A 124,092-nucleotide genomic window follows, 5' to 3' on the forward strand; every position below is an offset into this window, starting at 1 on the left:
AGATCACAAGCAGGCAGAGAGGCAGACAGAGAGGAAGGGAAGCAGGCTCCCTGCTGAGCAGAGAGCCCGACATGGGGCTCGATCCCAGGACCCTGGAATCATGACCCGAGGCGAAGGCAGAGGCTTTAACCCACTGAGCCACCCAGGCGCCCCGAATTTTTACTTTTTAAAAATGAAACCTATCCTTATTCAAAAATTCTGCATATTAGTTTCCTAAAGGAGAAAAATAAGGACACTGAAACTAATACTAAGTGACTTTTCACTGCAGCCTTTTTCCTTACATTTATTTCAGTGTCTTTAAGGATCAAGCTCAGTGCTATCCACTGATTCCTACCTACCCCCCCCCATGCACTTTTTTTGGATACTGACAACACCCTAATTTACTATCCTGAAGTGGTTGTTCTGGCATAATAAGCTGGTATTTTTAGAGCTCCAGAGCCACTTTTTGGTGTCTCAAAGCTCTAAGCCATTTTGATGAGCAGTAGGGGAAAAGTGGGAAGAGAAAGTGGAGATATGAAGAAGGAAAGTCTAGACAAAAATGGGCATTGGGGAATTTGAGAATGAGATTGGTAAACCAAAGAAGATGCATACTGCATTTGGGATCCATGCCAGCACTTAACAAGGCATGTTGGTAGCTCAGGAACCGAAACCTTTAGATCCCAGGATGGACTCCCATTAAAGTGAATTCATTTCTAGCATAGTGTCACAATGAGGTTCCTGTTACACTTTCTCATCCTCGGGTCTCTGTTTCACGCTCCTGGATATCTGATACCTCTGCACTAGGAAAATTTTGAGTACGGTAATAGAAACTTACCTGATGTGCTGAAAGGGATAAGAACTTGGACATTTTGCAGTGGGAACGCTTCAGCTTTCTTGCAGTTTCAGAGTGGCAACAACAAGGGGTAACTAACTCCGTTTTACCCCAAAATCCCATTTTTTCTCCCCAGAAAGTCAGGCTCAGCAAGTTTCTAGCACCAGACATTACATCTTCTAATTGGAGAGGATTCTTAAATTACAGTGCACTCTTATTTTATCACAAATAGGGTATTTGGCTCTCTGCAGGTGTTTGTTATGCAAATAAGGGCAGAGAAGGCCTCAAACTTTTGTTTTCTCCCCCTTCTGAAATGTAGGGGGTCACTGGGGGAAGTGTTTGTCTTTTTCCCTGGCACCTAGAAGAGGTCAGTGGAGGAAGGGAAGGCCTTGGATTTGCTTTAATAATAGTGTTTCTACCACTTAAAAACTCCAATAGGATCTGCCTAAAGAAAATCAAACCCCTAAGGGCATATGGGTAGCTCAGTTGGTTAAGCATCTGTCCGCATTCAGCTCAGGTCATGATCCCAGGATCCTGAGATTGAGTCCCACTGGGGCTTTCTGCTCAGCAGGGGATGGGGGTGGGGGTGTGTGTCTGCCTCCCCCTCTCCCTCTGCCTGTTGTTCTGCCTACTTGTGCCCTCTCTCCCTCTGTCTCTCAAATAAATAAAATCTTTTTTTAAAAAAATCAGGGACGCCTGGCTCAGTGGGTTAAGCCTCTGCCTTCTGCTCAGGTCATGATCTTAGGGTCCTGGGATGGGGCCCGAATCTGGCTCCCTGCTCAGCAGGGAGCCTGCTTCCCCCCCACCTCTCTGCCTGTTTCTGCCTACTTGTGATCGAGCTCGCTCGCTCTCTCTCAAATAAAATCTTTAAAATAAAAAAAAAACAAAACCCTAAAATAGAGTAAGTTCATTTATGGATCATATATTAAGGCTGGAGGAGTAAAGTATATTTTTTTAATCTAAAGGATTGTGGTTTGGGGAGTCAAGTGCCTAAATTAATAAAATAAAAAAATTAATAAAATAAAAAGATCTGGAAAGGTACACTTTCCCCCCCCAAACATGAACCCTACTTTAATTTACTGCATACAATTTATAATAACCCTCCTGCTTATCATTGTTTTCTAAACTTGATAATTTCTCTTTCCATTCTCATTTGTCTGTCTAAAACCATATTTGTCTTCAGTAGCAACCTTGTGTTCCCCATTCAGTGTGTGTGTGTGTGTGTGTGTGTGTGTGTGTGTGTGTGTGTGTATATATTCCATATATATATACACATTATATATATTCCAAGAAGATGTATATATGTGTATATATATTCCAAGAAAATGTATGTGTATATATATGTATATGTGTATATATGTATTCCAAGAAAAGCATACTAGAATGGTCCTGTTTTCCTATTTTGACCTGAAAGGAATGGAAGGGAGGAGCTGTGAGAAGAACCCAGAGATTGTGAACATACGTTCATTTTCAAGGACAAACTAAATCTGTGATGGACATTAACACCATTCCTTTTAACAAACAGGTTCAAATTAAAAATGGTACAGTTAGGGGCACCTGGGTGTCTCAGTGGGTTAAGCCTCTGCCTTCGGCTCGGGTCATGATCTCAGGGTCCTGGGATCGAGCCCCGCATCGGGCTCTCTGCTCAGCGGGGAGCCTGCTTCCCTCTCTCTCTATGCCTGCCTCTCTGCCTGCTTGTGAACTCTCTCTTTCTCTCTGTCAAATAAATTAAATATTTAACAAACAAAAAAAAGGTACAGTTATCATGAAATAGTGTTGGCCATTTGCTTTGTTCTTGCTCAGTACTGCCCCAGATGTTGGACCCGGCTCTATTTTAGACAGATACCTCTGACTGGTGACATTTACATCTTAAGATGGGCACTGGTAAGAACACTCAGTTGACCTGAAAATAAAGGACTGAAGAAAACACATGGAATTGTGACCCCTTGTTCAGCCAGCCCGAAAGACTATGCCACATTTAAGAGCCATACCGCTGGTCACATAAACCTGCAAATATATTTGAAGCCATTGAATTGTACACATCAAATGGGTAAATTGTATCTCAGTAAAGCTGTCTTTAAGAAAAAGGGGGGAAAAAAAGCCGAGGCATAAGAAAGCTCTTAGTTAAAAAAAAAATAAGAGGAAAATCATACCTCTTATTTTTCTTCTTCGGAAGTTCTTCAATTTGATCATGCCATCATTTTCGGCCTTTGAAATGTTCTACTCTTGCCACCATGTCTTCCCTTCCACACGCTTGTATGATGTCACGTCTATAAAACAGGATATTATCCATCTCACAGAGTTAACAGAATTATAATGAAAGTATTTGGCACACAGTGACCTGAATTGAGTAAACACTTGAGTCTTGGAAAGCCCTCGGCTCCACAAAGCTTAGCTGGGGGTGACAAATTCTTTCAGGCAGATTTCCGACTCAGTTATTAGGGAGATGAAGATGTGTCTACTGTCTAGTATCTTAGGCCAAGAGAACCCAGATGCTATGTATGATGTTGCCAGCAAGAGGACCCAAGTTTGCTTTCCATTCACAGCCTCACTCTTGGCTACAGACTGGAATTCAGTACTATTCTGGGGTGGTCTTTTGGGGCCCCCATTAGATTGATCTGACCCTCCTGGGGCTCCAGTGATTTCCTGCAGACTGGAAATTAAAGTATCAGTTAAGAGAAAGAAATCAGAATGAAATGCATCTTCCAAAGATTCCATCAGAAAATTTTAAAATAACCCATTATTCACTATTCATGGGTTGATTTTTACTGTTTTCTCCTTGCCCTCCAGAAAACAAATCCCAAAATCAAAATGCAGAGCAATATCTAAGGTAGCCCAAAGAAGACCCCGAAATAAATAGCTAAAACAACCTGGTGAATTTCAAGAATTCTTTCTCCTAAAATGTCAAATTAACTATTATTACCAACTTTTTCCTGTGCAGCAACAAATACTCTAGTTAGAAGACTGTAAGCCATAAAAGTCCTTAGACTTTGACAGAAAATTTGAAAGCCCTCATATTTCATGCTTATTGAAAGGACCCTTGTACTAAAGTGACTGACTAAATTTAGGAGGAAAAAAAATCACCGTTGATTGCCGCAGTACCCCCATCTGTAGCATAGAAGATGCTCGAGATGCTACAACAAGCCCCCTGACATCTGACAGAATGGCTGCCCATCCCCTGCCATTCAGTTCCCCTCCCTTCTTTAACTTAACCTCCCCCACTTCTTACCTACTTCTTTCTGCCCGCGGTTACTATCTATAATTTGCATTTTCCCCGTAAAAATACATTTCTGAGTTCAGACTTCCTACCGTGAGCTTCCTGCCCACCCCATCAATCCCCTTACCTCTCACACTATTGTAATTGTCTTCCTATCTTCTGTCTTCCTATGACAAGCCCTCCACGGAGGCAGGAACTGTCTCTTGCTCTCTGTTTGAGCCTCTGTTCCTAGCCCACACCCAACCTGTTCTGATTAACCATTTGCCAAAGATAGGAATAAAATCCCAACCAGTTACCTGTTCAAGCCCCACATGCAGCCATGTGCTCCCAGAGCCTGAAGACCATTTCCATCTAACTTCACAGGTTCACGCTTTGCAATGTCCTTACCCACCGTTGGCTAAAAATTCAACTCACTTCACAAAACAAATACATTTAGCCCTAGACAGATGCCGTTCATGTATGTATATAACATCTCATAAAATCCCAAATAATATCTCTAATACAGCAGTGCATGTGCATCACAAAGTGTTCCTACATCCCAGCAACAAAGGAAGCCCTGCTCTGATTATTTACAGACAGCACATCAGGAATTCATAGCCCTTTTCTTCCCACATATAGAATCCATTGTTCATGAAGAGTTAACATCTAGAAACATGAGGTGGATGCCCAAAACCTGTGAAGAAATCCACTTGCGACGCCTGGGTGGCTCAGTGGTTAAGCGTCTGCCTTCCGCTCAGGTCACTATCCCTGGCTTCAAGCCCCGCATGGGGCTCCCAGGAGCCTGCTTCTCTTTCTCTCTCCCTCTGCCTACCACTCCCCCTGCTTGTGCTCTCACTCTCTCTCTCTGTCAAATAAATAAATAAAATCTTAAAAAAAAAAAAAATAGGGAGAAATCCACTCATCCAACAAAAAAACCCACAGGAGAAAGGACAAGTTGTCTAATTTTTAACTAGGGGGCTAAAAGGTCTACGACTTATCATCTCCTGATGGCAGTTCTGAAGCATCTTCACGGTATTTTTTAAAACTCTAGTAAATAGTAAGGTTTGGGGATCACATTACCTGTTCCCTCTGTCTCAGTCCCGGCTCTTTCTTTACTTGTTCCTGTTTCTCATTTCCATGGGTACTGAGGTTGGTTGCTGCATTAAGTGTGAAGGGAGACATGAACTGGAATCCTGGGGTGCCCAGTGTGGCCTGTGAGTGGGCTGGGAGTGCAGGGGGCAGGAAGGGCCCGGGAAACACAGCAGTCCCCCAACAGGCCAGGACTTTACCCTTCTCCCCCTGCCTGACTACGGCCACCCTTCCCCCACCAGAATATGAGTCCACTTGAGCTTAACTGTTGGGCTGCCCACTAAGCTTTACCGCCTAGAATAAGTCCAAGGACAAGCAGATGCTTGGCAGATATGTGGGGAATGAATGAGAGCTAGGACTGGCTCCAGTTCCACACTCAGCGGCACCTTTTCCTTCCTGTCTTCCCTGGCTTGAGTCAAGCTGACCTTGGAGTACAGAAAATCATACATACCCTCGGGGCTCATGGCTAAGTGTTTCTTAATGGATTATACCCACAACTCAGCAACTCTGGAGCAGATCTGTCAAACATTGTCGCGGCAAATCTTTTTTTTTTTTTTTTCTTTTTTTAAGATTTATTTATTTGAGAGAGCGCACAAGAGGGAGGTGTCAGAAGGAGAAGCAGACTCCCCATTGAGCGGGGAGCCCCGAGGCAAGGCTCCATCCTGGGATTCCAGGATCACGACCTGAGCCAAAGGCAGACAACTGACTGAGCCACCCAGGCGCCCCAACGGCAAATCTTTTAATAGGAAATTTTACATTAGGATACAACAGTATATGTACCCCCCTGCACATGTGTCCAGAACTACAGCTTCACAAAATAATACTTCTACATGTTTTCTGATCTGTTTTTTTGTCTTTTATTATGATAATTATTATTATTATTTTGCTGGTCCCACACCACCACTTATTTCATGTACAACCCACTAACAGATGGGACCTGCAGTTTGAACAGCACTGGCCTGGGTCCTCTCAGTCCTGCCCCACTAGTTCCTAACTGGCAGTCAGTGGAGACCTGCTCCCTGAGAAGCAAGCAGAAGAAAGGCCACCGTTTCTCTAAGCTGAGAGACATGAGTGCAAACTCTCATTCCACTATACGGTGGAAGTAGGGCAAGTAACTGTTCTCAGCTTCAGTTCCTGGAAAAGAGAGCCAAGAAAAGAAAAGTGTCCTTGTGTGGAAAAGGAGGAGGACAATATCCTTTTGGGCCTTGGCAAGCACTAGAGACAGTGTTTCTCAACCCTCGCGTGAGTGACATTTGAGCCCCCAGTTCTTTACGGTACGGCCCGTTCCACACATGGTACCAGTAGCACCCCTCCAGTTTTGACAACCCAAACTATCTCCAAATGTTGCCAGTTTTCCCCTGGGGGGCAAATCACTCCTGGCTGAGCATCCCAGGTGTATTCCTCTCCCAACCCTTCTTGCTTTAAGGAGACTATGGTTAGTCCATGGGAGAGGACCTACAGGAAACGGCACCAAGCTGCGTGTCCATCATCGTAAGTAAGTGGTGGCTGGAAGACAGGCATACACCAGGTCATCCATGCCACCATGAGAGCCCAGACAGTTTGGAGTTGGGAGGAACATTCCATGGTGAGAATGCTGCCTTGCATGGGGTTGCATTACAATGGAGGCTGTGGGCAGAGGAAATGATGATCTGAGTCGGACTCAGGTGGGCTGATGACTGGAGGTAGAGGACAAAGAGACTAAAGCAGAAGGTCAGCAGGTACCCCCCACCTGGAAGACTTGGTGGGACCGAGGATAGCTCAAGTTGTTAATGGGGAAAATAGGAATGGGCTCGTAGAAGAAAGGTCAAAGGTCGATGGTGAGTGTGGCTGTTTCAGATTTCAGGGGAGACACTATCTTACTAGACAGTCTTGAGCAGACAACACACTGTTGGCTATATGACAGAACTCTAGAATGAAAAAAAAAATTCTAGAATGGACAGCTGATTGTCTGTGAGGGGAAAACAAAAACAACACAGTAGTCATTTCTCCATTTGCATAAAGGCCCAGAAAGGAATTCCTTGAGTCCTGCAACAGTGGGTATATTTCCTTGGATGGCATATAGTAATACTCGAATTATTCAAAATTATAGAAAACAAAAAGAAAACTACACCATTAAGCAAACAGAATGTCAGTTTCTATTTACAGTTCCTTTTTAACCCAAGGTTGCATTATTACCATCACAGTGAATAGCCTTTATTTAAGGGCATTTGTATCTTTACAAGAAACAGAATCCTAGGACCACAGGATACAAGCTGAAAACAAAAGTGTTAATACTTTTTCCATAATCTTTCATTCTCGTTTATAGAATATTAATTGTAAATACTTTTCAACCATAGATTTTTAAGTTACATTGTACGTTACCTAATAGAAACATTTATTTAGGCACAGAGGCAAATTTAAGAGTAAATTCTACAGCAGCATTTTTATAGTCATGCAAATGCCCACAGTGGTATGTGTATTTCTTTTCCAGTACATGCTGGAGCATGTGAATTTGAGCCCACAGCAAAACAAAGACTCTATGAAAAGATGTCATAATTGTTATTAGTGTTAGCTCCTATTAACATGTTTCCAATATTACCTTCAGGGAAAAGAAAAATGATATAATGTATAAAACACACACACACACACACACACACACACACACCAGTAATCTTATAAGTAGATAGAGGAACTTCTATTACATTAGTTACCATAGTAGAGAAATAGAAACCTTATAATGAAGTAACTAATACCAGCAGTGCATTGTAGACAACATCCCAATGTTAGATAAGCACAACAAAAAATGTGTCAATATGCCAATTAAATATCACCAAACAGCAAGGAAACATCCACTCCCCGCAGTATATGCCTCCATAAACCACACAGGGCTTGGCAAACCATGGGTAAGTTCATAATTCCCAAAGTGACTGAGTAGAAAGTACTTTAGCTTAAGTACTTAAGTAGAAAGCTTATTGTTTAACAATAAAATTTTGTTCCCCCGTTTCTATTGATCTTCTGGAGGCATAGGCAGGCCGCGTTGGTTCACTGCTGTCCTAGCCAGCCTCCAAGATGGCCCCTGCCGACTCTGTCTCCTGGTTCATACCCGTAGGTAGTTCTCCTCCACTTGGTACTAGCCTTGGTCTGTGAGATTGAAAGCAAGCGGGCGGCAGAGGGATGGTGTGCCCCTGCCAAGATTAGGTTGTAAAAGACAGCAACTTCTGTTTTTGCTGCTACATTTTGGAGTTATTCATTCTGCAGTGATAGACACCTAATCCAAGTGTCTTCCTTGTTTTTCCGTGAGACAACTCTTGGAAAACAAGAAGAATCTAGTTTTGCTAGACCACCAACATGGGGGGAAAAATACATAAACCCAAGAGAGAAAATCAAACAAATGAATATTCCTTAAAGGAGGAATGGCATCTCATTCAAGAGTTCCTATAGTGTTTATCCCTTTATTAAAGGAGTATTAACATCCATATAATCTCATTAAACCCATGACACTACACGAGGTTGAGGATATCTGTTGAGAAAGAAGAGAGAGAAAACATTTGAGCATCTCCTCTCATTTGTCCTCAGGAGGTTGGGGACCCACTCAACAATTACCTGTTGAACTCCTTATAAAACTATTAAATGGTGGATATTTGCTTTGCTATGTCTTCTGTATGGCACATAATCACTTTTATAATGAAACAAAATAATAATCAAGACATGTTTCTCTGCCCAGTAAACCATCCCAATGGCAGAACACAAACAACTGTCAGAATGATGTCTGTGACAAACCAGACCTCTAACACCACAGTCCCCCTTATCTGTGGTTTGCTTTCTGAGGTTTCAGTGACCAGGGTCAACGGTCATCAGGAGGCAGATAATCCTCCTCCTGACATGTACAGTAGCCTGACTCCACATCACAGTGCCCCTGTCACTCCCCTCACTTTGTCTCATCATGGAGGCGTTTTACCATCTCATGTCATCACAAGAAGGGTACAGTCTGACAGTCTGTTGGAAAGACCACATACACGTAACTTTTACTATAACATATTATTATACTCATTCTATTTTATTAGTATTGTTATTAAGCTCTTGCTGTACCTAATTTATAAATTAAACTTTATCATAGATGTGTGTACATAGGAAAGAACACAATATATTTACGGTTCTGTACTATCCATGGTTTTGGGCATCTACTGGGAGTCTTAGAGTGTATCCTCCACAGATTGGAGCAGGAGGGCCTGCTGTATACATTAAGAATCAGCAAAAATATAACACCTACTACACTCCTACTCATGACTCCATTTTTAAAACTTTCAAATTATTTTTATTTCTTTGCGAAGTAGGGGCCATAGGGACAACACATGAGTTTGTGACTGTTTTTGAGTTTGGGATTGGATCTGTGATAAGAATAGGGGTAAGACACCATAGTATGACCCCACCGAGGGTGGTGCAGAGAAGAATCCTTACAACCAAGCATGTCAGTGAGAAGACTTGCCAGGGAGAGATGGGGTTAGTGCTGTTGGTATTTTGGAAAGTGGGATAATTTCTTTGGATTAATCTAGTAAAATGTATTATGATCTAAAAATAATATTCTTGAACCCAGTAATATCACTTTGGAGTAACTGTACATAAGGAAATCATTCTCAAAAAGAAAAAGCTAGGGGGTCTGGGTGGCTCAGGCAGTTAAGTATCTGCCTTTGGCTCAGGTCATGATCCGGGGGCGGTGGGGGGGGGTTCCTTGCTCAGCAGGGAGTCTGCATCTCTGTCTCTCTCTGCCTGCTACTCCCCCTGCTTGTGCTCTCTCTCTCTCTGTCAAATTAATAAACAAAATCTCTAAAAAAAAAAAAAAAAGAAAAGAAAAAGAAAAAAGGCTAAATGCCTCAGGTATTTATTATACCATAACACTGAAGAACTGAAAACAATCTGAATGCCCAAGAAGGGATTGTTAAAATTGTCTGAAGTTGATAAACTAGTATACAGCCATGAAAAATGAAAATTATAAAAAGTAGGTGCTAATAAGTTATAATAAAGTTATAATAGGAGCACCTGGCTAGATGAGTCAGTAGAACATGAGACTCTTGATCTCAGGGTGATGAGTTTGAGCCCCATGTTGGGTATAGAGATTACTTTTTTTAAAAAGTTATAATAAAAAAGACAAAACAGTAAGTATGCTGTAACCACATAAATCACTTATGTTTGGAGACAAGATTTGAAAAGAAAAAAATGAGAAAATTTTGTTAGAATTAAAATGATATTATTTCATGAATTGTCTTTACTATTAATATAATATGTTTAGTGTAATTTTAAAATGTTCAGAAAAAATTTAAACTAGAACTTTGATTCAGGCAATTCTGTTTCTAGAAATGCATTCTGAGAAAATAATCAAACATGAGAAAAATGCACATTTAAGATTACTCAAAAGAGGGGGCCTGGGTGGTTCAATGGGTTAAGTCTCTGCCTTCAGCTCGTGTCATGGTCTCAGGGTTCTGGGATCGAGCCCCGCATCAGGCTATCTGCTTAAAGGAAAGCCTGCTTTCCCTATCTCTCTGCCTGCCTCTCTGCCTGCCTGTGACCGCTCTCTGTTAAATAAATAAAATCTTAAAAAAAAAAAAGATTACTCAAAAGAAGCCTTATTTGTAATAAAGAAAAATTAGAAATAATCTATGCTGTTCAAAATAGAGGGCCAGTTACACCCTGAGAAATATGTAGTTATATCATGAGAACTCTGTGAAAGGTGATGAAGATTTATGTATATAAATATGGACCAATGTTGCTGATAGGCTGCTAAGCTAAAGAAACTGCAGAGTTATGCATATACAATAACACAGTGGAAAGTCTACAAGGATGTATGCCAAAATATTAACAGTAGCTATGTGTGAGCAGTTCTGTTTTGATGATTATTATTTGAATTTTTGGCTTATCTGTATTCCGGACTCTTCTACAATTAAAATGTATAGTTCATGTAATTTTAAAAAGGTGATGGGAATCTTAGACATGGAACTGTGCTGCATATTCTTTTCTTCTCTTCTTTCCTTAAATTTAGAACCAGAGACCAGTTTGATGCCCCAGGTGGCATGTGGACAGTTGAACTGAGCCCCAGTACTGACCCCTGTCAGAGGCACGGATGGGAGGTGCTATGGGAACTTGTGGCCCAGAGGAATGAGCACGAAAACCAAAGCTCACTTTACTTCTGTCCCTATTGCTTCATGGCTTTGAACAAACCCCTTAATGGCCACCTCAAATATTTTTTAGAAACAGCTTGAGGGGCACCTGGGTGGCTCAGTCATTAAGCTTCTGCCTTCAGCTCAGGTCATGATCCCAGGGTCCTGGGATCCAGCCCCGCATCAGGCTCCCTGCTGGGCGGGAAGCCTGCTTTTCCTTCTCCCATTTCCCTGCTTGTGTTCCCTCTCTTGTTGTGTCTCTCTCTCTTTCAAATAAATAAATAAAATCTTTAAAAGAAAAAATCTTGAAAATAAATCATAAGTAAAATTAGTTAATTTCTCGGTCTTATTTCCTTTTATTTACTAAATGAGGAAAATAATGCTGGCCCTTCCTACCTTGCAGAAGGGCTTTAAGAATCAAAGTGAAAAAAAGAAGAAGAATCATCAAAGTGAAAGGAATAGGAAAATACTTATCAAAGTGTCATCATCATCATTTTAAAATGACAAATATGTTATGCAACAACATGGAAAAGTGTTTTCAAAGTAAGTGGAAAAGAACACATCACATACTTGCATTAGGATAGGACAAGAAGTGATATTCTTTTTTTTTTAAAGATTTTATTTATTTATTTGACAGAGAATCAGAGATCACAAGTATGCAGAGAGGCTGAAGCAGGTTCCCAGCTGAGCAGAGAGCCGGATGCGGGGCTCGATTCCAGGACCCTGACATCATGACTTGAGCGGAAGGCAGAGGCTTAACCCACTGAGCCACCCAGGCACCCCAAGAAGTGGTATTCTTTACAGTACCTTATTGAGATATACATACATGTGGTAAAATACATAAATCTTAAGTGTACAATTCAGTGACTTTTTTTTTTTTAAAGATTTTATTTATTTATTTGAGAGAGAGACAGTGAGAGAGAGCACGAACAAGGAGAAGGTCAGAGAGAGAAGCAGACTCCCACGGAGCCGGGAGCCCGATGTGGGACTTGATCCCGGGACTCCAGGATCATGACCCGAGCCGAAGGCAGTCGTCCAACCAACTGAGCCACCCAGGCGTCCCAATTCAGTGACTTTTTACATGTGGATGTAACTATAGGACTTGATCAAAATAGAGAACATTTCCTTCTTAAAGAGTTCATTCAAGCCCATTTCCAGTCAATCCTCACTCCCATCCCAGAGGTAACGAACATCCTGACCTTCAGACAGTACCATTTTAAGAATAATGTTAATGCTCAAATTTTTTCAAAATCCATGCAAAAATATTTGACATAGAACCTGAGGGCTGGGGTTCATACCTGAGATCTGCCCTTTACCAGCTATGGCCTATGAGGAAATCACTAATGTTTTTTGTGCCTTGCATTTACCATCTGTTTAACGGGAATACCAATTCTCCCTAGGACTTTCAAGGTTGTGGGGAAATTCAAAACCCTATAAAATGAGCAGCTGTCACAGTGCTTGCTCATGGGAGGCATTTCACAAACCACTGTTTCTTGTGTATCTGTCCTGTAATGATGAACGCTCCAGAGCTGGAAACCCCAGGATTGGATCTCTGTGGTCTCACAACCCACCTAAGTGACCTTGGTCAACTTTTAACCTACCCCTTGATTTCATCAACTGTAAATTAAATACCTTATTGTTTTCAGAATATGTACTACTCTGAGAAAGACAGGGGAACCTGACTGTTAAATATTTTGGAAGCTGGATTTAGGGCATTATTCTGAACACTGGGAGGCCTTACCAGGTCATTTCGGGCTCCCAGGGCCTCAGACACAGCAGACAAGTGACGAGTGTTGGAAGTTAGGTCAGAATTTTGTCTAGGGCTCCAAGTCACCTCCAGGTTTGACCTTCATCCCACCTGCCATTTCTTCTCATAGCCATGTGACTGAATAAAGAACAATGAAAGCATAACATGTTCTATGGAAACCATTGTCACTTTTTTTTTTCACTCACTTAATTTTTTAAAAAGAGGACTACTTTGTCTCAAAGACTGCATAGTTGCATTATCCTGCTATCACATACTTTTAAGCCAACTCAGTGTTAGCTATATCCATGACAACGGGTTCTAGAGCTGACTTCTGCCTTCACCATGGGAACATGGGAAAACAAAAGCATAAATGAAAGATCCCCATAAAACTAGATTTAATATAAAGTGGAAAAGATCAGCTCGGCAAAGTCAACAGCTACGATTACAAACACCTTCACAGTAGGAGCAAAGTGGACAGATTTACAAAATGTTTTTAAAGGCAAAGCAGGAAAAGTCATGCTCAGAAGCATTCCTAACAGAACTATTTTTTTTCAAGTCCAAAGGTAATTCCTATTCATTCTAGAAAAGAAATCAAAGAAATGGATACATTTTAAAAAATTCACTACGTGAATATTTTGGTATATATTTTTCAATCTTTTTCATGCATTCTTTTTAAAATCTTAGAATCAGTCATATTCGATAAAAACTCAGTTATGCGGGGCACTTGGGTGGCTCAGTGGGTTGAAGCCTCTGCCTTCAACTCAGGTCATGATCTCAGAGTCCTGGGATCGAGCCCCACGTAGGGCTCTCTGCTCAGCATGGAGCCTGCTTCCTCCTCTCTCTCTGCCTGCTTCTCTGCCTACTTGTGATCTCCGTCTGTCAAATAAATAAATAAAATCTTAAAAAAAAAAAAAAAAACTCAGTTATGCAAGAATTACAACTCTTTAAGTTCTGCTTAATTAAACTTACTATTGTTTTTCAAGCCCCTTCCATCTAGGAGCAGAAGTTAAATCTCACTGTCTCTCCCCAGGGCTGAGGGGAGGAAAGAGAAGACGGCTGTCTACTCTGAGTTCATTCTCATCTATCTATAATATACTTTGTTTTTTTGACTCTTGTAAGTATTTTTCTCTTCTGTTGAAAAAAGGGATTTTTCTTGTCAGGTGGTATGTACATTTTTAAGAATTTTGAAACATTGGGTGCCTGGGTGGCTCAGTGGGTTGAGCCACTGCCTTCGGCTCAGGTCATGATCTCAGGGTCCTGGGATCGAGTCCCGCATTGGGCTCTTTGCTCGGCAGGGAGCCTGCTTCCCTCTCTCCCTCTCCGTCTGCCTCTTTGTCTACTTGTGATCTCTGTCAAATAAATAAATAAAATCTTAAAAAAAAAAAAAAGAATTTTGAAACACAATGTCAAATTATCCATGTAAAGATGATAGGAATTTATACTTCCATCATCCAAGTAAATTCCTTATTATTTATAAATTCCACCCACACTCACTCTTTCACCATCGAAATATATCAAAAATTAATATACGTGATTTAAAAAAAACTAAAGCTGTACCAAAGTCCCATTAGTAGAAAGTGAAAACCCTATTCTCAGGGTGCCAGCTGGCTCAGCTGGTAGAGCACTCAATACTCAGTCTTGGGGTTGTGGGTTTGAGCCCCGTGCTAGGTTAGAGATTACTTAAAAATAATATCTTTTGAAAAAACAATAACAAAATGACCTGTTCTCCTAACATTACTTTCCACTGTTTTGTCAATATCTTTCCAGGGTATTTTCAGATAGTAAGGTACAGAGAGACAAATGTAGACAGAAAAGAAAGATTAATGTATATATTTAATATAACATCAAGAGACATGGATTTTTGGGAGCGCCTGGGTGGCTCAGTGGGTTGAGCCTCTGCCTTTGGTTCAGGTCATGATCTCAGGGTCCTGGGATCCAGCCCCGCATCGGCCTCTCTGCTCAGCAGGCGGCCTGCTTCCCTCTCTCTCTCTCTGTCTGCCTCCCTGCCTACTTGTGATCTCTGTCAAATAAATAAATAAAATCTTAAAAAAAAAAAAAGAGAGACGGATTTTTTTTTTCAAAGATCTTATTTATTTGACAGACAGAGATCACAAATAGGCAGAGCAGCAGGCAGAGTGAGAGAGGGAAGCAGGCCCCCTGCTGAGCAGAGAGCCTGATACGGGGCTTGATCCCAGGACCCTGGGATCATGACCCGAGCCAAAGGCAGAGGCTTTAACCCACTAAGCCACCCAGGTGCCCCGAGACACAGATTTTTAAAAACAAAAAATAGGAGCATGTATATACCGTTTCATAACTTTTTTTTTTTACCTACTATAAACATTCATTCATTCAATAAACAATTATTGAACATCTACCATGTGCCACACATTATTTTATACAATAGATATTTTCCATGTCAATAAATATAAATCTGTATAATCATTTTAATGGGTGCATAGTGTTCTGTCGTATAATACATCATAAAGAAGTAACCAGGGGCGCGTGGGTGGCTCAGTGGGTTAAAGTCTCTGCCTTCGGCTCAGGTCATGATCCCAGGGTCTTGGGATTGAGCCCCGTATCTGGCTCTCTGCTCAGTGGGGAGCCTGCTTCCCCACTCTATCTGCCTGCCTCTCTGCCTACTTGTGATCTCTGTCTGTCAAATAAACAAATAAAATCTTAAAAAAAAAAAAAAGAAAGAAAAGAAGTAACCAGTCCTCTGTCATTACCATTTAAAGCTACATTCGACCCTTGTATCCTATGTATACATCTTTGTGTATTTAGATTATTATTATTTTTAAAAATATTTTATTTATCTATCTGACAGAAAGAGAGAGAGATAGCACAAGTAGGCAGAGCAGCAGGCAGTGGGAGAGGGAGAAGCCCGCTCCCTGCTGAGCAGAGAGCCTGATGTGGGTGCTTGATGACCTGAGCAGAAGGCAGACAATCCACTGAGGCACCGAGGTGCCCTGTACTTAGATTATTTTAAGTTAAATTCCCAAAAGGGGAGCTGCTGAGGCAAAGGACATGCACATTAAAATGCTGATCCATATTCCTTGATTTATCCCCAGAAGAAATGGTTGATTTCACTAACAGTGTATGAGAATCGATTCTCAGTATCAATACCCAAATGGGCCCTTCTTTCCTTTTTAATTCTTACCAGAGTATCACACAAAAACCTCAATTTGTTATTTTATTTCACTGTTAATCAGTATTTAATTCTACATGCATTTGAGAAAGCCAACAAAACTTTTGAGCAGGAAAGGATTTTGCTTGTCCGTGTGAGGGCTGGACTTGAGGAAAGAGGAGTAGAGACAGGGAGACCCGGGTGAGAAGTGCTCGGGTCTGAAACAGGCTGTGAGGCTGGGATGGACGGGACTGCAGTGTGTGGGGTAGTCAAAATCCAATGAAGATCATCCGGACGAAATCTCAGGGCACTGTGGTCTGATGCAGATCGAACTAAGACAGGTCCAAGTGAATCACTGATATTGTGGTTTCGGACAGAATTAACAAAAAGGGGGGAAATGCATAGTAAGTTTGGATGCCTTTAACCAATTCTATGAAGGGAAGAGGGAACCTGGCCCTCATGCTCATGAATGAATGAATGCTTTGCCCTAGTGTACCTTTGGGTGGAGCTGGGGAGCTCATCTGAATTACCATTACTAGATTTTCTTCTCTTCTTTTCTCTTTTAAATCCAGCAGAATAATTCTTTTTCCCCTAGAGGAAATCATGCTCATGCTATAATAACAACAACAATGTGGTGTTTATACAGTGAAAAGCAAGTTTCCTTTACACTGCTGGAGTTCTCTAATTGACCACAATAAAAATAAACAAATTAAAAAAAAAAGATTGTCAGACTTAGAGACTGTTCTCCTTTCCTCGCTGGGCCTAATAATACTAATAATAATAGCTCACCTTTTTTTAGTGGTTACTATGTTCCAGAAACCAGATTTCCTGCATATATTTACTCACTCGAATCCCCTACAACTCTCTGTATATGTTCTGTTCACCATCCTCATTTCTAGACAACCTTTTATCACGGAGAAGCTCAGTAACTTGCCCAAGGTTGCGTAATTTATGAGCCGTGGACCTGGAAGTGCAACCCAGACAGCCTGGCTTTCCAGTCTGTTTGCTTAATCTGATCATGCTGTTCTCAATTCTTTCCATGGTAGTAGGGTAGGATTTTCTGGACACAAAGGGATAAGGGCTAAAGGACTGTGCATTTTTTCCTATCACAGGTGATGCTAAGCAGATTTTATCTATCAGACGCCTGAGCTGGTGTGGCCCCCTCAGCAGTAGGGGTGGCCCCAAGTGGTTTAGCCACAACTGCCCACTATTACCATTTCTTATATGTCCTTCCTGGGATGATGGATGGATGGAGATATATATATATGGATAGTTTTTCTGTATATCTGTATAGCTTTTTTTTTTTTTTTAAAGATCTATTTATGGGAGAGAGAGAGAACTAGAGAGAGAGAGCAAACATGAGTGGAGGGAAGAGGGAGAGGGAGAAGCAGGCTCCCCACTGAGCAGGGAGCCCAATGTGAGGCTCGATCCCAGGACCCTGGGATCATGATCTGAGCCAAAGGCAGATGCTTAACGGACTGAGCCACACAGGCGCCCCTTCTGTATAACTTTTAAACAGGTGGTTAAAAATTCACCTTGGAAGTCATTCTTCTTTGGTTTATAACTAACTTATTCTTTTGAATATCAGCTGATATTCTGTGTCTTTATTTAACCAGTCCCTTGGTAATGGGCATTTAGATTTTTTCTTTTATTTATTTATTTATTTATTTGAGAGAGAGAGAGAGAGAATGAAAAAGAGAAAGAGCATGAGAAGGGGAAAGGTCAGAGGGAGAAGCAGACTCCCCGCTGAGCAGGGAGCCTGATGTGGGACTTGATCCCGGGACTCCAGAATCATGACCTGAGCTGAAGGTAGTTGCTTAACCAACTGAGTCACGCAGGGACCCTAGATTGTTTCTAAACAATACTACAATTGATATCTTTGGATGTAAGTCCTTTGCACAAGTGAAAGTGACATTATATTCCTAGTAGTAAAATTCTTATATCAAAGGACATGTGCATTTTATTGTTTAATAGATTTAAGTTTAATTTACTTCCAAGGAATACCAATCTGTTATTCCCACCAAATGTGTGCCTCCATTTCGTAGATTAAATAAATACATCTTCAGTCTGACACCCTCCTCACCCTCACAATCCATACCCTAACTCCATTTTTCAAGGAAACCTTTGGTCAATAGTTCTGTCCTCTGGGAAGAAAAGGAACACAATGTATAGAGGATATGCCTATTGTCACTGGAAGGTTCTGTCCTCTCCATTTTGCATGTGAAATGACTGATTCCAGGGCTGGGGTAGAGAAACTAGAAATATGTCGGGAACATCCTATTGTGCCAAGAAGCAATGAAGTGCTCAAAGAATTATAGGGGCATGTCAACAGGGCATAAAGCCAGTATTAGGAGGTTGCCACTCAAATATGGTATAATTTATGCTATAAAAATAATTTTGATTTACGTAAGCCCTTGCATCAGATTATAACCTATTGAGTAAAATAAAAATCCAAGAGTCTATTGTGATACAAATAAATGAATAGATAAACAAATGGCAAAATAAAGCTCTATCTTTTAGTAGTATGCCAACAAATAAATGTGGAGGGAATGACAGAATAAGAAAATCACTAACTGACAACCACCTAATAGTAATAAATGACTCAGACAAGAACCATCAATAAATTCTAAAATGTATGGGTGAAAGTTGAATAGAGAACAAGATGTCTATATAGTCTAAAGTATCTCTTCACAAAAATAGTCATTATTTATTAATCGATAGTCTGAAATACTAATTAACAGTGGCAAAACTTGGGAGATCTTAGCTTAATCAAAAGCTAATGTCAGCTTCCCTATGACCCTGCAATTGTACTACTGGGTATTTACCCCAAAGATACAGATGGAGTGAAAAGAAGGGCCATCTGTACCCCAATGTTTATAGCAGCAATGGCCACGGTTGCCAAACTGTGGAAAGAGCCAAGATGCCCTTCAATGGATAAGGAAGATGCGGTCCATATACACTATGGAGTATGATGCCTCCATCAGAAAGGATGAATACCCAACTTTTGTAGCAACATGGACAGGATTGGAAGAGACCATGCTGAGTGAAATAAGTCAAGCAGAGAGAGTCAATTATCATATGGTTTCACTTATTTGTGGAGCATAACAAATAACATGGAGGACGTGGGGAGATGGAGAGGAGAAGGGAGTTGAGGGAAATTGGAAGGGGAGGTGAACCATGAGAGACTATGGACTCTGAAAAACATCCGGAGGGTCTTGAAGGGGCGGGGGGGTAGAGGCTGGGGGAACAAGGTGGTGGGTATTAGAGAGGGCTCGGATTGCATGGAGCACTGGGTGTGGTGCAAAAACAATACTGTTATGCTGAAAAGAAATTTAAAAAATTTTAAATTAAATTAAAAAAAAAAGCTAATGTCACCAGCAATGGAACAGATTGACATTATGTGCTTTTTTATATGTTACACCAAGAAAAACACAGCACCTGCTTGTTTTTTTTCTGCCAACAATGCATAGCTTGAATCTAATTATGAAGGATCATCAGGCAAACCCAAATTTCAGCACAATCTACAAAGTAACAGGCCTGTTTTTTCAAAATGTCAGGGTTATGAAAGACAGACAAACTGTTCCAGATTGAAAAGAATAAAGAGACATAACAACCAGGTACAATTCTGAGCTTGGATTGGATCCTGGACCAGTAAAGGACATCACTGGGACAGCCAGTGAGATCTGAAAATAGTCCGTGGATGGACGAAAATACAGGATCTGTTCATTTATTTTGTTGGTTTTATCTGATTACTCAGGGGAGTGTTTTTGTTTTTAGGTAATGTACGCTAAAGTATTAAGAGGTAATGGAACTCCACATCTACAACATATTTTCAAGTTGTTCAGAAAAACGTACTGTAATGAGAATAACAAGGTAAATATGATAAAATGTTAACAACTGAGAAATCTGGGTAAAGAATATATGGGAGTTCTTTGTAGTGTACTTACAACATTTCTATAAGCTGAAATTATTTAAAAACAAAAAGTGAAGACAATGTTTAAAATATAAAAAAAATCACCATACCTACAAGAAAAATTACTAAGCTTTCAAGGAACAGACAATTCAAATTTAATACAAGACTTCAAAGGAATACGAAAGGAAGAAACACTCCTCAGTTCACTCTGTGAGGCTGGAGCCACCGTGGTAACAAGACTAGATACGACAGATGGTACAAGAAGGAAAATGGACAGTTTCATGCCTGAACATAGGTGCAAAATCCCAAACGAAATATTAGCAAAGTGATCCAGTAATGTAGACAAAAGAAAATACAGTATAATTAAGTCTAGTTTATCCCTGGAATACAAGTTTCATCTAACATTAAGTTTTATTTATTAATTTTTTAAAAAGATTTTATTTATTTGACAGAGTGAGAGACCACAAGCAGGGGGAGCAGCAGAGGGAGAGGGAGAAACAGGCTCCCCACCGAGCAGAGAGCCTGATGTGGAGCTCCATTCCAGGACCCTGGGATCATGACCTGAGCCAAAGGCAGATGCTTAACCGACCGAGGCACCCAGGCGCCCCTTAGTATTAAGTTTTGTAATTCATTACATTAACAGATTAAAAAAAGAAAAATAATATATTCTCAATAATTGTAGAAAAAACATTCGTGGGGATGCCTGGGTGGCCCGCATCAGGCTCCCTGCTCAGCAGGGAGTCTGCTTCTCCCTCTGCTTCTGCTACTCTCCCTGCTTGTTCTCTCTCTCCGACAAATAAATAAATAAAATCTTTAAGAAAAAAAAAAAGAAAGAAAAAACATTTGTGAAAAATCCTTGGCAAACTAGGAATGGAGAGAAATTTCTTTAACCAAATAAACAGAAAGAAAGATGCTCTCTTACCGCCTCTATTCCACACACTAGGAGTTGTAGCCAGTGCAGTTAAGAGGAGGAAGGAAGGGAAGGAAGAGGGCAGAAGGGGAAGGGAGGGAGTGAGAATGGAGAGAAGACACACAGACAAGCATCAGGAGTAGAAAAGTTAGAAACAAAATTGGTTTTATTCACAGATAACAAATGTTTGCTAGAAAACTCAAGATTTTTCAGACAAATTATAATTATAATTAAAAGTTTAATAAGATGGCTGGATTTAAAGTCCATACACAAAAAAATGAATTATAATAGATATTCTAGCCACAAAGAGTAGTTAATTTCCAAAATGATGCCAGTAACCACAGCAAAATAGAGAGGTTAGTAGTAAGTTTAATAAAAGATGTACAAGAAATTAAAGAAGACCTAAATAAATGCAGAGATAAGCATGTTCCTGGGTAGGAAGATGTTGTTTAAAAATGCGGCTGAGGGGCGCTTGGGTGGCTCAGTGGGTTGGGCTTTTGCCTTCGGCTCTGGTCACGATCTCAGGGTCCTGAGATCGAGCCCCGCATCGCATCGGGCTTTCTGCTCAGCAGGGAGCCTGCTTCCCCCTCTCTCTCTGCCTGCCTCTCTGCCTGCTGGTGATCTCTCTCTGTCAAATAAATAAAATATTAAAAAAAAAAATGTGGCTGAAAAGCATAAACTTTGGATCCAGAATGCCCTGGGCTCTGCCACCGAGCAGCAGGCAAGTAACTTAACCTCTCCGTATTTCCACTTCCTTCCCTGTGAAACAGAGGGAAAAAGAGCACTTACCTCCCAGGATTAAGAGGATTATACGAAGTAATGCAGACAAGAGTACTGGGCGTGCTGTGGCGCAAACCACGTGCTGGTGTGGACACTGGAAGCCGTGCCTCGTGGAGCAACGAACAAGTCCGGTCCACTAACCAACAGGCAGCGACCGCTTCTCCGTTTTTGTGGGAGAGAGCGAAATACATTTCTATCTTGTCTAAACAACATTCTTGTTTGGGGTTTCCCGTCCCTTGTTGCTGAGCTTCATCCAAACCGATGCATTGGGTAAAGCCACAGCCAAGGCCCAGGCCTGCCCGCATCTCTCACCCACCTTCCGACAGGTGCGGGCTCTTGGGCCTCTCGGGCAGGAGAGCCCACGTGACCCAGTCTGGGCCAATAGGCCGCCAGGGGAGTCTGAGAGGGCTCGGCTGGGCGGGAGAGGATCCGGCCTCCCCAGCCCCAGGTCAGGCAAGCAGGAAGAGAGAGCTTCAGTTGCTGTCCTCATTCACACCTTGTTCTAGTTTGAGCTCCCCGCGAAGTCGATTCTGAAATAAGCCCTTGAGCATCGGGAGTTGGTTTGGAAGATGTTTCCAGGCAACATTGGTTGGGAGTGGGGAAGTGACATTGCGGAAGGCAAGAAGCCAATAAATGATGGTTGCCAGGCAAGTTCCCTTGTAGGTAACTGAGGCATAATCTCACTGGGAAGCAATGTAGAATATAACCTCACAGTGAGCCCCCCCTCCCTTCAAGGGTAAAGAGTGGGATTTACTCAGCTGTTCCCATCAGCTTTGGCTTGATTGCTGATCCCAGAGGTTCCCGTGGCGAGAGAAGCCTCAGCAAGGAGCGCGGGTGGGATAGGTCATAGGAATGCAGGCTGGGTCTGCATTCATGAACATGGTACATGCCAAGGGAGTTACGGGTAGGGTACTGACAGCATTGCTGCAGCGAAGATGGGAAAGCTGAAAAAACTCAGAGCTGCCCACCAGAACTCAGAACTCGACATCAAAGAGCCACTGAGCCCACAGAACAAAGCCCTACCTCAGGACTTCCTGCTGTGTAAGAAAAAAAGAAACTCCTCTTTATTAAACCACTGATTGTTTAGACAAACGCCACGTTTAATAACTATCCCTCGTTCTCCTGATGTTTCACTCGGGGGCATTTAGTTTAGTCTCAGTGGGGTTAGAGTTTTGGAAACCAAAGCCAGGAGACTTAATGATATTTCTGATTTTTGTTTGATTGGGGAAAAGAGAGAGAGAGAGAGAAAAGGAAAACACTGGATGGAAAAGAGGTAAAGAGAGGGACAGAAAGAACACAAGTTAATAGCTTTAAAAGGTCACAGTGGTTCATTATGGCTACAGCTTAGAGCCAAGAGGCCAGCCCTGCATCTAGGTTAATTCCCAGGCCCGGGTCTCACCCAGTGTGTAGTCCTCTGGCCTAGTGCTGTTCCCTCTCCACCACTCCTTACTCACCACCCCACACTCCCAGGAATGGGGGCGGTGGTGGGCGGGGGTGGCTGAGAACCGACCAGAACATCTGGAATTCAAAACAAGTCTGAAAAAAATCTGTTATCTGTTTCCTTAACTTTACCTGTTGGGTTTAAACTGCCAAGGAGAAAACCAACTGCCTAGATACTGCCATGTAGGAAGAGAGTGATACTTATTGGAAAGAAATTACACACATGTGCTCATCTTTCACCCTTACCCTACCTTGCTTGGCTCCTTGTGTTTCCCTATCGGGATTAACCCTCTGTCTGCGCAGACTCGGGCCTTACTGAACTTCCTCTTTTAACAACTGCTCTTTCACCAACTGGTAGAAATTAACCTTGGTCTCAACAGGACCCTGTTCTTCTGGTTCTTGTCTTTCTCACACACAACACGAGGTCCAGGCGGCCACTGTGTTCAGCCAAGGTTGGCAGAGTTAGATCTCGTCTCTGCCCTTAGAAATACTATCTGTAGGGGCTCCTGGGTGGCTCAGTGGATTAAAGCCTCTGCCTTCAGCTCAGGTCAGGTCCCAGGGTCCTGGAATCGAGCCCCTCATCAGGCTTTCTGCTCAGTGGGGAACCTGCTTCCTCCTCTCTCTGCCTGCCTCTCTGCCTACTTGTGATCTCTGTCTGTTAAATAAATAAAATCTTAAAAAAAAAAAAAAGAAATACGATCTGTAGTACATTGTTCTGTCTTTACATTTTTTTCCCCCGTTTCTTGAAACTTATCGAATCCAGAATCTAAAGGTGTCAGACGTCTAGCTGGATCTACCTGTTACCCGGAGAAGGTGTTCTCATTGCGAGATCATTGATGGAAACACTACTCGGAGTGTCCCACAGGGACTGAAAGAAGGAGGGGCCTTCGAGATGCCATGAAATGCACAGGAGAGTTTCCCCAGATGGAATCTATGTGAGTCCTCCGAGAAGGCCCATTGAAAGTTTGTTCTGACTGGTAGGAAAAAAGTGAGGCTCCTCTGAGAGTGTGCTTGGGTCCCAGACCTGCTTCCAGACTGCAGTGTAGGTAGTTTGTCCTGGTTGCACACCACCCCTCTTTCTGATCCCTGTCTGAAAGGACTGGGTGGCTGCATTTCATCTTCTGGGTAGCTCAGGGACCCGGGAGGCCTGCTTAGGAAGCCGACCCCTGGAAAATGACCTCTGGACTTTACCAAAGATACCCTTTCCATCTGAAAGGTACAAGAGTGGCAGATCCTGGACTCTGAAACAAGGCATGGCTTGGTCGTAACCAGGAGATACTTCATCTGATGACCCAAGTCCTCCTTGGTGCCTTGACCCTATGTAACACTCCAGGACTTTTGCTCAACCACACCCAAGGTAGCCCCCAAAATAACAAAGACTGAATTCCCCACGAGTCAAATGAAATGGGGAACCAGAGTCAGTTGGTTGATTTGGTGAAAGTCAATATATTTCTCACACATTTCACTTTATAGAGTGACATTAACATGGGTTACTTGCAACCAAATTCAAGCTCAGAAAGGTTAAATAACAAGTCCCAGTCCACACAGCTAATAAGCAGCAGAGTTAAAAAATGAATATACTTTTCCTTCCACAAACCAGGTTTTCCCATTTTAACTTGCTACCTCTCAGGCATGATGAGAATGATACTCTCCTGAAATTACTGCCAAGCAATCCACATATATTTAACCTAGACTGCCAGTGTTGCTTTCTAAATACTTCTCCAAACTTTCTGTGTTCTCCACACTTACTGCCAACAGTTTAGGCCATTATCTCCTACCTAAACATTTGTAGTCATTTCTTCACTAGTCTCCTTGCATTCTCTCTTCTCCTTCCCACTCCTGTCCCCATTCCAAACATAATCCAGAGTGATCTTCTCAAAATAGAAAGCTGATCATATTTCTGTCCTATCTAAAACCTCTCAGTGGCTTTATGATGTTTTAGGATTTGACCCCAAATCCCTAACCTGGCTATATATCTCTGCAGCTTTGCAGCTTTATCTCCTGTTGTCATTCCCAGCCCTGTGCTTCAGCCACAGGGCCTTTGGATATGCGCACATTCCAAACGCTAGGAACAATCTCCAGCATTCTTTCCCTATCCTTCTAGATCTTGTGTCAAATTCCAAATTTTCTCAGTGAAAACTTCTGTGATACCTCCAGGTCAGTTCTCTTGGTTTTTGCTATTGGAACATTTAGTACTTTAACTTCACAGCACTTAACACAGGTTACCCTTAATTATTAGTTTTTGTTTTTATTAGATTAACATCCATCACTCTTATTAGATTGTTAGCTCCATGAGAAAAGGGACAATATCTATTGAACAAACTAACTTGTGCACAGACACATAGTAGGTACTCGATAAATGCCTCTTGAATGAAGGAACAAACTTTAAGAAGACAAGTAGAAACCAAAGCAGGGGCCAAGGAGAGGATAATGATCACCTATGGTTCTGGGTCTATTCTGATGGCCTTTCTTACAGAGAGGGGATTGTGGAAAACAGAGAAAAACATTTCAATATTGTTTTAAAAATAAGTAGGTAGGGAGGTGATGTTTTATAACTAAGATATTGGTATATAGCCAAAGTATATCAATGTTTCCATAGGAAAAATACTCTAGGACAGCTTGTGACTGGCTTCATCATTTCCAGGAAAACCGAATCACAAACAGTGAGACTGAAGAAAGAGAAATATTCCAAATGAGCTACTGGAACTGTACAAACTGTGATTAACTTTGTCTCGTTGCTGCCTCATCCAATTAAATGTTCCTTGTATTGATTACAAAAAGAATGAACATTTCTATTGTTAATTTCATTTTCTCCCAACTTGAAACTGAAACAGGCTTGCTGGATAGTAAAGTTTTTTGTTTTTTGTTTTTTTAATTCTAGAAGCTAAAATAAAATAAAATTCCAGGATCAAACTATAATTTCTTTAGGGCTTGACCAAGGTATACCTGAGGAAGGAAAGAAGGGATACTTGTCCTTGAATGGCTCATATCTTTGACTGGATGCAAAAGATATGGGCTGTTTGTTCTCATTATAAATCGTGGATTTTTTTTTTTTTTTTGCAAGCCTCCCTAGGCTTTATGCAAGAGATAATAGAGGAAAATTCCATATATCCTGCCTGTCTTCTCCAGATATATTTCTATGAATAAAAGCTTATCCTGATGTGTTAAAAATGTAGCTAGATTTGTTTTAATCAGGTGTGGTAAGACAGCAGACATGGACATGGCTGTCAGGAAGGAAGAGGTTTATACTCAGGGATCCCTTGAAACAGGAGGCATGCCATGCCATGGAGGGCCACGTGGGGAAAGACCAGGGATAGTCAGGAGATGGAAGAACAGAAGAGGGCTGAGCACGGCCCAGAACCTTCATTGGAGCTCTCTTGGAAGGAACCACCAAGGAAGGTTAGGTCCACTGAGTCAGCTTAGGATGGGATGGTTTGAATAATTTGGGCAAACTCTGGGCTCTAGGGGCGGTCTCTAGTTGTCTAGTACCTGGCCCTGGGGTGGTTTCGAGTGAGAGGAATTTGGCTTGGTGTGGGAGAGTTTGATAAAGGAGATGGTTGAGGGTGTGGGCTCTGGATTGGTGGGTTTATATATCAAATGTACACTGGCAGGGGAGTCATTTGCTATCTCTAGGAAGTAGCTAGCCGTGGGAGGAGCAGTCTCTCCAGCATCAAGAATACAGAAAATAAGAAAATATAGTCAACTCACCTTAGGATCAGCCGACTGGGTCTTTCTTGGGTTTTTTCAGTGTTTTTGTTTTTTTTTTCCCCCAGTTTGCTTCCACCTTTCTTTCTTTTCCTCCTTTGTCCCCTCACCCTTTTATCCTAATGACTATTTATTGCCTGTATTTCAGGCACTGTGTCTGGAACTGCAGAAGTCTACTGTATACAAGCACACTCCCTGTCCTCAGGAAGCTTACAGGCCAGCGGGGAAAGTAGACATCGGCCTTGTGGTGGTGTTGGAACTTCAGGGATCTTTTCAGACTTACTTTTAAGATGTTCTTCTTGGGTGCCTGGGTGGCTCAGTGGGTTAAGCCTCTGCCTTCGGTTCAGGTCATGATCTCAGGGTCCTGGGATCGTGTCCTGCATCGGGCTCTCTGCATGGCAGGGAGCCTGCTTCCTTCTCTCTCTCTGCCTGCCTGTCTGCCTACTTGTGATCTCTCTCTGTCAAATAAATAAATAAAATCTTTAAAAAAATAAATAAAATGTTTTTCTCTCTCCTTTCTGGTGTCGTCTTGTCTACCTCTAACATTTCCTGCCCTTCTGTTTTCTGGGCTACCGTTTACTCAAGAATTGGCAGTAAATAAAAGGAAAAGGGGTCAGACTGAGTGTTCGGGGTCTCCTCCCTGTCAGGTATTGGGCTTTAATAATGAGGCTTGTACATCCCTTATAATAACCATGGAGCTTTGTTGCAGACAACTGTGCTGGCTAGAATCCTCTAGGTGAGAGGGGTGTCATTCTTCCTTATTTCATCTCATCTGGAAAGTGTGTAACACTTTGTTCTCCAAAGATGTCAAGTTATTACAGGAGTTATTACAGAGGCAAAGGAACGTATAACAAGGAATACTGATACCTCTTTGACATTCGTGTATGTCGACCACTTCCATGGCAAGGGTGTTAAAGGACTAAGCAAGATGGTATATAAGAACGCAGGCCCCTGGGATATGGACTTATGGCAACTGTTTTCAGAACCAGCGTGCTTTCTCAGCAACACCTGATCTCACTGTGGACCAGAGCTTGGGTCCCCTCAGGAGCCCTGATATTTTTGTTTTGAGATAGTATGCTCTCTTCATCTTTGTGTGCCTCAAATTTTGACCTCACTCTCAAATGACAGCTTAGCTGAGTAAAAAGTTTAGGTTGTCGGCTATTTTCCCTCAGCATTTCCGGTATCTGTGGCTGCGGATGAGAAGCCTATGGCCATTACTGATCATTCCTCCAACAGCTTCTTCTCTCTGGTAACTTTCTAGATTTTCTTTTACCCCTGATGTTCTGCAGTCTCGCTTTTATAGGTCTAAGCGAAGGTTTAGTTTTCTTTTTCCTTCTTGTATTTTAAAGTACAATTTCTATCTGAAGAATCAATCATGCCTTTCAACAATGCTGGATAATTTCCAATTGTCACCGCCTGAAACATTGCTTCTCTGCCATTCAATTCAGTGACTTCTGGAGCAGCGTTTTGTAAGTGATTTGGAGTCTTTTGACCTATTATCCGTATCTCTTAACTTTTTCTGGGAGGCATTCTGGGCAAATGCTGCAATTACGTTTTCCAGTTTAGTAATCCTTTCTTCACCTGCGTCCAGCCTGGTGTTTATCTCATATGCTGAGTCTTAAACTTCACTGACTACAGTTTCAATTGATACTTTTGTCTACCTGATTATTCTCATTTCTCTTCTTTTTGGGATTTTTAATTTTCCCCCTTTAATGGATATTGTTCCTTTATTTGTCTCTTTTAAGGTCCTGAGCACAGACAATGCCTTTTCCAGAGAGCTTCATCAAGTTCCCATGGCATAGAGGTTAACAATAAGGGGCCACAAGAGTTTGGACAATGGACATCTCAGTGGGGACCTGTGGAGCCTGGAGACCTGAAGCTTCTTTAAATATTTAGCTCTGAGCAAGGCCTTTGGTTCCTTTTTAGCCTGTTGGGGAGGCAGGTATTGGGTTGGGGGGAAGTGACCTAATGCCTGAAATCAACTCTCCCACTGACCCAGTGCAGTAGAATTTAGAGTCTAATTTATTTTCATAGACGAAATATAAAAATGAGTCATTTCTTAAAAAAAAAAGTCACAGTTGCCACTTTATACCTACCTATATGTGCCTTCTTGAAGAAAGCAAATATGAAAGTATAATTTACATACCTTTTATAAACTGTTTTTTTCCCTTAGATCTTATATCAAGAACTTCCTTCCATCCTTACATATTTTCTCTTACTTTTGTTAACTTCATCTCGGTCGTCATTCAGATGAATCGCCCCCCTTCTCTTACCCCATTTTCTCTTGAGCTACTTGTTTTTGTTTCCATAGTCAACTAACTGGTGAGCACCCTAATTTTGTCCTCTGGAGGGAAGCTGGAGACTGTGCTTCTTCAGGCCTGCTGGTTGCCATGGAGACAGAGACCAGGCGCTGCTGGGGAAGGTCTGTCAAAGAGTGGTAGCGCCAGCCAAGGTATGGAGAGGAAACCACGTTGGGGAAAGCTCACAGGAAACCATTCCGAAGCTGTCAGGTTGTCTGAGTTCCTGACCTGCTCTTCCAGGCCAGCTTGTATGAGGAAAGGGACTTCTCCCGTCCAGTGACATGGCAGCAGGTGGACTGGATTGTGGTTGTCTGTCTTATGCGCTGGAGAGCAACATGGGAGGACAGACATGCTGGGTCAGGGCGGAAGCTCACATGAGAAGAGACAGAGCTTCTCTTCCAATTTGCCTCTACCGCAGCCATGAATGGGAACCTCCTTGAAGTTAACCTCATGGACAGTGGACAGAAGCGTGTGACTCTTGGAGCAGGAGAGAAAGAATTGGTGATTCCAGATGGAGATGAAGGTTGACAGGTGTACAGTTGCACATGAGGACCTGTTTCGGGGCTTCCAGAGACAAGGAGGGGAGGGGTCTGGGAAGAGAGAAGCTGAAGGTCTGCTCTCAAGTCGGTGACAACTCAAAGCGTTGGGATTTGGGCATTAATGCAGGTTTACCATTTTTTAAAAAAACTTACAGATGGCGCTCACTTGGGGGCCTTCACTGGTGGTTATTTTAAACCCTAGTGCATCTGTAGCACATCTGTCCAAATTAATTACCTAAGCATTTGGTTGGGATGTTGAGATTGATTATGGCACACATACCCCAAAGGGGGATGAAAAGGTTTACTGCTCACTGGGGAGAGTAGGGTCTCTCCCTCGCAGGTCTCAAAAACAATTTGAGGGAGCAGGGAAAAGAGGTTGGCTTGAGGGTACTTTTATTACGTTTGGGGTAAATCCAGGTAAGGTTTCCATGTGTGTGTCTGAACTTCCTCCTGGTGCCAAAGGGGGGAGCACCACACTTTTCTATCAGCTTGTCAAGACATGGGGTTGGAAGGGAAGAGGAAGGTGTAGGATTTAAAAGCTATCAGAAGGGGCACCTGGGTGGCTCAGTGGGTTAAGCCTCTGCCTTTGGCTCAGGTCATGGTCATAGGGTACTGGGGTTAAGCCCCGCATCAGTCTCTCTGCTCAGCAGAGAGCCTGCTTCACACCCCCCCCCTGCCTACTTGTGATCTCTCTCTGTCAGATAAGTAAATAAAATCTTAAAAAAAAAAAGCTATCAGAATATATATATATATATATATATATATATATACATATATATATATATATCAAGAATCAGATTCATATTATAGGGTGTGATCTTGTTGACATAATTACCTTGATGTAAATTAGTTGATACTGATGTTTTGACATAATATACTTTCATGCAGACAAAATAACAAACCATTAAATTTGAGTTTTCTTTTTAAAAAAAAAAGTGAGCCCTAGACACAAATTACACTACGCTCTAACCCACCCATTGCTGAGCCTTGCTTCATTCTACATTCTTTTCCTTGTGTCTGCTCCAGGACGCTGTTCTTGCTTCTGCTTTCAGTAATAATGATAGTGATGCCACCATGATCTGTAGTAGGTTATCACTGGTGTCCCTGGGTCAAGAGGGCAGGGTGACTTGGCGGCATGCACGAAGCTGCATATAGGGTATATTAAATGAGAAAAAATGCATCACTATGCAGGAATTAATGCAATAGTCACATCTAATCGGGATTGCAGAACATTTGCTCACAAAAGCCATTTATCCCACTTTGATGGATTCAACCAAATAAAACCAGTCATTATTGGCTCACGCATGCTTCTTGGGGCTGTAAAGCCAGGCTGTGTTAACCTAGGGAAAATTCTACCTGCGGTGAATGAAGATCTGCATGGAAGTCCCATTGCTCAAGTTCTTATTGTTGCAATTCATGCTTATGTAAATGCTGGGCAGGGAGATTCCTGAAGCTCCATCTGTATCTTCCAATGATGCTTTATCAGAACACTCAAGAGGCAGTGAGAAGAAAATTGCCGAACACTGAAGTAATGTGAAGGAGAGGCTGGGACCACTCTTGGGTCCAGCAAAACCAGAGACTCAACTTCAGTGGTGTTTTTGGGGTGCGATAGGATATAAGGGGAAGACCTCTCACACCATGGGGCGCTGTGTGGCATGTGATCTTCCCTGCGGACCTAGTCCTAGAGAATCATCAAAGCACTTCACTGGAGCCAGCAGTCTCTCATTCCCAAGAGGGAATCCTAGGAAGAGCCTTTCCCGGGAATGTGAAGAGTCTACAGGAGGGAGATAACACGGAACGGTCTTGGCTGGGCAAGGGGCTAAGCCTCAAGGCATGCAAGGGACATCACATTAGACCCTTTGTCTCGATGTATTCGTCCATTCCGTATCTGCACCTGTGTGAACACTAGCCAGATCGAGAAATAGACCATGATGTCAGGTCCCTTCCAGGCACAACTTCCCACTGCTATGACTAATAATGCTGCAGATGACTTTTGACGGATTTTCATATACTCTTTTGTATTTGGCTTCTTTCATGGAACGTTATGCTAGGAGAGTTGTCCACATCATTGTGCATAGCCATGGGTGCATTCGCTGTTAGTGTTGTATGAATACGCTGCAATTCACCTCTCCCGATGTTGATGGTCATTTGGTTGTTGACAGTTTGGGGATATTATGAATAGCGTTGCTTTGAACATCCCTATTCATGTTTAGTGAACATACATGTGCAGTTCTGTTGAGCCCAGAGCCAGGAGTGCATTCACTGGGCCATACAGTATGCGTATGTTGAGTTTCACTACATTATACCCAAGGATTTTCCAAAATGGATCATGAGAGTTGCAGTTGCTCTTCATCAGCAGCAAAATTTGGTATTATTAGTCTTATTCTGGTAGGTATTTTAAGCATATATTCCTCTGAAAATTTCTGAGGCTGAACACCTTGTTCTATGTTTATATGTTCATTGTTTATTTGAATAGCATCGTCTGGGAAGTTCAAGACTTTGTCTATTTTCCTACTGGGCTGTCTGGCTTTTAAAAAATTGATTTTAAGGGGTTGTTTATATATTCTGGATATAAGTCCTTTTTAGATTTCACATATTCAGTATCTTCTACTCTGGTTAATTTTTCCACTCTTAGTGGTGTACTTTGATGAACAGAACTTCTTAATCTTAAGGGAGTCTGACTTATCAATTGTTCTTGATGGTTAGTGCTTTTTATGGCCTGTTTAAGTCCAACAAATAGTATCCTAAATGTTCATCAAGAAGCTTAATAGTTTTACCTTTGACATTTAGGTCTATCATGCATGTTGAAATGATATTTCTGTATGGTGTGATGTTAATTTTATTATGCATTATATATATATACACACACACACACACATACATACATACACACAATGTAAATACATATATATTTTTCATAAATGTGCCCCTAACATTTATAGGTCCCAGGCCAAGTGTATAATGGTGATACACCTAGTGTATTTCTTAAATGTTTACAAGTTATAAATCAAGCTGACAAACTGTTAAATGAAATATAATTCTTCTACTTTGGCAGATCTACCTTTTAATGTCAAAACTAAAAAACATGTTCATAGTCATGTTTTTATGTGATTGACGTTTGATAAAATACCCAAGATGACTAAATTTAATAATTATTGGGCATGTCTGGTGTTCTGTTGATGGACTGGTGATGTTTATATGAGGGATGAAACAAACATTCACAATTCATAAATTATTACATATTTACCACATAAAGTTATTTTTCTTTGCTTTGGCTAAATCATTGATTTTATTACTATAATGAAGAATTTCCACATTATTTGTTTTCTGTTGACAGTCACGATCTAAAGAATGGAAAATAAGATGGAACTATAGTCAAAAAAATAAATAAAAAAGAAAAAAATACCAAACAAAACAAAAAACAAAACCAACCAAACAAATATGTAATTACAGTCAAAACGACCAAAATTTGAATAGAAAGTTTCAGACGTTTTCTAAAAGTTCTTATTCCTTCCAAAACATTCACTATCACCTGTTAAAATTAAAAAGCAAAAACAGACCCTGAGAAGCTGGTGGAATCAGTGGCAGGAGTGGCCAGAGATGCCCACCACAGGTTGAAAAGCTGAGCAACCTGTGGTGGGCAGATGGGTCCTCGCTACAGAGCTGCACATTGACTGCCTTATGCCCTGACTGCATCAAAACACTTCTCCCTGGGAGACTCCATGATTTCTCCTGGAAATGAGCCCAAGCAGGCTCCCTGGGCTCCACATGGGCTGCTGGCAACAGGGAGACCTGAGATGGGAAGAAAGGGAACCAGCCTAGAGAGGCTAAGTGACTTGAGACTGACATGTCAGAGAGGCCAGCCAAGTCACCAGCCAAATACAACCAAGTGAATGGCCCCAGGCAACACACATGGAGGGTCACCTAGCTGAGTCGTACTTGAATTCTTGACCCACAAAACCATGGGCAAAAAACCCCAAAGCGAAAAACACACATGAGAAACTAAAAAAGCAAAAATAAAGGATATATACTAAACATAAAATTTGTTAATTAAGTTACTTAAATATGCTGGTACTTTTTTATTTGATTTTTTGAAAATTAATGAAATATTTAATATTTTGATACAACAAAATTCTTCGCAATTTTAACATTCAATGCCAATTTAATTGCCACTATAAATAAGCACATTTTACCCTTGTCTATCTACACCCACATAGAAATTTAACAGCTCTTTGAATTGCTTAATATTGCAAAAACATTCTAAACTGCCATGAGCAATTGTTGCAAATACCGCACCAATTCTTGGTGCCTCCAAAACGTGGTTTGAAATATAAAGGGAAGCAAGAAAATGGATGCCTGGTGCTACTGAGAAATGATAACCTTGTTATGCAGGATTTATTACACTCTTACCATCTAAAAGAAAGGATTTGAGAGGTAATTAATTTGTCTGGTCTGATACCCAAAGTTGCTCCTGTTCAAATCCTCCCTGAACTTGAGTCGGTCTCTCTCTTTTTTTCAAGATTTTATTTATTTATTTATTTGAGAGAGAGAGAGAGAGAATGTGTATGTGTGTGAGCACAAGCAAGGGGTACGGTCAGAGGAAAAGGGAGAAGCCGACTCCCTTCTGAGCAGGTAGCCCAACATGGGGGCTCGATCCCAGGACCCCAAGATCACGACCTAAGCTGAAGGCAGACACTTAACTGACTGGGCCACCCAGGTGCCCCAGAAGCAGTAAGTCTCTGACAATGGCCATGACATAACCCACAGACCCCACCACATTGTCACTTAGCTACCTTCACACACTGAAATGTGTTACTTGCTAAATTTTAACGTATTGAACACTATCTGGTGTTCCTGATGTGGCCAAGGTTAACTGTTAACTTATTTTGTATAGAACTCAGAAGAAGACTTGATTTCCTCTCACTGCAAAAAAAGTTCAATTGTTACACATAAAGGGCCTGTCCTCTAGGGCCACAGAGCAGGATTATACGGGTTGCACACTTGAACAACACCACGGGGAGCTCTTCATGGTTAGTAAGTTTTCACATATTTTAAAAGATAGTGTTGCAGCAGGTGGCCGTAAAGTGTCCTGGTGAAAGAGAGCTTCTTAACAAATTCTAGCAAAGGGCTTGCAGCGGTGTTGGGGCTTTCTTTTCTCCAGAGGAAATCTCTATAAATGTTTAGTTCTTCTAGACCATCTATTCACACACACAAACACACAACACAAACAGAACAGGTTTTACAAGCTTAAAACTTCTTTTATATAAATAGTAGCATACTATATTATTTTCCACATTTCTTTTTTTACTTACTATGTCTGGAAGACCTTTCAATGTCAATGCATACAGACATTGCTATACGCATGTACCATCGATTATTTAAACATTCCCTTAATGGGAGACCTTGAACTTGCTTCCAGTTTTTTGCTGTCACCAACAATGCTGCAATGCCCATCCTCGCAGGTACCCACTCAATCACATGAGTAAACCCTTACATGAGTAAGGTTTTCTGTAGCAGGGAGGCTGAGAAGTGGTATTGCTGGTCTACGGGGTATCTGCTACTTGATAGGACACGGCCAAATCGCTCTTGGGAATTGTTTTTCCAATTTACACTCCATGCGTAGACTATCAAAATATCTACAGTCAGGGGCGCCTGGGTGGCTCAGTGGGTTAAAGCCTCTGCCTTCGGCTCAGGTCGTGATCCTGGAGTCCTGGGATCGAGCCCCGCATTGGGTGCTTTGCTCTGCAGGGAGCCTGCTTCCTCCTCTCTCTCTGCCTGCTTCTCTGTAATCTCCGTCTGTCAAATAAATAAATAAAATCTTAAAAAAAAATCTACAGTCAACGTATAATACTCTCAATTACATTAAAAAAAAAAAAGATTTTATTTATTTTTTTGAGAGAGGGTGAGTGAGGGAGAGAGCCCGAGCAGGGTGAGGGGCAGAGGGAGAAGCAGACTCCCTGCCAAGTAGAGAGGCCACCTCGGGGCTCCATCCCGGGGGCTCCGGAACCATGACCTGAGCTGAAGGCAGAAGCTCAACCGGCTGAGCCACCCAGGCGCCCTCAATTACAATTTTTAAACTAAGCTAACTGTTGAAAATGGATTCTCCTTTTATGGTTTATTAGCTATTGGAACTTCTTTTGTGGAGTTGTCTGTTCATGGCTTTAGGGCTTGCCTCTTTGTTTACATATTTTTTAATGTGCTCTTTGATATTTGAAAGGTTCAGAAGGAGATAGAGGGAAAAGAAATCTTCCTCCCACCTTTGCCCCAGCTCCCTATTTCTCCTCACCAAAGTGTACCCTTTCAGAGATATTTCACACAGACACACAGACTGGTTATGTTTAAAAATGTAGGCGTGTGTATGTCCATTCACAGAAAACCGTATACGTGAGTGTAAGCACATCCTCTTCTGTAGGAGTTATCACAATGAGATTTAGATATTAGGCAACCATTTATTTAGGAAGGTTGAGGCGTGCATTCGAGGCAATATCTAAGGGGTGACTGGGGGGCTCAGTCCTGAAGCATCTGCCTTTGGCTCAGCTCATGATCCTGGGGTCCTGAGATGGATTCCCGCATCTGGCTCCCTGCTCGGCGGGAAACCTGCTTCTCCCTCTCCCACTCCCCCTGCTTGTGTTCCCTCTCTCACTATACTATCTCTGTCTGCCAAATAAATAAATAAAATCTTAAAAACAAAAAAGAAGCAATAAGTAATGCTTATGAAACTCCTTTTTACTCTGTTGCAATATCAGGCTAAGTTATTTATATGTATTATCTCTTAATTTCAACCCTTGGGTAGATACTAGTTTATAGATAAGAAAATTGAGACTTGGAGTGATTTGCCAGGTCACATGGCTACTGAGTAAAAGCTTTGGGATTAGAGCAGAGTTTTTGGCTCTGGAGCCGTAACCACTGCGATCTACTACCTCCATATGGCTATTGGCTGTAATGCACCCATAATCTAGAACTAGCACCGTGGGTACAAAATAGACGCTACAGCATTTGCAGAGCAGGAACCTCTCCGAGCTCCTCCATCCAGGAGGGTGGCTTCTGTGTTGTTCTCTTGCTCTTTGGTTGACTATTGGTGCTAATTATGCACGCTGCTATTTGTTAGGTGTCTCAGGACTGGATTTATGTTCAAGATATGCTCAGTAATGCTAAGTTTTGTTCCTTGTTTTTGGTCGGTTCTAACCAACCAATTTATTATTTTTAGTTTGTAAAAATCTGCTAGTAAAACCAATCCTTTTAAAAATGGAGTTCTTGGGGTGCATGCGTGGTGCAGTTGGCTAAGCATCTGCCTTTGGCTCAAGTCATGATCCCAGGGTCCTAGGATCGAGCCCCACATCAGGCTCGCTGCTCAGCAGAGAGCCTGCTTCTCCCTTTCCCTCTGCCCTCCCTGCTGCTTGTACTCTTTTGCTTTCTCTCTCTCTCAAGTAAATAAATAAAATCTTTAAAAAATAAGTAAAAAATAAAATAAAGTTCTTAATAATGCAACACTTTCTTTGGTTCTTTCTTTCCTTTTTAGGGAATGAAGCTGTTAGCTATTTTCATTGATCAGAATGACAGTACATCTCTGCAGCACACGTCCATAGGTGGGTCTTGTGGAATACTAGGCAAGGTACCCAACATCCAATTTGCTTTTTTGCCAGGACCAAACCTGGTGTGCCTCTGTTGGTTGTTGTGAAATAATACTATATATATTAATAATACTATATAGTATAAATCATCTATCTATCTATATATATGCCCTAGGTTCCTGGCATAGATCCTTATAATTCCTAAGAGATAAGAGCTTTGGGAGATCTTTTGTTCTAATATTTGGTTTTGGCTTTGGTTCACGACAGAGAGCTCCTAAATCCCTTGGAATTTCCAAGATCCTTGGGAGTGACTTTTGTTCTAATGAGGTGACTCTGGGTGGGATCCTGGATAGATTCAAGATGGAGGCTGGTCGCAAGAAAGACCAAACCCTGGTTAGCAGCTTGGAACTTTCCACTCCACTTCCTATCCTTTGGGAAGGGGAGAGGGACTAGTGTCACAAGAGATCTTACCACATATCACTAGACCAGGAGAAGATCAAGAATCAAAATCTGAAGTATAGTTTCTGTTGAAGCTATACCACTTTTGCACCATTGTTAAGTCAAAAAATCTTAAATTGAACCATCATAAGTCAGGAGCCATCCGTACAGTGAAAACTTGGAACTTGAACTGGCATCTTAAATCTTAACGGGACTAAGGCAATCTCATGGGACAGAATGCTAGCTCCGGGGAGAAAGCGTCAGAACTGAATTGAATGGTAGGACACCCATCTGGTGTTGCAGAATTGCTTGGAAAACTGGTGTTTTCCTTTACTCTGGAGTAAAGGAGAAAAGAGGGTTTTTTCTTATATAGTTCTATAAAGACAAGTGACCCCATAGCCTGTTGTGTGACGATAATTCCCATTATATATATGTTAGCACCCACTGTAAATACTGGTCTTCTGACCTGCATTTTCTTTTCTTTTTTTCCTTAAAGTTTATTTATTTATTTATTTTTAGTAATCTCTAAACCCAATGTGGGACTTGAACATACAACCTAGAGATCAAGAGTAGCATGCTCTTCTGACCGAGCCAGTCAGGCACCCCCTGACCTCCATTTTCTATTTGCAATAAGACATAAGGATGTGTTATACTTAGTGAGTCATCTTTGAGACAAAAGTTTCAATTATCCCTCATTTAAATTTCTGAATAGTTTAGAATGAAGACGATCTTAAATTGTTCATAAACTGTGACTATTTACAAACACCTCTCTAAGTCGATTAGGATTTTTTCAATACTGAGCAATCAAATACAGAAATAAATTGGATGCTGATCCTGATAGGAGATTCCAATAATTGTTCACAAATCCTTGATTTCAAATGTTGGTGTTCAAAAAGCAGATTCTGGTGGTCCTGGATTTCTTTACGATATACAAATGCTACAAAATCAAAGTTTTCAAATACATGCATAGTAATGCAATTCTGTTTTTCTCAGTTTTAAAAAGGGTATTCTTTTTTAAAAAAAAGGATCCCTTGCTAAAAACATTGGAAAATCAATAACTTGGACCACAGTAAAGAGGCTGTTGTAGGATTCTGAGAGAGTGAAGAACTGGATAGGAGAATGGAAAGCAGAAGGCGAGGAAACACCAAGATCTGATCACAGTGAAATGCATGGGGCTGGATCTGTGTGGACTGGGGAAGGGAGCAGGTCAAAGTTGGTAGGATTGTGGCCTTTAACTGAGAGAAATATAGTCCACTAATAAAAATTAGGAAAGATGGAGGGACGCCTGCGTGGCTCAGTGGGTTGGGCCTCTGCCTTCGGCTTGGGTCATGATCTCAGGGTCCTGGGATTGAGTCCCACGTCGGGCTCTCTGCTCAGCGGGGAGCCTGCTTCCCCCACTTCTCTCTCTCTGCCTGCCTCTCTGCCTACTTGTGATCTCTCTCTGTCCATGAATAAATAAAAATCTTTAAAAAAAATTAGGAAAGATGGAGTGGTGGGTAGATAGATGAGAAGTCCAAACCACTTTATCTTACAAATAGGTAATCAGGCTCAAAAGTTTTCTTTAGTCATGATGTGGCAGGGGTGCATAAGAGAGGTATTTTGAAAAAAAAAAGTTAAATTAATGGTCAAGAGTGGTTATTTTTATTCATGTTAATCTGTCCTCATACTATTCAAAGAAGATTATGATTGTAAGAAATCAAAATCCAAATTATTTGTGGTTTAATTTTTTTACTCATGTCCCTTATTGTTTGATGAGTGATAAAAGCCATTTTCTGTACATTGTATCTACCATGACAATGTTTCTCAAGAAGGCAGGACCATTCATGTACACTTAAAGGTAAAGAGTTTTTAATATAATGTTCTGTTCTTTATAGTATTAGCTAATTACAATTTCTGAGCACTGGGTCCAGGCAACTTACATTTTTACTGTCTGTAGATTTTGCAATTTTCCCAGGGATGGAGGAAGAACTCAGTATCTACTTACTGACTTTTGAGCTAGAGGCAGTGTACTGGAGGTGGCTTTCCTTAATATGGCTACTAAGGGTAGCTTGGAGATGGAAGAGATTAGAGAAGAGGATCAAATTATAATAACAGTTATGATAAAATTATAATAATGTCATCATAATAAATATATTTATTGAGCACTTATTATGTACCTAGCACAGTTCCAAGAACTTTACCTGATTATTAAAAAAATTTTTTGAAGTATTTTACCTTTTTTCTAAAGTAATCTCTACACCCAAGGGACTCAAACTCATGACCCCAAGTTCAAGAGTACATGCTCTACTGACTGAGCCAGCCAGATGCTCCATACCTAGATTATTTCACCTAATCCCCACAACAACCCTATGTGGCTGGTGCTATTTTTACCAGCCATCTTTTTTATATGGGAAAATGAGGCCCAGAAAGTTTAAGTTCTTTTCCTAAGCTCATAAAACAAAAGGTGGTAAAGCTAGGGTTTAAACTCAGTTAACAGGATCCTAGCAGCCACAGTTGAGGAAGGATTTGTCAGTTAAAACAATTTCTTCTTAAAAGCAATTTTATGATGATTTTCTCAGCTGCCTAGGATTTCTTAAGCACCAGAAAGTCCTGGTTTTTCACTTGCCCACCGATGGTATAACAAAGTCAGAACCTAAAAAGGTGGTGGTCACTTAGCTCCAGCCTCTGGATTCAAGGCTGCACATTACAATTCTTAAACCCATAATACCATCCACGGAGTGGATTAAAATATTCCATTATTGCTTCATTCTATTCTGAATTCTTTTTATATTCTCCTTCTCTGTTAGGGTCATAATTCTAACAGATATTTAAATGACCTTCTATAGACTCTCCAAAGGTTTTTTTTGCTACTCTGTCTACAGTTGCAAGGTTGTGCTTTGACAATAATACATTCAGAAAGATTTTAATTTTCCAGAATCTCTTGGGATCTTAGACATATGCTGCATTTTGTTTTTCATTCAATGCTTTTCTTTGTGGAGCAAAGGAACGAGACTTTGAAAATCACACTTTAATTTGATTTTCAAAAGCTATCAAGTTGGGGCACCTGGGTGGCTTGGTGGGTTAAGCCTCTGCCTTTGGCCTGGGTCATGATCCCAGGGTCCTGGGATCGAGCCCCGCGTCTGGCTCTCTGTTCAACGGGGAGCCTGCTTCCCTTCCTCTCTCTCTGCCTGCCTCTCTGCCTGCTTGTGATTTCTGTCTGTCAAATAAATGAATAAAATCTTTAAAAAAAAAAAAAGCTATCAAGTTTACATTCACTTGTGTATTATGACTTGGGTGCAATTTTAAGAAATTAAATAATAATGTTAAAAACAAGACAACAGGGGTGCCTGGGTGGCTCAGTGGGTTAAAGCCTCTGCCTTCGGCTCGGGTCGTGATCCCAGGGTCCTGGGATAGAGCCCTGTGTCCCCACATCTGGCTCTCTGCTCAGCAGGGAGCCTGCTCCCACCCTACCCACCTGCCTCTCTGCCTACTTGTGATCTCTGTCAAATGAATAAATAAAATCTTAAAAACAACGACAACAAAAACCAAGACAACAGGGCGCCTGGGTGGCTCAGTGGGTTAAAGGCTCTGCTTTCAGCTCAGGCCATGTTCCCAGGGTCCTGGGATCGAGTCCCGCATCGGGCTCTCTGCATAGCAGGAAGCCTGCTTCCTCCTCTCTCCCTCTCTGCCTGCCTCTCTGGCCTACTTGTGATCTCTGTCAAATAAATAAATAAAATCTTAAAAAAAAAAAAACAACAAAACAAAAACAAGACAACAGGCCCTACATGGAGTTGGCTATGCAAATCCCCACATCGCCAGAGACTTCCTTACAGTTTTGGTGTCTCCCAGAAATGCAATCTTAAGCCAGTCAGTCAGAAATAACCTGGTCAGCACTGGCTAGGGAATCTGCCTGATAGGTCCCAGCTGAACCCTAAAGGAAGGTAACCTGGCTGCAACCAACCTGCTTTTTGTTCCTATAACTTGTCCTGTTCCCTTCTGCCTAAAAAATCTTCCCGGTTGTCTGCTCCTCAGAGCTCCTCTCTGTCTGCAGGTTGGGATGCCGCCAGATTCATGGTCAGTGAGTAAAGCCAATAAGATCTTTAAATTTACTCTGTTAAATTTTGTTTGTTTCTCTCTCTCTCTCTCTCTCTCTCTTTCTCTTTTTTTTTAACACCAGTGCTTCAAGCTTCAGAGCTGCAAGTTCAGGATCCAAGGTAAGCCACCACTTGGTAGATACAGAACTTTTGTTACGCCAAGTCCGTCTAGGTGTGGAGGTTAGATAGGCACATTTTCTGGTGGGCCTGGAATGGCTCTGAACGATAATCTGCAGCCGGCTGTCTAATGAGAAAATTCGTGCTTGAAAAATGAAGTATAAGGCTACTTTATTATTCTGGCATCCAGAATAATATTCTGGATTAGGCATCCAGGAGCTGTTTAAGTGATTCTTGGGGTTTTCCATAAAAACAGGTGGGTCACACTCACGGCAGGGTGCCGTTCGGGAAAAGGTTTCCCGATTCTGGCCCCTTGGCAGATCTCATTTCTTTCCCCTAGAAGTTTTATTATGAAAAAATTCCAATATACAGCAAAGTTTAAAGAACTTTACAGTAAACACCCCATATGTCCACCACCGAGACTCTACCGTTAACATTCAATCTTTCTTTCTGATCTCACTATCCATCTCTCCCCCATTCAGGAATCCTCCCCCTCACTAAGGGGGCGGGGTTAACAAACTCCAGGTGGCTTTTAAGCGGTGTTTCCAGAGGATGCCCCTTGCATACCTTCAGTTCTAGCGTCCCTGCAAGCGCCCGTATTCCCTCCCGGATTAGGCGGACGCGCAAAGCGGAATCTGGGCTCCGGGGCGCCCCCCGGCGGCTGCACCGCTCGCTGCAGCTCGGCAGGCCGAGGGTGCGCCTCATCTTCCTCGCGCGGGAGGGCGGGGCTCGCCGGCTGCGGGGGCCGCACCTGGGACTGGGCGGTGAGGTGACCGCCCCGGCGGCGGAAGCGGGAGGCCCGGCGACCCCACGAGGTCTGCGGGCGCTGAGCGCGGGCGCGGGGCCGCTACGTGCGCGGGGCGCGCGGGGCTGCGCTCGGGTGCGCTCCTGGGCGCTCGCCGCCGCTGCCGCGGTGCCTTTGAGTCAGCAAACTCCGCCGCCTGCCAGCCCGCCGGCTTGGCCCTGCCCGGAGGAGCCGTCCGTAAGTGACAGGAGCCCTACAGGGGAGGCCTCCCCGTGCCGCCCGGGTGGGGACCGCGGCCGAGGACAAGCCTGCCGCCCTTTTCTCCCCAGAGGGCCCGCTGCCCCCAGGTGCCGCTGCCTGCGGGCTGGGAAGAGCTTGGGTGCCCGGGATTGGAGCGGGGAGCTGCTACGGGTCGCAGCCGAGATGTGCAGGGGAGGGAGAAATGGTCGGCCCGTTTGCCAGGGGAGGACATGCGGGATATTGCGTACCCGTCCAGGGGTTCCGGGCTAAAGAGACCCCCCGGGGAGAGGATGGGGCGGAGGGGGAATCCTGGATGCCAGAAAAAGTGCTGTGGCACCCTACACCAGGCCGGGTTTGGGTGGGTATTTTATTATTGTTATTATTACTGAACCCACGAAATGGGTAGCTTTGAGTTTAGAAATTGGGAAGGGTAGGCAGGGGTTTTCGTAGGATTGCGGGATTGAGGGAAGAGGCCCGAGAGAAAAATCCACGTTGACTGATGATGATAAGCAGGTTTGGTACCTCGGGAAAGCAACAGCCTGCTTTCCAGTTCTGATGCATCATACTTGTGTGAGGTCGCACGGGTTACTGAGGGGGATGGTCACGGGGACGTAGGGCAACCTGTCCTGCTGGAGAGGAAGGGCGTCTATTTCTGCAAGACCCGTTTACTTGTAAGAATGATGGAATTAGAAATTTAGAGCAGAAACGAGGCTTTCACGTGATCGCCTTCAAACCTTTCCTTTTAAGAACGGGGAAACTAAGGCCCGGGGAGGGGAGCCCTTCAGCCAGATGGAAGCAGAAACAGGCCTGAAGTCCAGTGGGCTTCTGACTCCCACCCTCGGGGCGGGAAGTGGGGTCGGGGTCGGGGTGCGGGGGCGGGCTTGGAATGCCGGACTCGCGGTCCTTCCCCGGACTGAGCGCGGCCGCGGGGTAAGGTGGACGCCGGAGAGACCAGTGAGGACCGACCTCAGTCCGAAAAAGGAGGTACTAGGTAGGTGAGGTGAGGGCTCCTGCCCCTTCGGCAGTCGCTTCCAGGGGTGGCTATCCCTCAGCCCTCTTTTGTACTAAGCAATGGTAGATTTAAGATCGGCTGGGGATCTTACTGGGGATGTTTGGGATAAAGGTACACAAATAAAATATATTTAGAAGTCAGTATATGAAGATGGGAAGCAACGTGATTAGCACCGACTTGTGTTTAATTGATCATCCTGTCTCTCCTGGCAGCCCGTTTCAGAAATTCTCAGTGCCGGCTGTACCTACCGTTTCAATGGTGAGGAAATTCGTGTCCAAAGAGTGGGGACCTGCCCAGGTGTCCCTGCTCCTCTCCAAGGGGTCTCTTGGTTGGCACTCCACTTCTCTCCCCGCCACTCTGGCTTGTGGTGGGAACTTCCTCTCATTTTACTTAGGGGAAGACCTCCTGGAGTTTGATATCCAAAAAAATAGATATAAACTGTCATTCCTTTCTAAGTAAAAACCTGTTAATTAAAGACTGACGTTTGTGTTCTAGACTGCAATTTTTTAGGCGGCTTCAGAGCCCTCTTGATAGCTTTTTTCAGCCTTAGGATCTCTACTTTCATTTTAAAGGGTTCAGTTTGTTAGCAAAGCTATTATGGGAAATGGCTTCTTTTTTCCTCTTTCGGTGTCATTGCTGTGGTTTAACAACTGCTTGCGAAAGGCTTAGAAGTGGTTGAGTCAGGGGTCCAGCCACTGTAGTCTTTCATTTCTAAGAGTGGCAAAGAGGGGCTTTTTGCCAAAGTCAGGGTTCACCTCCATGGAGAATACCCCAAATTTTAGACTGCTACCACCCACCGCTTTCTTTCTCTTGGTAACATAGTAGGTATGAATCAGCATTTATGCTCTCTTAGCCCTGTTCAGATAAGAGATAGTACAGGGTCATGGTTACAAATTCTGGTTTCAGACTCCTCAGATTGAAGTCTTGAACACAGTCATTCGGTATCTGAGGTACGATCAGCAGAGCACACTGTCTAACTTATCTTTTATTTGGAAATTTTTTTAAAAGGTAGTGATAATCCTTCCCTCCCAGAATTGTTCATAGCAACAGCTGATGTTTATTGAGCACTTACTATGCGCTAGGCATTGTGAGAGAGTTTTTATGTGACAGTCGCATTAATCCCCCCCACAAACTGATGGAGCAGATCCTATTTACATCTGGAGAAACTAAAGCATCAAGGTATTTCAGACTTCCCTAAACTTCATAGCTCGCAATTTTAATCACTCAGCAAATGTGTTCCACCTTAATGTAATAGCTGATAATTATTTAGGGCTTACTGTAGGCCAGGCCCTGTTTCAAATACTATATGTGTATTATTAACAGTCCTTGACATTGGTACTATTTCTACCCCCTTACCCTCCTGTTTCTGTTATAGATGAAGAAACTGGTACAGAGCCCAGGGCAGACAACCAGTAAATGATAGAGCCAGAATTTGAACTGGGCAGCCTGGTCTGGGAGGGGAGGTCTCACCTAGTCCCTTGGGAATGTAGGTAAAGGGGTAAACCAGGCATCAATCAAGGGCAAGTCTCACTGGCACTTTCATTTATTTTTCCCCAAATAACTACTCCCCCCCCTCCTAGTATCTGCAGGGGAGATGCTCTTAGTTCTGCAAATAATTCAAATTGCTTAAGTTTTTGTGATTCTGTGTACATTTGTGTATTCTCTGTTATTTTTAATAGCTTGCAGTAGGTCCCAGTGATCTTGATCCAGGATTACAGATAGGCTTTAGGGGATCTGTGAACCTCTGAAAATGTCTGATTTTATACTTATGGGAAAGGTGCATTATTCTGGGAGGGAGAATCTGCAGCTTACTTCTGATTCTTAAAGGGTCACCTGTGGTGGAGAGCAAGGTTAGACATGCCCATTCTCTTCCAATAATCTCATTTTACAAATGAGGCAACGGAGGCCCAGTGGAGAGGCGGAATAACTTAATCTGAACTACACAGCTCATTCGAAGTAGAAAGGGAGCTATAACTCAGGTCCCCTGGTCTCATCTTTCCATCACACTCCCATAACTCCCTTTGGAATAAGTGGTGCCAGGTGAATAAATTATGAGATGCCAAAGACTCCCTGCTCTCCCTCGAGGCTGCCCCAGTGTAGTGAGGCCAGCAAAGCTTCCAGGAAGTGCCTCTTAAAATATAGCATCCTTTGGCATGTCACGTTATTAATTGAACCGCTTTACTACGATTCACAGCGGGCATCGGCAACTCTGAAAGGTATGAGCTGGGAGCCTAAAAATGGGGGAGAAGATGGGGAAAGATTCAGAACCTGCATTGGTTGAGTCACAAAGAGGCCATGTGGGCCTCTTGGCAGAAATGTAGTGTTAGAATATTTTTGCTGAGAGGTTTGTAAATTCAAAATTCCATGAAGTCTGAGATTTCTGTGTAGTGTGTGAGTCACTAGGAAGTAGGGCCACCTTCTGGCCAAAGGCTGATGCTCCAATGACTAAGCAAGACTAAAAGGTCATAAGATTTCTTTTTTTTTAAGATTTTATTTATTTATTTGACAGTGAGCGAAAGAGAGAGAGAGAGAGATAAATCGAGAGAGGGAACATAAGCAGGGGGAGTGGGAGAGGGAGAAGCAGGCTTCCTGCTGAGCAGGGAGCTGGACACGGGGCTCAATCCCAGGACCCTGGGATGACCCAAGCTCAAGGCAGACACTTAACAACTGAGCCACCCAGGTGCCCCAAGGTCATGAGATCTTTATGAGTTTAAGCCAGCTCCGTGACTTCATTTAATTTTTACAAACTGATAAAGCTTACCTGGAAAAGTAGCTTTGTACTGATACACAATACATTTTTGAAATGTACTGTTCAGCCAGATTTCAAAATATATCCTGTAGGATGAGGAGTGGGGAGTCCAGAAATAGTTCTGTTGTGAACACAGGGATTGAAAGTATGACAGAATCGACTTCGATAAAGTCTGTTCAGACGGTTGCCTCACACCATTCATAAAAACACATTCCATTTAGAGTAAAGATTAAATGTCAAAACCAAATTACAGGCATTAAAATATATACATAGATGAGATGGTTTTTAAAAATAACTTTGGAGTTATTTATTTATCAGAGTTTGACAACTTTAATAAAACTCAGAAACCAAAAAGGAAATAATTGATTTAACTTTATGAAACATTACACTTCTGAAAGAAGAAAAGATGTCAGAAACAAAGTTGAAAGGCTGATGACAAGTCAGTAAAGCAAATAGTTGCAAAATATATAACAGACATGGAGTCTTAGAAATCAGTAGAAAAAAGAATAATCCAATAGAAATATGGGCAAAGGCTTTAATAGGTAATTCACATATGTATATAAAAATGTTTGGGGCACCTGGGTGGCTCAGTGGGTTAAAGCCTCTGCCTTCGGCAGGGTCCTGGGATCAAGCCCCGCATCAGGCTCTCTGCCCAGCGGGGGGCCTACTTCCCTCTCTCTCTGCCTGCCTCTCTGCCTACTTGTGATCTCTGCCTGTCAAATAAATAAATAAAATCTTAAAAAAAATGTTTAACTTTATTAATGACCAGATAAGTGATCTGTTGCCTTGCATGTTCTTCCACTGAGCCCTCCAGGTGGCAGCTCCTTGGCTCATCCTGGGTCTTCTTCTCCACATTTTCAGATGTTTTTGTGCATGAGAATTATCTGGGGAAACTTGTTAAAGCATATTTCTGGGCCTTACTTCCAAAGAGTCTAATTCAGTAGGTCTGAAATGAGACCTGGGAATCTGTACCTTGATTCCCACGTGATCCAGAGGCAATGAAAACACTGGACCACCTGGTTTTATTCATTTCTGTGACTTTAAACCACTAGTTCCTGGATGCTCAGGTCTGGCTTTCTTGCGAGGTCCAGATTACACAGTTCACATTGAACCTGAGTCCTTGGATGTGTCGCAGACCTTTTAATTAACCTGCCCAACACTACTGATCATCCCCTCCCCGGTTTTGTAGGGCCGAACACTTGGGCAGTTTGGGGGCCCTCCTTAAGGAAAAGAACAAGCCTTGTGAATGCAAAATATGGTACAGGACCACGGAGGTGTCTGTGTAGACTGTGGCCTCAGAAACTGGAGTTTCTTTAACTTCTTGGTCCTTCCTCCTCTGCTCCCCATGCTCAACCAAGCCATCTTCCTCCCTTGCCCACCTGAAGAAATTATTACTGCCATCCGCCTGTTTTTCCAGGCTGGCACCTAGAGCCATTTCTCCCCCATCCCTGAGCCCTCTCAAGGTCTTGGCTGATTTTCCCATCTGTCTGTGCTCCGCTTTCTGCCCCAGCACCCCCTTAATCAACTTCTGATCCTGTCTCTCCTTGTCCACAACTACTTGTTTGGTTCTGTCCCAGTTTGCCACCTCTCACGGAGAGAACCTGGGTGCCACTTGAGACCTGTGGAGTGCAAGTGAAATAGGGGTGGATGTCCCTTCATGCTATGCTTTGGGATCTGTTCCTGTGGTGTTTCCATGTTAAGTAGGAAAATCAGACTGTTCAGTTAGTTTCGGGGAAGGAAAGCACGTTCTCTTTTAAGCTAGGTGGCATCTGGGGGCCTCCTGTTCCTTAGAGAACTAATAAACCTTGGTGAGAATCCACAAGCCCATGGCCTGGGGAATTCCGAAGTCCTCCCAGATGTTCTGCTAATTCCCTAGGGTGCAAGTGGGAGAGGGCTCCCCGGTGCTCTCTGATATACACTGGTGTGGGCCCTGATCCGCACCCCCATGTGCCTTGCTCATTCAGGAGACTTCACTAGGTTAGGGAGAAGACAGCCCCTGGAGCTCCTCACCGGCCCTCCCTCTGTGTCTGAGCCCTGCCCCTCCCGCCCTCCTCACTTTTGGCTGACCTCCAGGCTTTCCCCTCTATGACTGTGGCTACTCCACAGTTCCTTCCTCAAACTTACAGACCCCAACAGTTCAAAGCGCAGGGCACAACAAGGCACTTTGTGTATTGGGGACGTGTGCTCCTTAGGACTTAGAAATACACGCAAAGAAGAGTTTTCGATTACTTGATAGTTTTCTTCCCTTTTCTTACTGACATAGCAGCTGTCCTTATTGTCAGGTGGCATTTGGAAGAGCTGAGGAGAAGGGAAGAAAGGGGGGAAGGCAGGTGTCCTAGCAGCAACCCCGGGGTCCTGCTGGCTGGGGGGTGGGGGAGATAGAGCTGGGGTGGGGGTGGGGGGATGTGGGATGTGGTGTTATCAGGGCTCTGGGTCCTGGTATCTCAGAGCAGGAGACAGAGCCTTTTTATCAGCCACCTGTGGAGATCAGACCCTGAGAATCTGACCTCCTTCTGCTGGAACACACATGAAAGTTCCAGTGCCAGGAAAGTAATGTAATGATTTACAAGGAGGTGCAGACCGGATGCTGGTTTTTTCTGGTCAGCTCATTTCCCTGACAGTTGAGAAACCTTGACAACTGTGACCTCTGTTTTGAGAACTTTGCTAAACCAAGCCTGTAAACAAACCCGTGTCAAATACCCTTGGATTAATTACAGTCAGCCCTTTGGCAAATAATTTAAGGAATAATAACTTTGCCATTTTACCCACCTTGTGTATTTATTTATTTATTAATCCATCCATTTATTCACGACTCATTTATGTTTATTATTTTTAAATCATGAGATATTTTCACTTATTAGTGGTATTTCACCCACTTTAAAAAGGACTTTCTGTCTGGCTTATCTTCACCTTCTTGGATCAAGGTCAGGCATCGGAGATCCCCGGGGTCATGATTTGCGGCAGGCAATGGCCAGGGTACGCGTTGCCCCTACGTGGGGCTGAATTTCAGAGCAGAGATATCTAAAATTTTCTGCTTCTGTAAATATTATTATTCCATCTGAAAAAACAGATACTTCAAGAGAACAATTTTTTTTTTTAAAGGAGCGGGTGCTCTGTGATCCCGAGGAAGAGACCTCAGCACTTTTTCTCCGAGGTCTCTGAAGAGTCTAGGACGGCCGGGAGTGAACGGTGACGGTGGCGGACACAGCTAGCCCGAGGCACACGCCTCCACATTTGCTCGTTCGATCTTTGCTGCAGATCCACAAAGTAGGCAGGTGTCCCCCTTTTTACAGTTGAGGAAACCGAGGCACAGAAAGGTTAAATGCTTGCCGTTGGTCAAGGGCAGAGTGGGAACTCTTAGCCAGGCTGCTGGGTGCTGGCTTCTCAGCTTTCCTGTTCACCAGGCCTTCCTACTCTCTTAGCGGGAGATGGAGGTGAAAGCTCCCCTCTCGCTTGGCCCTCACCTTACTGGCCAGTCCTTCCTGTCAGGACTGACGTCACTTGGGGTGGATTTGAACTTGACCAGTAGATCACAGTTCCCGATGTTGCTCTTCTCACAAGTGACCAAACTTCTTACAAGTAACCAAACCCGAGCGGCACTTCTCTGTGACAGAGACGGCCAGCTCGGTGGGACGCTTGTTATTTCCAGCAGGTTGCAACGCTTTTCCTTTCTGAAAGGGACTTTGTCTTTCCATTTGAAAGAGGAACATATAATGCTCACTTTTGTCTCCGATTTGCCTATCTGTACCCTGTTCTTTTTTCTTAGTCCCGGCTGTTCGTCAGATGCCTGAAGGTGGTTTTGTGTGGATATCCTCCATCGTCTCAGCGCGTCCACACCTGGCCTCCTCTTTCGTGCTCAGCTCTGAAAACAGGCGCCCTCTTTCTGACTTCTTCTCTCTGCGGGTAACTGGTCTTTTTCCAGTCACCTGGCTGCTGAGTCATCCTTGACTCCCTTCTCCCCATCATGCTCTTGTCCAGGTTTTTCTCATTATGTACATATTTTTGAATAGACTTACATTTTTTTAAAAATAATTATTATTTTTTAGAGCAGTTTTAGGTTCACAGCAGACGTGGGTAGAGCACAGAGAGAGCCTGTATACTGCTGGCCTTCTCTCCTCCATTATCACCCAAGGTCCACACTTTACATCAAGGTTTACTTGTGGTGCCATTCACTCTATGAGTTTTTTTTTTTTTAATTTTTATTTATTTATTTGACAGAGAGAGATCACAAGTAAGCAGAGAGGCAGGCAGAGAGAGAGGAGGAAGCAGGCTCCCCGCTGAGCAGAGAGCCTGACGCAGGGCTCGATCCCAGGACCCTGAGACCATGACCTGAGCCGAAGGCAGAGGCTTTAACCCACTGAGCCACCCAGGCGCCCCCACTCTATGAGTTTTGACAAAGGTCTGATGTGTGTCCACCATTCTAGTGTCTTGCAGAATAGTTTCACTGTCCCCAACACCCTAGGTGTTCTGCTTCTTGTTACTTTAAAGTGCTTTTCCATGCCCTGCTCCCCCCTGCCCCCAACAACTTGGGTCCACGATCTCTCCTGCTGGCTGGAGCATCCCAGCTACTGCCTGTTGAAGCTGCCAGCCTATAAATTCTCTCCCTGTCAATCCCTCCTCCACCCCATCCCCAGATGAGTCATTGCCATCATGGCACGGCAACTCACTTGTCTCTGCCTTCCAGCAGGATCGAAGTTCAAATTCCTCTTATCCTGCAGGGACTTTCCCATCCTAGATGCTCATGGGAACCCTTCTAGACTTACTTCCTTGCAATCTTCTACCAACACAGCTCCTCCATTCCTGGGGGCCTGGATTCTGGCCCTGTTTTCCTGTTTTCTGTGCTTGTTCTAATGCAAGCATTGAGGCCTCATTAAGCCCCACCTTCTCCAAGGAGCCTCTCCATTCTTCCTGGTAGCCTTGTAACCAGTGCAATATTTTTTTTTGCACCCCATGCAGTGAGTTTTGCATTACAAGTGTACTGTTCCATAGCTGTGTCTGGGGATCTTTAGGTCATAGAACTCAGACAGTGTAACGTAACCATTAAAAAAAAAAGGTTTTTTTTTCTTTTTTTTTTAAGACCAAGACCAGACCTAGAATATCACACAGTAGGTGCTCAGTGATTACTTATTGAACAGAGTTGTCATTGTCTTCTATGATTCTTAGAGGGTCCTTTATAGCCCCTAACAGACCCTAAGGAGGTCTCTCATGAGAATGTCCTACCCTTCTCTCAGTATTACTCCTTTCTGAGGATGGGAAAGACATGTCTAGATGTTTGGCTGCTGGCTCTCTCAGGTTCATATACAGACAGAACTCTGTCCCCACTTCACCCCCCTAAAGAATTCAAGACATTAATAACTCAATTTATTGGTTGCTGTCTTTTAAACATTTATTTCTAAGGACGCAGCACGGATGGGCGTAGGGGGTCCTGTGTGGTGAGTGACGCAGAGCTGGTTGTCTGTGTTCGGATCCTGGCTCCTTCACTTACCAGCCACATGACCTTGGGCACTGTCTCCTTACTTGTAAACTGAAGTAATGATATTTGGATATCTTGAGGGTTAGATGAGATAATTCATGTTACAAGGCCTCACACTGTCTGGCACATAGTTAGCAATCTGCTGTTTTTACTTGGATTGCTCTTTCTGATTATTAGTGATTATTATATATTCCTGATTATTCTGATTATTAGATAACGTTACTCCTCATTCTCATCCTTTACTGTCCAGTGGAGTTAGGTCAGGAGGAAAGATAGAAAACAATAGAGGAAGATGCGTGGTCTTGAAGACATTCCCTGCTGGGCTCTTGCTGGCTAAAAGCTTTCTTTTCCCCCAAGGTGAATGATGACCCCCCGGGTGTGAGGAGGAGGGCTGGCAGAGGAGGCAGGGGCCTTGTTCTCATGCTCCACCTCCCCACCCACATGGTTGGGCTGCTTCGAAACTTGATGGTGTTGCAGATATGAAGAAAATTAGTTGGGACTATTTCAGTCAAATTTAATTGACTCGATATTTATTGGGCACTGACTATACGCCAGGCACTCTGCTAAGTGTTTGGGTTATAAAGCATGAATGATTTGGACAAGGTCTCTGCCCTCATGGGACCTTTGAGAGGACAGATAATAAACAACAAAATAGATTAATAGAAAGAATAATACCGACTGTGATAAATTCTCAGGAGAAAATAAAAAGGTAGAGAATTACTGAGGGGGGGTTTTCTCTCGTGCGTTGTCAGGGGAGGCTCCTCCGAGGAGATGGCATTTATTTATTTATTATTACTTTTTAAAAGATTTTGTTTGTTTATTTGGGAGAGAGAAAGAGAGAGAGTGTGCGAGCATGAGCAGGGGGAGGAGCAGAAGGAGAGGGAGAAGCAGACTGTCTCCCTGTTGCAGGGAGCCCGATGCAAGGCTCGATCCCAGGACTCCAGAATCATGACCTGAGCTGAAGGCAGACACTTAACCGACTGAGCCACCCAGGTGCCCCTTTTGGGAACTTTCACATCTCTTCTTCTTCAGTTAAATTTGTGAGGTTATATAGGCACGGTCTAGAACATGGAATTCTGTCCTTTGGTGAGAACATTGGCATGGGCATTTGAAGATGAGTCACTGTTTAATTGGATCACTGTGTGACCCACTTAAATAAATACTGTTTTTTGAATGGAAAAGTTATTATTCGCTTTCTTTTGAAATTATTTAGAAATGACTTTGGAGACGTCCTTTAAGATTTTAACGCATGTGGATGTGGTCCTTTTGTTAAGAGAGGCAGTATAGGGAAGAGGCGAGCACAGTTTCTGGCATTTGGGAGCCCTCGGTTTGAGTCTGGACCACATGGCATGGCTTGCGGTGGTCATTTATCCTCTCTGGGTATTGGTATCCTCCTCTGTAAAATGAGACAGATAAGTTGCCTGCCTCAGCAACTGTCACAGGACGGTGCTTTCTAAACTGCAGAATGTTAGAAAATAAAAGTTACTCTAAAAAACTTAAATTCCATGTGTGTGCATTTTGGTGAATAGCACTTACGGCTACGATGTAATTCATGACCATAGGAGATAACTTGTCACTGCTTATGGATGTTTGGCTTCTGGAATAATCCAGAGGAGAATATTTTTATAACTTAGCAGTAGGAATGGGCTTTCTAAGTATGGGTCAAAACTTAGAAGCCGTAAGGAAATGATCGATAAAATTCATGACCTAAAAACAGTTGGCATAACAGAATCCCTGTGAGTAAAGTAAAAGACAGTTTACAAATCAGAAAAATATATTTGCATTTCATGTTATATATTAAGGATTAATTTTCCCAATATACAAAATTCCTACAAGTCAGTAAGGAAAAGAACACACTTACTATAGGAAAATGGTCAAAGGATATGAACAAACAATCCATAGGAAATAATTTAGTGGCTCCTAACGCATTAAAAATGCTGACATCACATGTAGTTTTTAAAAATCTGATTAAATTGCACTGAAATATTACCACATTTCACCTATCTGGGACTGACAAAGATAAAAACATTTTGAAAACCATCCATGTTAGGGCGTCTATGGGAAAACAGAACTCATACATACACACTTGGTGACGGTGTCCTAGTTTCCTACAAGGGCCACCTTGTCAGAGTTAATAATTCACATGGTCTGGCTTGATTCAGAAATTCACTTTAAGAAATTTGCCCTTCAGAGAAATTCACGGTATTCACTGTGTTTATAACAGTAAGAGTTTCTATCAGTGTGAGCTGGCAAACATGAATTATAGTACATTTACACAAGGGAGTAGTACACAGCCACAGAAAGAGAACAGGGATGCTCTGTGGACAGCTGGGGAGCAGTCTACATTAAGTAAAGAGTGAGGTGTAGAAAGGGCATATGTGAGTCTTCCATTTACAGGAAAGGAAGGGGGGAAATAAATGTATGTATGTGCTTGCATATGCACAGAAGGAAGGATTCTAAGATCCTTAGATCTTAGAAAGATTCTAAGATTCTGGAAGGATTCTAAGAAATGACTAAGAGGTAGGAGAAAGAGGGAGAGTTTTTATTATTCTATACCTTTTTGTATTTTTTTGTTGAGAAGTGTTATATTTTAAGAATTAATATTAAATATGAAACCAAAAATGGACAATAAAACAGTATTTGAGATAGGGATTGAGCCTACCTATAGATTCATTAATGCTGTGTTTGAGACCCAGATTATTAAATGAGTTAAGATGTCCACTGCTATCACAGTTTGGGGCTATGAAAAGGGGAGACATTCTTTCAAAGAGCTCTTGGCCATTTGGGGCACACTGCAATCAGAGACCAGTAGAAGGACCATATAATCAAGCATTCAGAGCTGGTGTAGCTGAAGTCTGATGGGGATTCAGTTCCATATTGTCAGGGGAACACTGTGTTCAAGACATACCTACAAAGATTGTGGTAGAGTAATGGCCTCAAAGATGTCCATGTTCAAATCCCCAGAACCCGTGAATATTTCCTTGCATTCAAGGATGGATGTGATTAAGTTAAGGGTCTTGAGATGTGATTATCCTAGGTTTTCTAGGGGGGCCCAGTCTAATCTCATGGGTCCTTAAAAGCAGAGAACCATTCCTGGCTGTGGTCAGAGGGAGATGTGCCCACAAAAGAAGAGTCAGAGATATGATATGTGGCTGGCTTGGAAGATGAAGAAAGGGGCTGGGAGCCAGGAATGCCAGCAGCCTCTAGAAGCTGGAAAGGCAAGGGAGCAGTCTCTCCTTTAGAGCCCCCAGCCTTGCAGATGCCTTGATTTTAGTCAAGAGAGATTGGTGTTGGATTTCTGACCTACAGAGCTGTACGGTAATAAATCTGTGTTGTTTTAAGCCACAAAACTGATGACAATTTGTTACAACAGCTCTAGGAAATGATCAGAGAGATAATGGAGAAAGAACCCTGAAGCCTTGCTCTCGTGGGCTTTCTAATTTAGGAGGGAAGTGATGACAAGAATCTAATCAATAGTCATGCCAAGCCAATGTGGAAAGTGGCAGGAAGATTGCAAGGAGCTGTCCACGAAGGGGTCGGGAAAGGCTTGGGGAGGAGACGCTGGCTGGGTTTGTGCTGTGAGAGGCAGTGCAGCTTGCTGGTTGGGAAGAAGGACTCTGGTACTGACTGTGGGCTTGAATCTTGTCTCTCCCTCTTCCTAGTATGGGGCCTGGAGAAAGCCAATCTCTCTGTGCCTCAGTTCTAATCTGTAAAGTGGGGATGCTAATAATGGCTCTTCAAAGGGCTGTTGTGCAGAGTCAGTAAGTTAATGTGTATCAAGTGCTTGGGGTGGTTCCTGGCCATCCCAAGGGCGTGGAAGTGTTGGCTATTGCTATTTTGCCCTAATGGATGGGTAAGGCAGAGGCAGACCGTAATGCTGGAGCATCTGAGGACAGCAAGCTCACAGCTCTCAGTTGAATGGTGGGAGCACTGACGGGGAGAAGGAGCAGAAAATAAGGCTGTTTAGGAGTACAGAGCCAGATGATGGTGACCTGAGGACCTGGACTGAAGAGCTTCCACCTAGTGCCCCAGAGGATTCAGCAGGTAGGATGACTTGAGTAGAGCAATGATCACATTTCTTTAGGTGGGGAGGCGGGTTTGGTTTCTGAGCCCTAACTCCAGAGTCGTCTTCCCACTTGCCTGTCTTTTCTGTCCCCTCACAATGAGCAGCATGACCTCTAACCAAGATGAGCATCTTCATCCCCCTCAGCACTCCCTCCACCGCCCTGCAGGATTTGGGTGCGGGGTCCCCCACCTAGGATCTCATCAGGGTTCAGGGTCTCTAGAGAACACTGGTATTGATCGTTGGCTTTCCTGTTTGGATCCTCACAGTCACCTACTTTTTCAAAGCCAGCTCTCAGCCTCTTCTGTGTCCCCGTAGGTCGAGGAGCAGAAACCCGACCTCTGTGGCTTCAACAGGTCCCTACAGGCTAATGACTGAGCCCAGGGTGAGCCTGGGCCTACCCCTGCTGTCTTTTGGAAGTCCAGTTCCTTTTGGCCTTTTGGGGTCTGTGTCCTCTCAACATGTAGAGCTGGTTCTTGAGCAGATGAGCCACCAGAACTTTCGGAGTTCTTGGAGAGAATGATCCTGAGGAGGAGCGTTGTAAGTAAAAATGGGAATCTGAATTTTCCAGACCAGCTGCCTGGTCCCTGCTTTTTTGGAAATCCTTGTCCTCAGCTCCGATTCCTCTCGCTGACTCTGGGATACCCAGGGCCTCCCAGGGAGCTGTCCCTGAAATAGGGGGTTCCCAGTGTGTCCTTCCTTCCCCTCCCCTGAGAACTCTGTGCTCTTAACTCCTCTTCTCCTTCTGCCTCTCCTCTCACTTTTGTTTTGTTCACCCCCTAAAAATTTCGATGCTAGAGTGTCCGACTTTCAAGGCCTCTTCTCTGCTACCTTCTCTGATAAGTGGATTTTTGCAAAGGGACAGGTAGGTGCTAACAAGTGGATTTTTTATGATCATGTGAGGAAATGCCCAGGCCCGCTCGTCCTTGGACAAGTCATCACCTCCATTAGGTCTCTCTTCTTCTCTGAGAAACAGAGACCATAGCACTTTCCCCGCCTCAGAGGATTGTGTGACTAGGATATCACTCATTCATTTATTCATTCACTCATCCGTTTCATAGTTCTTGTGTCCCTATGCAGTGGTTGGTATAAACTAGTGAAAAAGCAGGCACAATGCTCTCCCTGTTCTTGTGGAGACAGGTCACAAACAAGAGACAGTAGTATATGTGCTGACAGCTTATGGGTACAGGGCGATGTCCGTGACAGGACCAAGTCGTCATCGTACACGGTGGCGTTCAGGTTAGCCGGACAGAGGCCTTCTGGTAAAGCGGTGGTCTGGGCTCCAGGTCTCCTGGGTTTCTGGGTGGGGGTGGGGACACATCTGTGAGCGCTTTGCTCCTCCTTTCCCTCCATCCCACAGTGGAGGTTCTCTTTTCCTCTGCCAGGGCTTTTAGCTCGTGTCTGGGTGGTGTTTGGACAGGCGCCTGGCGTTTCCCATCACTGCCTTCTCAGAACCAGGCCAGGAGGAACGGTGAGCGCGCAGGTGGGCTCCCTCCTTCCCAGTCCTGTGTGCAGGAAAGGAGGGAGGAACTGGGCTTTTGAAGCAAATGATGGAAGCTTTGGCCCCTGTTGACTTTATTATAGTTGCCAGGAGGAATAGCTAGAGATTTAAGACCGTCATGATAAAGCAGTTTGAGCCGCTTACAGTGATCTTCTGAGGAGACTCAAGATGCCAATGGTCGTACGTAGAGCTGGCTCTGGGCTACTTCGTTCAAAGTGGAGGCTACACATAGGCTCGAGCAGGGCCTTAAGAGCTTGGAGCAACTCCTTCTGCAGGTGGTAGCCGACTTGGGAAACAGAACCTTTTTTTTCTTTTTTACACGGTGCTGCCTCTTGGGAAGGGCCAAGTGTTTATGTGAAGAAGATCCATGAAGCCCGCATAGGAATCAAGATGTCGAAGTTAACTGGCAAAAGGGGGAAGACGCTAGTTGTGTGTGAGTGTGCATGTGCATGCGTGTGTGTGTGTGTGCGTGCGTTTACAGAAGAGGCATGAAGGGACATCTTTGTGTGCAACAATTTGGGAATCCTGCAGCTTCTCTTTCTCAGTCCTTCCTATGTGGCTTACTAGGAAACCACTTAGCAGATATCTGATCATTTAAAAAAATTTTTTTTGTTGTTGTAGTAACAATACTTAATATGAAATCTACCTTCTTAACAATCCCCCCCCCCTTTTTTTAAAGTAGGCTCCGCAGCCAGCATGGAGCCCAACACGGGACTTGAACTCATAACCCTGAGCTCAAGACCTGAGCTGAGATCAAGAGTCAGACACTTAACCGACTGAGCCACCTGGGCGCCCCTTAACAAGTTTTAAGTATGCAGTGTCGGATTGTTACTGATGAGTACCGTATTAGACAGCAGCTCTCTAGACTGGTTCTTCTAGAAGATACGTGATTGCGTTAGAACCTGTAAACTGATGTCTTTCCACCGCGAGGCTGTTGTTTCACTTACCTGCGGTACTTTCCTTGGCTAAGAGGTTGCGTGGCTGGGTTCTCCGGGATTGTTCTGCCAGGCCGGGGAGACCTGCTATATCCATGATGCTCTGAAAAGAATATTCAGAAGGAATTCTATACCTATAAAGATTGCATGTTAAAAAAGGGTTAGATTGTGTAGTGCTTTCATGAATTTGGGGCTTTGCCAAGGCCGTGTGGCTAAGGTCCCCCAGCCCCCATCTTTCTTGAGCATTTGTGTAACAAAACCGCCTGCCTGGAGTGTCTCCACCTCCCCTCTCCTCTCAGAGCTCAGTGTTCACCGGCAGTATAAAAATGAAAAACATTGCAAAGTTGGAGCTGTCATCAGACTGATAATCAGACCCCAAGCCCTTTAAAACCCTAATTTTTTGACAGATAACAAATGTAGTTTTCTTTTTCTTTTTTTTTTTTTTTTTTTAAGATTTTATTTATTTATTTGACAGAGAGAGATCACAAGTAGATGGAGAGGCACGCAGAGAGAGAGAGAGAGAGAGGGAGAGAGAGGGAAGCAGGCTCCCTGCTGAGCAGAGAGCCCGATGCGGGACTCGATCCCAGGACCCTGAGATCATGGCCTGAGCCGAAGGCAGCGGCTTAACCCACTGAGCCACCCAGGCGCCCCTGTAGTTTTCTTTTTAAAAGTTACTCCTTTTTTGTCTTGTTGGACTAAAATGCTTACTGTGGATGTGTTTTCAAAAATACAGTCCTTTCTCAAATACTATCTTTTTTTTTTTTTTAAAAAAGGCTGCAAGTTTTTTTTTTTAAATTTTATTTATTTATTTGACAGACGGAGATCACAAGTAGGCAGAAAAGCAGGCAGAGAGAGAGGAGGAAGCAGGCAGAGAGAGAGAGAGAGAGGAGGAAGCAGACTCCCTGCTGAGCAGAGAACCCGATGCGGGGCTAGATCCCAGGACCCTGGGATCATGACCTGAGCTGAAGATAGAGGCTTTAACCCACTGAGCCACCCAAGCACCCCCCCCCACTTTTTTTTAAAGAAGGCTCCATACCTAACGTGAGGCTTGAACTTATAACCTTGGGATCAAGAGTTGGATAAAGCTCTACTGATTGAGCCAGCCAGGCACCCCAAATATAGTCCATTCTTGTGAAGGACTCAGTCCTTCTACTGTTTCACATTTTGATATTATGAGTGACTATAACATGGGATGGTGCTAGGGCTTGCTTAAAAGATTTTGCCTAGGGTCACCTGGCTTGCTCAGTTGATCAAGCATGTCTCCTGATGTTGGGCTTGTGAGTTCAAACCCCACATTGGGGGTAGAGATTACTTAAAATCTTAAAAAAATTTCTGGGGTGCTTGGCTTGCCCAGTTGGTGGAGCATGTGACTGTTGTGAGTTTGGGCCCCACGTTGGGTGTCGCACCTACTTAAAAAAAGACAAAAAGATTTTGCTCTGAAACCCTTGGGATTTTCCTTGTGACAGTGACTTGTGAGGAAGTGCCGAGATTTAGTAACTATTTTTTTGTTGTGAATATAGTTTCCTTTATTTCCAGTTGCTTTCAGTTTCGTAGCTGAGTGTTAAGAAAATAGCCTGTGAACACCATGTGATTCTGCTTCAAGTGTTTTGAGAAAACAGATATTCAGGGAAGGGACTTAGAAAGCAGATTAAAATAGCAGAAAAAAGAATCAAAACAGCAAGGCGGGGCGGGTGCGGGGGCGCCTCTCTGGCTCAGATGGTGGAGCATGAGACTCTTGATCTTGGGGTTGTGAGTTCAAGCCACACACTGGGTGTAGAGATTACTTATAAATAAAATATTTAGAAAAAATTGTTTAATTTAAAAAAAAAAAGGAACCGAAACAGAAATAAGCCATATGTAGTGGAAAGAATGAACAAGAATGAATCAGAAACATGATTTATTATTCATGATGTATTGATTGCGTCGATGAAGAGTCCAGCTCTTGTACTACCCTCTTTCAAATGGGAAGATGGTACTGTGTCTCCCCACTGGGAGGTTTTGTGTTTGCGGTCTTTTTCCAGCTCTCCCAAGATTGTTATCTTGCCCCTGAGAATGGGCAGGTAGCATTGTGGTGCCTACACATGGATGTCCACTGGGCTGCCTGTCCTTGGTGCAGTGCCCAAGTGGCTGGCTGATTTCTGAGTCCTGTTTTTCTCCATTGTTCATGCAATTGGTGCAGTTGTGTATGGAGAACCCATTGTGTGCCTGGTACTGTGGTAAGAGGTCAGATCCAAAGTAAACGAGCACAGTGAGGAGCTGTGCTGTTTCTGAGCTTCCAGTTTGGTGGGGAGACAGACATGGATTCACTAACACAAGTAAGGGTAAAAATATCAATGGGATCAGAACTGTAAAGGAAGGTGATAGTGCAAGGGAAGTGTGACTAGGGGATCTGTCTTTGCTGGAGGGAGTTAGGGAAGCTCCTCTGGGTTAGTGAGATGGGATCAAGATTGGATGAGTGAGGAGAGATTAACTAAACAGGTGTGAATTCCAGCATTGTCCTTGGACCATTTGGTGACCTTGTGATGACCTTGAACAAGTGACTTCACCTCTCTAAGCCTTCAGTGTCTTCATCTATAAAATGGGTGGTTGTGGGAAGTCAGTGAGGCAGTGTGCATACCATACTCCGCACAATGTGAGCACATAGCTGACACTCAGAAACAGGAGCTATTCTGATTACTGCCGGTGTTTTCTGCTCATTTTGAAACTTTGAAAAGATAGCTGTTTAAACCTTTTTTTTTTTTTTCTTTTATCTGGTTAGCAAGAGCTACTACATACATGAGGATACCTAACTTGGAAGATAAAAGCCTAAAGGGAAATTTATCGATGGTCTTCAATGAGGCCAAGTGTCCTTGGCATCTAAGACATGGGAAAGGCTCAAACAACGCCGCGCTTGTGTGAAGTCATGTTCAGGATGAGGCTGCCTTGGAAGCAGTTGTCGTGTACTAGGATTCTAAGACACAGTATTTTTAGATCACATCTCCTACATTTCTGTTTCTCATGGCAGTCAGTCATGAGTAGCTAGGCTAATGCGTACTTTCTGTAGCAATACTGTATTCTATTTGCCCAGTGATTTTTGCTGCTGCATTTTCAGATTTGCATGGATATTTCTTACAGCTAACGGGCTGGTGGTCCCTGTGCATCCTTGGAGAATGGCAAGTTTTGCTTTTCTTTCTGTGCTCTGGGACATATACATGCCCATGTATAGGCATACAATCCAGCTTTTTACTGAAAGATTAACAATTTTTTGTATCTTTCATTGTTCTTAGATTTTGAAGAAAAAGGAACCACAGATTCAGCCAGTGGTCACACTTAAGTTTTATTGCACACTTGGTAAGTGCTTTGAGTGCATTACGTGACTGATTTAATCCTCACCCTATGAAACAGGCACTATTAAGAATCCTACGTTCCCCCCTGCAAGAAAATGGAGGACCAGAGAAGTTAGGTCACTTGTCCAAGTTCACACTTGGACTTGACACATGAGTGGCATAGTTGGAATTTGAACCCAGATTTGAATGGCTCCAAATCTGAGCTCCAAACACTTCCATCCTGCCTTTTGGGCTAGTTATTGAAGATTTTCAAACCCCTGTGACAGGAGGGTAATATATGTCAGAAGATTAATTAGACTTATACAGTCATGAGAAAGGCTTATGACAAATATCCGTGGCCTCTGAAGAGCCTGGGGAAGCTTGTTGAATTTAGATTTATTCACTGAGTCAGTGGAAGTGGATATTGTCGTGATGTCCTTCTGGATTAGTTTCCTGATTGTTATAAACCTTGGTTTTACAGAACGGGTCTTAAGGAGCACTAATGTATATCAACCAAAAATTAAAGATGCTTATGTGTACTAGGAGTTTATACTTAAAATAACATTTTTCCTTCTTCCCCATTCTTTCCTATCTGTATCACAATTCCTATGTTAATAGCTTTAGTATCTTCCGGTCAACTATTGTTTGTTGCCTTAAAGCTCTTTGAGAACTGCTTCCCGTCCACTTGGAAGCAAGGGAAGGATGAATTAGAGATAATGTATTCAGAAATGGGTGTAGGCAATATGGGTGGAGTTGGAAAGGCTATCCCGGAGACCTTTGGCCACTGCAGCTGCTGGCTGTCAGCGCCTGATACCAGCGCGGACTTCCATGGAGCCTGTCTGGGCCCCGCTGAACTGGCTTCCAAACCTGGCCGCATGTGCTCATGGTTCCTGTTTTATTTTTCTGCTAATGCGAATCCTGCCTCAAAAATTAAGCATTGTTTTTGACGGGTCAGAACCGGATACAAATACAGCCTGATGTGTCCACTAAGGGAGGGAGAAATATCTAACAGTGCTGGGGTAGGGCGAGAGTGGGGGAGAGGAAGTGGAGTGGTCTCTTCCCCAGGCTTTGTTTCCTTTCCTAGTATTGGTTTTTCCTGACTCCGCAGAGGAGGAATAAAGATGCCTGGGGGCTCCAGGTTATCTTACATATTTGTATATGCTCTATGCATTTAACACATCTGTTTTATCTGTGTTTTCAAATCACAAAAGTAATGTACTTTAAAAAATAAAGAGTTGTTTATGATCCAGGAGTGTATAAAGTAGAAAAAAGAATTGCTCAGTTGGATTCACTTTGGCACACATGCTCTGGAATGCTTTTCAGTGCGTGAAGTGTACCCGCATGTATATTATTAAAGAACAAAAATTCAACCGATCAGCATCCCAACTAGCAAGTAGAGAGATGCTCTCTGGAGCTGTACAAAGTGGAAGGTTTTTATAGGAAGAAGGATGGGGCAGGGAAGTTATTAGCAAAAAAAAAAAAAAAAAATTTTCAGGCGAGGTTATTTTCCCTTGGGAGGAGTAGGGGTATGACCAGCAAATTACCTCATCGTCCTTTGGGTGGGGGGCATGGGGGAGTGGGATGAAGAGGGTCCGTGTGACAGATTATTGTATTGGTACTGACCAGATAATTTCCGACTGACCTGTGAAGACTACATTTCTGGGGGAGTTTTAAACTGCATTTAGGTTAGGTATAAAGCCCTGGTTTGCTGGCATGGTCTGGCATATGTGACTCCATTTTGGGCCTTTCATTTCCTTTGTGACAATGGACACACTCCAGCAATGGAATCACCACATGTTGTTCTGCAAGTCGCCGTTCCCACTTTGTGCATCACGGAGAGCACTTACAGATTCTGCTCTCCCTTTTTTGAACAACCGCAAGCTATTCCACAAATCTGTCTTACTTTAATCGTTCCCTTACTAGCGGGTGTTCGGGTTGTATAAACATGGTCCCAGGTGAGCAGCCTCACAGATGTGGCTTTGCACCTGGGTGCTCGTCTTTCTCTGGGATCCCTTCTTAGAAGTGGGGATGCTGGGTTGGAGGAGGTGTGAGCGCGAGACTTTGGAGTCAGTAAGCCTGTATTCAGGTCAGAGCACTGCTCCAACTCACACGGAGTCATGTCTTATGTGCCCATGGGGCAGGCGGAGCAGTGCCAGCCCGGAGCCACGGGACAGAGCTAGTTCGTGGACATGATGATTCTCCCAGCTAACTTACCCTTTTCAAATGTGTGAAGGTAACAATTTAGCCCTGTTGAAATCTTGACTTTTGCTTCAGTCCAGATGTATTCCTGGAGAACTTGAGCCTGTCAAGTCTGCTCCTAGAACAAAGGCAGTTTGGGTTTTCTTTACCACTCCCCAACTACCTGCATCTGTTTGCCCTTCTAGTATTTTGTTAATCTTTGGACTTGAAATAGCTGACAAGATCACAAGATCAGCGTTGACTGAAAAACAATCCCTCTGGCTTTAATTTGGTCAGTTTTGTGAGGCCTTGCCCCTGAGTTCTTTCCTAGCCAGACTCCCCAGGCCAACGCTCCTTTCTAGGTGGACCTGAGCCCCATGAGGTCACGGATCCAACAGTGACAGCTGGCCCAGGTTATGCTAGAGCAGGACATGAACCACGTACTGGGAGTGAGCAAGGCCAGCTGACCACTGGGCACCCTAGTGACTTTGCTGTCCTCTACCTCTCTGTGTTCAGCCACAGCTTATGTTAAGGGGCTGAACAAGTCACTTTGTTTTCTTGTAATTTACCAGGTTTTAACATGGGGCTCTGACAAGGCTTAGGGCAGGGGTTATTTCTGTCTGACGCATTGCTCACGTCACTCTGCCTCTGCTTTATCTCCCATCTTCTCCCTGCTTGGCACCCCCATGGCAGAGGGCACTGGGTGATCTGATCCTGCCCCTTTCCCATGGAGCCAAACAAGCCCTTTTGAATACTTACTTTCAGAGAGAAGAGAACATTTCTTTAGGATCTTTCACTTAGTCCTGAGGTCCCTCCCCTTGACCATGAGGAATGACTGTGTTGGTCTCCTACAATTTGGGAGGCCTTGAGACTGAAGTGATATTGTTTAGATTCCCATGAAGAAAGGAACTAGAGTAGCCCTTACAGATTCCCCCAGATGATCTTTTCCAATGATTGATGAGAATAAGAATCTGAACCAGAAGGACCTAAGGGCTTCTTTAGATGGCTTGCCAGTCCTGTTCTCCTTTTCTTTCTGAAGCCATGTTAGAGCGAAAGGTTTGTTTTGGGATCTGCCTTTTAATTTGTTTCTACAAAAGTTTTCCTAAGAAAAATTTAGATCTCACTGATTTGTGTGTAACTTCACAGTACGGAGGCATAAAGATGGCAATTTATTGGCTCACATTTGATGTACTGTGAAAAAAAATTTGAGATTTTTGGGTGGCTCAGTCAGTTCAACGTCCGACTCTTCATTTCGGCTCAGATCAGGATCTCAGGCTTGTGACACTGAGCCACGTGTCTCATTTGTGCTGAACATGGAGCCTGCTTAAGATTCTCTCTCTCCCTCTGCCCCTTCCCACACATGCTTTCTCTCTCTCTCTCTTAAAAAAAAAATAGAGATTTTAAGAATATGTGTAATCTTTTCAAACTAATACTGCATTGAAGATAAGTGCCAGTAGGTTGGGGTGCCAACACTTAACTCCATGGACAGTATGGCAGGTTGTACCAGCAAGTTCACGGTAAGACCTTGAACACATTAACTATTTCTGTGCCTTTTAGCTTTTCCACTTTCAGATTTAGGAGGACTAAATACGCTGGTTAAGAAAACAGAATGAACATATGCCTCTAACTGTTCACTGCCTTGTGAAAGAGGGAGGCACTTTACATATCAAACAAGGCGGCCGGTGGCCCTGGACCAGGTAACAGGAAGCTGCGTGTCTGACCCCATCTTTCCTCTGGGGCCTTACTGTCTACCACCACAGTGGTAGTAGCCACAGTGGTGGCTTCGGTCCCAGCCACAGTGAACCACTTCCTGTTCCCACCTTTGGGCCTTGCGGCCCGTAATCACACGTTCCCTCCGCTTGGAACCACCCTCTGCCATCTTAACCTCCAGCATGAAGGCGGTGGGACAGAAGGTTGAAGGGACGACCCACACAGACGCTGGAGCCACACTGTCTGGGTTCAGATCGCAATCCTGTCACTTCATAGCTTTATGACTTTTGACAAATTACTTGTGAATTTCTTGGTATCCCTGTTTTCTTAACTGTAAAGAGGGGATCACATTCTTGCTTACTTACCTCATAGGATTTTTTTTTTTTTGAAAATTTAATTTATTTATTAGAGAGAGAGAGCAGGAGCGAGGGGAGGGGCAGAGGGAGAGGGAGAAGCAAGCTCCCCCTTGAGCAGGGAGCCCCAGGCGACCCAGGGCTCGATCTCGGGACTGCAGAATCATGATCGGAGCTGAAGACAGATGCTTAATTGACTCAGCCGCCCAGGTGCCCCTCATAGGATTTCTTTGAGGATATATGCAAAGTTCTTAGAATGGTGACTCTGTCAGAAGCACTCTGTGTGTTGGCTATTATTATGATCATCTTTAGAGGTCCAGCCTATTCTGTGACCATTAACCATGATGGGATTTGGGGCCTGCAGACCTAGGTTTGAATCTGAACCCTGCCATATATGAGTTGGGTGACCTTAGGTGGTTATTTAACTCCTTCAAATGTCGTTTTCCCCATCAGAAGCACAATATATCATATAGTTGCTGGGTGAGTCACATGTGAACTATGTGTGAAGTGCCTGGTTTAGGACTTGAGGACTGGAAGACACATAAGGAGAGTTAGTCCCCGCCCAGCCTTACCCCACCCAGCCCCGCCTAGCCCCACCCCACCACCCCCAATACTCTGTTCATCTCATGATGCCCTGTACTTGCTTGGTCGCATCTCCCTCATTAAACTATATATTCCTTAGTTTTCTTTGTACATAACATGCATTTATTCTTTTATTTATTCAGTGATTTTCTCACTCATTGGTTCACTCAGTCAATTTGTTCATTTATGCATGTTCCTTCTCTTTTGTTTATTCAAAAGTCTACTAAGTGAGTTGGGCCCTGGGAATCTACGTTATTCCAGCTCGAGTTCAGGAGAGAAATGACAAGATCCTGAACTAGTCCTGTGCCAGTGGAGGCCCACAGAAGGGAGTGGACTCAGGAGACATTCAGAGAGAGGCTTGGTGGGGCTTCCTGACCAATTGGATTTGGAAAGTAAGGGAAAGGAAGGAATCAAAGACAGTTTCTGGGATTTCCATCTGAGGCACTGTGTGGATATTGACACGATTAATTATTAAAATGGGCAACACATGAGGTAGGGGAATTGGTAAGGCCTCACACGTGCACAGGGAAAAGGTGTCACGTTACAGCCGGCCTGGATTGGATACAGTAAGTGAGAGCTGCCAACAGGAGGTCTGGATGGAAACGTTGCCTAGGAGGTGTCCAGGCTGTCCTCAAAGACAGTTCTGACTCTGGACTTCTTTGCATGTAAAATGAGAGCAGTAGCCAAAACAGAATGAGCGCAGAGTGGAAGAGAAGAGGGCTGCCAGTGGCCCTTTTGGGGGAATTGTCCTGATTCAAAGTGGAAGGGGACAGTGAGTCTGTGGCTTCTGCTGAGAAGCCATGTGTGGTGGTGTCTCACCAGAGTACTACTCGTTCCCCTGCCAGGAACATACTGTCCACTGTGTACCTCAAGGCCAGCCCTGGGGGTGTCAGTGTAGAGGAAGGGAGAAAAAGACCCATTCCCCTATCGTGAGCCTCACCATGGAGGGCACTTTCCCAAGACTGCCTTTTCCCTGGCTTTCTCTTGCCTTTCAGGTTCCAGTTCAAGTGTCACTTGCTCAGAGATGCCTTCCCTGATCACCCGAACGTGAAGTAGTTCCCACCAAGTACCTGTAGTCACTCTCGATTACATCATCCTGTTGTTTTCTTCATTATGCTTGCTCATTACCTTGTCCATTTATTTGCTTACGTGTGTGTTTCCTGTCTCTTCCCACTATGATGTCAGTGAAACCGGGGACCTTGTGTCTAGTTCAGTGCCCCATCTCTGATGTCTGTGGCAGGGCCTGGTCCTTAATAGGTTGAATGGGTTAACCAGGGTTGCCCTTCTACACTGGGATGAGAGGAAGCTGAGCTTGTTTGTTGGGGAAGGAAGCAGTCGGAGTTAGTAAGGGCGAGGGATAGTTGAACCAATGTCTAGAAGGAAGTAGGAGAAATAAGATCGTGAAGACGGGAGAGTGTGATCCTTTTCTGTGAGACTGGGGGAAGGGAGTGAATATATGGGTAGAGTTCAAGGGGACAGAGAACCAAGATGAAGAGTGTAAATCTGGTGGTCTTACTGTTTTGATGAAGTAGGAAGTAAGAGTTATCTTGGATGACAGAGGGGTAGCAAACCAGGAGGAGATGGGTGGCAGGAGGTGACAGGTGAAGGTCTGAAGATGCTAGCATGACTGGAAGATTCCTGAACCCTGGAGGACTTTGCCGAAGCTGGGACTCCTACTTGGTGATGGAACCAGTCACAGAAATGAGAGGATTTTTCTTCAGTGGTGGGTGGGGTGAGAAGAAATAGAGGTGACAGGGATGACGTTGATCCGTGTTTGGAGTTTGACAGAAGTGTGTCAGTGGAACAGGAAATGAGGGGTGCTGGAGGGAGAGTGTTTGAAAGGTTCAAGGAAATGAAGTCCAGAGGGAGAATAGGAAGGGTAGGATGAAAGTTCTGGTGGTTTTTCATTCAAGCAGAAGAGCAAATTGGGTGAGAATGAGGAAGTGAGAAAAGGAAGGGTGGGCTGTGATAATCAGAGGAGAGTTCTAGTTTTCCATTTTAAAGAGCAGTTCCTGGGTTGCGATCTGGTTACAGGGTGAGCATTGTTGGCAAGAGCTTAGGTCACAGGAACGAATAGCCTAAGGCAAGGCCAGGAGATGTTGGGTCATTACCCAAGAGTGATGAGGAAAAAGTGGAAAAGAACAGAGAGGAGGTTCCTAAAAATGTAGAAAGGAGAAGCAGGAAACTGGAGAGAAGGAAGTCATTCCAGGAAGTGAGCAATAGGGAGCTGGTCACGAATTCTTAGGTTCTAGGTACTTGTCAAGTAGGTTATTGTCTGGAGACTGTAGCGACTGGGGGAATTTTGTTTTCTTCTGGTCCTTAGAAATGGGAGTTCTGAGGACCTGAGCAGCTTTGTAAGGGTCACAAGAGAAGGGAAGAGTGGAGAAGCCAGGGTGCAGCCATGGTAGAGCTGTTGAGAGGGGAGTGAGTGTGGGGCACTTGCTGGCTCCAGAAGAGCTCCCGAAGCTAGTGGGAGGAAGGGTTGCAAGAGGGAATGCAGAGCAAGGCTGGGGTCACAGCCAAGTAGGGATGAGAGAACCCAGGATGATGCCTGCAGGGCTTTCAGCTTGGCAGACATTGTGATTTGCAGGATGAGGGACCCTGGGGGTATGAATAAAATGGGTCAAGCTCTGAGTTTCAGGTAACGCTTAAAAAACAAAAAACAAAAACCAGCTTTATTGAAATATCTGCATACAACTTGGCCAATTAAGTGTACTCTTCACTGGTTTTAGTATATTTGCAGATGTATACAACCTTTACCACAGTCAATTTTATTTTTTTTAATTTAAAAAAATTTTAGAAGGTTTTTTTTTTTTAATTTTATCAGAGAGGGAGAGAGAGAGAAAGAGAAAGAGAAAGAGAGCGCAAGCTGGGAGAGCAGCAGGCAGAGGGAGAAGCAGGCTCCCCACTGACCAAAGGGGCCCTATGTGGGACTCGAGCCCAGGACCCTGGGATCATGATCTAAGCGGAAGGCAGACAACCCACTGAGCCACACAGGCGTCCGTCCCAGCCATAGTCAATTTTAGAAAATTTTTATTAGCTGATTTCACTGCCCTTTAGCTATCACTTCCGTGAATACCTGAACTCCACCCCTCTGTTCTCTACCCACCCAACCCAGTAACCCTAAGCAACCAGTAATCTATTTTCTCTTTTTATGAGTTCCTGATTCTGGACTTTCATATGAATGGACTTGTGTGATATGTGGACTTTCGTGGATCATTTCTAACATGATGTTTTCAAGGTCCATCCAAGTTATAGTGGGTATTACTACTTCATTCCTTTTTATTGTCAAATAACATTCCATTGTATGGACGTACCACAGTCTGTTTATCCATTCGTCCATTGATGGACATTTGGGTTATTTCCACCTTTTGGCTATTATGAACAATGCCAATATTTATATACTAGTTTCTCTGTGGACATTTTCCTTTCTTTTGGGTATATACTTAGGAGAATTGCTGGGTCAAATGGTGAGTCTGTGTTTAATGGTTTGAGAAACTGCTGGAGTGTTCTATGAAGTGGCCGCACCTTTTCAAATCCACCAGCAGTGTATGAGGGTTCCGAGTTCTCTGTATCCTTGCCCGAATTTGTTACTATCGGACTTTATGATTCTAGCCAGCCTAATGGGAGTGAAGTGAAGTGGTGTCTCACTGTGGTTTTGATTTCTTCTTTGCTTTCTTCTGATGACTAATGATATTGAGCATATTTTCATGTGCTTATTGGCCACTTCTCTATTTTCCCTGGAGGAATGTCTATTGAGGATCCTTCACCTGTTTTTGAAATGAGTTACCAGTTATCTGTTATCTTTATTAGTTATCAAAGATCATTTTATTATTATATTTATGTACATAATAAAATATATATTTATTTTATTATTATTTTCCCAGCTTTATTGAGGCATAATTAATAAATAAAATTGTAAGATATTTAAAATGTTAATGTGAAGATTTGATAATACTTTCTTGATGCATCCATCACCTTACTTTTTTCCCTTTTTCTTTCCTTTTTTTTTTTTTTTGGAGAGAATATTTTACTCCTTTAGAAAATTTCATTTGTACAAATGCAGTATTATCAACTGTAGTCACCATGTTATATGTTAGCTCCTTAAGTTTTTGTTTGTTATTATTGAGTTGGATGAGCTCTTTGTATATTCTAGCAACATGTCCCTTATCAGATACGTGATTTGCAAATTTTCTCCCATTGTGCATTGTCTTTTCACTTTCTAGATGGTGTCCTTTGAAGCACAGAAAGTTTTAATTTTCATGAAGTCTAATTTGTCTGTTTTTTCTTTTGTTGCTCATGCTTTTGGTATATCTAAGAATCCTTTGCTAAATCCCTGGTCATGAAGATTTACCTCTATGTTTTTTTCTAAGAGTTTTGCAGTTTTTGCTCTTACATTTAGGTCTTTGATCCATTCCAAGTTAATTTCTTTTTTCTTTTTTTTAAAGATTTTATTTATCCATTTGAGTGAGAGAGAGGGAGCAGAAGCAGGGGGAGAGAGAAAAGCAGACTACCTGCTGAGCAGGGAATCGGATGAGGGACTCTATCCCGGGATCTTGGGCTCATGACCTGAGCTGAAGGCAGATGCTTAACCATCTGAGCCACCCAGTCACCCCATTTCAAATTAATTTCTATAAATGGTTTAAAGTAGGTAAACCTCTAGCTTTAATCTTTTGCTTGTGGCTATCCCCTGGTCTCAGAACCATTTGTTGTAAAGACTTTTTTCCCCATTGAATTGTTTTGGCACCCTGTTGAAAATGAGTTGACCATGAGGGTATGGATTTACTTCCAGACTGTTAATTCTTTACTGTTAATCTGTTTGTTTATCCTTGTGACACTTGCACACTGTCTTAAGTACTATTGCTTTATAGTAAGTTTTAAAATCAGGAAGTGGGAATCTTTCTACTATGTTCTTCTTTTTCAGGGTTGTTTTGACTAATCTGGGTCCCTTGCAATTAAAGAGGAATTTTAGAATCAGCTTGTCAGTTTGTACAGAGAAGTCAGCTGAGATTCTGATAAAGACTGCATTGAATCTATAGATCCGTTTGAGCAGAATTGTTGTCCTAACAATGTTGTCTTCCAATCCATGAACACAGGATGTTTTTTCCATTTATTTAGATCTTCTCTAATATAGATCTTCTCTAATTTCTTTCAGTGTCCTTTGGTAATTTTAAGAATATACACTTTGTTTTTATTTTGTTAATTTAATCCTCGGTATTTTATCCTTTTGATGCTATTGTTTAGGTAGTATTTTGATGGGAAGTTGTGGTAGTAGTTCTGCAAAGCCCCCTTACTAGGTGAAGGGCTAGAGAAAAAAATGTCTTCCCAATAGTTGGCAGGAAAGAAGAGCAGAGCATTTTCTGCTGTTCTTCAAGGGGCTGTGTTCTCACGTCTTTCATGATTCTGTGACATGGCACTGGGGGATGCATCAACCTCCAAAGAACTTCATACCTCCAAGTACCAATGGTTTCCCCTCTTTTTCATCCTAATCCAAACTGCGTGGTGATGGGGTGGGGGAGGGAGTGAATAGCTGTAGATAGCTTTTGGTTAATAGGAATGCAATCTGATTGGATGAATTCACACTAATATTTAAATTACTGATGCCCCCGCCATTTCAAATTTATCTGCTTTTCTAGAAGAAGAAAAGGAGTAGCCCAGACATATTACTATGTAGAAGAACCTTAATAGCATAGAAAAAGGAGGAGACCCTTTGGAAAATGTGAAAAATATTCTTGAGTTTGATCTGGGAGGGTAGGGTTGTTTTGGGGAGAGAGGATGTTACAAGTTAGGAAGTCTAGTATTACCTGTGTGTCTGCTCTAGTGTCAGCTTCTCTCCTACATCTGCTTTTAATGGCTTCTTTTCTTCAATTCTGTTTCTTCTGGTCGTGTTCTCCGTGCTTCCCCCACACCCCAGCTGTCCCTCAGGTGGCTGTCCTGAGTTTGTATATGATGGGAAGTAGAGGTCAGGCCCACCACATGCATGTCTATGTGTCCAGAGTGGCTAAGTCTAAAGTAGTACTTTTCCTAAATAACACCAAAATAGTTGTGAGGCTAAAATTTGATGTGTTGTTTCTTGTTCCTGAATTCTAAACCCCCAATTTGGCCAACATCATTTTCACAACCATTAATGGAACCCATATGTTGTCAAGAATAGCAAGTTAGTGGTTTCATTGTTTTTCATATGATGAATCAGTATTTTTTTACTGCTAATAAACCTTAAGAAGCAATGTCTTATCCTCTTTAATTTTTCTCTTTTGTGATAAATGGCAGAAAACTTAAATGGCAATTTTATTTATGCATCCAACTTTATTTATTTTTATTTTTATTTTTTTAAGATTTTATTTATTTACTTGACAGAGAGATCACAAGTAGGCAGAGAGGCAGGCAGAGAGAGAGGAGGAAGCAAGCTCTCTGCTGAGCAGAGAGCCCCACTTGGGGCTCGATCCCAGGACCCTGAGATCATGATCTTAGCCGAAGGCTCTGCTTTAACCCACTGAGCCACCCAGGCGCCCCGTATGTGTCCAACTTTAACTGAACCTCAGATTTCTGCTTGTTTTTCCATTTTGGTGTTTTTAAAAAAATTTTATTTATTTATTTATTATTTTCTTTTTTCATTGTTTGTGTACCATACCCAGTGCTCCATGCAATACATGCCTTCCTTAATACCTACCAGTAGCCTCCATACCCAGCCTGGGGCCCAGTATGGGGCTTGAACTCATGACCCTGAGATCAAGACCTGAGCTGAGACCAAGAGTTGGATGCTTAACCAACTGAGCCACCAGGTGCCCCTCAGTTTGTCTTTCTTAAGTTCTAAGTTCAGACTAAGAACTTGGCGGGCTTTATAGGGGGTTCTGCATAAACTGTACCAAAATGGAAACTGGACCGCGGTGGAGCAGCTGTGCTCTGTCAAGGAGGATACGCTTGTTTTTCCTTTTCATTTTGGATGCACTCTTTTGATTGTCCACGTTGGGATCTACCTCAAGCTACCTTGAGTAAAGGGGTACATGGGAACCCAGGAGGCGTGAAACCTTGAGCCACTGGGCACTCAAGGCGCTGGCTCCAGGCAGCTCCGTGGATGTCAGCAGCTGAAGCCAGCACCGTACTTCAGCTTTTCTGGTGGCCAGTTTCTTTAATATCTCGTGAGAACTTTTATCTTCCTCATGGTTTCTGTTTAAGTGCAAGCTCTGGTCCCTCAGAACTCCTGCTGTGACATCATTACTCCTCCCTTTCTCTTTTGTCATTTCCCAGCTTCAGGTCCCAGGGAACTGCCAAGTCTTCCAGTGCTTCGTGGGCCAAATATGGGAGGGAGTGGGTGCCCAGCCCTTCTTTCGGTGCCAGGCTGTGCCTCGGGCGCCTCACTAACCTGTGGACTGGCCTCACTGGAGTCCGATGCTTATCACTGATACCGTCACCTGTGTCTAGGAATTCCCCCTCCCCTGCCATGATACCTGTAGAGCTGCCTCTCCTGTAGGATCTTAGCTGACAGCTTTCCCCTCTAGGAGCTTTGGGGGCCCACAGCCCCCCTCCCAGACCTGCCCAATGCAGCATGAAGGACATAGGTGGTACTGAGAATAAGTATGAGAAAAACTGGTACGGAGTTCAACTTTGACTCTAGAACCACCTCAAGGAGGCATATCTTTATGAGATGAAATTAAGAAGTCAGTAAGTTTTCATTTATATAGAAAAGTTGCTGAACATCGTAGCAGGAAGTAAAACACAGTGAAATTAATGTAGTTGTTTGTTTTCTTGGAAATGGGAATATAAAGTTAACTGAGAACATAAAGTTTTACTTTTTAAAAAAATGATATAGCTTTTTCAGACTTTGAAAGTAACAAATGCATTGTAAACTTCTGGAAAAATACAGAAAAAAGTGATTAGAATTCCAGCCATTCAGAAATGACCACTGTTGGGGCTCCTGGGTGGCTCGGTCATTAAGCGTCTTGCCTTCGGCTCAGGTCATGGTCCCGGGGTCCTGGGACAGAGCCCCTCATCGGGCTTCCTGCTCAGTGGGGAGCCCACTTCTGCCTCTCCCACTCCCCCTGCTTGTGTTCCCTCTCTAGCTGTCTCTCTCTCTCTGTCCAATAAATAAATTAAAAAAAAAAAAAAGAAATTACCACTGTTAACTTGTCCTGTGTAGGCTCCAGTTCTCAAATAAGTAAAGAAATAGAAACATACTGGGACACCTGGGTGGCTTAGTTGGTTAAGCATTGCCTTCAGCTGGGGTTGTGATCCCAGGGTCCTGGTATGGAGTTCCGCATCGGGCTCCCTGCTCAGCAGGGAGTCTGCTTCTCCTTCTGCCTGCTGCTTCCCCTGCTTGTGTGCACTCTGGAGCTCTCTGACAAACAAAATCTTAAAACAACAACAACAACAAAGATACATACTTAGAAAAATCACTTGACAATACTTCTTCAACAGACCCTATCATTTAATAATCTTCTATAATGTAATTTCTAGTGGTACAAGCTGGTCTGTTACTCAGCTCTACTATCATTCACTTTTTCTAATTTACTGATGGACATTTAGGTTTCCATTTTATTTGATCTATTTTTTTTAACAACACTACATTGGAAACATTCTTACATACAGAACTTTTTTTGCACATGTCTGATTAATTTTTTTAGGTTGAGTTCCCAGATGTGGAATAATTGAGTCAAAGAACATGAGCAATTTAAAAATTCTTATGAAACATATGGCCAAATTGTCTTTCTGGATTATTGAAATAACTCTCATTCCTACCAGCAGCCATCAGTCCTATTTCTTATGATCTTTGCCAATGTGGATATTATCATCAAAAAACCATTCTAATTTAATAGACACAAATATGGTATCTTATTTTTTATTTGCATTTCTGTTTATAGCAAGGTTAAACATTTTAAATAGATCATTGACCTTTTTTCCAAAACTTCTTAATTGTGCTAAGAATATATAAAATTTACTGGCTCGCCCATTTTACGTGTACAGTTCACTAGTAATACGTGTATTCACGTTGTTGTGTGACATCTCCAGATCGGTTGCATCGGGCCAAACTGAAACTGTGCACCCATTTATAAGAGCTCTCCATTTCCCCTTGGCAACCACCATTCTACCTTCTGTTTCTATGAATTTGGCTAGTTTAGAAACCTTAGGTAAGTAAGTAGAATCATAAAGTATCTGGTTTTTGTGTATGTGACTGATCATTTCATTTAATGTCCTCAGGGTTAATCCATATTGTAGAATGTGAGAGAATTTCCTTCCTTTTAAAAGCTCTCTGAGGGGTGCCTGGGTGGCTAAGTGGGTTAAGCCTCTGCCTCTAGCCCCGCATCGCATCAGGCTCTCTGCTCAGCAGGGAGCCTGCTTCCCACCCACCCCCTCTGTCTGCCTCTCTGCCTGCTTGTGACCTCTCTCTGTCAAATAAATAAATAAAATCTTTAAAAAAAAAAAAAAGCTGACTGATACTCCATTGTGTGTACATACCACGTCTTGCTCATTCGTTTGTCAGTGGACACTTGAGTTGCTCACCCTTCTTGGCTTTCGAAACAATGCTTCTATGGACACAGGTGTATAAATATCTCCTCGAGATCCTGCTTTCAATTCTTTTGGATGTAAACCCAGAAGTAGAATTGTGTACTATAGAGTAGTTCTCTTTTTAATTTTTTTTTAAAAATTTACTTATTTAAGTCATCTCTACCCCCAATGTGGGATTCACACTCAATGACCCCGAGATCAAGAGTCTCATGCCCCTCCAACTGAGCCGGTCAGGCACCCCATTTTTAATTTTTTAAGGAACCTCCATAGTGTTTTCTAAGGAGAGACATGATTTTACATTCCCATGGGCACAAAGGTTCCAGTTTCCCCATATCCTCACCAGTACTTGTTTTCTGTTTCTTTGATAGTAGCCTTCCTAACTGGATGTGAGATAATAACTCATTGTGGTTTTGATTTGCATTTCCCTAGTGATTAGTGATACTGTCTTTTCATGTGCTTTTTGGCTATTTGTAAATCATCTTTGAGAAATGTCTCTTCAGATCCTTTGTCCAGTTTTTAATCAGGTTTTTTTTTTTCATTGTTGAGTCTGACCTTTATTATTTTTGTTTTGCGAATTGATTATTGATAACTTTGCTTATTTTTTCTTTCTTTTTTTAAAGATTTTTTTTTATTTATTTGACAGGGAGAGATACAGTGAGAGAAGGAACACAAGCAGGGGGAGTGGGATAGGGAGAAGCAGGCTTCCCACTGAGCAGGGAGCCTGATGTGGGGCTCCATCCCAGGGCTCTGGGATCATGACCTGGAAGGAAGGCAAAGGCTTAACAACTGAGCACCCAGGCACCCCTAATTTTGCTTATTTTTCTACAGAAATATTCTTTGGTACGGATTTATAAGAGCTTTTCATAAATTATTAATCCTTTGTCATGTATTATAAATAGTGCTATATAATATTTGGCTTTATATCCCTTTGAAACATACAACAGGTTTAAATTTTCATATGGTCATGTCTATCACTGTTTTCTCAAGTTTTTTTCAATTTTTTGTGTATATGAGGGTTGGGGAGGTGTTTACTAACCATCATACTAGGTGTTCCAGAGGCCTCTCTGGGGCTTTCAGCGCCCTGGGGCATTTCCCAGGCTGGCACAATGGCTGCAGCATCCCCTGCCATGGTGAGCCTATCCCCTGCTGGGCAGTGAGCTGGCGAGGCACGGGTATAGACAGAACCCTGTCCCGTCCGTCCTCCCTGCACACTGCAGGGAGCGTGTAGGTAGGAAGAGAGTCTCCATTTGAAGGATGGGCAATAAGGTTTTTGGAACCACATATCAACATGTTCCTGGATACTCCTAAAAGCAGCTATCCTTCCATCTCCTGTCACCTTCTTGGATACCTTTGAACCTGACCCAGGCTCTTCACACAGCTCCTCCTGCGGTCCTTCTCCAGTACTCACTGGGATTCCTACTTTACACCCTTTCAATACCAGGGCTTTTGTCTAACTTTCTTATAAAAGCCCTCTCTGGAGGCAGAATCCTAACAGGAAAGGAAGTGGGGATGGAGCACCTGGGTGGCTCGGTTGGTTAAGCATCTGACTTCAGCTCAGGTCATGATCCCGGGGTCCTGGGATCAAGCCCTGCATCGGGTTCTCTGCTCAGTAGGGAGCCTGCTTCTCCTTCTCCCTCTGCCCCTGCTCCTGCTTGTGTTCTCTTTCTCGCTCAATCTCTCTCTCAAATAAACAAATACAATCTTTAAAAAAAAAAAAAGGAAAGGAAATGGGGACGGATGCTTTCCTAAAACACAGTTGACCCAGAGCAGAGTCTCTTCCACATTACAGTGGTAGCACATTGTTGTGAAGGCCCTAAGACGAAGGTGGAAATGCGTCCTAAGAAGCCAGGTATACACTTGAGATGGTGAGACGTGGCGACATCTAACAAAGGGTGTTAACTTTAGTTCATACTTGCTCCTCTGCATATGGCTTGCTGGCTGGTCTCCAGGCTCCGGCCCCAGCTCCTGGAATCCGGCCATATCTCCAGAAGGGAGAAGAGGTTAAGTGTATTTTGTTTGAGGGTTGATTACTTCTTCTCACATAGTAAAACAAACAAACAAGCAAACAAATAGCAGTGGTTTCCTGATGAAACCTGTCCCCTTACTTTCACAAAGCTCTGCCCACTGTGAGGTCGGTTAAAAATTTCCTGCATGGTCTTCTAGGAGCACATGGCATCTCTCTTCGCTTTTGTGTGGGAAATATAGAGAAACATCTCTTCGGTTTATGAAGTTGTGTATTGTTACAGTGAATCAATAACTCTGTAGATCTTTGATAAAACCAGTTTTGTTCTGTTTAGGATTTCCTTTAGGCTTTGATATAAATTCCAATCTAGTTCATGATTAACAAGTTGCCTTAATCAGCCTTTGACATGGGATGGTAGGGAAACCCAAAACTATGCTGCTGAAAGCTCACCCCCCACCCTCATTTTCACTTTAGAGAATGAAGTAAACTGCACTTGTGTTCCTTATTCGCCACTGGGAGAAGTACATGATCCCTTCTCTTTCCACCCACATGTATGGTCCACAGACTCAGGCAGTACTTTGCTTGTTGGAGTGGAGATCACCTTCAGGTAGACAGACCAAGCTTAACACTGTGAAAATTTTTTCCTGTTGATCTAAGAGCTTTATTAAGTTAGAGACTTGAAAACACAACACTTGATTGCTCCCTAGGTAGGGTCTGCAAACAACTGCCGCCTGTTTTTGTAGATAAAGTTTTGCTGGAACACAGCCGTCTGCATTAGATCACTGAGCATCTGTGTGCTTTCTCACTACAAATTGCAGACTTAGATAGTTGTAACAGAGACCATTTGGCCTGCAAAACCTCAAATATATACTCTCTGACCCATTAGAGAAAAAAATTTGCCAAGCCCCGCTCTATAGAATTCTATCTTTGTTTCACAGTCATTTTCTATTTTATAGAAGAAATATTCCAAGAGGGAAAATGAAGGCAGTTTCTTCCTAATGTTTCTGGTTTGGGCACATCATATTCTCAAGGCGGTGATAGAGTTGTGAAGATACTTTGAGTCTGTCAGATGAATCTCCGTGGCCACGATGTTTCCTAGCACAGGACAACCACCATATCTGCCATCACTGTGTACACCATTCTAACCTGAACAACATTCCTGTGGTTTGGAGTAGTGGTGAAATTTAATATATTTTTTTAAGATTTTATTTATTTGTTTATGGGGGATGAGTTGGGGGGAGGAGCAGAGGGAGGGGGTAAGCAGACTCTGCACTGAGTGTGGAACCTGATTCAGGGCTCAATTCCATGACCCTGAGATCATGACCTGAACTAAAATCAAGAGTTGGACGACCAACCAACTGAACCACCCAGGCACCCTGAGGTTTAATAATTCTTTCTAGGAAGGTAAGTAGGAAGAATAATGGGTCTCAGTAGGTGACTATCCAGGTGTGCTGTGGTTCCCCATTGGTGGTGGGGAGATAATGTGCTCTCTCCAAAGAAAGCCTTGTTGATGGCCACCTAGAGGCAGGGTTCCATAGTTGTTGGGAAGAAGATCTTCCATGAGGCAAGAGTTCCCTATATACAGTATAATGGCAGACACATGTCTAGTTTGGAGAATTTGGAAATCTAAACAAATCTAATCTAACAACCCACCAAGAGGGTACTATTTTTTCAGAGGGCAGTTTCTGGTGAGCAGCTTTGGTTTACGTAATTATACACAACTGACCTTTTATCTCAAATCATACTATGTGTGATCATTTAATTTCCTTCTCTCATTAGTAAATGCCATGGCAAGGTGTCATACCAAATTTTGTGTTATAAAGGTAGCATCTCTTTGTAATTCGAATCTGCTATTTATTTTACATGAAATAAAAATCTTCCTTAATTTATGTTAGAATCATTATTTCTAATTGAATTATGGTGTTTAATTTTCTTTAGACAGTTGTTACTTCAAAAATTATAAAATGAATTTGTGTTAAGCAGAAAAATTCGAACAATATGGAAGTCTGTAGAGTAAACAGTGAAAGTCCTCCCCCTTCTACCTCTCTCCCTGTGATTTCAGATAGTAAAGGTTGACTCTGTGGTTCTCTGTGATGTTTTGGAACTGGTTTAAACTTTGTTTCCTACTTCCATGCTACGTGGTCTGTAACATCTCAGGGTGGCCAGCACCCTACTGGGATTGCAGCGTCCTTTTGTCTATGTGGGAAAAGCTCAAGCTCTTTAAGGAGGATTAAGGCCCAAACTTTGACCCATTGGTTCATGACACGGTCATGGACGCAGCCTCAGGCAATGGAAAGAATAGCCTTGGGAAGTAGTCTGGCTTGAGTTGATGAACTTGGACTGGAGTTCTCTCATGAGCTGTGTGATCTTGGGCAACGTGGTCTGTCTGTTTTCTTACCCGTAAAGTGAGGAGGCTCACATCTCCCTCACAGGATAGTTTCAAAGTTTAATGACACAGGAAAATACAGAAATGCTGTGTTGGAGAAATTGAATCAGTTGGGGAGACAGAATATACAAATATTGTGATGCAAGCAAGGTTGATGATGGCAGGGGACCTGTGATGGGGCTGGGAGTGGGGGCAGGAGAGGGGAAGTGATTTCTGAGCAGAATCATGGAAAAGCAGTGGGAGTTTGCAGGGGGATCTGGAAGGGGTGAAGGCAGCGGCTCAGGTGTGTAGAGCAGAACAGCATGTGTAGGAAACATGACCAGCCCTGAGATGAACACAGCCCTCAGTCTGAGGTTTATGCACTACAGGAATTCCTTCAAGAACCCATCTCTCAAGCTTCTCTTCTTTCCAGCCTTTGCACATGCCAGTCACTCTGCTGAGAACGTGTTTCTCTCTTTGCATTCCTGGCTAAATCGTACCCTCCTTTGGGCCTCGGCTCAAGTGCCACTTGCTCAGTGAAGCCTTCCCAGCACCCCCATCCCATTTTGTCCCTCCATTCTTGCAACAGCCGACCTTTCCCTTCCCATCCCTTTCACATTATAGTTCTGAAGTTATCTCACAAGCTCCGGGTGTAGGCCACGCTCCGCTGCACGCCCGTTCCTAGCCCAGCACACGGCACCTGCTAGGAGCACCATATTTGTTGCGTGCTGCATGAATGCATGAATTCCCACCCACTCCACAGTTGTGGTGCCAGCCTAGCTCTCCTGTTGGATCCCCGCAGACCCGTTCTGCATGAGCTTGCTGTGGCTGCCCAAGGAAGTTACCACAAACTTGGTGGCTTAAAACAAGAGAAATGGACTCTTTCACAGTTCTGGAGGTCAGATGTCTGAAATCAAGGTGTTGGCAGCACTGTGCTCCCTCTGGAGGCTCTATAGGAACATTCTTCCTTGCTTCTGGTAACTCCAGGTGTCCTTGACCTGTGTCTACAGCTCAGCAACCCTGCCTCCGTCTTCACAAGGCCTTTTCCTCTGTGTGTGGATTTTCTCCTCTTCTGCCTCTCATAAGAACATTTGTCACCACATTCAGGGCCCACACCCATAACTTAGGGTGATCACATCTGAGATTCTTATTTATGTCTCCAAAGACCCTTTTTCCAAATAGGTTCTGGAGGTTAGGACGCAGACATATCTTTCTGGAAGCAACAATTCAACCCAGTCCCCCCTCCACCGTCCCTTTCCCTCTGTAGAACTGACCCACCCACTGCCTCATGACTCTCCATTATGCTTTTCTCCATCCATTGTGCATGCGATTGCCCCTCTGTTCCCTTGGAACTCCATCTTCCTTCCATGAACACTGACATTCCTGAGTTCCCTATGGGTCCTCCCATGCCCTCCGGGTGACAAGAACCATCTTCCCCTTGGAAATCATGCAGCCTGTCCCTACAGTCCACTCTCTCCCTACAGGAGGTCCTTTCCTCTGTCTGCTGTGGGACATCTTAGCAGTCCCATCATGTGGGTCTGGAAGCTGAAGCTCACTTTCTCATATTCCCTACAGTGCCAAGGATGTTAGTAGACTCAGGAAGTATTTGTGGATGGTAAAAAGTATCCTGAAAATGGAGTCAGACTTATATTCTCAAAATAAAGACAGACAGTGACCATACAGTCACAGCCACCTTTCAGTTTGTGAGAGTCCATACGCATGGATATCATCAGGGGATTTTGATTTTCTTGGACATGGACCAGGTATCCACTTCAACAAGCTCATATAATAAGTAGCGTTTAAAATACAGTGGACAACCCCAGGGACGGTCAAGGCCTGAGATCGACCTTCAGGTTGGTGGTACTGACTGCAATTAAGGTGCTGACCTGCACCCCTCTTGGGGCCACATCATTTCTTGTCTGAACTCTGGAGTGGTTTAAGTTTCACAGGAATGACCTGTTTCTTGAAGGTCTGGTTGCTGGTAAAGCCATCAATGCTGTTCTCCATGGTGGATCTCTCTGGGCATCTCTGTTCCCTCTATCTTGCCAACCAGCCCCTCATGGCCATTCTGCTCCCCACCCCGTCCAGCCTCTGGCTCACCAGAGCTCCAACTCTAGCCAGACTCTGCCTGGCCTTCCAGTCTGAGTGCCTGTCATCATCCAGCTGCCTTGGATTTGCCACGTCTCGGGCTCCCAGTCCCCAGGCAGCCTGAGGTTCACCTTGGTCTGGTCAGCAGTGGACAGGAGGGAAGAAGGAGCAGAGGTTCATCTTCCAGAGACTGTGGGTAGCCAGAGAGATTTGCTCTTAGAGGATTTGGTGGGAGGCCGAGAGCGACATACCTGCTCCAGTATGGAACTTTCAAATCACTGAGTGTTGGTATCTTATTTTTCAGATTGATTGTGTCCTGTGCTGAAGATGTTTCCAGAACAACAGAAAGAGGTAATTCATCGCAAATCCGAAAATAAATAGTCCATGCATTTTGACTCACTGCAAGTTAGTTCTTCATTCACTAACCAACAGTCTGTGCCTCCTAGTCAGGGCCTCCTAGAGGAGGGCTAATGAAAAAACAAAACACCCGCCTGCCTCCCCCAGCGCCCCCGCTCCCCACATCCCCCAGCTGTGGTATGTCCTTAGCCCTCGTTCCTTGGTTCCAGTGACTGAGTTGGCTCTTAGCTCACTCCCACCCGCTGCTTATAAAAGTATCTTGTTCTGTGACTCACATTTCTCCCAGGCTCTGACTCCCTCCCTCTGACTTTCTTGGTTTTCTCCTCTGTTGCCTCATGCGTGAATCCCCCTACCTCTGGTAATAACCCAGGGGAACTGTCTGCCATTAGTTTCACTTTTACCTTGCTTATTGCCTCTTCAATCTGTTGGCTTGGTTCCACACAGTTCAGAGAACACTGTCCCTTCCTGAACCCAGTCTGATGGTTCTCCCAGGCCTCTTGTCCCAGCTTCTGGAGCTTCAGCTAACTGGGAGGAAGGCAGGACAATCACCACACCAACACTTTGCTGAGTAGCCCCCTCCCTTGAAAGTTTTGTTTGTTTGTTTGCTTGTTTTTAAGGGAGAGAGAGGTAGGGGGAGGGACAGAGGGAGAGAGAGAATCTTAGGCAGGTTAAACAGGCTCCACGCCCACCTGACTTGGGGCTCGATCTCACGTCCTGAGATCATGACCTGAGCAGAAATCAAGAGTCTGACGCTTAACTGACTGAGTCACCCACGTGCTCCTTGGAAGTACTCATTTGTCCTACCCTCTCTACTACTGTACCACACACATTGTCACTAGGTGAGACTAATGAAACTGAATAGTGGCAGAGGAACTTTTAGGGAGTAAACACACATACACACACGCACACAGCCACGTGGTCCTTCGTTTGCCTTGCCCAGGTTTAAAGCACTGTACAACTCAAAAAATCCATTTCAGAGAATCCTTCCAGAAGCTTCTTTGCTAGATCCCACATCCTGTCTTTCAGCCCTGTCTCTGGGCTCAGATTCTCCTCATTAATCTAACCCACTTCTGCTGTTTAATTCTAGGTTGGGCTCTCCCATTTTCCTTTTTTATTTTTCTTTTTACTATTTTTTGGGGCTCCCCCATTTTCAAAGACAGTGTTTTGGTTTGTTTTTTAACTTTGTGGGTATAACATATGTATGGTAAAATGCATCAGATGTCCTAATCTTGTGTGTATAGCTCAGCAGATTATTTTTTATGTGTACACTTGTATAACCCCACTTGGGTTGAGGTGCAGATGTTCCCAGCACCCCAGAAGGCACTGTGCATCCTTTTCCAGTCAGTCCCCCAATCCTCCCTCTAGAACTAACCCCATACAATACCAAGACTTTTCTCCGGACTCTGTATTAAATAAAACTGGGAACAGGCTGTTTCTTTCAGGAAATCCCTTCTCTGTGAAGTTGGCCCCACTGTAGGTCCCCACATGACTTCTCTCACTTCTGACACTAATTACAATTTCAGGGGTTCCCCGAACCATCCCGTTTTGCTAATTCACAAGAAGATGCACAGAACTTGCGAAGACAGCTGTTATACTCACAGTTATGCTTTATTACAGGGAAAGGACACAAATTAGAGTGAGCCAAGGGAAGGGATGCAGAGGATAGAGTTGGGGAGGGGTCCAGGTCCAAATATGGAGCCCCAGCTCAGTCCTCTCCTTACGGAGTTGCTGGAGTCACGCTGCCACCATTGTGTATGATGATTTGCACAGGGGAGCTCGGCAGGGCCTTTGGTGTCCAGTTCTTACTGGGATTCGGTTACAAACTGCCTGTGTGGCTGACTCTTAGTCTCCACTCCTCCTGGGGTCAGGCTAATATTGTTAGTCTCTGGTTCCTCCAAAGGTTGAAGTAGGTACAGTGTGGTCCTAAACCCCCATCATATTTGCATTGTTGGACTGTCCAGCGGCCAAAGCCCAGGCTAGCAAAGGTACTTTTGTCAGGCAAGGCATTCCAGGGGCCTGGAGATCACCCCCCAGGGGCCAAGGGCAGAGGCCAGACCTCCCTCTGGGTGAGTGAATTCTTCACTACACATCTACATTGGCCTGGCCGCTGGGTAGGCTGTGCCAAGGGAGTGGGGGTGTGTGAGCACTGGCACATTCCAAAGGCACATTTTTTTTTTCTAAGACTTTGTTTATTTGAGAGTCAGAGGGAGAGAAACAGACTCCCCACTGAGCAGGGAGCACGATGTGGGGCTCCATCCGAGGACTCTGAGATCATGACCTGAGCTGAAGGCAGACCCTTAACCGACTGAGCCACCCAGGCACCACATCCAAAGGCACATTTTGAAAGTTGTTCTCTTACGGGGAAAAAACTGCCGATGAAAGCAACAAAGACTTTTTTCCCCCAATTAGAAGAAGGTTTACTTTAAAATTTTTTAATTTTTAATTTTTTACATTTTTTGCTCAGTTGGATTAATCACTTCATTTTTATTATAAGCTCACTTTAATTAATAAAAACTACACAAATTTTAACCAACTACATAAAGTATTTTATTGATCTTGCAAAAGTCATTTAAAGGCTTTATTTATTTCTTTGGTGGGAGGAGCACAAGTCGGGGGAGGGGCAGAGGGAAAGGAAAGAATCTTAAGCAGCCTCTGTGCTCAGTGGGGAGCCCAACCCAGGGCCTCATCTCAACGACCCTGACATCATGACCTGAGCCAAAATCAAGATTTGGATGCTAAACTGACTGGAGACACCCAAGTACCGCCAAAAGTCCTTTATTATAAATAATTATATTATATAAATTCCTTAATAACATTAAGGAATTTTAAATTAGGAAGTCCTTCAACTGAAAAGGGAAACAATAGTAAGAAGAAAGAGATTAAATGTTTAGAAGTTTATCCTCTGTCAGCAAGAGCTTAGCATAGTCAGGCTAGGTTCTGGATGTATTATTGTTGGTTTTTGTTGTTGTTGTTATTGTTTTTTTTTTTTTTAATTTTTATTTATTTATTTGACAGAGAGAGGGACAGCGAGAGAGTGAACACAGGCAGGGGGAGTAGGAGAGGGAGAAGCAGGCTTCCCACTGAGCAGGGAGCCCGATGCAGGACTCCGTCCCAGGCCCCTGGGATCATGACCTGAGGGGAAGACAGACACTTGATCGACTGAGCCACTCATGTGCCCCTGGTTGTATTGTAATATAGTGCTTTTCATCACATATCAGTCCATTGTCTGCCTTTGGCCAGAATGATCTCCTGGCGTCTAACACATTGCTCTTAGAACATGTGGTTTCTAAGGCCCTGTGTGATCGGACTCTGCTTCTTTCCCCAGACTCATCCTCTGCCTTCCCCTCTCCCCCGATGCACTTCTCACTTCTTATTCTGGACCTTGTTCTGCAGACTTGAATGCCCTGTGTACCCGGCACCCCTGGGCTTTCACAGATGTTTCTCCCACTGCTTGGAATAATCTTTTTTCCCCCAGACTTCTTTCCCTGTTGACTGGCTAACTCCTGCTTATCCTCAGGCCTCTGCTTAGAAGTCAAGAAGAGGCCTTTCTACAGCCTCAATTACAAAAGGTATTTTTATCTCACCACCTACCCTATAGTCGCTGCAGTTAGCAGTGGAGGAGGTTTTGGCTGAGACTTTAAATATCCTAGTGCCTGGTTATTGTTTAGTGAAAATAACTCCAGTCCCACCTGACTGCATATGTAAGGGCAGAATGCGACATCACCGATTGTCCTAGCATCTAGACCAAGGAGGCAGTGTGTGTTAACCCCTTTCCACTCGGTGCCCATAGCAGACTTTACTAATTAATCTTGACATTTGCCATCCTTGTTTAAAATTCAGACAGCCTGGGGCGCCTGGGTGGCTCAGTGGGTTAAAGCCTCTGCCTTCGGCTCAGGTCATGATCCCTGGGTCCTGGGATCGAGCCCCGCGTCGGGCTCTCTGCTCAGCGGGGAACCTGCTTCCTCCTCTCTCTCTGCCTGTCTCTCTACCTACTTGTGGTCTCTATCTGTCAAATGAATAAATAAAAAAAATCTTTAAAAAAAAAAATTCAGACAGCCTGGGAGAGACACAGTTCCACCTAACTGGTAGTTCCAGCCTAGAAGTTTGGTTAAGGTTTTTTTTTTTTTTAAATAGATGTTGGGGGGTGGGTAACCAAATGGAGTTTCTCTTGTTAAAATAGCTTTATTATTGTAATAAATCTAGAGAGAGCAGAACAGGGAGCGAGAGTCTCCCTTGTTAGTTAAACACGTTCCATTTGCACATTGGTCTGGATTCCCAGGAGAGCAGTATCCCAGCTGATGGATCTTCCCCCATAAAAAGGCCTTGGCATGAGGCCATTGTAAAATTAAAATGAATTCAGATTCATTCATGCATGCAACTTTAATTTACAATTAAAATATTATGGTTACATATTTTAATAAGAATGATTAGATGGACCCAACTGAATCAACTCTTCTGTTTAATGAGACAGAACCCAGAATCCTAATGGAAATGCAGGTGCCTGTGTCAGGATACACGTTTCAGGCTGTCTTTCGTGGAGTCAGGCGTTTTTTATTCTCTTTATGTTCCAATGTCCAGAGCAAGCTGTCTGGTTTTTCTGCATTGCTAAAGACCCTCGCTTCCTGCTACATTGAGCTCCTCTTCTGTGATGAGTAAATAAACAGTTCGCTCCTGCTGGACGGTGTTTCACAAGGTCCCACACTCTGGTACCTCCAAGGCACTGGGTTTGTTCCTCTGCCCCAGGCTCCCGTGGTGTCAGTGGGATGGCCCTGCCTATGTGATAGGACCGGAAGGGTAGACTGAAACCCCTTCTGTGTGTGTGGTTGTTGGGGGCGGGGTGTATATCTCCCCTGCTGTCCTGGGTCATGATGGCTGAATTCTGCCTCCAGAAATCTGGGCCATTAGGATAAGGGTTTTTCTTCAAAGTGTGCATACTTCACACTGGACAGCAACGACCAGTTATTGACACTTCAGGGGCAGTAAATCCCTCAGCTCTGTGGCAACAGATATCCTGATGGGAGCAGACCCAGGTGCGCCCAGGGGAATTCCAGGTACCTGGAGGACCCTGCCAACAAGGGAGGAGACGGGACCCTACAGGGACATACATGAGGGAAACTTAACATTGACATGTTTGGGATATGCCTGTGCTGACTGATGGGAACCTCTTGGGCTTGTTCCAGGAAAGCCTGATTTTGTTATTGGGAAACTGATTGGAAACTGACTGGGCTGGAACCAATGAATATCATTAAAGACTATCCCATAAGCGGGCCTTCCCCCGGGTCCTCTGATGTGGGGGACTTTGAAGGGAAGTGACAAGACAGAGCACTCTCCTACTCGCTACAATGAATTGTTTTGTTATTCCTTCCTCCTTCCTTCCTTGCCTGTGTGATGTGATATTATAATAGGGGAAACTAGATGTAGGATATATGGAGATTTTTCTGTATATCTAAAGCTGTTCCAAAATGAACACTCTTAAAACAAACCACACTGAATTATATATGCTCACATACAGAGGTTTGGTTTTGGTTTTGGTTTTGGTTTTTAATGATTTTATTTATTTATTTGACAGAAAGAGAGAGTGAGAGAGAGAACAGAAGCAGGGGGAGAGGGAGAAGCAGGCTTCCAGCAGAGCAGCGAGCCCAACTCAGAGCTCGATCCTAGGACCCTGGGATCACGACCTGAGCTGAAGGCAGGCACTTAACTGACTGAGCCACCCAGGCGCCCCTCATTTAGAGATTTTTTAAAAGATTGTGCAGTAAATAAAGCAAGGTATAAAACAGTATTTATATTATGCTCCCATTTGTGTTAGAAAGTATATATATAATATATAATAATATAATAATGTATATAGTAATATAGGTATAATGTAACAATATATAATATGTAATATATAATATAATAATATACAACATACATAATAATGTAGATATAATATAAAATATATATTATGTATGTATAATATAAAAAATATATAAAAGTCCTGTCTTAGGTGGGCAAAAAACTGGGAGTCCAGTAGGTAGGGGGCTTTATTTTCATGCTGTACTCATCTGTTTTTGAAATTTTATATATATATTTCTTTAATTGCATAGATGTTTTATTTTTCTAATAATGAAAAAATCATATTTTTTAAGCTTGGCAAGTATTGGGCTATCGTTACATTAATGGTGTCAATAAATGCTGAGCAAATGGTTAGCATTTCAGATCAGATCCATGTTTCTGACTTGCTTTCACTTTCGAGTGCCGCATTTGTTCCCTTTCATAAAGGAAACGGTTTACTTGGGAGGACCCCCCCCCGCCCTTCTTCCCTCCCTTCTTTCCTTTCACTTTCTCTAGTTTTAACTTTTCATTTATAAAATTTTAAACATAAAGCAGAGAGAATAATATAAGGAACCCTTATGTACCTAGGGATTCAACAATTAGCACATTATTAATTCATGACCAAACTATCCCCCCACCATTATCCGTTTTCTCCTGCTATCAGACAGTGAATTATTTTGAAACAAATTCTAGACATTGTGTATTTTTATCTGTAAATATTTCAGTACACATGTCTAACTAATGGCCCTTCTTAGGAATAAGTCATATTATCACACCTTAAATAATTAGAGTTAATTCTTTCATATCATCAAATAGTCAGGGTTCAAGTTTTTCTGATTCTATTGGTGGGAGGGATACACACACACACACACACACACATATTTATATATATATATATGATCATTATCATATATATATATATATATCATGATCCAAATAGAGACCACACGTTGCACTTAGTTAATACATTGTTTAAAGTCTGTTATTCTGTTATTTTCACCTTTTGCAACTTATTTGTTGAAGAAACTGCATTTTTTGTTTATAGGGGTTTTCACAAACTAGAGTTTGTATCCTTGTGGTGTAGTTCAACACAGGTTGACAGTTACTTCTTAGTGCACAAGATGACTCTCTCCACCACACTTTTCCTAAGGTGTCATGAGATACAAAGGTAACTCCTTAATTTGGGCCGCTACTTGTGTAAAGATGCTTGCAACAGCACGAACTGCTGTAAGTCCCATAAAAGGCAGGTCTAAGTGAATCTCATCCACTGTTATTTCTTCTGCAGTAATAAAAAGCTTTCCTAAAAATCATCATTCAAAGCTGCTAGAGCATGGCATTTAAATACCCTCCACGCTCTGAAGTGGCAAGTAATATCCCTTGTAGTATGTCTTTTAGGTGATTTGTCATAACTATTATTAGGAAACAGGAAGCTTACTTAACACATTCCTTCTGCCTTTCAATCTTGTTATTTGCAAAGAATGTAGTGTGTAAAATGGGCTGTATTTTAGTTTTAAGATTGTTACGTGGGAGTCCTGAACAGAACCCTGGTGAATAAGACATGGGTTAAACGCTCCAGTTTAGAACAGTGCAGACGGAGTCAGCGCTCTTTCATTGAGTGAATGAATGAACAAGTCCCTAGTTTAAATACATAAGCATGTAAAATGTTCTTTGGAATAGGGGAAAAAGAAATATCCTGAGAAAACGAACACAAAATGAAACAAGTCTTCATTTTTATGATAGAAAGTTCTTACCAAGGCTCTGAACAGTTAATACTCATTAACACCTAGAGTTTCTGATTGCTTAGCCCTTGTCCCCCCTACTCATCTTTCTGTAATCTGAGTAAATATTCTTTAAAAAAAAATTATTTATTTATTTGACAGAGAGAGAGAGAGATCACAAGTAGGCAGAGAGGCAGGCTGAGGGTGGGGGGGGGGGGAAGCAGGCTCCCCGCTGAGCAGAGAGCCTGATGCAGGACTCGATCCCAGGACCCTGAGATCATGACCTGAGCCAAAGGCAGAGGCTTTAATCCACTGAGCCACCCATGCGCCCTGTAATCTGAGTAAATATTCTTAGGAGGAGCACATGGTTAGGTTTACGGTACTATAAAGCTGGGCCACAGTGAAAAGTAGAGAAAAACACACACCTGTCAAAGTGGCTAACATGCTAGAGCAGAACCACCAGCAGCCCCTGCGCTGGGCACGGTGGTATCACGTGATGGTGGCCAGCCAAGTTTCCCTGACGGCTGATGACGTGGCACCACTTTTCACACACTTGCTTGCCATCTTTGTGTCCTCCTTGGTAAAATGGCTCTTTGGGTGTTCTGCCTCTTTTCTAATTGAATTCATTTTTTTCTTAAATGTTGAATTTTGAGGGGAGCAAGGGTGGCTCAGTTGGTTAAGCGTCTGCCTTTGGCTCAGGTCATGATCCCCGGGTCCCAGGGATAGAGCCCTGCCTGGAGCTCCTTGCTCAGTGGGGAGTCTGCTCCTTCTCCTCCCTCAATCCCCCACCCCTGCTTGTATTTTCTGTCTCTCTCTCTACCTCTCTCAAATAAATAAATAAATTTTTTTTTTAAATGTTGAGGTTTTTTTTTTTTAAGATTTTATTTATTTATTTGACAGACAGAGATCACAAGTAGGCAGAGAGGCAGGCAGAGAGAGAAGGAAGCAGGCTCCCTGCCAAGCAGAGAGCCCAATGTGGGGCTCGATCCCAGGACCCTGAGATCATGACCTGAGCTGAAGGCAGAGGCTTAACCCACTGAGCCACCCAGGCGCTCCCAAAATGTTGAGTTTTAAGAGTTCTTTATAGGGTGTAGGTACAAGTCCTTTGAGGGATGTGTGGTTTGTAAATATTTTCTTCCTGTCTGTCATTTGTCTTTTCAGCTTCTTTGCAGGGTCTTTTGCAGGGGCAACTTTTAGTTTTGGTGAAGTCCTGCATATCACCATTTCCTTACGTGGATTATCCTCTTGGCATCAAATCTTAGAACTCTTTGACTAGGCCCAGGCCCCAAACATTTTCTCTTGTTTTTTTCCTAACAGTTTTATGTGTGCATTTAAGTCTATGATCCATTTTGAATTAATTTTTGTAGAAGATACAAGGGTCAGGTTGAAGGTCATCTTGGGCCTGTATATGTCATTGCTGTAGAACCACTTATTGAAAGGCTGTCTGTCCTTCATTGAATTGGTTTTACACATTTGTCAGTAATCAGTTGGGCATTACTGTATGGGTCTATTTTTAAAGATTTTATTTATTTATTTATTTGACAGAGAGAGAGAGAGAGAGAGCGAGCACACACGTGCACAAGCAGGGGGAGGGGCAGGCAGAGGGAGAGGGAGGAGCAGACTAGCTGCCAGAATAGGGAGCCGGTTGTGGGGCTTGATCCCAGGACCCTGGGATCCTGGGCAGGATCCAGCCAAAGGCAGATGCTTAACCGACTGAGCCACCCAGGTGCCCCAGTGTAGGGGTCTATTTCTGGGTTTTCTCTTCTGTTCCATGGATCTGTGTACCTCTTCCAGTATCATATGGTCTTGATTACTGTAGCTATCTAGTGAGCCTTAACATCAGGGAGAGGGATTCTTCTCACTTAGTTCTTTTCAAAGTTGTTTTGGCTATTCTAGGGTCCCTTTCCATGTAAATTTTAGAATAAGCTCATCTGTGTCTTCAGAACTCTAACTGGGATTTATACAGGAATTGCACTAAACCTATCGATCAAATTGGGGAGAATTGATCTCTTTACTGTGTTGAGTCTTTCAATTCATGAACACGGTATAGACATATACTCACATAGATATAGACAAAGGGAGTATATGCTTCTTTGATTTCTTTCAGCTGCATCTTGTAATTTTCATCATACAATATCTGTACATCCTTTGTTTTTGAAACATCCTTGTCATCAATTGGTTGGTTAATTCTTAAACATTTCATGAGGACTTACTATGTGCTAACACTGTGCTTAGGGCTAGAACTGTAAGGATGGGATAGAAAGCCTTCGAGAAGTCCATGTTTTTAGAACTGGTATTTTAGCTAATAGCGAAGATGGTAATTTTTCCCCTCCAAAATAATATAATTACAATGAAAATGGAAATTATCTAGGATTTGCCGTTGCTAAAAGAACTGCTAGATAGATACGTTAGAGCACAGGTTTGGAGCAAGGTGGGAGTTTGAAACCTAGCTCAGCCTATTGGCCATTTGGCTTTGGGCCAGTTGCTTCAGCTTTAGAAGCCTTACTTTTCTTATCTGTATAATGGGATGATAATATCATTGACCCTTTAGGATTGTTGTAAAGATTAAAGAGAAACATGCGTAAAACACTTGTCACAGTGCCCCACACAATACAGCTATGTTTATGGTTAATTTCATCTCATATCCAGGCTAAGGAAAAGAAAGATGCCAAGGTCGAGGGATAAATGGACAAAGGTTGAACCTGGGGTGGTGGTGTGTGTCGGGCGGGGGGTGGGGAACAGGGTGCACCGAAATCAAAGAGCGATGATTATAAGAGAACACAGGAATTAGATTTTTCAGTCTAGCAGTCTCTTTCTTCAGAAGCCTTTTCCCACATGGAGAACAGTAGGGATCTGTTAGTTTAAATTTTTAATTCTACTCTGCCTGGCTTCTTCCTTCATACTAGATATAGTCATTAGGCCCAAGAAGTCATTAAAGTGTTTAATAAGGTTATTAAATTGACTAACTGCTGCTGCTGAAGCAATTTTCATAGGAAATCCATATGATTCTAGGTGTGGATCTCGGAGCTGTCCTCTGTGGTTGACAAGCTGTCAACATTCCTTTGAAGGATGGTGGGCAGCTTCGTGAGGGATGCGTCTAATTAAGAGATTATAGGTGAACCTTGGCTTCCTGGGTGTGCTATTCATAGCTGGAAGCGCCGAGAAACTTCACTAATTCCTACTAATTGCAGGGTGGGGGAGGGGAGGCCCATCTGAATTATAGAATATTTTAAAATAAATGTACTTTTATTACTTTCAAGTACATATTTTAACTCCAACTAGGCAAACAAATTGTTGTCTGGTACAGGTCTTAGGGGACCCAAGTTATTGAAGCTATCAGAATGATTTTCAATTATTTCTATGTAAATAGGTGCTTCTGGAGTTCTTCAGGGTGCTCGAAAACAGTGTGTTCTCATAGATCTTCAACATTGCTCATGGAGCCATATGCTGTTAATTGGCATACCCTTAGAGGAAGGGGTTTGTTAAATTAAAATAAACTTTAGACCAGCTGCTAAATAACTTATTGTTAATTCACGGAGTCCAAGAACCCAAGTGGATGAGGATTTTATTTCAATTGAAGTTTGATCTCATTTTTTTTTTTCCTGAAGGCAGTTCATTCATTCCTGCAGGCTTTCATTTCTTCATTAAATGATACTAATGGGATGCACTGGCCGTGCCAGGCCACTCCTGTCCTATGCTCCCCTGAAGGAGCTCAGCATCTGGTAGAGGAGGCCTGCGGGCCTCAGGCAGCCCAGCGAGCTATGCTGAGTAGGGACAGTGCCGACGGTGGGCCCAGAGGTGTTAGGGGTCTAGAGGAGGATCAGGTTAATCAGAGTGGGTGAATGAGAGGATTGCCAGAGACTGAGCTGCATTTTGAAAAAGGAATTGGAGTTAGCAGAAGATGAAGGCAAGAGGAAGGTGAGGTCAACAAGAAAGCACAAAGGGGATTAGGGACAGCAGTCCAGGCGGAGGAAACAGTATGTTCAAAGGCACGGAGGCACAAACTGGCATGTCATCGAGGGGGACCTCCAAAGATGAGTAGAGTGAAAAACATAAAAGACTGTTGTCCTCACTAAGGAGTCTGAACTTGATCTTGAAGGTTATGGGACAGGCTTTGAAGGACTTTCAGCAGGAAAATGACATCACCAGATGTGTGCCTTGGGGCCATTCTTGCCTTAGTGTGGGGGATGAACTGGGGACAGGCCCAGAGATCCATCAGCAGCCCTTGCATTAGTGTTGGATGAGTGGTCCTTGAACCAAAGCAGTAGCAGGGGGGATAGAGTTGTGGGGGTTCAAAGGAGGGTGAATCTTGAGAACTCGGTCAGTGTGGATTTGGGAGGTGAGTCAGAGAGAGAAGTCTGGGGTAACTGGGTTTCTGGTGGGCTTGCTGGAAAGGAGATGGGGAGCAAGATGGTGTGAACTCTGTGCTCCTGGGACTTGGAGGCAAGAGGCTGGGTAGGTACATGGAGAGATGACTGGACTGGGACCGGGAGGAGATCCTCAGCTCATGCTGGGTGCTTGAAGCCATATGCTTGGATGCCATCGTCCCGGAAGTGCAACAGGGTGTGAAGAACAGGAGCTGGGGATGGCCGTCTGGGCCATAGCAATGTTTAAGAGAGTGAGAAAGGAAAAGCTTACCACCCACAAAAGAATAGTGACATTTAGCTCTCCTACCAGGTGAAATGTTTTCAAGATTGAAAAAAATATTTGCAGTCTTAGCACCGTAGTTAACTTGGCGTGTGCATTTGAAATGCATTGCTGTTCATAGAAGACTATCTTCTCCCCCAGCGTAGTTTTAGAATATGTATTCCACAGACCCCTACCCTATGTAAAGATTAGACCTAATGAATAATAATAATAGTAGAGTCTGAGAATTCCCACCCACTGAGATGAAGAAAAGACTTTTACTGTAATTTGCCATTATGCTGTCCATTCCTTCTACAAATATTAGGAGGGGCTTGCTCTGAGCAAGTGCTATGAAATTTTTAGGTCAGTCTATGTTTCACTGAGAAATTAACAGAGTTAGAGTGTCTGCTGCTGGGTTCTTAATAGTTTGTACTTTAAAAAATGCATACAGTTGGTTAGCTTAATTGCTTATTGCCAGTGTCTGTGGGAGGGTCTCAATGCTTTGGGTTTATAAGCATTTTCCTTTCTTTGTGATAATACTTTATGTTCTTGTAGCACTTAAACTTTTTTTTTTTTTTTTTTAGGGAGAGCATAAGCAAGGAGTGGGGGTGAAGGGTGTGGGTGGGGAGGAGAGGCAGAGGGAGAGAGAGAATCTTAAGCAGGTTAAGCAGGCTCCATGCCCAGCGAGGAGGTTGACACGGGGCTCAATCCCACAAACCTGAGATCATGACCTGAGCGAAAATCAAGAGTCTGACGCTTAAGCAATGAGCCACCCAGGCACCCCTCCATTCACATAGCACTAAATGAACAACTTCCCAGCATTTTCAGCAGTGTTTTTTGATTTGATACTCCTAACAAACAACTAAGAGAGGTTGGAACAGGCATTATTCCCATTTTCCAGATGTGGAAACAGAGGTTCAATGAATAAGTTCATAATTTAGAAAGTGGGTAAACGATCTCTAGTCTTGTGACCATAAGTCAGTGCTCTTTCCGTGAACAGGGACATGTTACTCAAAGCTTCCAAGTTCACAGTTGGTCGGTTGCAACCAAACAGGGGGAAAAAAGCCCTGATTTTTTTTCAGAACTATTTGTCATTGCCACCATCGTCAATGAATAGTGTGTCAAGTGTTCAGGGGTTCTGTGATACTGTAGTAACTGTGGGTTTTGTAGTTTTAGTTCAGAATCTTTCTTGTTTTTTTTTAAATCACAATTTTGTGGCATGTTGACGAGTGGGTTTCCTTTTCTTTTCACTTTTGTCTCGTCTGTGTAAAGCCCCACTATTTTGGTAACAGGTACATGTCTTCTTCTGTTCATGTAGAACATTCAGCTGTTGGAAATACTTAATTTCCCTTTTGGTCTATTCAAGCACTCCTGCCTCTCCAGTGGAAAAATGGAGCTGCCCGCACCCTGTGAGGGCACATGGTTCCCTGTGACCCGATGACTGGGTGCCTCTGGCTGGCGGGGCGGGAAGGGGTGGCACAGGATAACCTTGGCCACTCTTACCAGCCTTCTGCCTTGCTCAATGTGGGCTCCACTGACTCTCCACAGGCACATGGTGACCAGGGCCCACTATGCTTTTAGGGGCCCAGGAAAATGTTTTAATTTCCTTTAAAATCAGAAAAATAATATGCACTTTTAGATCAAACTGAAGGTTTTATTATATAACATTAATATAGTCATCTTCATGTCAGTATAGTCATAAAGTATGATTTTTAATCTTTTTTTTTTTTTTTTGTGGCAGATAGGGCCCATGAAGGCAAAAGTACCCAGAGCCCAGGAAGTCAGAAGGCAGCCCTGAGTGTATGCCTGGGGGGTAGAGATTTGGGAAGATAAGTGTGGTCTACTCTGGACTCTGGTCTTCTCTTCCTAACCTGTTTGACCTTCTGTTTATTGATTCGTTGATGACAGGTTCATTCCTTCTAAGAACTCTAGGTGTGTGCAGAGCACTCGGGGAAGTGAGTTAAACATGCACGCCGACAGGAGACAGAGATGAAATGTGCACAGACAAAGGCATCGTGCCTGGATTTTGTTCCAGTTTCTCTGGGCGGCTTCTCTTAGACTTTCATGGGCTTTTGAGAAATAATGGCCAAAAATGTTTAGAGCATCACTATATTATTATCTCATTTTTATTATCTGTCTTCTAAATGACTTTAAAAATACAGAATGAAAAGATTTTAAGATAAGACTTTGGGGAAGATTAATTTATAATCCCTGTAGACTGAGGGCAGGCAGTGGGGCAGAAGTCTCAAATTCAAAAACAAAGTGTATGTTGCCTTAGAAGGTGACACTTGATAGGTGGCAAAAGGGAATGTGAACTATTTTTTTACCTTTAAAAAAAAAAACCTCTGTACTGGAAAATTCCCGTTTTATGATCTGTGTGACAGAATGGAGGTGCTCTGCCTAGAAAACACCATAATCTCCCTTCAGCTTCTGCTCTGGAATGTTCATAGCCTGCCTCTCAGATGTGCTAAAACAGGGCAGTAACAAATGTCTAGAATTTCAGCTTCGATGCACCGTTTTTAGATGAAAAGTTAAAATGGTTAAAATTAAATTCAGTTAGGGGCTCCTGGCCGGCTCAGTCGGTACAGCACACAATTCTCAATCTTGGGGCATTGGGTTTGAGCCCCATGCTGGGTGTAAAGGTTACTTAAAAATAAAATCTTTAGGGGTGCCTGGGTGGCTCAGTTGATTGCTGACTCTTGATTTTGGCTCAGGTCATGATCTCAGGGCTGAGCGGGGGAGGATTGAGCCCCATGGGGTTGGGAGACTCTGAGCTCAGCAGGGAGTCTGCTTCTCCCTCTCCCTCTATCCGCCCCCCCCCCCACCCGCTCATGCTCGCTTTCTCTCATACGGTCTTTCTCTGAAATAAATAAAATCTTTAAATAAAATAAAATAATTCGTTCATTTAGCAAATTTATGATCACCCAGTGAATAAATTATAATTCAAAATTTATTATGCCATACATGATCATTTGTTGTACATGCTTTCATATTTTTAAACTAGAGAGCACTTTTTGGAAAGTATTGTGTTTTAAACTTTATCCTGTATTTCCAAATCTTAATTTCTTTAAAAAGGAACGAGATTATCTGCCGTGAATTTTTTTTTAATATCGCTAATTTTACCTATAATAGGAAGTTGTTATGAAGATGAAATGATTTACTATGGGGAAAAATATATTTTTAAAAATAGAAAAGCATGGGGTAAAACGTGTTCATCCTTCTCTTAATAAGTTATCGCTGCTTATTCTCATGAAGCTTGGCTGCCTACACAAAGTCATTTTCATCTCCCATTGCTTGCTTTTCATATGACCTTTGCTACTCTTTTATATTTTGTTCAAGGGAGTGATTTCATTTTCATGTGGAAAGATGAAGAAAGTAAGAAATGGCTGCTTTTAAGATTTGAGAAAAATGTGAACGTATTTTTATGATTAAAAATGACAGCCTAATTTCTGAGTACACTTTCTTACCATCCCATAACCTGTAAGACTACCGAGCAGGGCACCTGGCTTGGTTTTGCATTATTTAAAAAATCCCATTTGTGGCAAAAGTGCCTTTGGACTTCCTGTGGTGCCTGATTCATTAGCTCTACTTCTTGTTTTTTTAAAGAATTCATGACCACAGCTCATTTCAGTTTTGTTTTTGTGCCATCACTTCCCTCTGCTCTTTCCAGCCTTGCTCGCGATTCTGAAAGACATCTCTTTGTTTATGATGCCCTTACAGGAGTTTGTAAGCGTCTGGGTTCGAGATCCTCGGATCCAGAAAGAGGACTTTTGGCATTCCTATATTGATTATGAGATATGTATTCACGTAAGTATGCAGTCAATGTTGACAGAGATCATAGCAATTTTTAGGTGGCATGCATGTCTTATACTTGAAATTTGTACCGATTTTCCTAACTCAGCTGGATTTGAAAGATTACAAGTAATGCCTGTATCTCAAACTAAGTAGTCAGAGGGCTCCTAAAGCTGGAAGATTCCTCATTTGAGTTCCTTCTTGTACCTTCGCTAATATTAATATTTTAATGTTTATTGCCCTCATGTATGAATATGTGAATACATCTAAAGTTCACAGGTAAAGAGTATTTATAGCTCATTAATGGTATTTCTTTATGATCTGTTATAGCATATTTCTGGGTAATATATAGCATATTTCTGGGTAAAAAACCTAAGATAAATCTTAGGTTTTGAAAGGATGTAGAGCTCTCTGGAAAACTGATGTGTGGTGGTTTTATATGGAGAGTAGGAAAGGAGGAAATGAACATGTGCAATTATTTTGCCTTAGTCTAGATTCCGAGTAATTAATGTCAGTAAATAACTAGAAATGATGTACTTTGTTTGGAAGTAATACTTTATTATAATCTTTCAAGTAACGTTGTGTGGTGTGTGGCCTTCTGTGATCAACTTGAACAAGGGTCAGCAGACTGTTTTTATAAAGATCCAGGTAGTAAATGTCTTCCGCTCTGTGGGCCATGTATTTGCTCTTGAAACGTTTCACTTCCTCTGCTCCAGGGCGACAGCAACTGTACACGATACATAAATGAATAATTGTGTTCCAGTAAAACTTTATTTGCAAAGACCAGTGGCAGGCTAGTGATAGTTTATTGGCTGCTGATCATGAAGATAGTCACTTTTCCCATCTGATTTAGTCCAGAATTCTCTTGGGAGCATGGAAATAGACTCAGATTTTTATCTGTGACTATATAGTTCAAGTGAAGTAAAATTTAACCACCTTTAATTTCCCATTGTGAATAGTTAAATTGGTCTGTTGGAACCCAAGCATCAGCCATTAACCCCCCCCCCCTTTTTAAGAACTGCTTTTTTGTTGATTGCATGGAAGGCCACTGCCAGGGTATACCTTGTATTTTGATTTTGCTTTGGTTTTTTACTCATAAAGTCATACCAGATATGCATTCTGTGTGGAAAACTGTAACATGAGTATGTAAGACTAAGCATTTGAAAATGAAATGAATTTCTTTAGTTACCTTTTTAACTTCCTCTAAAAAATATGTCGGTCCTTATCACACTTTATGGTAGATGTGAAATTTAATTATCCTCAGGGATTAACGAAAGCATAGATTTTTCTCTGCTACGTAAATAGCGTAAGGTGATTCCAGAAATGTCTGTCTTGTGCCAGAAATGATAGGTTCCTCCAATATTATTTGATTGTGTTGCAACATTTCTCTGAAATGCTAATAAATTAACAATGTATAGATCTTCTGGGCTTGGTAGATAGCAGATATAAGCAAATACATTTAGAGGAGCTTAATAAATGAGTGATCTCAGCATAGTCTGGTCCTAAACTGTCCATACCTGTTTCTGATTAGGAGTGGGTGGGGGAGGGGCCTGGAGAGCTCTCCTGAGCCTCACTCAGATGCCAGACCCATACAGCTTCGCAGGTAGAGAAGCTGGGGGTTAACCCATTTCAACTAACCTTAAGGGAAAATGATACCAGGTGACTGAAATCTTAGCATTATTGGGAATTTTAAACTAGTGGACAGTATATTCTCTCCTGACCTTCTCCTGCTGAGGAAGGACTTACAGATGGACCTTTGTCTGGTGGAGGTACCAGATGGCTCTCCAGTTGGCTTCCATGTTATTGACATGAAATGAAAGGGAGTTGAAATGGACCAAGTCCATACCTGAGGTGTCAGGATTCCCTGCAGTGGCCTGGTCCTCTCTGTGGTAGGAGCACTGAGAAGATGTCTGCCCAGGCCTTGTTAGGGCACCGTTCTGGTGTCAACGGCCTGTAGTCTTAGTCCCCGAGGGTCTCGTTAGAGTGAGGCCCTGGTGTGCTTTGAAATCCACACATACAACATTACTGCACCCCAAACTCCATCTGATGCGTTTGCTGCCATATTGTCAAAGGTGATGGGGTAGCTGCTTTGGAGGCAAATGTCTTAACCAGTAGCTGCTTTGGAGGCAAATGTCTTAACCTCTCTGCCTTCTGAGGTTTTCTAACTTTATCAAGCTCAGGAGTAGCAGGAACTGTGCCATACGTTTCACGGAAACAGTTGAAGAACTCCGGCCCAAAGTCACTTACATTTGCCAATGAAAACAACTGCTGGGTGCTTATTAAGTGGTAGAATCATAACGATTTTGAAAGAATATAAATCTTGGGGGCAAGCAGTTTTCTCATTTGGCAATGTAAAGGTTATGAAATAGAATTTTGAAATAAATATAGAGAATAGAGATCTCCTTGAAAAACCAGTAGACAGATTTTTGCCAGTCTCTTGTTTGCACAAAGGAGAAAGGAGAAACCTATTTCCCAGTCTTGGGTTCACTGCTGTTTTGCTTAGGATGGGGACTCTGTCGTAGGTGGCTTTTCCGAAGTCGGCCGTAAGGTAGTTGGAAGGAAACCAACATCTCCTCTCTAATAACAATATTAATAGATAATATTTGCCAGGTGCTTATGAAATAGGTATGTCCTCCTCCATCCCCATTTTACCGTTCAGCAAACTGGAGTTTGAGTGTCCTGCTCTACATCAGAGCCGGCCCTGGCATGTGGGTTCCCCACACAGACGCTTGTGCCTCTGTACCACGCCTCACTCTGCCTTGCACATCCCATAGAAAAGGAGGACGTGTTCTCTTGTTTAAAAGTGATTTCAGGACACCCTGGTGACCCTCTGCACCTGGAGGTCATGGGACGAAGAGCTCCCAAGCATAGAGACAGGCAGCCCAGCCCCACTTACTCTGGGCTGTGTGGGGCCAGAGCGGCTGCTGTGGTAGACACAGCTTCTCCTCCCCGTGGTCAGCCCCCAGCACCCACTCCCCACAGACATCCTGATCACAGTGTCAGACAATCATGATTACACAGAGAGAATCCCATTGGGATGGGCGTGTCTGCCTTGATCCTGGTGGTTCTAGGGGGGCTGCTGCTTCTAGCTCGGCAGAGTCAGAGGAGACCCTCCCAAGATGCAGACAAAAGATAAACATAGGAGAGAGAAGACCCACCATTCAACAAGTTAGAACATTGGAAGTAAGATCAATGACACTGATAGGTTCTAGAAGAAAATCTGGGCATAAGTTGGGGAAGCAGTCTGCTGAGAATGTTCAGGGTATAAAAATGGTTTGGGTGCAGAAAAATGTCTGGGTTGGTGCTGTGGCAGCTCTTGCGGTAATTTCACTCCTCCCTACCACCCGCCCCCCCAAAAGTGATTTCAGGATGCCTGATGATTTGTGTGATCTGTACTGATGGCCGTATCAAGGATATGATGGTTTCTTGTGGTATCGTGTCAAGGGCTGTAAGAAGGGCTCTCTAATTCCCGAAGACTTCTGCAGCTCCACAGACAGAATGATGGTGTTAAAATGGGAGGGACGACCCTGAGTTTTTATTGGTCATTTAAACTTCAGGATTTGTTTAATTTTTATGATTCATCTTTGAAAGCACTAATAGGTGAGCAGGAGGCTACCTCGGGACTCAGGGAACAGTGGGGTCCTGCCTTGTCTCAGGACAACACTGCTCATTGATGTCACCCCACTGGTCTTCAGAGGTGGGTTTTGTACAAGATGGGATGTAAAAAAAAAAAAAAGTACAAAAATACATACAGATTTATTTTTGGTTTTTAAAAATCCTATTAAAAAGGAATATGGATGTATATATAGTGAGTTAGAAATGTAAGAAAAAACTTTTTTTTCCTTAAGTGAGGCTTAAATGTTTCTTTTTCTTTAAACAGACCAATAGCATGTGTTTTACCATGAAAACATCCTGTGTGCGAAGAAGATACCGAGAATTTGTGTGGCTGAGGCAGAGACTCCAAAGTAATGCATTGCTGGTGTAAGTGATTTAAATAAGGGATACTGAGGAGACTTTATTATTACAGTCAACATTTAAAAATTTGTCGGGCATTAAGATACATAATATATGAAGGGTTTTGTAGGTTTTCTTCTTGATTGCAATATATAATTTGAGTTAGTTTTGTAGCTACTACATTTGAATTCAAAATTTACCACTTGAATTTCCCCAGCTTGATGTGTATTGACCGTGAAAGGTCTAAAAAATGTTTAAAAATGGGGTTTTCTTTAAGTTAATTGATTTTCTTATATCCTTATTATGTAACTATATGTGCCATATTGTACATACACAACTATCTGATAGTTACATGATAATTCTCACACATAATTTGCTTTCACTAAACCACCTTGATTTGATGATTTAAAATTTTTTTTTTCTTTCTCACAAGACAACTACCAGAACTTCCATCTAAAAACCTGTTTTTCAACATGAATAATCGCCAGCATGTAGATCAGCGTCGTCAGGGTTTGGAAGATTTCCTCAGAAAGTAAGTGCACAGAAACTCTTGTGGCCAGACAGCAGTTGTGAGCAAAGTGCTTTGCATGAGTGAAGTGTCCTCTAATTATGTGGGGGAGAAGATCACTGTTCGGAAATGCTAATGATGATAATCTAGAGCCTGGCTCCGTAGTTCATTTCCTATATTAGAGCGCCATCTTGTGGCTTATCTCACACGGTGCACATCCGGGACCGCATCTTCTAGAAGGAAAACAATGAGCTAATTGAGTTTGGTAATAAATGTGCGTACGGTCCGTGAAGCTACAAATAAGAGCCAAATTACTTGGGAGTTTAGCTGACAAAAGTAAAATTTGCCAGGAGGCAAACGTGCCTTATTAAGAAGGTACTTCTTGAAAACTGTCTGTATTTACCACACTTGGGACTGATGGACCAAAATCAGCTCCATGATGGGCTGCTAGTGAATACTTTCCTGGGCTCTTCTAAAGAAAAAGTTTAACTGTGCTCTTTGGAGGGAGTGTTTTATAAGGGAGTAGTTACTGGTGTTTGAATAGCCTGGGTTATTAACTCTGGATTGCTTGCTGATGGTAGGTACTGCAGTTAAAGTAACTCTAATTTGCACTACTGTAATTTCTCTTTTTCCCACTCTGGAATGCTAGAATACCCATCCCGTGAAACAGCACATTGTTTGCACTCACACGCTCAGGCCAGACTTCCTGGGTTCAAATCTTGGCTCTGCTACTTATTGGCTGGGCTTGGGCAAGTCTTTCACCTGCTCTGTGCTTGCGTTTTGCAATCCAAAAAATGGGGTTAACAATAGTATGTGCTTTGTAAGTTGTTGAGAGGAGTAAGTGAGTTGATGACAGTGAAGCACGCACATCGCTTTGGCATGTATTGTGTGGTTTTGACCATTATTATTTTAATCCACTTAGACATGAAATAGCTTTGAGCTAATTTTCCGAACTTCTTATTTTATGGATTAGGAAATGGGCTGAGTCATATGACTATTGGTTAGAGGCAGGGCCCAGTTTCCTAAGCTCCCTTTCTTTTTCTACTGACTTCAGGATCTGAAGTAATGTCCTTTGGCATTCACTGCATGGTCCCTTAGAGCTAACCTGAAATAATATACTGCCTTCTCCCCATATGGCTCACTCATAAAGGATTTGGATATTAAGTATGCACATGAATATTAATATTTATTTCCATTAGGTTGATATAGTGTCTTTCTTTGGAAGGGGTCATGGAGACATACAGAAACATCCAAGATTATAAATTGAGGAAGGGCCAGAAAAGAAAAAGAAGCCAGAGGAATAAAAATGACAAGAGACCAGAAGAACCCATTAAGTGAGCCAAGTCCTCAGGATCCGTTACAGTGGTATTCTCTTGGATATCACAGGCATGACAGAACAATGGTCTGGTCAAGTTTTTTCTGCCCATTCCCTTCGGAGACAGCTCTGATTTTAATTGTTGTCTCTCCGAGACCCAGGTGGCTGATGGCGTCTCCCTTAAGATGTGGCCCATGAGTCCAAGTTTGCCAAGCGGCCTGTCAGTGCAGATGCTGCTCGGGGGAGCCACAGACTGGCCATTGGCAGTGAGGCCTGGACGGGGACAGCCCCATCCTGCAGTCGCTGTTGGCACTGGGAAGCTGCTTGTCTTCTGTGGAGAAGTCTCCTTATTGGAGGTCAAAGGACAGCATGTATCTCTGTATTTATACTGTGAGTTAAGCACGGGGCGTGTGTTTTTGACCAGGAATCACTTCACTGTTTTGTTTTGTCTTTTAAATATTTTATTTATTTATTTGACAGAGATCACAAGTAGGCAGAGAGAGAGAGAGAGGAGGAAGCAGGCTCCCCGCTGAGCAGAGAGCCCGATGTAGGGCCCGATCCCAGGACTCTGGGATCATGACCTCAGCCGAAGGCAGAGGCTTTAACCCACTGAGCCACCCAGGCGCCCCTACGTCACTGTTTTGAAAACGACCTTTCCTTCCACAGCTGATCTACCAAATTAACGGCTGAGTGGGGCCACTTGGCTGCTTGTGGACTGCATTCGTTCGACGTGGACACCTTAGCAGAAGGGATCCTGGATCAGGAGCTTGAGGGGCTGGGTTCCCGGGCTCCCGTGAATCACAGCTCCGAAGTTTGTTCTGGCTATCCAACCTCAGAAAAGCCCCTTGATTCTTGTGTCCTGCTTCAGGTTGCTGTAAAGAGTGCGATCATGAAACACAGGTGCTGCTTGACCTCGTGGGTTGTGTCATTAAGATGACACTTGGAAAGGATGCTGGAAACCTATTTATTGTCTACTCGGGGCCAGGCTGGGTCCTGGGGAAATACGACCGCACACGGTGGACCCAGATCCTTACTCTCTAGAAGCTTCCATTCTGGTGGGGAAGTACTGTATCCATGTCAGGGGAAAATTGGGTCTGGATGGTCACCCAGAAATGCAGTCATGGAGCGCAGACCGAGTTCCCTGGTGTCGTTATTTGTTCCACTACAGTGTGTGAACGCTAGTCTCCAAGCTGATGGGGTTCACATTGAAGACAAAAGCTGGTCCTTCTACATGGTTGGAACTTGAAGAAAGCAAGGAGTCTGTACTACCACCGTTTGGATTGAAGCCTGACCTAAATGGTGTAGACACTGTGGCCGCTCCGGGTCCTCCTGACCCTCTATTCTGTGCCCCCCACATTCTGACGCCTGGCGGTCCTGTGCTCTGTCCAGTTTGTGTAGAAGTAGCAACCTTGCAGGTCTTCGCCCCCCTGGGAACCCCTCAGCCCCAGCCCACTTGGGGAAATTGGATACGGCGTGCAGCTCTGCCTTCTCGGCGCTGGGTCCTGACCCCAGTATGACATACCCCTGAGGCCCCATTCACTTGCCCGTTAAGGAAGGTCACTATCAATAGCCCACACTTCGATTTTTTTGTAACTTTAGGAACTTGAGAGGGAAGACACCCTAACATTAAAATGGGAAATATGCTTGTGTTGTAGATTTTTAACATGTATTTTTCAAATCTGGTTTTTATGGAGGTTTTGAAGTTATGAACCGAGAACAGTATGTATGTTCAAACCCTTTGAAACAAAATGCTGCTGTCTCTGCCCATATGTTTGTTTATAAGTATATATATATTTTTTACCTTAAGGTGAAATTATATATCTTTAATAACAAAGTACATATCCAGGCCAGTCTTTATAAAGGAGTTGGGAAGTTGTTTCTTTGACTAGGCACCAAATAATAAGTCATACCATTTATTGAACACTTGCTCTGTGTTTAGCTTTTTACATGTTTTATCTCCATTCCTACAATAATATTAGGAATTGGGTATCATCTTGATTTTATAGACAAGGAAATTATAGGAAAGGTGGAGGCAACTATTAATTCCAGGAACTGGCAAGTTTATAATTAGTGGACCTCTTAAATGCTAGCTAAATTTGGTCAGGATGATGGTGACATTTTTCAAATACAATCATTTTCTCTCGATCTTGGCTAAATTGCCCTTTTGGATTTTTCCCCCCTGGCTAATTGTAAATTGCAAGTCTCTTCTATGAATAGTTATGGAAAAAGAAAGTTATAGACTAAAATTACAAAGTGTTGGTAAGTCACCAGCTATAAACATGGCAGTCCTACTAATTTATGTTTGATTCATATCGTGATGGGAGACAGCTTTCCTTCTTTACTGAAATCATCCTGTTAATATAACTATATATACCTTTCAGTGTAGACTTTTGTATTACAGTTTTCTGTTTCTTTTCTTTTTTTAAAAATATTTATTTATTTATTTGACAGATAGAGATCACAAGTAGGCAGAGAAGCAGGCATAGAGAGAGGAGGAAGCAGGCTCCCCGCTGAGCAGAGAGCCTGATGCGGGGCTCGATCCCAGGATCCTGGGATCATGACCTGAGCCGAAGGCAGAGGCTTTTTTTTTTTTTTTAAGATTTTATTTATTTATTTATTTGACAGACAGAGACCACGAGTAGGCAGAGAGGCAGGCAGAGAGAGAGAAAGAGAGAGAGAGAGGAGGAAGCAGGCTCCCTGCCGAGCAGAGAACCCGACGCGGGGCTCGATCCCAGGACCCTGGGATCATGACCTGAGCTGAAGGCAGAGGCTTTAATCCACTGAGCCACCCAGGCGCCCCTACAGTTTTCTATTTCTTAAAAATTTAAGGAATAGCATAGTTTTTTTTTTTAAAGGATGGAAACCATGGAAACACTAGTTTCTTACACACACACACACACACACACACACACACACACACACACACATATCTTTATAAGTCTTTGTGTTCAATAGAGGGCACCATAGCACAGATCATGAATGTCTTCAGTAAAGATTTGTAGGTTTTATTTATTTTTTTCTCATGGTAAGAGGTAAACAGGCTGAATTAATTTTTTTTCCCTACATCCCAGTGCTAACCTTCCACACTCTATACACATGTGTATATATCATTATATTGGGTTCAGTAGTCAGGGCATCCTTAGTTAGGATTAAGTGGTTTTGCATAGCTATATATTGTTCCCAACTGAACTAGTATATAATACACCTAATAAAATCATGTTGAGGAAAACCAGATTTCAACTGTGTCCAGTTCAAGTGAAAAACAAGATTTGCTTTGTTTAAAGTTGTTTTGGGGGAAAGGAATAACTTTTGACTCATGTTGTAAATATCTTTTAAGACATTTCTTTAAAATTCTAGAGGCTGTTTTGTGCTCTTTTTATAAAGCCTTGAAAATTATATACATTTACTTTTATGGAAGCTTATAAAGATAACATTTTATTGACCGTTTTACAAAGTACTCTTTATATTAAGCTTGAAGTTGATTTTCTGCTATTAGATTTGTTGGTGGAAAATGTGGCACAAATATGACTAAGGTAAAAATAGAATTTAATATTATTACGCTGGCAGTCACAACATTCTGTGAAATACAGTAAACCAGATATTCCTTAAAACAAACTAGCTATGCTCACCGAACCAGATGGAAAAATACTTTCAAAATTTGGTATTTTTAACTGCGAGATGAAATACCTGAGAGTAAAAATTATGATTATGTTAAAAATTTACTTTGCTCATTTAAAACCCATCCCCATGGAGCACAGTAGCATAAATTTAGCCAGCCTGTCAGAAGGCCTTCCAGTAACCAAAACCGTGCCTAGCAGGGGTCCTATTTTTGCACTCCAGGCCCCTGTGGTTGTTCAGATCTGGCCTCCCTGGGCCACGGACCTCTGGGCCACGGTCACATCCTCCCACGTCAGAATTGTGAGCTGGGTGTGTGCGGGCTGGGCTCCCTCTTGCTTTTCACCGTCATGTCCTCCAGATGGCAGCAATAGGCAGAAAAGAAAACACTGGGAAATAATGAGTCTAATGTACAGTAAAATTGGAAATTGAATTATAGCTCAAGAAAAAGGACAGTAGCCTTGAGGTCCCAATCAGCCTGGACTCTGATCACTTTTGTTTGCTGTACCCATGTGTTAGGTTACTAGCAAGTTAATAACCGCACGTGAGCAGTTCAAGGCTCAGTAGAATTGCTTTAGACATGAAATAAAGCGAAAATGAATTTGTGTCCAATATCATTGGCATTAGTGCTCATTACTTTTGTGGTGTAATGCCTCGAACCATCTAAAATCAATTTTAAAGATTACCTATTATTTTATAAAGAAAATAAAACACATTTCCAACAGAAATAAAGCAGTGAGCGTAATCCTATGAGCAGTTACTTGTGCGTGGCTGGCAGGAAAACCACTGACAGGACATGGGAAACTCTGTGCAAACTTCACAGCGAACGCAAGTTAATATTAACGGGCTGTTGCCCTATAAATCTTCTCTTGATTTGAAGTATTTAAAACAAGAGTGGTAAACATTTGTAAATGTAGAAAATAAATCTCAAAGAGCAGTAAAAGGGATTTACTACTTTACTACCTGTACTTGGTAAATTAATCTCTACCATGTGATTTGGTCATCTTCTGGGAGAAGCCAGGGCAGAGGACATGGAGGGGAGGGGAAGTATTTAGCTGCTTTGCTGGAGATTTTGCCCTTTTAAAAGGCACAAACGTTTTTTTCCTTTTAGTAGGCCAGTAAAAATATTTCCCCAAGCTACACTTGGGAAGCCTGTTGAGGCTAGATTTTTGGCTGTGATCCTATACATGTGTAGACTTTTGCCTCCTTGAGGAAACAACTCTGTTTTATTTTGGAGAAAAGGAAGTCTTCTAGTGACCTTGGATTTTAAGTAAATTGACATGAATGGCCAAAAAAGATTTACTTTTCTAATTATTTGTGTAAAAATGCAGAATATAAGGGAAGGTTCATTTGGTCTGAAATATATGATCTGTTTCATAGAGTTCTCTGTGCAAAATCCCACATTGGACAAAATTATTCTCAGGTTTTCATGTTTTAGTTTTGTCCCCTCTGTCTGGTCTGAGTGCCTCATAATAGATCATTATTGAACTATTCATAGAGATGAAATGATCATACGTCAAGATTTTTCCTAAAAAGGTAAAACCATTTTTTATTTAAAAATAAGGGTGTACTTTGACTTAATTTCCTGTTCTGAGACATGCACTTCAGGGGGAAAAAAAAAGCCCACGTTCGGTGGTAATATAAATTTAAGCTGGTACAGATTTGCTGGAGTCGTTTTTTAGTTTTCCATATAGTTCTGATGCACTGGTTGAAATCTGTACTCACTTTGTAAACTCTGACCTTGAACGTGGGAAGGCTAGTATGAACTTAGCACAAAATTATCGTATTTTAAGTGGATATATGGTAGAATCTGTTGGAGCAATTTTATTTGGTGGCTTATTTTAACAACATAGAAACACAGTGCCACAGAAAATTATGGAGATTTCTAGTCCATCTTAGGTTTTTCAAAAAAAGCCACTTCTCAAATCAGCCCTTGTAAACATGTACATAAGCACACTTGTAAAGTTTTAAAATGTAAAACATGCTGAGAGACGTATTGGCTTTTTAATACAGTTTTTAATAGTCATTGAAAGTTTTGATGTTTCATGACAGCATCGCCAATAAAGATCACAGAGCAGACCTACTGGTTGGCAGTAAAAAAAATTTTTTTAAGTAGCATACATTTCTATGACTATAAGCAAAATCTTTCTGTAATTAATCCACATGGTCATAGCAGATGGTTAAACTGAAGAAATGCCCTTGAAGTTATTCTTTTAACAGATGTTCTTAACTATTAGCTTCGTGTTTTTACTCACCTAAATTTCCAAATAATTGAATAAGACTTAACATATGCTTTCATCCTTTTAATAAGCAGAGTCTGTAATTGACGCAAAGTTTGCCACAGTGGAGGGACGACTTCGGTGGCACCTTTCTAATGTTTTGCTCTTTTCTACCCTCTAATCGTCCGTCCCCGACCACCTCTCATTGCTCCTCTCTGCTTTCGCCCAGGGTCCTGCAGAACGCACTCCTGCTCTCCGACAGCTGCCTCCACCTCTTCCTGCAGAGCCATCTGAGTTCGGAAGACATCGAGGCTTGCGTTTCTGGGCAGACTAAGTACTCCGTAGAAGACGCCATTCACAAGTTTGCTTTGATGAACAGACGTTTCCCTGAAGAAGACGAAGAAGGAAAAAAAGAGAATGATATAGATTACGATTCGGAAAGGTATTTCCTTGCATTTCGATGTGATGCGTATGTGTTTGTGTAACACAGAGTACACATACACGTGTGTCTAGAGATATACACACACTTCACTTTTTTGTTGATGTAATACTAAGATAATGAAAAAATTAATTGACTGAGATTTTATTGAGCTGTGACAGCTCATCATAGCAGTCTTCACACACACCTCCACACTGAATTAATGAATGCAGTAGAAATTCAATTATCTGCATTCTGATTATGTGACTTTCATTTAGTCAGACTTGAATTATTCGCGTTTAAATTATCTAGCTAAAAAAATATCCAACTGCACTCCAAATGGCTAATTAAAAGTCCAAATTTCCTGTCTCTCTTTGTGACTGGAGATAATTAAAGTTCTCCTCTGTTACTCAGGCTTTGAGTGTGTTGTGAAAACCAATTTCCTCTTTTTATTGTTTTTCCCCTCTCTTCTTTTCCAGTTCATCCTCTGGGTTTGGACACAGTAGTGATGACAGCAGTTCACACGGATGTAAAATGAGCACCGCTCCGCAGGAATCCTGAAAAATAATTCCAATGTTACCATCTTAGGAAGAGCAAATGGGGTCCACTCATGGAGAAGAAAGCTTGCTAATAATATATCCTTACCTAAAGCTCACTGTCATGACATTAGGCATTTAAATTCTTGAAGACGTCAGGTTGTTTATTAGTGGCATTTTTATGTTGTCTCATTTAGGCTAAGCTTTTGTAAAAAGCGAAAAGGCCTGTAAATGCAAGTCCCCCTTAGAGGCAAACATTGTGGGTTAAAAACAAGATCCTGCCCTGGAATGAAATAGCTACGTTTAGAAAAACCTACTTGGTTTTACTCAATTTTAAAAGACAGGTATATAGGTAGCCTGCATTTAAAAATTCAGATAGTGCATTCCTTGAAGTATCGGTGGGACAGTGTTCGCAGAAACACAGCCTGTATGATCTTAACTGCTATGAAGCCTGACAGCATAGACCAGGCCGCCTCTCTCAGACATGTGGCTGACATCTTGTGGGCACCTCCCCTGCCCTGGGAAAGACACTTTGCTTTTGGATGTTTGAAATATTCTAAGACGTCTCACCTTTCCAGTACTTTATGTCACACTTAGAAGGAAGGTGCATCTTATGAGTAGAGACATGTTAAAATAATGTTGATGTCTTATACAAAAACAGAAGTAGCGCTAGTCATGTTGCTTATATTTGCAATCTAGAGACGCAAAAATACATTTTCATGGTCCAGATTCACACATGGTTTCTGGAAACAAATAGTTTTCATTATTGTTGTGTGATTAGAATTTATGGGTTAACTATTTTCTGACTAAATGTGCAATTTCTTATCACTAGATAACTTCCAGTGTCAGTGGTGGTCACTTGTCACTTATTTTTAAGTTATAAGTGGGATCATCTAAAAATTAGTAAGTTTATCAATAAATATTCCCATAATTTCGAAAAGAATGTCAACTTGCTAATTTAAGAATTCTTCATTTTTAAAAAGCCCTTTCTTTTAAGGCATCTGCCTGAGGATTGGTCATTTAATAAAATATCTTCTTTTTTAGTGGCCCAAAGATAAAAGGTCTTAGATAAACTACACCGAACTTCAAATTTCAGATGAGGCAGCATTTTCTTGAGATAATTATCCAAGTTTCTTCTTCGTTGAATGGTACGAAATATCTCTGAAACCACTGGGAAGATATTTTTATGTAACTGGAATAACTTGTTGCTTTAATTAAATGTTACCTCACCTCATTTTATTTTAACTGGGAGTTTAAAAGTTACCATATTATTAAAAAGTCTTTGAAACACTCATAACTAAGAACAGAAAAAAATTCAATTTAGAATAAGAATGATATTACTTTTTCCTTCTTCTTTTTGTTTGGTCCAGAGCATTATTGAGCTTTTGTAAATATTTTGATTTAGTGTATCCTGGATCTTGTTACTTTATCATCTAAGACTCATTGTTTTAGTACAGGGGAAAAAAAGAGTTAGCAATTTCTTTTTCTCTTGCTAACATATAAAGTTTGCCATCCAGTCATTTAAGAGCGATTCCTAGCTTGCTGGGCAATATGTATTTGAATTCACATTATTTCTGTTTTACAGCAGTTTTTGAAAGCATGTAATGTGCCACCGATTGTCATATTATTTTTAGATGATGTAACATAGCCATCAAAATTGATATTAAGTATGCCTAATACTGTGGTATGTAAACTTCACAAGATCATCATTTTCACATTAAACGTGAAAAAAACAAGTTCAGTTTGTTGGATCACTTATTTTATACAAGAGGATATATTTCTTCTGACTTACACCTAAATTCAGTGTGTTTTTGAACAAGCCGTAAATTTTAATGAGAAGCTTTGGTAGGATTTGGTTTAAGAGTCACTATAGTTGTGCACATTTGAGGCTTTTAGCCTTGGTTTGGTGGTTGTGATATCTAACCACTGGCTTCTTAAAACTGATTTTCTGGAGCTGAGATATTTAGGTGAATTTAAGCCCCCAGTGGCTTTTTGGCTTTGTTCTAGTCCCTTATATTTCTCTGGTGTATTTTTCTAAAGTTTTCTTTAGGAAAAGAACATAATTCCTAAGTAACTAAATCAAATGGATGTTTATTTAAAACTATCTTTAATGGAACTTAAATTTAAAGAATTCTAATCTTGGATGCTTTATGATTTTACATACAGCAAAACTGTATTTCCATGGCTAATTCTGAAAGGATAAATGATTCACCTGTAAAGCCATTTTATGTGTTTTGTTTGAGAACTGATCTTATACATAACCCAGAGGTGTCAACAATGAAAGTCAACAACCTGTTACTTAGGGCTTTTTTAAAGTCTCACTTGGAAGAAAGTGATTTAGATGGCCAGTTAAAATTGCAAGTTTTAAAAATTACCGAGGAAAAACAGAAATGTTTATCTTTAAGCAGTTGTGACCCTTAAGATATTAAGTATTTTGCAGGAGCTTTTCAAGTCTAATGCACATTTTATTGAATAATTAAATACAAACAAGTGATATGCCATAACCTGACTGTAGTAAGGTAAAAGAATAAAATTTCTTTTATGGCTATTAAGAACATAACCAAATTCATTTAGCCTAGTCACAATTACCGTTATATCCAGCAGCAAATTGAATGCTCTTTCGAACTCAGTATGTTTTTTTGGTGCCTTAAGGATACATCACTATTGAGCTACTGTGGTACAAATACGGTTTTCAGTATTTCAGCTATAAAGGAGAAGATCCTTTTCCATGAAAGGCCTCTACAGTTTTAAGACAAAAACAACAAAACAAAAGCTTATTCTGTTTCTAAATAGTTTTCTTCTTAATATTTAAATTGCTTGGTCCTATGAATTCAATGTAGCATCTTTTCAATGGAGAAAACCATTTATTTCAACATAATTTTCTCTTTTTGGAATATAGACCTTTTCTTACTTTATTATATATAAACACAGTTTCAAAAAGAAATGCCATCTGAAATTAATATCCCCAGTTTGACGTTCAAAGCATAGATACAATTTTCTTTGCAAATAAAGGTCATAAGACATTAATACACTGTAATAGAGGGAGTTCAAAAATTGTAGAAGAATGTAAGCAACCATTTCTTCAAAATTTGAAATATTTGCAAAAGATTTTGCCTCTGTTCTTTGCCAGATGCATCTCACAAACGAGTCACCATTGTCCCTTCAAGTCAGACACAATTGCTCTTCACTCTTGTTGGAAACTTTTCTAGATCATTCTTATGAACACCGCATTGGACACTAATTTATTTTAGCTGCGCAAACTCTGGTAGTGAATGATCCTTCTCTCTTTCTCTAAAATTCCGAAGACTTCTTTTCCAAAGATACCGAAGAGAAGAGGAAAAAAAATTAAGCTACGGTTTTCTGCTGAATGTCAACTCTAGTCTAACGACACTATGCAAACGGCTTATTATGCTAAAGAGGAAAATACCCTTTCTCTCCCACACAGAAGTGTAGATGCATCCCAAACCCCACACCGCTTGTCTTTGCTGCTGTGGAGGCACAGCACGGGCGTAACTTGTGGTTGTGTTTTTGTTAGTTTCTTACCTCCGGGTCTTCTTTATAGCTTTGCCCCCACCCCACTGGCGGTGGCGCTCCCGCCGCTGCACCCTCGGCCGCCCGTTGGCTGCGGCGCCTCGGCGGCTCGCGTACACTCCCCCGCGCCGCGTCCCGCACACGCGCGCTCCCGCCTCCTCCCGCCCCGGAGCTCCGCCGGCGGCGGCGGCGGCGGCTGCGGCGGTGACTGGGTGGCAGGTAGCGAGCCAGCCGGCCTCGGTCCGGTAACCCATGGCAACCGCCCTGGTAACCCATAGCAACTGCGCTGCGGAAAGAAAGGAGGGGAAAAAAAGAAAGAAAGAAAACCCGGTGGAGGGGGGGCGGTGGGTGGCGAGAGGGAACAACAACCGCAAAAAGACAGCGATTTACAGCGGAGACCTACAGCGCCCGCTCCCCTGCCCCACCTGCCGCCAACGTGGGCACCGCGAGGCCCCCTTCCCAATGTGAAAATGACAACTCGGGCTGCCTGAAAAATAATAAGAAAATGAGAATGCAGAGGGACCTCGCGGGGGTGGGGGGCGGTTGGTGTGGCAGGGAGCTTTGAATGGCAATGCCCCCCCACCACGCCTCGCCCCGGGGCTCCGGGCTCAGTGGTCTCCTGGGGCCGCTGGGGTTTGTGAGCGCGCGTGGAGCCGCCACCCCGCCGCTCCGGTGGGTTTCGGGGCGTCTGGGTCGGGGTCGGCCGCGCCGGAGCCGGAGCCGAGGGAGGCGGCGGCGGCGCGTGGTTGCGCGGTCTAGACCCGAGTCTTTGTTCTGCAGATGGTCGCGGCGCTGCGGCCGTCCCCACCCCCCCGACACCCCCCCCCCCTCGCGCCCCGGCCCAGCCAGCCGGCGCAAGAGGGGACGACGACAGGCTGCCCGGGCCTGGAGGCGGCGAGGCCTGGCGGGGCCGCAAGCGCCCCGGGGTCGCGGCGAGGGTGGGGCACAACCCGCGCGCTCCGTGTGTGTTATCTGCGGCCGCACAGCACCCAGCAGTTAACCTCTTTCTTCTGCTGTCTCCCCAGGACCTTAAAGCCTGCTGGGCGGACGCGCCGTCGCCTGAACTCGCTTTGGAGTTTGGAGAGGGAGGGGACCTTCGCTCTTGGTGGCGGGACTGGGCCTCGGCGTAGAAGGGCGTGCCTCCGGGTCCAGAAACGGCCCTGGGTCGGAGTTTAATGTCTGTGTGTGCGGGGGAAAGGGGGGGATGAGGAACAGGCGGGGAGACACCAGTGGGTCGCCTCTTTAGGCTGCGGTCTCAGAAGCGGGGCTGTTCTTCGCCTGGAAAAAAAAAAGAGGCGCGCGGTCGGTGACATAACCCGGTGCAGGACCGCCGAAGGACAGAGGGGGGCGCTGCCGGACCAGCGCCGCGGCGGCGGCTGACCACCCAAGAACGCGCCGCCTCGGGTCTGGCTAGTTGTCCGCGTGGTGGAGTGGTGTTAGGGGTTCCCGGTGGAAGGTACCTACGCCCCACATAGATTTCCGTCCGTGTTTAGGAGTATCGTCTTCTTGCTCGAGTATTCGCAGAACCTCCCGGCCCTCAACGAGAAGATGACGCAGGAAGCATGGGGACCGGTTCCATCCAATACAGAGCACCTAGGCCCATGCAAGTCCATTTCACAAGAAAATGTGCTGGGGTGAAGACCCGTCGCCCTAGGAAGGTGAAGTCCACAGTTCTAGGTCTAGTTCAAATGAGCTGTGATTCCAAACTCATTTTGATGTTTTAAAAAGAAAAACGTTTGACCTGGATGATTTTTGAACTCCTTGGAGTTCTTAATCCTCAATGATTTTCCCTCTGTAGATGTGTACCAGTTACAAATCCAAATAGCAAAGCCATCAGCAACATCTTTTCTGGAGGCAAAGACCTACACAAGTGTAGCACACACTCCCTTGTACAATGTATGTTCCTGAACAGGTGATTAGATCACCAGTGTCTTACCTAATTTTGCTGGTAGACAAAAGGGAATCTGGCTATGTAAAGAATCCTATTTTAATCTTTTATAAAGAAAAGAATCTTCCAAATGTATATTCTTGCTGCCACAGATTCTAGGGAAACTTGGTTTATTTTCACAAAATGCACGTTCTGAGTTCCACAGCCAGGGAAGCTCCTGGCACAGAGACCATGTGAACCTTTGGAGGTAAAAGGTGACTACTTGCATGCCTGGGGATTCATTCAGTACCATCCCAGCCCTCTGCATCGTGGTGTACTGGGAGCCCTCTGGTTTAATTTAATTTTTTTTTTTTAACAAAAGCAATTACAGAAAAGTGCAAATTTAACGTGTGACATTTAACATTTTGCCGTGGCAGGCAGCCTCCACTTAAATGGGGCCTTTCTGCAGAACAACAGGAGCCAAAAGGCCTTGTGTCATGGAGTAATGTAAGACACAATCTGGCCTGCAAACGCACAATGAATCGGGAAGGATTTATGTAATTAATTGACCAGTCTTAACCTGTTATCGTGATGTAAGGAATTTGGAACTCATTAATTTGGGCTCTGACAGATTTCATATTAGAGCTGGCAAATATGGATTGAACCTCTTATTCTTGTAGCAGCTGGAATTTCCATGACAGTGAGGATTAGTGAAGAAGACCTATTGCTGGAGTCAAACTGCCTCTTTGTAATCAGTAGCCCTGTTCTGCATTAAAGGGATAATGAAAAAAAAATAAAGAAAGAAAAAAAAGAGGTGTATTACCTGGCTGAAGAAGCCGAAGGGGCTTGTGTTCACTCTGCTGTTATGTGTGTTGGGCTCCAGCATTTGCAGTCGAATGAAAACATTAATTTCAATCATAAAGTTAGGTGGTTTCCTAAGCACCTTGAGAGAATGAGAAGGTAGAGGGGTCTCGGGCTCAGGCTTGGTATTGTTGTCAAAGTTAAAAGGGATGAAAAGACGGAGCCTTTGAATTTCCTCTATGTGAACACAGAGACTGTATGAAGAAGGATATAGAAGTCCTCTGAGGGGCAAACGGTATTTCTTGTAATGTCATATCCACAAATGAGCAATTCAGAGCCTTGAAGGAGAGCCTGGCTTTCTCAGGAGCCACTCACTGTCTTCTGCTCAGAGCTTTTTCATGGGCCTCACAAAACCCAGGATTCACATAATGAGCCTTTCATTGATCATCTAATCTCTGTCCTCTTCACAGTATGTGATGTCTAGTGAATCACCCCTTTGGAAATATCTAATTTCTTTTTTGAGATTTCAAGAAAACCTAGTAGAAACCCAACTTCCATTTTTCCCCCTTGACAATCAGAAAATTGCGAGGTTGAAAAAAGGGTCTCCAGATTAAACTAAATGTCTTTTCTTTTCCTTCCTTTCACAATTCTTTTCCCCTATTGCTGGGCTATGTGATAAGGTTAATGCACCAATGGCTGTAGGGACCATTAATACAGGAAGATAAGCAAAGTTGCACATTTAAAACATTTTCAAGGTATCATTTGCCTCCTTCTACCGATAAAGAAGCCTTTGGTAACAAATACAGAAGCAAACACTGAATATTTAACTTTTGGACAGAAAGCCCAATTGATCTTTCCTAACACATTATTCTTCATAAATAATCTCCAAAGTTGGGCACTGCCAGCATTCTTTCACTTGTATATTGCCTTTAAAAATTTTTCATTCAAGCAAACTTAAATTTTTATATAACAAATATTATTATAATATAAATCTTTGCAAAACAAAAAGATTTCCAGTCCTCCCTTTTTGTGCTGTCAGGATTCCAACTGAATTGCAAAGTAAAGCATTTTCTCTTTAGTCAGTACTAACGGGATTTGATCTAGCAACAGAGTACTGGGTACAAAGATTTGTTTTCTGATTATCTTGTTAATGACTGATTTCTTCAGCTTTGGTTCCATTTAAATGAATGCATAAAGATAAACACTAGAAATTGGTATCAATATATTAATGTTATCCTTCTCATTGAGAGAGCAAGTAGTTGTTATTAGTATTATTATTTCAGTGGGAAGGCTGTGAAGATAAACTGTTGATATCAGCAAGACTTGGATAACTAATATAAACCATGACAAGAGCGATTAATAGTGTATATAAACACACTTCAAACTTGTATATATGATCTCAGCTCTCACCTACAGATTTCTTTGTATTTTTTTCAAGGGTAATTTGTAAGTTGACAATTACAAGGTTATCAACTCATGTGCTGTGTGTACTGTTTATGTATTGAACGTATGGAATGGACATATTGAAGCATGATTTGTTAGGGAGAGTGTTGACTGGAAGGAAGTCTAGTGAATTGAGTTCTGGCTCTGCCACTAGTACATACTCAAAGGTGGCCCCCAAGCCCTCTGGACAGCTGTTTCATTATCACCGCTATGAGAAGATTGAATACAGAATGCAGAATGTCTTTAAAGATGTTCATAAGGGTTTTTTTTTTTTTTTAAAAAGGAAGTAGGTTGAAGGTTTCCACGGTCAGTTACATTTTAGACACATTGTGTCAAAATTTCACATTAAGGGGCGCCTGGGTGGCTCAGTGGGTTAAGCCGCTGCTTTCAGCTCAGGTCATGATCTCAGGGTCCTGGGATCGAGTCCCGCATCGGGCTCTCTGCTCGGCGGGGAGCCTGCTTCCCTCTCTCTCTCTCTCTCTCTCTCTCTCTCTGCCTGCCTGTCTACTTGTGATCTCTCTCTGTCAAATAAATAAATAAAATCTTTAAAAAAAATTTCACATTTTTCCTCAGGATTTGTTAGTTCCTTTCATATATTAATATACACTGTGAATCTCTTAGATATTTGTGTGTAAGGGAGGATGGGGTGGGGTGGGGGCTTCTGTACGCAGTTTCCTTAAACTGGTTTGAAGAAGAGAAATCTAAAATTCTATGATTTTTGAGTCTTTGGACCTCTTTCCAGAATGAATAAGGGGCACCTGCTTTCACCCTAGGTGCTCCTGAGATAGGATGTGAGAAATGTGTGACTATAACTAACTAAGAAGGATTCCCCCTCAGATAGCCAGTTCTAGAAAGAGGCAGGGAGTGTGGTACTAAGTTTAAATCTTAGTTTCACTGCTTACAAGGTAAGTGACCGGGGAATAGGTCACTTAATTTTATGGAATTTGTTGTTTCTTCATTTACAGCATGATACAACGTGAGACCAGGTATGAAGTGCTGATGAAGTCATTCCGTGTTCCCTCTGCTTAGAAGGGTCTTTCCTTTTACCCTTCCCATGCCTTTTTGCTTGGCTCATTCCTACCACTTATTCAGGATTGGTCTTCTGTCTCCTAAGCGCTGATGATTGACGTCGACTCTGATCCCACCCACTACACATCAGGTGCCCTTTCTGCACCAAGAACCCCGACCAACCTCATATCCCACGTGCCTTTCTGGCAGCACTTCTCCCCCTGCTCTGCATGGTGGGTCACTCGTCTGTCTGTCCCTCTGGTCAGGCAGAAGCTCCTAGAAGGTGAAGACTGCCTTTCATCTCTGCCGCCTACTCCCTACCACCCAGCACCAGCCTACGGTTTAATACGAAGCACATTCTAGAGGCAAAGTTGAATTACTGCCATGGGGGTGGGTGAAAGGCCTGCAGACCCTCTTGAAGCCCCTTTCTTGTGGCAGAACCAGCAAAAGAAGAAGAAGAGCTTGGGGAGCGGGAGCAGGTAATTCAGAGATGTTCACCTCCTTGAACTTGGAAACTTTGGTCATCCTGAGGGTGTATGAGAACCCTCTGGTACAGAGCCTCTGTTTCTCAGTGGGCCTTGAGATGGTACATAATTGTCCATTTGTGATGTCTGCAGGGCAGTCAAGAAATGCTTTGCTTAAGATGACTTTTTTCAGGGGCGCCTGGGTGGCTCAGTGGGTTAATAAGCCTTTGCCTTCGGCTCAGGTCATGATCTCAGGGTCCTGGGATCGAGTCCCGCATCGGGCTCTCTGCTTGGCGGGGAGCCTGCTTTCTCCTCTCTCTCTCTCTCTCTGTCTGCCTCTCTGCCTACTTGTGATCTCTCTCTGTCAAATAAATAAATAAAATATTAAAAAAAAAAGATGACTTTTTTCATTGATCAAGACCGTTCAGTGGAATGTTTTGATAAAATATTTCTTTTGGCCAACTTGTTTCTGATAAGACATTGTGCCCAGTGCAGGGTGTATATAGTAGAGAGACACCCGAAAACTGGTAGGTGATTTCAGGTGGAAAGATTGGACTATGTGGACAGGTTAGCATTTTCTCCAAACGTCTGCTGCTTGGTCATACAGCCCTATATAAAGCTGAAGCCCAGACTGACTTTTAAAGAGGAACTAAAAAGTAATTTAAAGTTTTACTGAAGTCTCCTAAAAAAACACCAAAGAAATCTAATTTAAACCTCCAAACTTTCTGTCTCCGTCTCTCTACACACGCGCGCGCGCACACATACATACGCACACACTCACACGCCCCTCACATTGCTTGTCAGTTTTTTTTAAACTTCTGACAACTTCAATGACTGTCCAAACTTCCCAGTTCCAGCCCACACTGGCTCTTACCTTGCTCCCCCTCTTCTCTATCCTGTCATATCCATCTTTTGCTCTTCTGTCATGTAAATTGGTGACGACAATCTCTGATCCTCTTGGTTCCTGCCCACGTGAATTCCAACCTGCACAGCCAGAGCTCATGTAGCCTGGCAAAGACAGGCTTCTTCTACGGGGCAGGGGCAGGGGGCTGGAGGTTGGGGGGGGTGTCGTGGTGGTGTGGTTGTGGGTATGCTGGGGATGAAGGTGGGGGCTGGCTGGCTCTACTCACAAAATATTTTTCTCCCATTGCAGAAGTGAGCAGAGGAACCCTGTAGTCTACCCCTGCTGATAGAGCTTCCTGAAACTCTTAATTTTTTAGGTTCAGTAATAACAAACCATAGTTTGCATCCCTTTTTTATTTTTTCTTCTTTTTTCAAGAATGTATTTTTTGAAGTTTTATTTATTTATTCTTGAGAGAGAGAGAGGCAGAGGCAGAGGGAGAAGCAGGCTTCCTGAGGAACAGGGAGCCTGACATGGGACTCAATCCCAGGAACCCGGGATCATGACCTGAGCCAAAGGCTGATGCTCAACCATCTGAGCCACTCAGGCGCCCCTCACCCCTTTTTTATTTTCTATCTACCAATTCCATTCTCTGACCTTCATGGGAATTCACCTAAAGCCATAATGTGAAAATTAACCTTATTTCTAAGAACCACTGGAGAAAGAGTCCTTTGGTAATCCACCACAAGGATTAACAGCTCTTTTTAGAAAATTATTTTATTTTATTTTTTAAAGTTTTAATTTATTTATTTTTATTTGACCAGAGAGAGAGAGAGAGAGAGATTGAGCACAAGCAGGGGGAGCGGGAGACAGAGGGAGAAGGAGAAGCGGACTCCTCACTAAGCAGGGAGCCAGATGCAGGGCTCGATCCCAGGACCCTGAGATCATGACCTGAGTTGAAGGCAGACGCTTAACCAACTGAGCCACCCATGCACCCCATAGAATACAACCATATTTTATGTGAAAAGAAAACCAAAAAACCTTTCATGTTCTAGTTGAAATGTTCTCAACATGACTATTTCATTCTAAGTTTTGCTGTCATAATTTATGGTCTTTTTCTGAATCAAGTTTGTCCATAACTGTTGTAAATAGTAGACCTCTAAATGCAAACATGACATTTTTGTAAGAGTTTCAACAGTGAAGTGGATTGTGAGCAGTTTAATGTAAGGTTGTCTTAGTGCCATCAAGGAGCTCGTCCAGCTGGCCCCCCAGAGGAGCAAAGACCGTGGCCATGATAAACACGTATTGAGTTGTGCCACTCTTTTGACCCCGAAGAGAACCAGAAAAAGGTAAAAGAATGGTGAAGGCAGGTGAATTATACTGCCTGTTAGCGGAAAGGAGACTGTTTTGAAATAGAATGTAAGTAAATCAGGAGCTGGAGTTACATAGAGAAGACTGTCGTCATAAAGAAAGCCCGAGGAGCAGTGGCTCACATGAGCGAGAAATCGATGTCTCTTTCAGGAACTCTCCACCACAGGTAGGCAAGCCCTGCCCCAGGAAATCCCTGAGGGACCCAGGCTGGTGGGGTGACCCTGTCAGCTTCCACAAGTGCTTTCCAGCATTGCCCCATTCACTCCTAGGTCTAGCTCATAAGATGGAAAGGCGAGAATAACTGGGGCAAAGCACCTTGTAATTAATTAAGTAAATTAATGTATTGCATTTTAATTTATTTCGATTATTTGTCAATAGAAACTCTCAAGCATATACACATGTAAAGATAATGGAGTAAAATGTACTCCCGTGTGGCCATCACTCAACGTCACCTTCCTGTGATAGAACTTATACGCCATCACACCATTTATGTCCTCCAAATGCACCTTCCCCCTTTGCTGGATTATTTTAAATCAAATCTCAAACCCCTTTAAGAAGCTATCTGAAAGTTGCAGACGTTGCTGCATCGCTTGGTGGGAATTCAGTCACCTGGTCGCGTCTAGCTGCAAAGCAGGGCTGGGCAGGGCGTCCAGGGGGCGCTGCGTGCCCGGGACAGAGGAGAAAACGCCGCACTTGAGATCACAGGATTTGGGGGGCGGGGGGATCCTTGAGAGAGGCCACAAAGATTGACGTGAAATCGCTCAAGGGAAGACTAAGGACATTTCTAGACCGCAATAAAACCCGAATGATGACACTGCGCACTGATACCCTGTGAAAGGCTACCGAGAGTCTTACGCTCTTGAATTTTTAGCAAATGCAACATTTGCTGAACAAAAACAACAGCAAAATGAAGTCATTTAGAAAGGCATCACAGAATCTTGCTCTTTTCTCACCTGTGTAAAATTAGCTGAGATAATGATTTTGGAAGAAAGTCAATATATATGTAAGTTATGAAGATGGCTTATTTGCTTCTGCTTTTGGAATCTTGTAAGGTGTTAAAAGGTGTATGTGTGGGCGCCTGGGTGGCTCAGTGGGTTAAGCCTCTGCCTTCGGCTCAGGTCATGATCTCAGGGTCCTGGGATTGAGGCCCGCATCGGGCTCTCTGCTCAGCGGGGAGCCTGCTTTCTCCTCTCTCTCTATGCCTGCCTCTCTGCCTACTTGTGATCTCTCTCTCTCTGTTT

The 124,092-nt window shown here is 43.0% G+C and overlaps 1 protein-coding gene across 2 annotated transcripts; it reads left to right on the forward strand.

Annotated features, from left to right (window-relative positions):
- Positions 1-42,750: 42,750 nt before the first annotated feature.
- On the forward strand, positions 42,751-113,261 carry LOC111147367 (sorting nexin 10). 2 transcript variants are annotated; one of them, XM_022503371.1, is made up of 8 exons: positions 42,751-42,866; positions 61,869-61,932; positions 82,955-83,001; positions 98,889-98,975; positions 102,841-102,941; positions 103,348-103,446; positions 110,801-111,013; positions 111,469-113,261. In XM_022503371.1, exons 3-8 carry the CDS (start codon positions 82,978-82,980, stop codon positions 111,548-111,550), a joined length of 606 nt encoding a protein of 201 aa, XP_022359079.1. In that variant the 5' UTR covers positions 42,751-42,866; positions 61,869-61,932; positions 82,955-82,977; the 3' UTR covers positions 111,551-113,261. The 2 variants fall into 2 exon arrangements, with proteins under 2 accessions (XP_022359079.1, XP_022359080.1); XM_022503372.1 differs by lacking the exon at positions 61,869-61,932 and having other exon boundaries at positions 42,811-42,866.
- The last annotated feature ends 10,831 nt before the right edge of the window (positions 113,262-124,092 follow it).

Source organism: Enhydra lutris, unplaced genomic scaffold (genome assembly GCF_002288905.1).
Source record: "Enhydra lutris kenyoni isolate GAN:26980312 unplaced genomic scaffold, ASM228890v2 scaffoldscaffold16, whole genome shotgun sequence".
Classification (NCBI taxonomy): domain Eukaryota; kingdom Metazoa; phylum Chordata; class Mammalia; order Carnivora; family Mustelidae; genus Enhydra; species Enhydra lutris.

Excerpts from the sequence above, each read along its gene's own strand:
- LOC111147367 (XM_022503371.1), top strand. The coding sequence starts at position 82,978 with ATGTTTCCAGAACAACAGAAAGAG. Across the intron at positions 103,447-110,800 it reads TTGGAAGATTTCCTCAGAAA|GGTCCTGCAGAACGCACTCC; the intron begins GTAAGTGCACAG and ends GCTTTCGCCCAG. Across the intron at positions 111,014-111,468 it reads ATAGATTACGATTCGGAAAG|TTCATCCTCTGGGTTTGGAC; the intron begins GTATTTCCTTGC and ends CTTCTTTTCCAG.